Source organism: Carassius carassius, chromosome 29 (genome assembly GCF_963082965.1).
Source record: "Carassius carassius chromosome 29, fCarCar2.1, whole genome shotgun sequence".
Taxonomy (NCBI): Eukaryota; Metazoa; Chordata; class Actinopteri; order Cypriniformes; family Cyprinidae; genus Carassius; species Carassius carassius.
The window spans coordinates 18,285,384-18,429,562 of record NC_081783.1 but is presented as its reverse complement, the minus strand read 5'-3'; the positions used below and the strand labels follow the sequence as shown (position 1 = coordinate 18,429,562).

Here is a 144,179-nt window from a genome sequence, read left to right as displayed (position 1 = left end):
CAATCATTTTTCCTTGTTCTTGTCACTATGCCTCTCCATTCCTTTCTCTCCGCATCCCTCTTTCTCAGTGTTTCTCTATTCTGAGTAAGGTATAAGGGACAGCGGAGAGGGATGCGTGTATGTGTGTTTGTGTGTTTGTGTGTGTGCAGACAGTTGATTGGATTAGAGAGGGATGCGTTTGTAATCGGGGGGTATTATCTCTGTTCGTCTTGTGCATTAGGGAGCATTAGCTCTCTTGGGATGGGGTGGAAGGGGGGAGGTACTGCTGCGGGGGTACTGTACACTCTACCTGCCCTCCTGCTATCTATCTCCCTCCATCCGCCCCCGGGGGACCTGCAGATAGCACCCATTACTGTCAGCCTCGCCTGCCTCTAATTGGTCCAGATAATAGCCCGTCGCCGCTGAGGGAGGGGTTTTAGATTCGATTAAGAGTTTTGATATGCCGTTTCTAAATGTTTAATGACCAGTAACTGAAAAACAATGCAGCACATTAAATGCAGCGGGCAACCTAAGATGACCGAGCTGAAACAAAAACCTAGAGACACATGAGGCTGGGAAGACTTGATGTGCGGGACGCTTACGGCCCCCTGGTGCAAATCAGGAGTGTTTTAAGAGAAATGTTATTATTACGATGGGAGTTTGCTGAACTCATAAACTCTTTACTGAAACTAGTGAGCTGCCTTACTGTCTGCTGTGTAGACAGCTTCCTAACTGAAATTGACTGATAATAAGTGACTTTATTTTGTTTTGCATCTCCACAGGCCCAAACAGCTCTGCAACACAGGAGACTTAACAGCTGATTCTGGTACAGTTTAATGTTAAAAGTTCATAAAAGTACAACTCACAAATATTGAGAAAAATTCAGTCATTAAAACATCTGTAATATTCCAATTTTTATAATAAGGACCCTTCAATTATTAAGCTTATTTATTTATGTTTTTTATGTTTTTGTGTGCACGTGTGTGTACAACAAGCAAAGCCAAATTATGCCATCAAATGATTAATCAGAATTAATCCCATCAAAATTAAAAGTTTTTGTTTACAAAATATATGTATAAATACACATACATACAGTATATATTTTAAAAATTTTCCATGCATTTCCGTGTATATATAATATCAAATTGATCTTATATAAAAATATTTAAATGTATAAACATAATATTTTTTCCTTAAATATATACATGCATGTGTGTGTATTTTTACAAACCCGATTCCAAAAAAGTTGGGACACTGTGCAAATTGTGAGTAAAAAAGGAATGGAATAATTTACAAATCTCATAAATTTATATTTTATTAACAATAGAATGTTGAAAGTTCGACATTTTGAAATGTCATGCCAAATATTGGCTCATGAGAGCTACACATTCCAAAAAAGTTGGGAAAGGTAGCAATAAGAGGCCAGAAAAGTTAAATGTACATATAAGGAACAGCTGAAGGACCAATTTGCAACTTATTAGGTCAATTGGCAATATGATTGGGTATAAAAAGAGCCCCTCAGAGTGGCAGTGTCTCTCAGAAGTCAAGCTGGGCAGAGGATCACCAATTCACCCAATGGTGCTGCGAAAAATAGTGGAGCAATATCAGAAAGAAGATTCTCAGAGAAAAATTGCAAATAGTTTGAAGTTATTATCATCTACAGTGCATAATATCATCCAAAGATTCAGAGAATCTGGAAAAATCTCTGTGCATAAGGGTCAAGGCCGGAAAACCATACTGGATGCCCATGATCTTCGGGCCCTTAGATGGCACTGCATCACATACAGAAATGCTACTGTAATGAAAATCACAACATGGGCTCAGGAATACTTCCAGAAAACATTGTCTGTGAACACAATCCACCGTGCCATTCACTATTGCCAGCTAAAACTCTATAGGTCAAAAAAGAAGCCATATCTAAACATGCTCCAGAAGCACAGGGATTTTCTTTGGGCCAAGGCTAATTTAAAATGGACTGTGGCAAAGTGGAAAACTGTTCTGTGGTCATACGAATCAAAATTTGAAGTTCTTTTTGGAAAACTGGGACACCATATCATCCGGACTAAAGAGGACAAGGACAACCCAAGTTGTTATCAGCGCTCAGTTCAGAAGCCTGCATCTCTGATGGTTTGGGGTTGCATGAGTGCGTGTGGCATGGGCAGCTTACACATCTGGAAACGCACCATCAATGCTGAAAGGTATATCCACGTTCTAGAACAATATATGCTCCCATCCAGACGTCGTCTCTTTCAGGGAAGACCTTGCATTTTCCAACATGACAATGCCAGACTACATACTGCATCAATTACAACATCATGACTGCGTAGAAGAAGTATCTGGGTACTGAAATGGCCAGCCTGCAGTCCAAATCTTTCACCCATAGAAAACATTTGGCGCATCATAAAGTGGAAGATCCGACAAAAAAGACCTAAGACAGTTGAGCAACTAGAAGCCTGTATTAGACAAGAATGGGACAACATTCCTGTTCCTAAACTTGAGCAACATGAGTCTCCTCAGTCCCCAGACATTTGCAGATTGTTATAAAAAGAAGAGCGGATGCCACACAGTGGTAAACATGGCCTTTTCCCAACTTTTTGGAGATGTGTTGATGCCATGAAATTTTAAATCTATTTATTTTTCCCTTCAAATTATAAATTTTCATTTGAAATGTCATCTATGTTGTATTCTGAATAAAATATTGAAATTTGAAACTTCCACATCATTGCATTCTGTTTTTATTCACAATTTGTACAGTGTCCTAACTTTTTTGGAATTAGGTTTGTATACAATAAATATACACAGTACACACACATATATTATTTAAACAAAAACTTTTATTTTGGATACGATTAATCATGATTAATCGATTGACAGCACTATAATATATATCAATTAATTAATCAAATACTCATTCAGATCATTCTTTTTACTGGTCTTATAGCATTGCATTCTGAGATTGGCCTTTCCGTGAAGGATGCATGTGATGTTGCCTTTGAATTTGGATACAGTGATCTTAAAAGGTTTAATTTGGCTGCATACCATTTTTGCTGCCTAACATTAAAATGCTGTCTATGTAGGGAGCAGACACAGCTAGACTTGGAGCTAAAGTTGCCCTGACTGGAATATGGTTTACTAAGTTTCACACTGGAGCTGTCTGTTATTATACCTCTAACTTTGGACTTTTACTGTACACTAAAACTCTACGACTAATACTACGGTTTTCTCTGAACTCAGTCAGCAGTATGGACTCTGTACAGTAAAGAACATACACAAATCGAGAACGAGATGTGGTAACAAGGAGATAGACAGTCTTTTCAGACAACGTTTTCTTTAAAGCTTTATTTGTTCCAGCCTAAAAAATGAAATAATGTTCAATCAAATCGCAAAGCCAATATGCTAACAAAGTGCAAAAGAGCTACAACATCTCTTAAATAATGTAAAACCATCAGAGCATCTGAAGCTAATATTTTTCATCTCATGCACGCTCTCGAGACCAGTGTTCACTTGTCTTTCCATCCTCATTTATGCTTGCTTTTCCCGTGCATTTCAACCAAGTGTGTCCATGTTTGTTTGTGTACGTGTGTTTGAATGAGTCTTGCATGTGGTTGTCGGTGTGTGTGTGTGTGTGTGTGTGTGTGTGTGTGTGTGTGTGTGTGTGTGCGTGTAAATGATGAGTGTGTCAGCGTCTATGTATGGTGGCATGTCATAATACAGCTGATACTCAGGCTATTAACTTGTTGACACTTTGGGGTCAGTTTGACAGAGGCCTAATGCTCAGTGTGACAGAGTGGAACCTCTTCATTATCCCCAATGTAATGGTCTCATTGCTGAGGGCTTTCTTCTCCTCTCTCTCCGTCTCCGGCTCTCTCTCTCGCGTTCCCCTCATTCCTAATTTGCAGCCTGGTTCGGTTTGGCAACATTCTCCTTATTTCCTTCACCTATATCCTTCCTTTCTGCTCTCGCTCATCCCTCATTCATGTCTGGTTCTCTGGCTCAGCATCCTGTCCTGGTCCTCTGGCCTTCATTATTAACCCTCCATCTTTCATTTCTCTCCTTTGGCTCATCACTTCATCTTTTACTCTCTTTCTTCCTCATGTTCTCTCTCTCTCTCTCTCTCTCTCTCAGTTGTTCATACATTCACCACCACATTTTTCCTTCTTGGCTCATGTATTCTTTATTCCATCTGCAATATCAGAGAGAATCTCACTAAACCGTCAAGAACAAGTCAGAGTCACATTTCACCCCAAAAACAGAGGAGATTACATACACCAAGGAAGGTAACTATAAAGATAACGATAAAGATATAGTTCTAAAAATCATTCTCAATATTAAAGATTAGAAAGCCAACTCCACAACTATAACGATAAAAGCACAGAGAAACAATGTCATTGGAATGATGAATGATACAAACATTGATAGCCAATCAGAATCCATCCTGCTGACACGCGGGCGCTTATAATAAACCACTGGTGTGGCGTTAATTTTATAGTTATCATCCTTGGTGTGTGCCTTTACGGGCCTTTACAGTAATTATTTATTCTAATGAGATAATCTAATGGGTAACACTTTTGAGAGTTCAAAAAATCTAAAGTAAATGTCTGTATCCATTACAGTAATGGGATTTTGGTGGGAAAATGTGCTTAATTGTCAAGAAAATAATGTCTTAAAAATGTTAATGGTCCTTAAAAATAGGCTTCATTTTCTTTATTCAAAATGTGTTTTGCATTTTTCCTTTTGCTTTTTGGCCAAAATGTAATCTGGATATGTTTTTGTGAAATCTTCCTGCTCATTTTCTCTCTCTCTCTTTGTGTCTGCAATTTTGACCCGCCTCCGTTTCCACCTTCTTTTCCCTTTCTATTTGTATTCCTCCTCTCCACCTCCATCCTCTTCTCTAATTCTCTCTTCTCTCCTCTCCCTCTATTTTTTCCGCTTTATTACTTTCTTCGATTATCCACTCCTATCTTCCCCACTCAATACTTTCATTTCATGCTCCTCTCCTCTAATCTTTCACCCAATTTCTCCCTCGTTTGCTCTTGTCTTCCTGTTTTCTCTGTTTTAAGAGGGTGTCCCATGCTTGCCTGCCTCTCTTTCACAGTCTTCTCAGGTTTTCTATCTCTGGGAGCTCCACTCAGTGTTCACCCCAACCAACTTTACAGGTGAATCTCACAACATAATATCTGGGTCATATTGCACCCCAATATTGAAAGAATAAAATAAGATTTAAATAATATTTTGTGTGAAGCTTAATCAAAATGAAGCCTGCTTCAGCACTATTAAGTTCTTTTATTTTTTTGTGATGTGGACCTGAAACAAAAAATGAAAAAAAAAAAGTTGTTTTAATTTTGGATAAAATATGTGCTTGACATTTTTTTAAACCCCCTGATTATATATATGATTTGGTGCACAATAGTCATTTCTTATTTTTATCAGTGTTGAAAACTGCTGCTTAATAGTTTTGTGGAAGCATAATATATATATATATATATATATATATATATATATATATATATATATATATATATATATATATATATATATATATATATATATATATATATATAAATTATAATTTTTTTCTGTATTATTTTTCTGTATTATTAAATCCTTGATAAAGAAATTCAACAGAACACCAATTTTTTATTTAATTATTATCTAACATTATAAATTTGTCTTTAATCTAACATTTATAAAGTTTTACTGTCGCTTTTGATTGATTTAATGCTTTCTGAATAAAATTATTAATTTCTTTTTTCTTCAAAAATATTAAGATGCACAATTGTTTAAGATTTTATAATAAAAAAAATAATAATAATAATAATGAGAATAATAAATGTTTTTATGATCAGCGAATCTGCATATTAGAATGATTTCTGAAGGATCACGTGTAACTGAAGACTGAAGTAATGATGCTGAAAATTCAGCTTTGTGTCACAGGAATAAATTACATTTTAAAAGTTAAAATAGAAAAGTAGAAAAAAAAGAAAAGTTATTTTAATTTGTAATAATATTTAAAAATATCACTGTTTTACTGTATTTTTGATCAAATAAATGCAGCCTTGGGTAGGAAAAAAAACATAAAAGACTATCACAGTTTCTGTTTCATGCTGACTTTAACAGTATTTGTACGATCCTTTCAACCATTACTGCTGTACTGCAATCCCCAGTGAAAAACTGAACCCATGCAGTCTACTGAACTGACCGGGAAAAGGCTTTTAACTTGGGAAACCTTTTCACATGCCACTACATGCACACTTAAGAAAAAAAAATGATGGCATAAACAATTGAAAACATGCTGTCTTGGCACAGCTAATATACTCACACACACACTCACACACCCACACATAAACACACACACACACACACACACACACACACACACACACACACTTGATCTCTTTTCATCTGTGCTCTATCATTCTGTCATAGCATCCCTCCATCTCTGCAGGAGTGTATTTGCTGATGCCTGCAGACGTAATTTACTACGCTTCATACCCACATGGCGGCTGACTCACAACTTACTCACCGCAAACTTGCCTTCATAAACGCTGCCCTGTGCGTGTGCAATGGCAATCACTTAAAAGAACGTTCTTATAAATATGTCACAGTGTGAACCCATTGGGTTCTCAGAAGTTGCTCTTTGTTATTTAAGGAGACGTTCAAGTTGCATTTCAGTTAAGTACTATCTTATTCATGGTTATCCGAATGTGACAATACCTGACATACAGTAAGAGTAGAGAGATACACAGCAAAAAATATTTCCTTATTTAGTTTTTTTTTTTTATTCAGAACAAATATCAAAATACTCTTAAATCAAGACACGTTTAGCCTACTTGAGAAAATGTCCACTTATTTTAAGGTCCAATTCCCTCTATTAACCAACTATTAACTATGGGTGGGTGGGATTAATGATGTAGAATATGGTCAAGCAGAATATGTGCTCCATAAGTAATAATAAACATAAAATATCTTAATAATAGGCATGCTAATAAGCAACTAGTTAATAGTGAGAATTGAGAATTGCCTGTTAAATTGAAGTGAGTTTAGGTTTAAATCAAGAAACATACCTGCCAAAAAAAATAAATAAATTAAAGGGATAAACAAAACATTTTCTTACCATTGGCAAAATTAAATTTTCACACTTTTATCAGAAAACAAGACTTAATATCTTATGTCATTTTGCTTCTCAAGTAAATGTATCTAAATTTAAGAATGTTTATATATTTGTACAGAAAACAAATATATTATATATTATATTATATATTTGTACAGAAAACAAAAACACAAAGTAAGTTTTTTTTTTTTACTTTACTTTAGAGTTCATATAGAGATTGAGATTGAGACATCAATATCAAAGAGATCTCATTTGTGTTTGGGTTTATTTGTGCATTTTAGCAATAATAAACATGGATGCTTAAACATCAGGTACAGTTGCACAGATGGCTACATTATCCCAATCATGATCACATGACATGACCACACCTGTGATTTGACTGACACCTTCATTGACCAATCAGACGCCCCTGACTTCCCACCTAATCCTCAACATCTCTGATATAGTCTGTATAGTCCTGTCACCTCCCTGGACTCAGCGGTGCTAATACATCATGTGACAGTCTGTCTGGCCGGCCTGCATGTGCGAGTCATAAATGTATAGATCAGAAAGGGTGACAGTCTCACGGCCCTGCGATAAAAACCTTGCAGCAGTGATGGATGTGGACCCCAGAGAGAATATCAGCCAGCAACTATCAATCAAATCCACAACAGGAAACAGCAGTTCTGTTTGACGTGGGTTTTTGTGCTACAAGGTTTTTGTGCTAGTCTAATTAAAGTATGAGACAGGAGAAATCAGATCACTTGCTGCCAAAAATCACTTTTTGGATCAGTAATTTGTGCCTGGTTCTCTTACGAGAGCTCTCTCGTACTATGTCTTAGCTAAGACGCTACGGGAAAAGTCTCTTTTCACGAAATACTGTAGCAAAAAATTATCCTTAATTTTGTATTTTTGTAAAGCGCATTTGCAGCAGTACACAGCCATAGGCGAGACGGCTCGTTCGCTCATTGGCTTGTTCTGCGGCAACTGCACAGCCTATCGAGCGCAGGCTGATGCAACATCAGACCAATAAGGGCGCTTCGCGCCCTTCTTGCCACTTCCCGCCGAAACGGGTGTGGCCCAACCTATAAAAGGAGCTCGAAAAGGCTGACTCACCTGATTTTTTCATCTCTTCAGCGAAGCTCACGCATCGCTGGATCACGGAGGAAGCAAGCGCCGTCTGAAAGAGCATATCAGCAGGACGAGCCATTCTGAAGCTGCTGGCATCGCCGCCTTCCACTGCCGTTCCTGCTGCGCTATCCGGCGCCCATATCCTTTACATCCTCTTATCTGTTTATATCCTGTGTGTGTGTTCGCCCTGCGAAGCACATTCACAAAAGAGCTGCGTCTTTTTAAAGATGCCCTCGTGCGGCTCGTGCAGAGCCCCGCTCAGCGAAGGAGATCGTCACGTCATCTGCGTCTCCTGTCTGGGTGAGGACCATGCAGCGCTCGCGCTCGCTGACGGCGGATGCCCTCATTGCGAGTTAATGCCTATGATGACTCTGAGGACTCGCCTGGCATCCTTCTCGAAGCCTGCATCATCCGCTGCACCGCAGCGCCGTAAGAAGCGCCGCTCGCAGCGCCTCCCAGAACCGCCTCCAGCTCGGCCAAGCTCGCCGGTTCCCTCCGCTTCGCCGGCCTCCCCTGCATCGCTTCCCGATGTACAGCGTCCGCTGCTTGCCGACGCGTCATCTGAGGAAGTGGATCTCAGGCCCACGTCGGAGGAAGAAGACACGTGGTCTCTGCTTGCTTCAGGCAGTGAGGGTTGGGCGAGCTCCGTGGATCTCGCGCCTGCTGCTCAGAGGCCCAGCAGACGGGGGGATATTGATAAGGAGCTGATGCGTGTACTCTCTCTGGCCGCGGCGAGCCTTGGCCCCGAGTGGTCTGCACCAGCGCCCCCTTCACGTTCCCGGCTGGATGGTAGCTATCTTCCGGATGAGCGCTCTTCCTCAAGCTCAAAGCACGCCCCTTTTCTTCCTGAGCTTCACGAAGAAGTGGCGAAAGCTTGGGACGCTCCATTCTCGGCGAGAATCCGCTCATCTGTTTCGCCAGCATTCTCCACACTGGACGGTGCTAAGAACAGAGGCTACCTGTCACTTCCGCCGGTGGAACAGGCTATAGCAGCGCACCTTTGCCTGCCCTCTGCTGGACGGCGGACTAAGGCGGCATTGCCATCCAAAGCCTGCCGCATGACGTCGTTGCTCGCACGGATATTCTCTGCTGCTGGGCAGGCTGCGTCTGCGCTACACACCATGGCTACGCTACAGATTTTCCAGGGCGATCTCCTCCGCAAGCTGGATGAGATGGGACCTGAAGCGATCTGTCTCGCGGATCTGAGGAGTGCTTCGGATCTCTCCCTCCGCGCTACTAAGTCCGCTGCACAGGCCATGGGACGGGTTATGGCTTCCGCTACGGTGGCTGAGAGGCATTTGTGGCTGACGCTTTCTGACATCAAGGAGTCTGAGCGCGCTGCGTTCCTTGACGCGCCGCTAACTCCTGTCGGCCTCTTCGGATCTTCTGTCAACGAGTTTGTGGAGAGATTCGCCGAGGACCAGAAAGCTTCGCAGGTGTTCAAGCACTTCTTGCCGAAGCGCTACAGTTCTGCAGCTAGCCGCTCTAGACCGGCCCCACAGAGCTCTCAGTCACGCCCACCGCCTCCTGCTGCGTCATCGCGACAGCGTCAGCAACGCAGCTCGGGACCCCGTTCTCGCTCTTCAAGCCGTCGCCCCGCGCCGTGAGAGCCGCGGCAGAGGATTGCGGTGAAGCCAGAAGCCCCGAAAGCATCCTAGCACTGCTGGGAAAGCGCCGGTGTTCGAGTTCCGCTGCGGCCGAGCTCTCACCCAAGCGTGCCGCTGTTGCAGTTCCAAGAGTTGTGACTGCCTCAGTGTCCTCTGCAATGCGCAAGCCTGCACGAGTGCCGCTTGCCTGCACACAAAAGCCGTTATAGCGGCTACCCAGATGTTTCACAAAAAGAGTGTTTTTTCTGGTGTTCCGGCCACGGCCGATGGTGCTATAAATGTAGTGACGATGCCCACTCCTCAGTGCCCATCTCCACATGTAAGCACAGCAATGCACACAGGGCCTGCGCCCATAATGACGACTCAAGTCGGTCGCGCACACTGCATAGTAAACGTGCCCACCCCTCAGTGCCCACAATTACTATGTCACACGCGTCATGTGGTTTCTGTAAAAACGAAACCCGTGTATGCTCGTCCGGCCACGGCCGATGGTGCTATAAACTACTCAGTGCCCATCTCCACATGTAAGCACAGCCCTACACACAGGGCTAGCGCACATAAGATCGACACAGATCGGTCGAGCGCGCCGCATAGTAAACGTGCCCACTTCCCAGTGCCCACATACACTATGTCACACACAGCGCGGGGCTTCTGTAAAAACGTTCTCGACGCCCACCGTGCTTTTCAGCGCGCGTCAAAACTACGGTCAAAACAGAAGTAGCACACATACTTCGGGCCGAAATATCAAAACTGTTGAGCAAAGGGGCTGTAGAGCCTGTGTCTCAAGCTCAAAGCGAGGGGGGGGCTGTACAGCAGATACTTTCTGGTGCCCAAGAGAGACGGGGGTCTCAGGCCCATACTGGATCTAAGACAGCTGAACAAGGCATTGATGAAACGCAGTTTCAAAATGCTCACGACCAGGAAGCTCCTCGCGCAGATTCGCAGAGGGGACTGGTTCATGTCAATAGATCTGAAGGACGCGTATTTTCAAATACAGATAGCGCCAAACCACAGGCGATATTTGAGATTCGCCTTCGAGGGCCAGGCATACCAGTTTACAGTCCTGCCATTCGGCTTGTCCGTAGCTCCTCGTACGTTTACGAGGTGCATGGATGCAGCGCTCGCTCCTCTCAAACTCAGAGGCATACGAGTGCTGAATTATTTGGACGACTGGCTGGTTCTGGCCCAATCACGAGCAGAGCTCGTGGACCACAGGGCCGTTTTACTCGATCACCTCGAGAAGCTCGGCCTCAGTGTCAATTGGGCGAAGAGTTCGCTGAACCCCAGTCAAACGATCCTGTTTCTGGGTATAGTTCTGAACTCGTGTTCCATGACGGCGCGGCTGTCACCACAGCGCGTGATGGGCATTCAGCGCGCAGCGAGTTCTTTCCGCTGCGGCGCGACCGTGTCGCTCAAACACTGTCAAAAGATGCTGGGCCTCATGGCCTCAGCTTCTCCAGCTCTGCAGCTGGGCCTGCTCCGCATGCGCCCCCTGCAGTTCTGGCTGAAGGCTCGGGTGCCGCGCAGAGCGTGGGCGTCTGGCCGGCTGCATTTCAAGGTCGATCAGAGCTGTGTTGCGGCTCTAGCACCTTGGACAGCGAACGGCTGGTACCGATCAGGTGTAAGCCTGGGGACTTCCCCGAATGTGAAGATGGTGTCGACGGACGCCTCCACTTCGGGATGGGGAGCGCTGCTCGAGGGCAGACCGTCCTTTGGCCTATGGTCAGAATGGGAAAAGCTCCATCATATCAACTGCCTGGAAATGCTGGCAGTGGAGAACGCGCTGACGCGCTTTTGTCCCCATATAAAGGATCACCACGTCGTAGTCCGTTCGGACAACATGTCTGTGGTGTCCTACATAAATCGCCAGGGCGGTCTCGGGTCTCGAAACCTGTGCAGGCTGACGGAACGCCTCCTGGTTTGGGCTCAGTGCAACGTGCGTTCGCTGAGAGCAGTGCATGTGCCTGGGCTGCAGAATCTGGGTCCAGACAGGCTGTCCAGAGGCAATGTTCCTACGGGCGAATGGTCTCTACACCCGCAAACAGTCCGGCTGTTGTGGGAGAAATTTGGCAGGGCGGAGGTGGACCTCTTCGCGTCCCACGAAAACGCTCACTGCCCCGCGTTCTTTTCCAAGAACGAAAGCGCGCTGTCACGGAGATGGCCGTGCTGCCCGCTTTATGCTTTCCCTCCCGTCTCCCTCCTTCCACAGGTGATAGAACGGGTGAGAGAAACGAGATGTTCATTACTGCTTGTAGCACCTTTTTGGAAGAACCAACCATGGTTCCCAGATTTGATGCAGTTAGCAGATGTCGCCCCGTGGCCGGTACCGTTGAGGAGGGACCTCCTCTCGCAGGCCAGGGGCTCGATTTGGCACCCTCAACCGGAGTTGTGGTCCCTCCATGTGTGGGCGCTCAACGGTTACCTGCTGATCTCGCAGGGGGAGTGCTAAATACCATCACTCAGGCTAGAGCTCCGTCGACACAACGTCTGTATGCCTCGAAGTGGTCGGTGTTCTCCAGCTGGTGCACAGCTCGAGGTTATTCACCCCTTAGTTGTGAGGTGACAGAGGTCCTCTCCTTCCTACAGGAGCTGTTGGATAAGGGCAGAGCCCCATCAACGCTCAAAGTTTATGTGGCGGCCATCGCGGCATTTTCTGAAACGGCGTCCGGTCAGTCAATAGGAAGGAACGATTTAGTCATCCGGTTCCTCAGAGGAGCTAGGAGGCTGAATCCTCCCAGACCTCTGTCAGTCCCTATGTGGGACCTCGCGGCGGTTTTGGAGGCCTTGAAGGGTCCCCCTTTTGAGCCTATCCAATCGGTTAGCCTTCAGCATCTGTCGTTCAAGACAGTATTCTTGTTGGCTCTCGCTTCGGTGAAGCGTGTGGGTGATTTGCACGCACTCTCGGTGAGCCAGTCGTGCTTGGAGTTTGGGCCCAAAGACTCAAGGGTCATACTCAAACCTAGGCACGGTTATGTGCCGAAATCCTTCAACACACCGTTTCGGGCTCAGGTTATTGCCCTGTCTGCCCTGCAGGTGTCAGGGGAGGATGGAGATTCGAGTCTTCTTTGCCCTGTCAGGGTTTTAAGAGCTTATGTGTCTCGCTCTGCTGCCTTTCGGCAGACGGAGCAGCTGTTTGTCTCGTTCGGTGGACGTTCCAAGGGAATGGCTGTTTCGAGACAAACTCTATCCAGATGGATAGTTGACGCCATAGCGTTAGCTTACGCTTCCAGGGGCCTTCAGTGCCCGTAGGGCGTCAGAGCACACTCCACAAGAGGCGTCGCCTCGTCGTGGGCGTGGTCTACTGGGATCTCCTTGCAGGATATATGTATGGCGGCAGGTTGGGCCTCGCCGTCTACATTTATCAGGTTCTATAACCTGGAGGTTCCCGCCTTGCAAGCAAGGCTGCTGTCGGTATAGTCGAATCAGGGCCCTGAGGGGAATTCTGAGTTCACGAGCGCTATGCGCTGCCGACTGTTATATGGGCAGTATTGCGTAAGACCCGCATTGCCACATTGGTCAGGCCTTGCCTCGGCTGTGTGATGTCATATTGCCGCATCTACGGATGCTGCTAGATATAGGACGGAGGGCTTTTTCCCTTTTCTGTCCTGGACTCTCTGTGACTCCCTCAGGTGACTGTGCACTGTAAATCCTGGGCGTTGCTTCAGGTTTATTGGTGTGTGATCCCTGCGCGCACGGCGTTTTACATTGGGTTCCCGTAGCGTCTTAGCTAAGACACAGTACGAGAGAGCTCTCGTAAGAGAACGTACTCGGTTACTAAACGTAACCTCGGTTCTCTCTAGAAGAGCGAACGAGTACTGCGTTCTCTGCCGTGCGTACGATTCACTCTGGTTCGCTTCGGCGATGAAATAAATCAGGTGAGTCAGCCTTTTCGAGCTCCTTTTATAGGTTGGGCCACACCCGTTTCGGCGGGAAGTGGCAAGAAGGGCGCGAAGCGCCCTTATTGGTCTGATGTTGCATCAGCCTGCGCTAGATAGGCTGTGCAGTTGCCGCAGAACAAGCCAATGAGCGAACGAGCCGTCTCGCCTATGGCTGTGTACTGCTGCAAATGCGCTTTACAAAAATACAAAATTAAGGATAATTTTTTGCTTCAGTATTTCGTGAAAAGAGACTTTTCCCGTAGCGTCTTAGCTAAGACGCAGTACTCGTTCGCTCTTCTAGAGAGAACCGAGTTTACGTTTAGTAACCGAGTACGTTTTCTCAGAGCGGATGCTTCCTCCATTGCTCTGAGTTCTTGATCTGTGCAACGTTATTCTGGTTAGAATAAATATGGTTGTGAAAAAAATTCAACGTTGTCTGTTGATATATCGAAATCGTCTTCCATTGCGATTTCCTGTACATCTAAATGTGTTTAGATCTTCACAGTGAAAGGTAACACCTCCGAAATCTCTGTGTAAACAATGAGTGATGCGTGAGAGATCACTTCCGGCGCTTGCACAGACTAAGCCAGAACGCGCGCACACGTCACACACCAGGAAGTACGTGCTCCCTCAGGGTGCTTTCACATCTCTAGTTCGGTTCATTTGGTCTGAACCAAGGGCAAACAATTATACATTGTAGCATTTTTCAGCTTTTTTGGTTCCTTTTCACACCACACTGATTGCTTTGGTCCAAACCAGTTGAAACTAACCAAAATGCAGTCACATCATCCACAACACTCATTGGCCATGACGTATTACCTAAACTGCTTTTCGATTTGTCAGAATTTACGTACAGAAAAATTCTAACATAAGAGGAAAAGCCAGCAAACAACACGAATACAACACAACTATGGAGAGACGACTGCGCGGGCTGGTTTTGTCCCTGGCCATAATCTAGTACATTGTTTGTATACACCACAATATGCAAACATACAATATGCAATACATTTCTATAATGAAGAGCGGATGCGGCTTGAAAACAACGTTCTAATGCACTGCAAATGGCGAGCGGGCATCGCTCGTAACTTCAAGCGGAGGCGTGCATTAATTCTTCTTAACTCTGACATGCTCATGGTCATCAGACAAATTTCTATGAGGCTCCGCACCTCCTCACTACTCCAAGTTTGTCCACGAGCTGCCATGCTAAAGTTCAAACTGTCAACAAACACTTCCTTATCCCATAATGCACAGCGCAGCTGACTATGGCAGCTGGTTTAGTCCAAAAATGATCAGTACTTTTTGCAGTTGTGTCTGTTCAAGTTCGGATCACGTTATCACCACAAACGAACCGCTCCAGAGTTCGTTTGAAAGCGTACCGAGACCACCTCTTCAAGCAGGTCTCGGTACGCTTGTTTGGTCCGCCTTTGGTGCGCACCCAAGTGCGATTGCTGCTTTCACACCTGCCCGAACGAACCGCACCAAAGGGGGAAACAAACTCTTTTACGATTCAACCGAACTAAATGAGGCAGGTGTGAAAGCACCCTCAGATCACTTGGGCGTGTTTGTGTATAAGAGGTAAAAACAATATAAATACTGTTTGTTTTCTCACACAAACCGCTCGTTTCGTGTCTTAGGCCATCAATATGTACTTACGATGGGGAATACATCTGAATGTGTGCTGCTCTTAAGTTTATTTATTGCATCTGCACTGCCACTTTAATTTTCCTCCATGTAGCTCTACGTCACTCTACAAAGACATTTTAGACACCGTTCTACCCCAGTAATCATAATATTACCTCAGGACTTCTTATGTACACTGTAACTCTCACTGATTACCTTTATTGTACCTGTTACTTCCACCATTTGTATAAAATGCTCTGTCCATGTCTTTCTGTCTATGAGCACTGTAATCACTCAAGAACCTCAGTGCTCTCCATGTATGTCTATGTCTTATGTCTTGTTATTGTCACTGTATGTCTGAGCCTCGTCACAAGCATTTCAATGCCCAGTTTTCCCCAGTGTTAACTATGCAAATGACAAATAAATGCCTCATGACTCTTGGCTTGACTCTTGTTTAATTTGGACTTCTCTGTGCATGTTCTTTGAGGTGGTGATCATAGACCTCCATTATATGAGTGACAGACAAGAACGGTTTGACCTAAAAATATTTTTAAATTGAAACTACTGCGGAAACAAAGACACCTACATGTTGGATGCCCTTGAGGTAAGCTAAAACATACCAAAATTTAGTTTCAAAGTGAACTATCCCTTTAACATACTTTGATTGTGTCCCAGCGCGACAAGACAAAACCAATAAAATCCAGTAAAAAACTAGGCATTTGTAGCATCTAATGGGAGCATAATTACTGATTATAATGACTTATACTGTCTTTTTATGTGTTGTGTTGTGTATTGCGCCGCGTAAACATAAAACCATGTCTGCATTTGTGATTGAAAAGGTCATTTTTCTGACCTCATTGGCAGATATTTGTTGTTGTTTTGATAAACATTTCATCTGTCCCCTTCCAAGTATTCCTTCCATTTTCTTTGCTTTGTCTCATAAATGTCTTTAAATGTCTTACATTTACCATCATAAAACCTGCAGAAACCATGCAGAAAAATGAAACTGGATTCACAATTCAATGCTTCATCTGACACAGTTTTGCTTCTCAAGTAAATATATCTTGTTGTAAGGGTGTTCAGATGCATTACTGGAAAACAAGACAAAATACTGAATAAGAAAATGCCGTTTTACAGTGCAAATGACAGAAAGCAAATGAACAGAGACGGAGCTGTTATATGCTGCCTATGTGTGTTTATGCCCGCTGTACAGCGCCAGCCATATGTCAGCATTCTGTGGTCACATCTGTCGAAGGGGGCACTCACAGATTGGGGGTGTGTGAATTTGTGAGCATAAAAGAGAAAGAGAAATAGAGAGAGAGAGATTTCCGAGGCCTATACGCCTGCCATATCTCATATTCATGTCTCCTTCTGTCACCTGTTCATTTGTATGGCTGTGACAGATCTCATTATGGCTTTGGCACCGCTTCAGCCCGTCTTGCCAATGCAGCATTCCGGGATGGAATTTTGAACGTGTGCGCTTGTTCTGTAGTGCGTGCGCACGCACACACCCGCCCGCATCACCAATTACTGCCGTTGTCCGCTGCTACAAACATGACAGAAACAATAGCATTAATTATCTGTACACAGACAGCGCGGTTTGAGCATGTCGACGGTGACGCCGTCAGTTGCTGAGAGTGTTTTAATTGTCGATTAGCTAAGGAGGGCCTAATTAACGGGAAAAAACTATTAGTACCATCTGTCATGCGAATGTCAGCGATATTGTCATGCTGCAAGATGTTGATTAGTAATGTGCTTTTGACCTGCAGACTGCAACACCTCGAGTTAGGGTTAGTCTCAGTGACAATGTTAACCTGCTAACAGAATGTTAATGTGTAGAGGGGGTTTAATGGCACTAATGAAACAATAAATGCGTACAAAGACTGTAGGGCAAACGTCAGTTGCAGGGGCTTGAACAATATTCTTGTTTACATAAAATATTTTTGAGCTTTGCATATTTTCCTTTTGAAATTTTCTTGAACTCTATTGGTTGTACTTTTATACTTCCTGTTTTTTTGGTGCAAAGCAGCTTTGTTAATATACTGCATGTGGATTGACTGTAACTAAATAAAAGCAATCTGCTATATTACATGGAGTGCTTAAAAATGTTAAAGGTTGCTCTTTTTTAATAATTAATGTTTTTCTTTATTATTTTCACTTTTATTAACAAAATTTTTAAATGATTTAATTTTAATTAATTCTCGAGTATTCATTAACATTAATTTTCTGTTTTCATCCATTTTAATTCATAATTTCATAATTTTCTATTAGTTACTTAAAAAATTATTTATTTACTTATTTATTAATAAGTCCTATTATTAATTAATTAACTGTATTTATTTATTTATTTTCATTCATTTATATTTTATATATATATATATATATGCATTTATTAGGTAATTAATTAAACACTATTTCTCTTGCTGGTTTCAAAAACTACTGTATACTGTGATAGGTATCTTTAAGACTTATGCAATTCAGACCAGTGCATTAACTGAATGAAAAAGAAGTGCTGCTGTTGTTTAGTGTATTTAAGTATATGGTTATGACCAATTATCCTTCACATACTAAAAGAATCATTAATGTAATCATTAAGGAGCCATAACTGTTCAGTGGATTCAGAACCAGAATCGTTAAAATCTTCACGATTTTCCATCACTAATGGCAGTGTTGGTTAAAAATCATCTCTGACTTGGTTTTTGGGAAATGTCATGAAGTGCAGCGTCTGGTAATGTGTGTTAAGGTAATGGCTGTTAACGCAGCGTTCTGCATTGTGAAGAGCGCATTTGATAACGTCAGACGGATAATGTATGAAGTGTCAGGGAAGATGATTTGCTCTCTTCTCATCTCTCCGTGCTGTATATGGCCCTTATTGATTAAGATTAAACCCTCATCCTTTCTGCTTATTAAAATATTGATCAGGGAGCAGAGAGCAGCTGACGGGGGAGTCCAAAATAGAACTGTGTGTGTGTGTGTGTGAGTGAGAGAGAAAGAGATTTTTGAGCAAGTATCTGCATATAATGTCGTTGTCAGCTCCTTTTTTGTTTAAAATGACACATTAAAATGGTGTTATTAATTGTACAGTGAAAGATAAACAGATGGGGGTGACAGTGATAAATGCTGTGTGTGTGTGTGTGTGTGTGTGTGTGTGTGTGTGTGTGTGTGTGTGTGTGTGTGTGTGTGCATCTAGATACAAGTTAAAGTGTGAGAAAGTGTTTATAAATGTGTTAATGTGTGTCTGAAGTGTGATTGTGTGTTTAATGTATGTGTGTTTGTGTGTCCATCACTTATAAATCAGTGCAATGGAATTACCGTCAGACATGAATCATCATAATCCTATAGTTTTTCAGACATAATACCATGGTTAGTTCCAGGTTTTTTTTTAAATTTTTTTATATCTTACCATGGTATGTTACCATAGTATCCTTTTTTAGAGATATATAATGGTATATTAATGGTATTCCAAGTCATTATCATGTTTTTGTACATGGTACCATACTAATTCAGCATTTTTACCTGTATTAACATGATATATTTACCAAATATATCACGTTACTATATGGTATTTATAGTACTATAAATACCATAGTACATGAAAATGGAAATTGCTTTACTACTGAGTATCCCTGTATTGGGGTATCACCACAACACTTATTTATAAAGACTGTGTGACAGTGTGTTTATGGTTTGTGTATGTGTGTGTGTGCGCGTGTGGTCTGTAGGAAACATTAGGAGCTATTGTTTTGTGACCTGTGAGACCTCAGTTCTCTCTCTATAGCCCTCTAGAGACCCCACTGCTCTGTATTTACCTCTATGGCCTCTCTTTTATCACTCTCTATCTCTCTCTCTTACACTCATACACACACGTTCTCAAGTTAACCTTTATTTTCCATGCGTCCCATATCTTTCACACTCCTACACACACAAACTCTTTCACAGCAGGACGTCGGTCAAAATATGTCTTTGCAGAACAAAACACAAACGCACAAACTATTCTTTCTTTCTTCTATTCATCCTTATCGACCACACAGCATTTCTGTCTCTCTCTCCGTCTCCATCTTTTATTCCGTCTCCAGACGTACCCAGAATGCAACAGCTCTTCTCTGCTGGATGACAGCAGAATGCTGCCATTGAAGGGATTTCAGAGGGTGAAACAGTGAAAATGTTGCGTCCTACACACATACAAAAGCTTTCATTTGCACTTGTGTACCTCTGGTGATGTCATCAGCGATGTCAGTTTTCGGTCGTGTTACTCCCATTGGGAGGTGTGTGTGGGGTAGAGACGGTTTGTGAGTGCAAGGGGGTTGTTGGTTTTTAGAGAGATTTGTTTGTGTGTGATAGGGAAGGTTTACATTTATTTGGGAAGTTGTGTGTGTGTGTGTGAGGTACAGTGTGTTAGTTTTGTGTGTTTGCTTGTGTGTGTGTTTTCCAGATAGAGAGGTTTGTGTGTTTGTGGAAATGTTTTGTATTATGCTGTACTCCCCTACAGAGGCAGTAACTGCACATTTCATGTAGTTTTGTGAATTATGAATGAAAATGTGTCTCTTAGACCAAGGGTTATCCAAATGGGTTTGCAAAAGAGTGCTGTGGGTCCATTGAGAAGTTCAAGGAAATAAAATAAAATAATTACTACTGTTGTTGTAATAATAATAATGTTAAAAATGTATTGTATTTGATATTATTACTACTTGATTTTTTCAAAGACTAGAGCCTGAGATCATCAGATTAATCAAAGTTGTTTTATGCTATGACATTATTATTTAATGTTTCCCTTCAAGTTTTTTATGTAATAAGTAATTTAATGGTAAGTAGAAAAACAGCACCACTTTTATAGAAACTACATATTTAGGAATCTAAATGTTTTAAAGCCTTTGTGTTACACAATGAAGTGTAAAAACTGATATCAAAATAATAAACATTTAATTAATAAACCATAAAGTATTAATGTTAATTTTATTAATTTTATTAAAAAAATTATTAATTTTTTTTTTTTTTTTATTGTTGCATAATTACTGTGTCCTGCCTTTTTGGGGAAAAACTAACCAAATGTGCACTAAATCTTACAAATCCTCATTTTGGGGACATAACTTGGAAAAACAATAAGTAAAACATGTTTATATGTTATATTTATATACACTACCATTCATATGTTTGGGTCAGTAGGACTTTTTTTTTATAATACCGGTAAAATTTACATTTGTTTATATTCTGCTAACCCTCGGAGCATCCTAGGTGTATGTGACTTTCCTCTTTCAGAATAATCCAATCGAATTTTTATTAAATATTGTCCTTTCTCTTCCAAGCCTTTCATTGGGGGTAAGCAGGTGTTTGTTGTCAACATTTCAAAAGATGTGAAATAAAGTGCGCGAATCTGTAATAAAACGTCCCTCACAGAGCTCCGGAGGATGAATAAAGGCCCCCCGTAGTGAATCCATGCGTTTTTGTAAGATAAACATCCAGATTTCAAATGTAAACACTTTTTAATAAGCTAAACATTTGAATGGTAGTGTAATTTAATAAATAACTTGATTCTGTTTTCTTTTTGAGGTAGGGCTATTGAGTTACTTTAGCTTTATATAAAAGTAAAGAAGTCTAAGTAAACATTTGTTCGTCGGCATATTTGTTTGAAGTAGGGATGTGTTGGGTTACAGTGCTAGTGTGTGTGAGTTGGGAGGGTGTTTTTATTAGTGTGTGTGTGGTAGGGAGGTGTTTTGTGCTCAGACAGGTGTGTAATAGGTGCATGAAAGCATCATGTTACACACACCTTTACACACGATCACTGCTGACTTGAAAAAGCGAGAGAGAGAGGACACATATCACACATTGAGCTGTAGTGAAGGAGGGAGGAGCAGATGTGCTGATAGAGAGATGCTCTTAGTAGAATTGTTATTTCAGATTGATGTGTTGAATAAATAAAGTGCTTCATCCTTTCCTCTCTCCCTCATTCCATCCAGCCGATGAGTGGTATCAATCTCTCCCCCAGCATAATGAAATACCCTCTCCCATCATTTCACACACACACGCACACACACACACAGACTCTTTTGGTTCAAGTTCAATCTGATTATGGTCTGTCTAAATATTTTGCCCTACAGAGATATAATATGAAGATGTCTGTCCTGAGGAGCCAGAGAGAGAGAGAAAGAGGGAGCATGAAGAAGGGAGGAGTAATGATGCTCAGTGAGTGATAAAAAGAGACTCAACATTCCCCCGAGGACTAAACACACACACACAAACATATTGACTTTTACTATCTAACACAAAAATTTACACAAAAACATTATTGTCACAAGCCTCACAGCAATAACAGTTCAAATTCCCACTTGTGCACACACTCTTTAGGGTAAAGTTGTTGTGGAGATGATGAGGATATGATAAGGTTATTGAGCAATTGGTGTAGACGGGGGCAAACAACAGCAAACCGGAAGTAAAAATCATTCATTTTCTTCATAGAGAAATTGATTTTTGTGATAACACATAAACCTTTCCAGACAGACCTACCATGAGCTCCAAGGTTATTAATCGATGGAGTAGGCCTACATCTCTGAAGAAGCCACATCAGTGTGAATTGAACTTCATTTTTCAAAGAAATACACTATCCTCAATCTCTATAGACCCGAAGAGAGACCAACCAATCAGAGACGTTGTTGTTGCTGTGGTAAATAAGCTCAGCAGTGACTGTTTACTCCCAATGCAGCTTTGTGAAATATAAATATTTGAATACATTTTAATATTGATTTATTTATCTATTTATGACTTATAGTCAATAGTTTGTAAGCACATCACAATAATCTACAAGTATAATCCGCATGACCCCAGTCCATCAATTAACATCTTGTGAAGTGAGATGTAGGCTGGTGTTTGTAATAAACAAACCCATCAAGACATTTTTAACTTCAGATCTTTGTTTCTAGACAAAATACGAGTCCATAATCCATAATAATGCTTCCTCCAGTGAAAAAGTCCATCTTCTGTTGTCCTCTCATCAAAATCCTCCGACATATTTGTTTAGAAGTGTTTTGGACCATTTTTACTTGTAAACAGTGCCAGATCGGTACATATTTCTCTCCTGATTTAGATGAGATGGAGGTTTCACTTGAGAAAGCAATATTATGGATAAAAGACTTTTAAACAGAAGCAGTGATTTGAAATGAAAAATGTCTTGATGGAATAAGCATGCAGATTTTCCCTTCACAAGATGTAAACTGATGTGGATTACTTATGGATTATTGTGATGTTTTTATCAGCTGTTTGGCCTCTAATTCTGACGGCACCCATTCACTGCAGAGGATCCATTGGTGAGCAAGTGATGTAATGCTAAATTTGGAGTTAAATTTAAATTTCATTCCAAATCTGATTAAGAAACAAGCTCATATACATCTTGGATGACCTGAGTAAGTTTTTATCAGATTTAAATTTGTGGGGAACTATTCCTGTAAGTCTTGCACCCTTATTCTATTTCCCAAATTTTCAAGAAAGCTTTTATGCCTCAAATCAAATATTTATTGAAGATATTTTAAAATGCTTATGGAGAAAATGAATGGAAAAAAACTGCACTGCTGAAAACGTGGCCAGTCCCTGTAGCTACCCTTGAGGAGACCTCTCAGTCACATCTGTTGTTTTTAATATAAACCGATGCTCAGTTTAACTGGATCAGCACTTCTCAACCGGCTTTGCTTAAGGATGCAGATTTTACATTAGACACAAATAACAGGGTTGAGAACCACTAACTAGACACTAGATAATTAGACATGACATGATGCCTAGGGACATGGTTCAAAATCAGTTTTCTTTTTATGCAATTTATGCATTTGTTCTAATTAAATTAAATTGAAATCTTAAAATTTTACTTAAATCCAAACATTGAAATGTATTAGTATTACCATGAGTCAATAAGTGAATATTTATATATGAACATGTAAATATAAGTGGTGTTGAGGAAAGTTACTTTTAAAAGTAATTCATTTCAATATTGCATTACTCCATAAAAAGTAACTAATTGTGTTACTTAGTTACTTTTTATAGAAAGTAATGAGTTACATTACTTTTGTGTTCCTTTTTTTCATCTGGGGTGGGTTTTAATGTTTGTTTTTTATTTTTTTATTTTATTTTTTTAAACAAAAAAAAGTTTTGTTTATTAGTCTGGTTGAATTTGAACATTTAAAGTCGGCAGCAAAGACATTGGTTAATAAAATGGCATTAAATACATAAAGGATATTTGTGTTTCTTAACATATATAATTATTGCAAGTTTGTATCATATTCTGAGTTTTCATTTCACTATTTTTATTAATTTTTAGGAATACTGAATCTGTCTTTGTGCAAGTAAGATGAATAAATACATGTTCACATTTAGTCTAGAACTACAGTAGCATGCTCACACAACGCCTCTGCACTTACTCCCGATTTCTCTCAACATGTGGACAGAAGAGCTGTCAGCCCATAAATAGATAAACAAAGTAACTGGGGTTTCTTATTTGAAAAAAGAATTCAGATATTTTCTTGTAAATTAAAGAGTAGTGCATTACTTTTCCAGTTACTTGAAAAAAAGTAATCTAATTACGTAACTTGCATTACTTGTAATAGATAACACCCAACACTGAATACAAGCATATTGACACTGTTGTTTTCTAAATGTTTTTTAAACTTTATAGTGTTTTATCAAAGTTGTAAAAAGAAATACGCAATATTACTGGAGTTCATTTTACAAGAAAATGCTTATAGGGCTAGTTCACCCAAAAATGAAAATTCTGTCATTAATTACTCACCCTCATGTAATTCCAAACCCGTATTACCTTCGTTCATCTTCTGAACACAAATTAAGCTATTTTTTGTGAAATCCAAGAGCTTTTCTGAACCTCCATTGACAGCAATGCAACTGAAATGTTCCCAGATGCAATAACATAGCAAGGATATCGGGAAAACATTTGTTTCAATGCACTGTTTCAAGTGCATTTATTTTGTTATATTATTTTGTATATAGTTAGTTAATTATTTTGCTTACTTTTTTTCCAATGTGAAAGTGACCTGCAAACCATTTTTAGTCTCTATTTTTCTAAAGACATTTTCAGAAATGTCATGCCTACAGGAAAACCAAAAGCACACATTAAACATTACAGGATCCTGGCATCATTAATTTCTCTCATTAAGCCTCATTGTATCTAATAAGAGTCTTGGTGTCAACATCCCTGCTGTGTTAGAATGGCCCTCTGCAGACACTTACCATATCACAACAAACCTCTCGTTCATAATCGCATAAATGTCACCGGCATAAACAGAAACGGACTGAAGTTCGTCTTCAGAGCTCGTCAAACTCTCAGACGTGATGTGATCTGTCTGAGACGTGGCAGGATTGAGGTTGACGTTGAGTGATTGTCCAGTATCTGCCACCTGCCTGGAGCTCTGAACCTAATTCACGTCTTTTTTTCCCTTCGTGTCACCCTCTAATGAGACTGCTAATGACTAACACCTGTCTAACAGTCCATCCCGATCCGAGATCGGTTTCTTTTGCTCTGTGTCTAATCCCATCACTAAGAGCCTCCATCGGTGGATCTCAGATCAGTACTTGCTATTTTTCTCATTCGATAGCAGCATGAGCTCAGATGTGTGTTCCAGCTGATTAAATTCTCTTTCAAACATGTGAGAATGTGCTTTAATGGAAATGGTTTGGAATAAAAGGCGGTGTTTTGTTGCAGACAGTTGTGCTGCGGTTTGGCGTGACGTTCACAGCGTTGACGGAGGCCCAGGGGAAGAGCTCTATTCACAGCGAAGCGAGGTGGACACTGTTGTGCTGGATGAGGGAACAGCGGGAGGACTGAACTCTGAAGCTCTGTGATTGGTTGCCAGGCCAAAGTTTAGTGCTGGTGTGCTGCAGAATGAAAATGAGTGTTGGGTAAGTATCAATGTGTTTTAGTTCTGTGTCTGGAAACAGAAAAATGCTGTCTTTGTAGAGGTAGGAAGCAATTTTGGATTTTGATATTTGACTGTGATATCCCACAATCCTTACAGTGAGGTTTTGCATTTGGTGGAAATAATTGAAATGGCGTTTGATGGAGCGGTTAACAGGAGTAGATTTATTTATCATTTCTGTTAACTTATGACTCCATTTATAGTGAGAAATCAGCAGTGAGGTCACTAAATGTTTACGTGGTCTTGATTGAAGCTCACTTGAATTTGATCTAGATCATTAGACATGACATATAATGGTGCCTTGGAACCCAGTCTGAAATGCTGACAGAATTTTTTTTTCTGTGTGAATAATCCCTTTAAGGCAGGGGTTCTCAAACCTCCCCATGAACTACCCCCAGAACTGCACGTTTGGTATGTGTCCCCCTATCTGACACCCACTTCAGGTCTCGCAGTCTTCACTGATGAGCTGATGAGTTGAATCAGGTGTGATAATTGAGGGAGACACACAAAATGTGCAGGGCAGGGGGTACTCCAGGACAGGTTTGAGAACCAGTGCTTTAAGGCATATGCCAAATCCCACTTGAGGGAATTACCTGTTACACACTCAGACAGAACACACACCTGTAGAAATGTACGCACACACAGACACATCAAGAAAGCAAACACACAGCAAACACTTTACACCGCTACATCGTCTTCTCTTCTGTCTTCTGCCGCAGTCTGAACTTCCCTTGGAGCCTTGGAGACAAAATGTCCTATAAAATAGAGCAATTTGTGTGTGTTAGTTGCGTTTAATGTTTATTTTATCATCCTCAGGGAAAAATTACATTTGAAGAGTAAAAAAAGAACAAAACCAAGTGATGTGCGCTAGAAATTTAATTAGGCTGAATCTGTGTTTGTGTGGCTTGTGCAGATGTGCAAGTGTGTGTGTGTGTGTGTGTGAGACACTTGTATAATGGCTAGATCAGACACAGAGACAGGGATTCAATTACTGCGGCCTGTTCTCACTCACACCCCCTGGCGATACACCAGCTCTCATTTAAACACACACACACACACATACATTACTCATTACACATTACTCACAGCTCTGTAATATTGCAGGAAACGTAATATATAGCTCGCTGTACGACAGCATAAGAAAATAAAACAAACAGAGAAAGCGCACAAATAATCTGAAGAGATCAATCGTCAAACCCCAGCGGAAGAGAGCGAATGATCGGTGTATTGGAAAGCAATCTGTGAGCTTTTTGTAATTATGATTATTTATACAGGCCTTTAACTTTGTATTGTGCCCAACATCAAATGAATATGACAATCGATCGCGTGGATTCCTCTGCAGGGCGCACATTTCTCATGGCCTACATTTCTCCTCATCCTCTTTCTCTGGCTCTTGCTCTTTCTTTAAAGAAAACACCCACCCACAAGCTTACACGTGCACACACACACACACACACACACACATCATCATCAGTGCAGTTGATGCTATTTTAATGGTAATGTGTATAATTTCTGTTTTACTAGCTTTGCCAAACAGAACTGTATAATAATTAGGGTTGCACAAAATAACTACCATATCGGTAACTAGTTGATATTAAGAATTTTTTAATATTGAGGCATAAAGCATTTAAAATAAATAAAATTATTATTATTAATATTATAATCAATATCTATCTATCTATCTATCTATCTATCTATCTATCTATCTATCTATCTATCTATCTATCTATCTATCTAATACACATAATTATGAGCGCAAATGTAAATTTAGCAATTTCTTTTAAATTACAAATGTCAGATATTTGTTGTAATTACTTATATAAAATCATAGCAATTAAATAATAATAATGTCATTTAATTTAATTTTATGATTAATTTTTCATATATTTACACATTTATTTAAAATTTTATTTTAATGTAGACACATTTATGTAGAATAATAAGAAATATTTCCTTTATTTACATCTGATTAATTTTAATTTTCTTTTCTTTTTTTTCTTTTTTTTTTTTTGGAGAGAGAGTTCTATTTCGTATTTTTCCCTTTCTGAGATATTTGTTGTTTAATATACAGCTATGTGCAGCAGGATTTTAGACCAATGGCATTTGACTGTGGGCGGAGCTTTCCAGTGTGATGCTGCACAAATATAACCTCAGCAAAATATGAATATGAAAAGGGCTGTTTGCAGCTGATTAGGATCAACTCTGATTTAAAAAGACAAGAGTTTTTATCTCTTTTCACTTATCGTGTGGTTCGGTTTTCTTCTCTTGTTTCTTCTCACTGGTGCTGTTTTCTCTTTCTGGCTATCTTTCTCATTTAGTTTTCACTGTGTTTCATATTTCATCCACAGGTCTTACTCGAAATCTCTGCCGCAGGGATAATCCAAAGCAACACATATGCAAACCCTCCTGAAATCTCTGAAAAAATATATACGGGAGTGCAGATTTGGTCCAAGGACATCACACACACACACACACACACACACACAATGAACCATCGGCTGCTGTTTATCAATCCTCAGTGCTGCAGGTCTGACAGCAGCTACACCTCCATCTCGAGCTGTCAGCTCTAACACACCACACCATCTGATGGAGAGAGGAAAACAGGTGAAGAAGGAACAGGAGGAAGATAACATAGATAGCATGCTAGAGGTCAGCATTGCTGGTGTTGCTTGACATTGTAGGTGTCTGGTATCTCAACATTATTCCATCAGCTGTGTTTGCTAGAGTTTATTCCTCCAGTGTTTCGACGTAACCCAGAGGAAAATTCAGTTGGCCTGAGGTTGCTTTCTCACAGATAGCTCAGTTATGAACTATATTCGCTGTTTGCAGAAAATTGTAAATCTCATTTCTGTAGAGATTTGACATCAACGGCAAAACATTATTGGATCTAGTGTAACATATACAAGATTTGATGATGAAATGATTTTTCTTTTCAACTTGGTCTCAGATGTTTCTTTAAAAAAAAAAAAAGACATATAAGTAGAATTTTAATATTGATGGAAAAAAAACTATAAATGTAAAAAATTTAATAATATATAAATATATATCATTCAGTTCTTAATCTAATTAAGAACTATTCTTAATCTTAATTTCAGTTCTAATTTTTGTTCTATTCTATTGGTTCTCAAGTCATAAACAGTTTAGATAGTGAAATCATTTTAATATTTCTGTGATCTTTATATCTTTTCTGGTTGCAGGTATTTCTTGACAAATAACAGAGGTACAATTTTAATATTATGGAGATTAAATAAAATGTATAAAATAAAATGTCAATTCTATAATATTCTATAATATAATTCTTTAACTTTAAAATATGTTTAATTATATACATTTTATTTATTTTTTAATTCTTTAATCTCATTTCCATTCCAATATAAAGATGCCGTAGTTGTTTTGAAATCAACAACACAATACTATTGATTCATATATGACATAAAATATTTCATGATGAAAATAATTTTTGTGTGAATTAAGTATAAAGTTGGTCTCAGTTTCGTATAAAATTTTAAATATAAGTAGAATTGTAATATACTGTGGATGAAATAAATATGAATATTATTTAAATTTAATTATACATATTAACACTTAAATCTTATTTCTGTTGAAATATGTTGCATACAGATGTGTTATAAACTGAATGTGGATAGTGTAGCTTAGATAATTTGGTTTTGGGAGAATTTGACGAGATATTTGAGTTCAAATTGAGATCTCTGACTTTAGATCGCAGGCTTTGATGTCTTAGCAAATCTGGGAGCAATCGGAGACATTAAGATCTTCTCAGTCTCTAAAAGAGACCCATGTGAGATTACTGGGTCCTTTTTCTCAAGAGAAATATTCCTCATGTGCTCTCCTAATCTAACCAAGAGATGCCATTGAGATATTAAGGCACTTGTCATCTCCGTAAGGAGAAATCAAAGAAAGAAAGAAAGTAAAGCAGAAGTGATCAAATGGATTTGGTTATAATAGAACGAAGAGGAAGGGCAGCATTTCTGTTCAGATCAGAGCAGAAGTTTGAGGCGTATATGAGAGTGATGAAGTAGAATCATGACCTTGAGATAGCGAGCTGCATCAATTATTCACCTCAGTAAAAACACACCGAGAGATTTGCTGTACGTTAGCTGCTCTCAGTATCGACCTCTAACCCCTGCGGTGTGCGTCAGGACGACTTACTGGTAAACAGCCACGCACTCGGCCAGTGTGTGTGTGTGTGTGTGTGTGTGTGTGTGTGGGAGCCAATCTGTGTGATGTGACAGTGTGTCACGGGTGCGTGTGTGCTGTGGGAACACGTGTTTGTGCTTGTGTCCATGAGAAAGGTTTTGTCTAAAGTTTCTGAATATAATCAGGTGATGCTCATTTCAAGGTCTGTTTTACCTTTTTTGTATAGTGGCATAATTTGACAGTTATGCTTCCAGATTTTGTACTTTTAAATAAATTTGCAACTCCCATTACTCTTATATTTATATCTTTAGATTTTTATTAATGTGAAATATTAATGAAAATTAACCTATTTAGACATTTTGTCAAGCTTTATTGTCCAGTGTGCAAAATACAATGAATTTCTTAATAGAATGGGTCTTTAAGACAATAAACATTTGTACTGTATATTAGTGCACACTAAATAAAATACAAAATATTATGCCAGTTATAAAGTGAAAAAATACATTTATTTCATGCTAAAAATACTACAAATACATTTACATATTTATGTACTTAATAAAAATGATATTCAATTGTTACTCGACTGATATAGTCAAAGTCTAAATTGGAACAACTAATTTTCTACTTGATGCACTTTAATTGAACTAAAGTCCAAATAAATATATACTGAAGTATATTTGATTGTGCTAAAGTGGAACTATTGCAAGTATGCTTAAGGTACACTTTAAATATTTAAAGTCCAATACTATTCATAAGATCATACAGTCCTCATCAATAGTGACATTAAAACACATTTTAGGCTTAATATTAAGAAATGTGCATTGTGCACAATCTAGAACTCCAAATAAAGTTTAATTATAATTTTTATATCATTAAGTCTTGAGCAACATGTCAGTAGATATGTTAATAGATTGGAACTATAAATTTATTTTAAATATATTACTTTTTTTACTAGGGATATAATAGTAAATATAGTATAACATTACAATAAAAGATTAAATATTTACAAAAGAAATATGAAATGTAATATTATGTATATATAGGGTGAAGTATGACCGGGACATTTTCTTGACAGGGTTTGTGACATTCACCCAGGCTCTCTTCTCTGACAAGAGGAATGGTTTGCTGAGAGCCTGTGTGATGTGTATGTGCCCACAAATATTATGGTTATATAAAGTCTCATCTCCTCAATGATCAGGCTTATATGAGCAAAAGTGACGACAAGAAAGAGACAGAGATAGAAACTGATGGAGAATTTCCAAACATGAGAGATGGATAATGTGTTTTATTCAGAAGCCCATGATTGACAGTCCATTTACCTCTTAAAGTACTTGAGAACAGTGAACGTCTCCGTCCTGATTGTTTCTCCGGAGAGGAATCTAAGGAGAGCCGTGTTCCTCCATTTCTCTCTCTACTCCCATCTTTTCACTTAAAGTTTCGCAGAGGCCTGGAGATTGACTCCTGTTGTGTCAGAGTGAAAAGCATGTTCTCCGAAAAGCTCATCATCCCATCCAGGAATTATGTGAGTCATCCGCAGGTTCTTGAACACACTGCTTCTGATTGCATCCGCTCCTTTAAAAGATTACATCCAAATTTTCAACCTGTCCCGGATTGTGTAAAAATGGCTGGAAAATAATTGGCTGCAGCTTGCCATGTGCTTTTCTCAGAATAGCTAAAAATATTGCAGATTTTATTATTATATTCTAGCATAGAATATTACAGTTTACACACCTGCTTTATAGGATATACGTTACTGTAAATTGAATTGCTTTAAATGTTCCCTGAAATTATTTTATCCTACAATTACACAAAATGAAAAGGAGTGTTGTCATTCTTAATTTCACTTATTTTAAACTCATGTTTCTTATTTAATTAATGACATTTACATTTTAGTGCAGGATTTCCAATTGCATTTGACATATTGCACAAATTAGAATAAAAAAATTTGTTTTCCAATCTATTCTTTATTCTTTTCTATCTGTCTATAAATATTTGGTAACATTTTAGTATAGGGTCCAATTCTCACTAATAACTAGTTGCTTATTAGCATGCCTATTATTAACATATTGGCTGTTTATTAGTGCTTATAAAGTACGTATAATGCATGACATCCATAATCCTACCCAATACCTAAACTTCACATCTACCTTATCAATTAATAATAAGCATCAAATTAGGAGATAATTGAGGCAAAAGTCATAATTAATGGTTAGTTAATAGTGAGAATTGGACCTTAAAATAAAGTGTGACCAAATATTTTATTTATTTATTTATTTTTAATTTTAAGATGTTATACTATGTGTGTGTGTGTGTGTGTAATTATTTATTGTTTAAAATTTATTATTAATATTTTTTTATTTAAAATAATATCTCATATATAAAATAAAAATATGTAAAATCACCAACAAACTGCTTGTGCCAGTCAAAACAGGTCAGACGGATATTATATTTAATAGAAACTGACAGACCACTGCGGTTATGATTTAAATACATTGAATGTACAGATGAAAAAGCATGTCAGCAGAAATAAGGTAACTATGGGAAATGTACCTATATATATATATATATATATATATATATATATATATATACTGTGCATATATATATATAGATATATCTAGATATATCCCAGTATGTAAGGAGCAGAGAACACTCTCTCTATCGCACATCTACACCTGGCCCTGTGACTACTGCTGTGTCTGGCTGTTCTGTGGATGCAGTAATGGAGTCCTTGAACTTGTTAGCTGTGAACAGTCTAATCCCACATGCTTTCAACCCCCAACAGGTGCTGAGTGCAACCCGACACTCGTTTGTGCAGGATGGAGGGAAAGAATGCTGCAGAGAAAAGAGAACAATCTGGAGAGCTGACAGGAAGAAAGAGGGAGGCCAGTTCTCATGGGGAAAGAGCAGAGAAAGAAACTTCAAAACCTCCTCTGTACAATGAGAAGTTCTCACACATACACACACACACACACAAAAACTTCTGTCACGACTTTGTCGCTTTTTCTTTCCATTTTCTTTCATTTTTTTCTTGTAGGCATGTGTTTGGATCATTACATGTGAGCTTTCTTTTCGCGGCTGCGTCATTTTGTCGCAGCTGGTGGTCGCATTTGTGAGCCGCAAGTGTCAGTTATTTAGATTAGATTCGATAATATATCACAGTAATTGTTCACTACTGTGCAAATTTGTCTTTGGCTTTTCACAAGAAATATGTTTGCCAGATCTGTGCAATAAAAACACCCCAATGACCAATTGAAACCAACCCAAAACCAACCAAATGACAAATAAAACAAGTTTTATATGTATAAATATATATATAGTTTAATATAGTTATAAATATATATAGTTTCAAATGTGTTTTTTATACTTTTTATTTTAAATAATATCTCACTTATAAATTGAAAAATATGTCAGATCTCCAACTGCGTTTGACGTATTGCAGAAAATAGATTAATTCATTATTTATTTTTAATAACTAAAACATAAAATGCATAAAAAAACGATATAGCCCTAATAAAAATGTAGAACTTGTGAATATCTTAAATGTGTTTCAGCATTCAGCATAACTTTCCTTAAGCATTCAAATTTATATGAAGTTGATAGCATTATGTGCATAAATCAACCATTTTCACGGCAGAAGGAAACCCGTTTGATTTTTCTGCCAACTGTATAGACTGAATGTGTCTGCTCTTTCATTATGTACTCCATATGAACACCTTGAAAAGAGCACTTTACAGGGCACAATATCGGGCGATTGGTACGTACTCAAAGTGAGAGGTGACCCCCGATGGAAAAAATAAAGAGGAGAAGAGCGAGAGGAAGTGAGAGCGATAGATCTGATGTCATCTTGAATTAATGACAAGGAAAGAGTGAGAAAAATGAATGGAAGCAGCGCACAAACAGAGTGATGGATGGAGCGATGGAGAGATAAAAAGCTCAGATATGCACAAGGTTCTGCAGATGGACGGTGCGGGTGGGAAGGGAAGAGAAGAGAAGAGAAGAGAAGAGAAGAGAAGAGAAGAGAAGAGAATGGAACGAAGAGGAGAAAAAATAAAAGCAGCAAGACAGATTTTTAGCGCCTGAGGTGATGGCATGAGCGAGCATCAGAGAGAGAGAGAGAGAGATGAGACGCTCTGAAGAAGGAGAGAGTGGCCAGACGAGCGTGACTGTGTGGAGCAGGTGTATTAAACATGCTGATGCCTTTAAAACAGACAACAGACTATAAATTACTGCAGCGGCTGTTATTAGTGCAGCACAAGAGCAGTGAAGTATAGAAAGACTTCAGTTACCACCCTACACCCATACTAATGCACCGAGAGAGAACAAGAGTAATTAAACTACAGAAAAGAAAGAAGTTGAGTGGAGAAGTGCTGGTCAGGTGATGGAGGGATGGAGATGGAGAGAGAGAGGGGTGATAAAGAAGTAATGAAGGGGACCGAATATGAGAGTGTGCAAACGGCAAGAGCTTAGTGCTCATTAAAAACACAGGCCCCATTAGAGAGCAAACTACCCGTTTGAAAACACACACTCACACACACCCTGAAAGAGTGCAAGAGGCTGAGGAGAAAAAGAGAGAAATCAGATTGTAGGTATTGTAAGTATTGTCATACTGTTTAAAAAAAAAAATTAACATCCAAATAAATCATTGTCTCATATCTGCATTAGCAGGCAAATTTACCCAGCCATCCGCAAATGAAATCTCGTTAATATGTCAGGTTTTTTTTTCACTGGGAAAATAAATATTTCGACCCCAGAATAATCATTTTGTCATTGTTTACACACAAAAAAGCTTTTTTCTTGGCGGTTATTTCCAATATAAGGATAGTGAATGAGGACTGATGCTCGCAAGCTTCAAAATTACCCAAAAGCTTCATGAAAGCACCATAAAAGTGGGTCATATAAAGTATTTTGAATCACGTGAAAACTTTTTGTGATAAACAGGCCAAAAAATGTTTTGACCCTAGTGCTGCATAGTGAGTCAATAACCCATTCAGTTGCCAGATTTGTGAATGTATCATTCTTTTGTGTCAGATCTTTTTAATGAAAAGTTGTTTAAGGTCACAAAACCCAGTCAAACTACTTTGGTTTTCGGTTTCAAATGAATTATTCGGTAGCAACCTACATTTCAGCCTGTTCATGGCACAAAGCTATTAAATGAATTCAGAAGACCTATATATAGGTCTATATACCTTCACTTGTATCTCAGTGTTTTTGTCTTGTTTGCCAGTAAAAATATTTAAACACTCTTAAAACAAGAAAATTACCCAAGCTATGAAGTTTTGTTTTCTGAAAAATGCAATCAAAATAATGAGTTTATGCCTATAACAGGGAGAAAAAATACCTAATGGGCTAAGAAAAATATATCTAGTTTTACCTTTGAATTAAGTTTATTTTTCTTACCCCTCAGGCAGAATTTTCTTTTTTTTTTTTTTAACCACAAACCCAATTCATTTTCATGCATTTTTCAGAAAACAAGTTTTAATATCTTAAGGCACTTCCCAAGTAAAATATATCTTGATAGTAAGATAGTTCTGATAATTATGCATTTGATTGTTTATGGTGACTTTACATATATTTTGAATCCTGAAAGCTCCATTCTTCATTCATTTGCAAGTGCATGGAAATAAAAGACCAATGCACACTTCAAACTTTTGCTTATGTATCCTGCCTCTCAGAGTGAACACTGTTGCTGTGGTTACTAGGGTTACTGCAATGCTGGTACTTTGATTTTTTTCAGTGTTTTTCTGGTGACTATAATTGGTCTATATTTGCTGTTTGTTTGTTTTATTTATCAATATTTAATTGGCAGTGTTATGCACTAAGAAATTCCATTGCTTTGGCAAAGCCATTGCAGAACAGTCAAACTAGATCTGAATCCAGACTATTGATGTTGTGCTGTCTCTTAATCAGATGTAGGAAGAGCAGCAGAAACAGATGGAGCCTTCGAGAGACACAGACCGACTGCTGAGCAACTGCTGTAATGAAATAAAGATGTTCTGGAATGATGCCTGGCACTCTGGACACCAGCGGGGATCTTCACAGAACAAACCTCTCACAGGCTGGACTGGGCTGAACCACAGTCTCTCTAAAGCATCTCAGCTATGCTATTGTCATCGGAGTATCGGTTTGTACGGGAAAAGGATTTTTATTTTTAATGTTGGTTCAGCTCTTGGAGATGTATATATACCTAGAGCAAGCAATTCGTTCCCATTTTCATTTAACTAAGCTATGACATGAACAAAGAAAAATAAAGGGCTATTTCACACCATTATATTACATTTTAATTAAAATATATATATATTTATATATATATATACTATATTATTATAGTATAGTATAGTTATTATATGTGTATTATATTTACTTATTATTCATTAAATCTTATATATATCATTATAAATGTAATTGTGGAATGTCCTTTTATTTTTCATTGTTTGATGCATTTTACATTTCACCATTCCACACACACACACACACTCACACACACACATAGAGAGAGAGGCATAAATTTAATTGCATTATAGTACATTTGTTTTAAAATTGTAAAATGTACTTCTGTTTTTCCTTGTTTGTTGCTTTTCAGATTTCACTTTTCAAAACACCTTAAATCTGAATACACACAAAAATTTGTGCTCATTTTTATCTTATATGGAGATAGTGTAGTCGAGATAGCTGAAGTCAGTATGAACTAACCTTTAAGACATGTTCACACCAAGAACCATAACTGTAAAGATAACTTTAACAATAACTATATTAGCATTCACACCAATGATTGATAACATTGTTTATTATATGTTTTGTCATCTCAAGCTCTTTTAAAGTTTGCATGGATTCAGATTGACTGTCAGTGGTTTTATTTTTTATTAGCTGGAAAAAAAATGCTCTGAGATTCCAACGATATTGTTCCTCTGTGTCATTATCATCATAGTTGGCGTGAAATTTACTATATTCCCCTAGAATTAGAGTGATTTAAACTTTATTGTTAATGTTATAGCTATTGTCCTTGGTGTGAACTCACCTTTATGTTGTCTGTGGCCAATTCACACAGATCTACAGAAACCTAACAGCCCCGAATGAACCAGGTTATACAGAACTAGAATGACAAAAGACAAATGGATTCAGTCTGTGACTACAGGTCGATCAGTATATGACACAGTATTTCTTTGTTCTCATTGTGTTCTGTGAAATGGCTCACTTTGACCCCTGTCAGAGGGAAAATTCTGGATCATTTTCATTGTGTGTGATTCAATTAAGGGTTTTAATTCAGAAAGTACCATTAAAAGAGCACATTATGACACGCTTCAGTAGACAGTATTGATAACGCAACTCTCTCTCTCTCTCTCTCTCTCTCTCTCTCTCTCTCTCTCTCTCTCTCTCTCTCTCTCTCTCTCTGCAGTGCAGTGTTCTGTGTTTCCTGTGACAACCTATCAGTGTACTCAAATCTTTGAGCCATGGAGATGCACGGCCACCTCCAGCCCTGCTCTCAAAAAGCATGACTCAACAATCCCGAGCGTCTTTCCACCCCATAATCCTCTGCCCAAGAGACAGCCACCACTTGAGACCAAAGCCATGTTGCAGAAGGTAAAGCCTTGCTTGCGATAATGGATACATTTCGCAGAGCTTTGGTTAATGTGATACCTCGCGAAAAATGTGAAATGTGGACGCTAATTGTGTGAAAAAAAGCAATGAAAAATTTCTACTGTAAGCACTAACATCTGAGACCTCCACCTGAAGCAGGTAAATGCATGACTACTGCACTAGTTTTATGAGAATCTGCTTGACCTTTTGACCCTGAAGGATTCTGATAAACGTGGAACTAATCCATGTAAGTCAATTTCTTACATAAGCCTGTGCCAATTTGTCAGCAAGTCATTTCTGTATCAGTCCCGCTGTACCAGTTTCAGCATTTTCTAAAAATATTCATTTGTGAAGACGACGTCCTCGGGGAAAAAATTGAATAAAATCACATATTCAAGAAGAATAATGAGATATTTTTGTGGGTTAATAAGTGGACTTGAGGGGAAAATTGACTTTTTTTCAGAGTAACAGAAAAGTTTGTCTCATGCAAAAGTGAGTGTCGAATCTAGTTGAAAACCTTATTTATTAACATAAAGTCAGATTTGGTTGGCTAAGGAATGTTTGCTGTGATTGCTGGGTAAATTGTGAATGAGTGAAGCGTGAGACATCATTCATTGATCAAAAGTGACAATACAGACCTTTATGATGTTGAGCTATTTTTTATTCTTGAAAAAGTAATATTAAGTAGCAAAAATAAAAAAACATTGCAAATAAGAAATGTTTCTGGATCATATGACACTGAAGACTGGAGGTATGATCCTAAAAATTCTACTTTATATAACTGGAATAAATATTAAAATAGAAAAAAAGAATTTGTTATAAATTGTTATATATATATTAAACATAAGGAACTTATTTAAAAAGCATTAAAACCCCAGACTTTTTAACCGTATATTTCCTCATATTTCCTAATATTTTAACTCTTATGGTCTTGGGTGGATGAACATTTCATTTCCCAAAATGCATTACATGTAATTAATTTGAATTTAATTTGTCTTTCCATTGAAATGTAGTTAATTAAAATCTAATTCACACTTCTGAATTGAAAAAGCAAATACTTAATTCTAAATCTGACCCAACCCTAATGTGAGCAGTCATAGGTCAATTTCACAGTAAACGTGAGCGGAGATTAGTCAGTTCCTGTCAGAGCAAAGTTAATTCATTATATAACTGATTTAATGTATGCAGGCTAGCATTAAAGGGGCCCTAGGCCCTCCAGGGCCCTGCATTGTGGATCTAAAAGTGAATCAGCCTGCAGTCTGAAGTCCAAATTCATACAACTAATGTCAAGTTTGCACTATTGTCTTCTGCAGCATTAGCCACATGAATGTTTAATACAAACCCAAACATTGTCTGTGCTTAAGCTATTAAATGAATCAGACCATCCCTCCATTAACAGATTAAAAGCTTTACATTGTCTCCTTGTGTTCTCCATCTCTACCTCCCTCCTCCATTTCTCCATTTCTAATTGACTGTAGATGGAGTGAAGTAGAATAAAGCTTCCCCGGGGAACCTGGCTGGTTACAGCAGGAATCTCAGTACTGAATCATCCCAATGTTTACACAGGAATAGTTCAGCCAAAGATGAAAACTCTGTCATCATTTACTCACCCTCAAGCTGTTCCAAACTCGTATGACTTTCATTATTTCCTGGAAAATTTTTGAATGATGTAATTGTCGTGTTTTTGAGTCACAATGAATGGGGACTGAATCTTTCAAGCTTCAAAATGGCAAAAGCTCCATAAAAAATAGTCTTGACTTGTGCACTCTGTTACAGGTCTACTGAAGTCATACGATAACTTTGTGTGAGGAACAAACTGAAATTAAAGTCATTATTCATTAATCTCACCTCCAGGAAGCTATTAATGGCAATTAAGGACTGGATCAGTTCTTTTTTTGTGTGTGAACTGGATCAATCGATTCATTAAAAATCTGACTTAAAAGAATGATTCTTTCATAAAACTTTAATGACTTTCAGTGAATAATGACTGTTCCTCACACAAAGCTATCATATGACTTCCACAGATTATTTTAAACAAACTATAAAAAAAGTCAATTTTAACAAAGTGTGATTGTGTGTGTGTGTGTGTATATATATATATATATATATATATATATATATATATATATATATACATAATAACCCAAATAGTAATATTTAAAACCAAAACTAAAAGTAATTATAATCAAATCAAATTAAAAATCAAAATGAAATCTAAAGTCAAAATATAACAATGACAACGAAAACTGAAAAATAGAACAAAATTCAAAATGCTGTAAATAATACTAAAATAAAACTTTGATGACAGGCCTGAAAGCTTCTCATGGACTGCTTTTATGCTACTTTAATCAATGAAGTTACGCTGAAATTATTCATCAGTGTATTCTTAAAAAGTTCCCCATATGTTTTCCATGGAAGAAAGTAAGTCAGACGTGAGGTTGAGTAGTTAATGACAGTGTTTTCATTTGTGCATCTCTTTAAAGAAAAACAGAGAGAGAGAGAGTCTGACTGATGTAGTCGATTACCTTATTAAATGATAAAACTATCAAGCCTGCCTTCTGGCCAGAGAAAGAGACGCCGCACAATTATAGAGCGAAACAAAGAGAAGCAGAGGAGGGCGGCTGGATTTCTCGAGCTGTCAGGCAGAGACAAATCCTCACAAACACAAAACCCAAACATTCCCTGGTGTAAAAGTTGATGTCTCTTTGAAGAATTATGATCTGTAGTTCTCATCGGAGGGCAGTGGCTCTGGCAGGAGTGTGTTCACGTATGCTTGTGCTAACAGAGATGTATTCTGGGAGGGGAAAGTCAGAGATCGCAGACTGTGTGATTAAACTCAGTGGGACACAGAGAAAACTGATTAATAAATAAACGCTTTCTCACTGGCTTCCATATGCCGGAGAGACTCCACCAGCACCTCGGCTGCCTTTATCAGAGGTGATGATGCTCTGATTAACCCAGATGCAATTAGAACAATGACACGCCCCAGGGGAGGTCACCGACGGCACAAACTCACTTCAGAGCCAGTATGAATCACTGATAATATATGCAAAACATTAAACACACACCCAGATCACAATTAAAAAGAAAAGTTCACTCAAAATGAAAATTCTGTCATCATTTACTCAAACCTGAATGACTTTCTTTCTTCTCCAGAAGAGCTTTTAAAAGCTTTTAACATGATAGGTAAAAAAATGGATAGTCTGAATGCACTGTAAGTCGCTTTGGATGAAAGTGTCTGCTAAATGCATTTAATTTAATTTATTTAAAAGACTTTTGTCTACACAATGAAAGCCAATGGGGGCCAATGTGGATGTTGGACAATAATACAAAGAGACATGTTTAAAACAGCTTCTGTTGTGTTCCACTTTAAAAAAAAAAAAGAAGTCTGGATTGTTTAACTCCGCTATCTCAGATGTTTCTCTTAAAAGCCCAATGAACTAGATATCTACAGTTTGTTTAACACTGCAATGTAAGAGTGGTTTCCAAGGTGTTGCTTGGTGGTTTCTAACTCAAAAGACTCCACTCACACAATTCTTTGATATTCTGATTTCTAGATTCAAATCCTTTTTTTTTAAACGTATTGTCAGATTGCCTTTGCAAGCAAAATCATTCATGAGTCAAACGTTGACATACACTATACTGTTTGCAGGATGTGTTTTATTTAAAAGAAAAAGATACTTCAATTCAGAAAGAATGCATTCATTTGATCAAAAGTGACTGTAAAGACATTTATAATGTAACCAAATATTTCTATTTCAAAATCACTGCTGTTCTTTTGAACTTTCTATTCATCAAAGTATCATGAATCATGGTTTCCACAAAAATATTAAGCAGCTCAGCTGTTTTCAACATTGATAATCAATCATTTAATTATTTATAATCAATTATGTCATAATTTAAAATATAATACAAAACTATTCTTTTAAATTGTAATTATATTTCACAGTGTTGCTGTTTTTACTGTATTTTTGAGCATGACAGACTTTTAAAAACATTCAATAATCTTTTCAACAGTAGTCTAAGGATATCATTTGAATATGATCATTTGAACAGAGTTTAATGAGCAATGCTTGAGCTCGCGTTGAATCTGTTTTGATTGCAGACTTCATGTGGAGAAACATGTGAGATTGCTGAGGTTTTTTTCTCCAGCAAAACCCCTGAGAAGCAGCAGACTTATGCAAAGGTCTCAGTTTGAGCTCCATTTAATCTCATTTTTGCGCGTTCATGCTGACACACGCTGCGTCTTTTGGCTACCGCAGGCAGAGAAGATGACATCTAGACAAGCACGATTGATTTGTTTTCTTTCTTTTATTTGAGATGGTACATTATCATGGGTCACAGAAACAGTGAATTCTAATTTTTACACCTGATAGGAAACAGGGCACATTAACAGAAGATGAGCAGAGGAAAGAACCAGCACAGTAAAACAGGTCTAAAAAGTGACCCAGAGGGCAGTGGTCGAGGAAGGGTTAAGGTGTGTTTTTGTGGAGGGGGTTTATTAAAGGCAAGTCCAACATGGCACGGAGAGACATGCTCGAACCACAGCACACGCCACAACTCCACTCAACCAGTCACCGAATGGCAAGTATTTCAAGTATAATGACTATTTTAAACTTAATCCTGTGTGCTATTTAAGTGTTTTCCCACTTCAGTTCCTTAATGTTCATGAAGTTTCACATGAAGTGTTAAGCATGACTGAGCATGTGCAGTAATGAGGGAGCTCTGATTGGCTGGCTGCATGATTCTGGGTTATGACTGACACAGTCATCATTCAGGAAAATAATCAGGCCCGACAGAATCAGCGCACGTTTCTGCACTGGATAGGAGGTAAAAGAATGGTAAAATGTGTGAAGTTGTGGTCAAGCTACACCAATTGCTTCTATTCAACATTGATTCTTTGTTGATTACTTGATTCTGCCATTACAAAACTCATATTTGGTCAACTCTGACCTGCAAATTTGTATAGTGAAAAGATTTTTCACCAAAAATGTATTGTTTGCTTGTTTTGTATTCCTCATTTGTGAGACGCTCTGGTTAAAACCGTCTGCTACACCACAAAGAATGATTTTTATGAGTATTTTTAACTGGTTTTACAGTACAAATATCTAAACATTCTTAAATAAACATACATTTACTTGAGAAGCAAAGTTAATTAAGGTTATAAAATCTTGTTTATGAGATATTTAGCAAGATGGAGTGAGTTTATACTTAAAAAAAAATCAATAGGGTGAAAAAGAACTTAATTCAAAGTGAAGTGTTTTAATTTTGATAATTTATTCAGAAAACTGTTCTTTATATCCTATATCTTTTGTATAATCTTCATCTAAGAATGTTTAGATATTTACCACAATACAAGACAAAAAAATACTTGGTTAGAAAATCCTTTTTTGCTTTGTAAATCAATACAGGTAAATGTAAATTTAACATTATTGACCTCATATCTCAATACAAAGAATGCAAGTGCCATGTTTTGCAGTGCAGCAAATAAAAATGGTGCTATAAAGAGTGCTTTTATAAAATCGGACAGCTGTCCGATAAAAGTGACCAACATTCAACAAATAGTTTAAAGGTACTGTATGTAGGATTGACACCGAGTGGTTGAACTAGGTATTGCAGTCCAAATTCAAAATATTGGAGAGGGTTTTTTCCACTGGCCCCTCCTTCTCAGACTTGAGCACATGCAGGTTGCCAGATTGACGACACAAACAGGAACGAGCGCACTTGACGATGAATTAAATGAAATACGCTGTGTTTTACATGTTTTACACCAACTGGCAACCCGGGGTGCCAAAATACATTTGGATAAACTGGCAGTGGTCGGGTTTCACAAACCAAAACAAAGACAGACATTCTGGCCCAGAACGCACATTTTCAAAGGAGAATAACTGATGTAGCAAATCATATAGTTCATTAGCACAATTAAAGCCTAAAGTGTGACAGCACCTTTAAATTTGGGGCGACCTGTTTGAAAGCAATTTGCGCAATCCCTGTGCAACCAGTCACTGATTTCACGTGGGCCTTCAATGTTTAAGAAGACTAGAGTGCTCATTGTTGAGAGTTTCATTAAAATGAACTACAAAACAAGACAAAATAAATCTGTCAAGCCATCATTAAAAGTGAAAATACAGTGCTGTGGAAAAAAAACATAAGTGCACTCCATAAAAGAAGATTAAATACAGACTATTTTGGGTATCTTCATTAGAACATCATTAGCAGTGGTGATTATTTTCATGCAATTGATGATGCATTGTGGGGTGACAAACAGTGGGACAGTCCAGTGGGCTCACAATGCACAGCCAGAGGAGAGAGAGAGAGAGCGAGAGAGCGAATCAACATCAGTACAACTGAAATGAGTTTCAGTACGGGTGCCTGCAGCCGCCAAATAAATCAGTGTCCGCATACTATAATAATAAAGATATGAGTCTACAGGGTAAACTCCTCTCTCTCCTCTCTCTCTCTCTACTGCAATCTTCCCGCTCCTCTCTTTCTCTCTCAATCACGCTCGCAGCTCTCTCGCCGGGGTGCTTTTTTCTCTAACCCATACTCTCGCTCTCTCTCCTCCACTTTCTCCATCCCTTTATCCCTTATTGTGTGTTTATCTCTTTTCCTGTCCTTGCTCCCTGCAATCTAGCGCTCGGCGCAGAGCCTTCGCTGTGGCAGGTTTCTCTTGTGTACACAGGCGCAGATGGATGCGGAGGAAATGTAAGACTCATATGAAGCAAATCTGTGTATGGGCCAAGTCGTGGTTGTAATGCAGCACACGCAAGCAAACAACAAAACTGTTATGGTTAATTTAGTGTGGGATCCGTCTCTCCAGCTCTGTCCCAGAACTGGGCATGTTTTGAACGCTGGTTCACGACACGGGTGTTCCCTGGTGGATCAGCTAGCTTAGCCAGACAAGATTATGCTGGTTAACCAGATTTATTAGTGAAGTTGTTCTATAAGCATGAAAACTTGACTTACTATTTTGAGTTTGATATTAGCGTGTTGCTAAGCTAACAGGATAATATGCCAATACACATTAAATACAGTTTTGTTTTACAGTTAAAATATATAAAAATCCTTGAAACAAGATTAAATTACTTGAGAACCAACACAGCATTAAGGTTTTTTTTTTTTTTTTTTTTGAGAACTGGAGTGTGTTTTTCTTACTGCACTGGGAGAGTTAATGAACATACAAAATACTCTAATATTACATCCAAGTTTTTATATCTTATGTGATGTTGCTCAGGTAAATATTTTAAGGATTTGACATATATTTCACTAAAACGCAAGTCAAAAAATAATAATTGTGGGGGAAAAGTTAGACTCATAGAATCCTTGAAACAAGATTACTTGAAAATCAGCAGAAAATATGAAGAATAATGAAACATTCTCTACGATGTTTTACAGTGTATGCACAGTAATTTGTTTGATTTATTTTTTGTCTTGTGCTCCAGTTACAATTTCCAAACATCCTTGAACCAGATAACATTACTTGAGAGACAACACTGCATAAGATATTAGTATATGATTTCCGATAATACAAGTGTATGATGCACTAGCAGATTTTTTTTTTTTTTTTTTAACATAAATGATTTAAAACTCTTTAATATGCATTAAAAAGAAATTTAAGTTTAAATGTCTTATGTAGTTTTCCCGGAAGGATTTTTAAATATTTTTATGGATAAGCAAGTTGAAAAAAGACTAATTAAAAACTCATTAAGAAATCATTTTTGCAGTATATGCACAATAATTAGGTAGATTGAACTGTTTTTATCAGTTTTTAACAGTAAAAATATTTATAATCAACATTGTGTGAAAGTGTAGGCCTACTTTAAAATTTGACCAAAGCAAGGTATTGTATCTTACTGCATTTCAGTAGCCTTCAAACACTAAGTAGGAAGCTTGCTAGGTCTCAGAACAGAGCTAATACTTCTCTTCTGTCTATGCCTCCCAAAACTTTTCTGCAATGTGCATTTATTTAACGCATGGTTTATTTGTTTATTTTTTTTAAATATTGTAATGAGAATCACTGACACCCATGCTTTTGCTCTCCTCCTCCAATGTCACTCATTCTCTGCCTCCCTCTGTTATGGCTGGGCGGATGACACTGGCCCCCGATAACAATTAAAAAATAACAACAGCCATCATAAAGGCTGCCCGCTATTTCGACAGGCGCATCAATCCAAAGGCGCTCTCGTTTCTTCTCTTAATTAACCCTACTGATTGAGCGGGCGCGTTGCGTGGCTCACTGACCTTGCCAAAAAAAACGTTGAGGAGCACGACGTCTGTTCAATCAGAGTGCACCCCTCAGTGTTCCTCCGCATAATAGATCAGTTCTGAATCTGATTGTTAAGTCATGTGGGTTTAATCAAAGGTGCTTCTTGAGAATGCCAGATGAGATATGGGCACTTTAGCTAAGCTTTCATTTCTTCCAGAGAAGAAGAGGAGGAGGAGGAGGGAGGTGAATGTGTTCTGTGGCACTCATGCTCTAAAAACCCATCTGGACGGAAGTAGATGGAGACTGAATCAGTTTTTTACTTATCAGTAAAAATATTTGAATATCCCTAAAACAAGATTCATTTACTTACATTAGCACTACATTAGATATTAAAAGTGATGTATTTTTACTGTGAGTATTAAAGAGTTTCAACTAATTTATTCTTAAAACTAAAAATTCTACTAGTGCAGTAAGGCAAAATACATTTGTGTTTTTTGCATAAGTCTTATGCTGTGTTGTTTTATCTTGTTTCAAGGATTATTTGATGATTTTTAAATAAGTTTTTAATTAGTCTTTTTAACTTGTTTGTCAGTAAAAAAAATCCTGTTTCTGTTCTATTCTGTATCTATTCATTAAACAATTGGTTAACACTTTACTTAAGACCTTTATGTGTAATGCATTATAAAAGGTTATTAAAAGTTATAATGTGTATATAAAGGGTAATCATTATAACCCAATTTTAAAATGCATAGTGATACAATAAATTGATGTGTTATAATGTATTAACTATGGATACAATTATTCAAGAGATTGTACAATACATAATGAATGCATTAAAACTGGCTTTATAATGCATTATACATAAAGGCTTTGAGAAAAGTGTTACCAAATATCGTATCACAGTAACCTTTAAAAGTTTAAAGAGAGAGAGAGAGTTGTTTTGAATTGTTTCCAGACAAAATTCTTAGCAACTGAAAAGTTTCAGAAATTACATTATTAGTGCTGTCAAGTGATTAATTGCGATTAAAGGCTATTTTGATTATGTAGATAATATTGTGATGACGTGTCATATTTCTGAACAGACATTACAATGGGCTGCCACTTGCGGTCCAAGGGGAATAGAATTCTGCAATTCTCCCCAAATCTTGTATTCATGCTACAGACCTACTAAACATACTCCATCAACGGTTGAGAACTAAGTTCTTGATCCAATCCACTACAAGTGCACCCATGTTCTCTCTCTCTCACTTCCACGGATGGACATGCACGGGAGCGAGGAAAAGAAACGAAATTGAGAAAAAAGCATCGGTGTCAGCAAAAGATTTATAAGGAACCGAAAAGGCATGTGATTCTAGACTGTATGTTTTTTCTCTTCGCTGGAGGGTTTGAGTCTCTCCCTGTCTCCGTCTGTTCCTTCCCTTGATCTCTTTTTTCTATTTCGTTCCCATCACGAGTCATTCGTCCCCGTGAACACACAACAAGATAAACAGTTTGTGTTGTAAGCCATTATCTCTGTGAAAGTAAAACAACAGGCACAGGGAGAGGTACCAGGCGACAGGCGGTTGGAAAATGACTTCCTGTTTCTTCCCCTCGGGTGCTAAACCCAGACCGGACTCCGACACCTGCTGTGCGGGGGTATATTTATTTATTTAGTGTGTTTATTTCTTTATTTTCGCCTTTATTACTCATGTTTTTTTTTTCTGTTCGCAGACGTGTTTTTTATTTATGCCCCTGGTTAGAGTGCACAGTCTGTGCTGAGTCAAAAAATGAAAGCACATCGCAGATAGAGCAATAAATGGAAACGGGTTGCATCTGCGCAATGGGCTCCGCAGCAGGGCAGAGGCGTGTGTGTGTGATTAGGTGTGCAGCCTGATTCCAGAGACATGGAGGCGTGAGAAATGGGTAGATTCGAAAATCGTGCTCGACATGTTTTTTGCTCTCGTGTCAAGCGAATCACGGACTTACAAACACATAAATTTTGTCTCATTTCATACAACGACATGATCAGCGACAATAAACACGGCAGGTTTTCCAAACCCAAGGAAAGCCAATGCTTTCCTGGTTTAACTCGCTTTTCTGAAGCACATTGACATTATACAATAGATAGATACATGGCAAGATCATTCGTTCACCATCGGCTACTGTCAGTCCGAGGAGTCGGTGAGTCTGTGTGATTCAAATGATTCAGGCAGGGAATCCCACTCAGGAAGCGATTCCCTAATGAATAAGCAGCTATATCTATAGCAGACCCTCTTCCCGAGAAGGAGAAAATGAATGAATGAAAGAAGGAAAGAGGGATAGAACAGTTGTCCGCTCGTTTCGCACTTCAATCTGTCGTTCTTGTCGTCCCTCGATGGTAGAGTCGAGTACTTTAGGAGGAAGTGTGTTTGCGTGTTTTGTGTAAGAGTGTGTGTAGGTGTGTGTTTGTGAGTGAGGGTTTCTACCCCCAGCGGAGAGCAATCAGCAGCAGGACCGTGAGTAGGAAGTGAGGGATGGAGAGGGTGGAGGTCGAGCTCTGGACTCTTCCGGCCTCAGAGCCCAGGTTAGTGACTGTCGCCTTATCTGAGAATGGAGGGATGATGTTGAACCCTCCTCCTCCTTCGGTTTGGTCTTCTTCCTCCTCCTCTTCTTCTTCCTCCTCATCTTCTTCGCTTTCAATCACCTTTTGGAAACAGAGAAATGTCTCTTTAATGGGGGTTATGCACACTTGTCAGTTTACGACTTCTGAGAACACTAATGCTGAGTTAATGCTTCTGGTCAAAGGAAGTGAAAGCAAGCCCACATGTGCTGCAAAGCATCTCTCTCAGTGAGAGAAAGTTGCTTTATTCAAATTTTAAGTGCAAAACTTGCCAATTTGAAAGATGTTTCTGACATATGAAATAAAATGTTTTTGCAGCTTCTGTAGAACAGGTCACGTCGCTTCTGGTTCAGATCTTTTGTATGTGCTTTGTTAAATATGGAGCTGTTTTACTCAAGATGCCTTCAAAGGAGATTCCATTCATAACCAGTGTCCAGACTGATTGGTGTCCAGATTGCTTCTCACTAACCTTTTGATATTAAAATTAAATAAAACAGAAAAGAAAAAAAACACAAACAGAACTTCTAATCCATATATGATCATGTAATGAGACCTGATTTTTGGTTTGGTCAGATGATGTAGTCCATTGTTTAAATTGTTCTCACACTGGCTCAGCCAAGTGCAACAGTGCCTTCCAGGATTATTAATTAACTAAAAATAGAGTAAAACTAGGGGAAAAATGTCACTTGAAATAAAACAAAAATGTAAATAAAAAGACTAATTAAGACAACATTTCTCACTTTAATTTAGTTTAGATTGATGGCTTTAGTTTAACTAAATCAAAAACATATAAGATATAAACTTGGTTTAATTTGGTTATAAGATATATACCAAACCAACCAGCTAAGGGGTGAATCACAACATTATAAACTTTGATTTGAAGCAAAAAAAAAAAAAAAAGACAAAGGTACAAGGCTGTGTACATAAAAGATTCAATGAGGAAAATAACTACAATCCCATGAAGCACAGCAAATGACAAAATAAAAAACAAAGGAGAAACATGCCTTGTCCAAATACCCACACTTGCGGTCTTGGCCACTTGAGAGTACGTGCGCGTAACAGGAAGTAAGTGTGCAAGCGCGGTGCTCTATATTGAATAACGCTCCAGAGCGGTATCCACAGCTCAGTGTATCCCATCATGCATCATGTTCTTCAAGACATCAAGACTTTTTACCAAGATCGCGAGAGGTCACAGAAACTTTTCTAATGTAAGTTAAATATTAATAATAATAAGATATTACATATAATTTGGTAGTAAAACAAAATGTAACACCTTATAATGTAATATAAAAATAACAATTTCATATATATTAAACTTTGTTACATGGAGTTTTATGAGAAACATCTGGGACTAAATTAGTAGAATAGTGATATGAGAAATGAATCATATGAGAAATAAATGAAACACCTGAGAATTACAGTTTTAGAAAAGTAGGAGCAAAATGTTGATGAGCATTTGTCAGGTGAGAGGGACGGAGAGATTGTGAGGGAGAGGGATTAGGAACGAACGATAAAAGAAGGAGAAAGAGAAGAAGAGAGTTAGCTAGAGAGACAGACAGATGGGTGCGAATACATTAATATTAATGAAGTTTGACTGATACACCGCTGCTTGCAAACACCTTTAGCTAATCCGTTCAGAGAGAGAGAGAGAGAGACAGGCCAAGAAAGTGAGAAGCACATCAAGAGAGACAGATCAGGAAAGACAGGGACATTTGGAGAGGAGAGATTTGCTGGAGAACACGAGTGCGAGAGAGAGTCTAGGAAAGAAATAAATGACAGCAGAAACTGAATTGAATCCCTTTTGTCTGCAGGCCCAGATTATCTCTAAGCTGAATGCTGTGGTCTGTGTGTTCTGAGAACAGAGGATGTGAACGCGGTCCAAAGTGAGGACATACAAACACAAAGACACACAGATCAGAGCAGCATTTCTTGATAAAGTCTGTACGCCTATGGACGCCAAGAGATTATTTGCTTTTCTTTTATGTGGGCAGCAAATATACAATCCATTTTACAATACATAGTCAAGTAAGTAAGTGTTGCTATCACGAATGGTGTCATTTCCTGAAGCGCTAAAAGCTGATCGGCTATCAAGAAATTACTTCAGCTGGATATTATGCTATGGCTAATGCTAATAACATGACCAGGGGGTCAGGGTTTAGCCAGTTAGCTTTAGTATTACACCATTATGCTGTCAAAAAACATTGATATCCATTCAAAAGTAGCTAACAAAATCACTTTTTGCAAGAAATCTGCATAATAGATGTTTCAACAGTAACTAATTTTGTTGGATGGTGTCACTCCCTGTATCTCTATTAGCCTATTTGTCTATCAAGAAATGGCTCTGGCTCAGATTATTATACTAATGCCAATACCTTGTCTATGGGGGTCAGGGTTTAGCCGGTTATCTTAAGTATTACACCATTATGCTGTCAAAAAGCATGTTTCTTTGTTGACATCCATTCGAAAGTAGCCAACAAAATGCTTTTTGCAAGAAATATAATTGATTTATTTGGATAGTGACAATCCCTGAAGCTTGTCAAGAAATTACTTTGGCACAGATATTATGCAAATGCTAATAGCTTGTCAATGGGGCCAAGGCTGGCTTATGTTAACAGTTAGCCTCTAAAGGCTAATTATTTATTTGAACTCAAGTTAAACCACTTTATGTATTCAATTATTAAATTGCACTAAATAAAGATCTATTTATTTATTTTTGTTGGTTGTAGGGTTAGTTGGGATCAGAGCTGGGCAGTAACTGATTACATGTTATCTGGATTACGTAATCATTCTTCAAAAATTAAGTACTTTTAATTATATTAAATTACAATTTTAAATACTCATAATCACACTAAAGTTACTTTATGGATTACATGATTACTTTACTATATATTATTTAGGAAAGTGTTTGTCTTTCAAACATATAGAGCTCTGCACATGACATGCAAGAAAAAATAAATAAATTGTTTGCACAATTTACTAATTTGTTCCCTCGATGTACTATATTTTTATTTAAAGTATCCATGAGATATTAAAATACATATTTTTAATAATGAAGTATCACATTTGTATGTTCATGGTTCTCTGGCATTTGTTATGGTCACATGACATGCAGGTAAACAAATAAAACAAAATTTTTTGTCATGTAATTTGGTATCAGTAATGGATTACAGTTTGTAAGTAATCTACCCAGTTCTGGTTGGGATGGTAACTGACTATCACTAAATGTCTTTGCAAAATACTATGCTAATAACTTTTTTACTGAACACTGTTTCAAGAAATCGTATCTCAAGCTGTGCAAAGTATATGGTCACTTTCAGATACAGCATAAAACCAAGGCAACCACAAGATTGAGGAAAATTAAAGATCTGATTCAGTGACACTGCCTACTAATTCTCCTTGAGTCATTTAAAGTTTGGCGGCCAGCCATAATGAAAGAAAAATAAAGCTGACACCCTCATTCCAAAGCACAATATAATCTGACTAAAGGGAAGAGCAAATCGATATAGATTTAATTCCTTACCATGATTGTGTTCTTGAGGGCCTATGGGTTGTGTGATTATTTCTGATTGAATTGAAGGTGGCAGTTTCTGACCCCACACTGATCCCTTTAGGTGCATGTGGCATTTATTTACCATCTTTGTGTATAGACGAAAACCAAGTGAACATATCCATTTTAAAGTAAAATCCGGCATTTTAATAAGGTCATGTGAATAGAGGTCAGAGGTGGGACCTTTAATTCAAAGCATCATGACCTATTGATTAGATCTAATAAATGGGTCTTTTTTTAACAATGCTAAAGAGACAGAACAAGAAGAACTTGCATTAATTAATCTTGTTCCAAAATATATGCACCACAGTTGAATAAATACAGTAAATTAACAGGGAATGTTTAGAAGTATCCCACGACATACACAGGAAACCAAATTAAATGCAGAAGGTGGGTTTTCTGAACAAGCGTTTTTGTGCTTACTGTAGCGGCTGCAGGGCGACGGTGTGTGACCGTGTGTTTCTGCAGTGACACAATCAGCCGCACATAAACGTCTCAGTTCACTTCTCGAAACCATCAGTATGCTCAAAGCGCAAGGACTGCGGGTTTGTTTGGCTCGTCTTTTTGCAGATCTCATGTATCAAAGGCCAGAATTAACCACAAAGCTATGACGGGAATAAGAATCAGGTTTATCCTGATTATACAAATTTTTTTTATAAATGGTCCTTCTGTGTAAATTACGTTGAGTTAGCATTGCAGCTGGAGGAGTTTGATTGTGTAGTGGCTGTTTTAAGAAAATGTGTTCACTGCTTACTGCGTTGGGTTCAGGCAGGGTGTTGATGTTCAGCTCATCATGCTGGACCTGAGGGGAGGGGCGAGGAGGAGGAAGGGGCGTGGCTTCTACTGGACGAGGGGTGGAGCTTCCCATGTTATCGATGGCATTACCTGTTAGATAAAGAGACCGGGTGAGTTTAAGGCTTCATTTACTTAAAAGGTTAGTTCACCCAAAAATGAAAATTACCTTGTGTTTTACTCACCCTCGAAGCATCCTAGGTGTATATGACTTTCTTCTTTCAGACGAATCTGGTCAGAGTTATATTAAAAATGATCCTGGCTATTCCAAGCTATATCGTTGTAGTCAGCAAGTTGCAGTTGAAGAGTCCACAAGTCGTCAAATAAAGCGCACGCAATCATAATAAAAAGTGCCGCAGACGGCTCTGGGGGATGAAATCCATGTGTTTTTGTAAGAAAAATATCCATATTTCAAATGTAATAAACATTTTTTTCTCACTTTTGCTGACTGTCATACACTGAAGCAGTTCCAGCGAATGACGTTGTGTGATAAGTGACGAATGAGAGAGATCAAAACAAAACGCCAGTCAGGAATAAGAAGTACAAACCGAGAATTAGTAAAGAAAAATGTTGACGGATTTCGATATAAACCAAGAGGAGACAGGTTTTCTAAAGTAAGGAAACCTTGCTTCTTGTGCCCCTATAAACAAACTCGCGAGACTAACATATCTCAAGGGTGGGAACACTGCACATATTACGTGCTGTGACATCCACTGGAACGGATCCGCGTATGATAGATAACGGAAGTGAGAGCAAAGTTTTTATTACTTTTGAAATAACAAATCTTCTTACAAAAACAAAGCGATTTGCTACATGGTGGCTTTATTCATCCCTCGGAGCCGTCTGCGGCACTTTTTATTATGATTGCACGCACTTTATTTGACGACATGTAGACTGTTCAACTGCAACACCTGCTGACTGCAATGATATAATTTGGAATAGCCAGGATAATGTTTTATGTCACTCTGACTGGATTCGTCTGAAAGAAGAAAGTCATATACTATACACTTAGGATGCTTTGAGGGTGAGTTAAAAAAAAGCTAATTTTATTTGCAAAATAAGAAAGGATAATGAAGTATAAAACATTTTAAAACCAATTATACATCTCAGGAAATGTAGGAAATTGTGTGGGTTTTAGTTAATGTCTGGTATGCTTGTCTACTCTGAAGGTTGACGAAATATACTTAAAGTCCATACCCACATTTAGCATGTACAGTCGTCTGATAAAATGGATGAAATATTGATATCATCTTCTGTGCAGGGGTGTATATAAATACATAGCTCAGATCATTTTGTTGAATTTGATGAGAAATGCTTCAGTTCATATTGAAAACTTGGCTGCAGAGAAATAAATATCATATTTAAGCATTGTGTTGATATTTTAGAGCAGACATGCACACTGTTTAAAAGTTTGGGGTCAGAGGAAAATTTTTAAAGAAGCCTTTTATGCTCAACAACACAATAAAAACAGTGTTACTGTGAAATAATTTAAAATAACTTTTATATTTGAGTATATTTTAAAATGCAATTTATTCCTTTGATGCAAAGCTGAATTTTCAGTGTCACACTATTCTTCAGAAATCATTCTAATATGCTGACTTACTGCTCAAGAAACATTTATTATTACTATCAATGTTAAAACAGCTGCTGCTTGATATTTTTGAGGAAGCTGTCTAAAATATTTAAAATTATAAAAGTAGTTGACATTATAAATGTCTTTACTGTCACTTTTGATCAATTTAATGCACCTTTGCTTGAAATTAATGCAGAATTAGAGCAGCTTCAACAAGGACCTCTGCCAACTTCCTGTTTCAATACGAAATATGTCATACACAAAAGAAAAGTGTGAACCTTAAACCTTTTAAACGGGTCTGTAAGAAACAGCAAATCTGTCAGAACAGTTCCATATTTACACTCTTCTTGAAAAACATTAAGATGATGTATAAATGATATTCTGGGATACTCACGCAGGCAGTTGTTGCTGTTGAACATGTGCAGGATTCGCAGGCAGTCTTGCCACTGATTCCCGCTGCCTTCGCAATTACACCACTGTGACACCTCTGTACTGCTGTTACTCACGTAGTTTGGTGTCATGATGGTTCCTGTGGAGGGAGGGAGGGAGGGAGAAGGAAAGAGGGAATGAGAGACAGCCAGAGGAAAAGATCCCATGCCAATTACCCCCAAGCCCATCTGGGAGAATCTCCAACCAGTGTAGTCTATCCATACCCCCTCCGGTTTAATTATGTGGCCTCAGGTTGTCCTGTTAATTCAATATAAGTGGCACACTGGGTTAAAGTAAAACCATGGCATGAAGTTGAACCCAAACTGCTCTGACCAACCATTCCCAACACTGTTTCCCATTTCAGTGAACTCACTCCAGCAGGACGCAGAAGTGCTTGTCATTAAAAATGTAATATTCTTTAAGTACAGACTGTGCAGTGACGTATCGATTTGTGCGTTTTGTACTCTTCATTAAGCTTGCATCCATTTTTCAAGGTCATCTGAGATGGTTTCTCACCGATGAGCCCGGCGTAGGCCTTGAGGCACACGGCTCCACTTTCCCGGAGACAGCCGGAGGAAGAGTAAGAAGACGGCTGACAGTTCTGCTGGAAATCAGCCAATCTTGACCTGACAGACCAGACAAATTTGAATACGGACACAGGATTATTAGAACATACATGTATGTCAGATTCTGACGGATTGCATGAACAGTTGCTCAAATCAGTTTTTTTTCTGATTTATACCATGTGATTTTGTTCTGAGGAATGCATACGGTTTTTTGTGAATGACGTCAGAACGGTTTGAAAAGTAAGGGGGATGTGTTATAAACTTTATCAGTGTTGTTCATGAATATTAATTAGGTGATGTAATGAATGCCTTATAGTCGTAACCTATTTACTGGGTGATAACCTTATTTGGTTCATTGTTTACCAGTTGCATACACGGTCATTTAACTGCTGATGCAACTGTGGCCTCTGCTTTATCTGTAAAAATGCACTAGGTTTTAAACATTTACATGATATATAAAAAAAAAATACATCAATAAAAAATGTTTATGAAAGGTTTATCTGTTGGTGCTGCTGTAGAATAATGGTACTTTATAACAATTTAATTTTGATATATATATAGATATATATATATATATATATATATATATATATATATATATATATATATATATATATATATATATATATATATATATATATATATATATATATATAAATATATATATATAAATATATATATATATATATATATATATATATATATATATATATATATATTAATTCATATTTTGAATTGGCTTTATAATATATTACAAGTGTTATAATATAAATAGTTAAGTGTTCTTAATAGAAAATAGTTAAGTTGCGTAAACTATTTTATCCTATTAACAATTTTTAATAGCTTTGGTTGACAACAACACAAAAATAGTGACTTTTTGCTAATTAATAGGGATTTAGCAGTTTAATAAATCATTAGATTTTTTTATATCTAATGTTATTTTGTACACTGTAAAAAAAGTCAGTAAAATATACAGCAAAACACCGTCAAATTCCAACGGTAATGGAGCGTAAAACCAAAAACTTCCTTTTACTGTATTAAATAGATTGAATAACTAAGTAAATTAAGTACTTCTGCATAATTAAGTAAAACTACATCTTTTGGGGTTGTGCACATTGGAATTCACAGTATAAATCTGTAGATTTTTAAGCAAACAAAAACATCCATTTTTACAGAAGCAAGATGTTAAAAAATAGGGTCCACCGTAATAATACAACCAGTAAATACCATTTAAAAAAAGTAAATATCAGCAGTAAAAGACAATAAAATTGATAGTATTTTTTATTTTAAAATTTAGGTACTGATATACAGATTAAAAGTTACTATTCATTTAGTAAAAAAATATATATATTATTATATATATTATATATATATATATATATATATATATATTGTATATATATATATATACATATATACAATGTATATATATATGTCTCACTGCCTCTTCTGAGAAAATGCCTTTCACTGATCATATGTGTTCATACTGAAGGATAGTCTGCATTCTCCAAACATTTCTCATTTTTATTCTTGTTTAAATACAAGATGCGTCTAATCATATAATATGCGACCTGTTGTCCCTTCTTCCATCCAACTCAGCTTGTTCTGAGCTATTAATGATGCTTAGGTAAGCATTACTGCCAGAGACATCTGTTTCTAGAGGGAGATAAAAAGGAAGTCTTGTATTTCAAGAAGAAGAGTGGAAATGATCATGCTGCGCTGTTATCAAAGCTGAGAACATCAGATGAGAGTGTAACATGTCACAATCAGTTTCACAAATTGGTTATTTCAAAGAACCAATTTAAAATATTGATTCAGCAGATATTTACATTCTGTTTTTTACCGAACAGGTGTTTGTTGTTATGTGTCCCAGTTCAGTTTGTTGCAGCCATGAGCTATGAACTGAAATATGATTTTCATTTTCAAATACAAAAAAACTAAAATTCAAATACATCTCTTGGCTGAAAATGTTGTTGCATGTTTTATAAAATCCAATTACATACATATCATTTCTTACCTATAATTCTAACATATGTAGTTTATTTATTTATTTATTAATATATGCTAGGCAGTAAACATTCTTTTGAATGTTACTTTTATTTATAACCTTTTTTGTTGTAATCTCTTGATGGTTTGGTTTAATGCGTTTTTTGAGTTGTTGACTGTAATGTTGCTGTATGATTCACATAAGTTTTGTGAACTGGTTTGGCAGATTGATTTAAAATCTCAAATTCGAAAACATGGCTGATTCACAAATCAGATATTTTTATTATGTCCAGCTGCTCACAGATATGTGTCTCACCTGCACAGGTTGTCTTTGAGGCAGTAACTCTCCAGATTGAGGCAGTTGGGCTGTCCGTCTCGCTCCTCATAGGAACAGGAGGGCACAATGGTTTTTCTCCTTCTCTCCCCGCACAGAGTATCCGAACAGGGACAAAATAAGACACCGAAGCTGTACTCCTCTGGAACACGCTCCAGGAACCTCCGCAGGGCCCGGTGACATTTGTGCCGGTTACAGTGGTTCGTGCCAGGTATGATCTTAGTGCAAGCTAAGGCGTACTCAGAGCGCAGGGAACCACACTTCTCGTACAACCCACAGTCCTGAGCTGCTTTCAGACACTGGTTCTGATCCGTCAGGGGAAGGGAAGACACTGAGAAAGAGTAAAAAACAGTTAAAGTTAAGTGTCCAAATGCTTTCTGGGCCTGTATAAAGCAGTATGTTACGCCTTTTAGATTTCACACACACACAGTAAAAAAAAATGGGGGGGGGGGTGTAAATAAACATAGATTACTGGAGGATGTTTTGCAAGAAAATCTTAATTTATTTTTTCTACTTCAACATTTTACAATCAAAAGAAATGGTTCACCCAAAAAAAGGAAATTTGCTGGAAACTCCCTCACCTTCAGGCCATCTAAGATGTAGTTGAGTTTGTTTCTTCATCGGAACAGATTTAGAGATATTTAGCATTACACTTGCTCATCAATGGATCCTCTGCAGTGAATGGGTGCCGTCAGAAGGAGGGTTCAAACAGCTGACAAAAACACCAGAATAATCCACAAGTAATCCACACAACTCCAGTCCAACATTTAATGACTTTTGATGTGAAAAGCATCTGTAAGAAACTAATCCATCATAAGGTGTTTTAACTTTAAACTGTCATTTCCGGGTAACATAAATCCATAATCCAAAATAACGCTTCCTCCAGTGAAAAAGTTCATCAACTTTTGTCCTTTCACATCAAAATCCACCAACATACTTAGAACTGTTTTAAGATAATAATAAACAAAAAAAAACAACTTGATGTTTTGTTTATTACAAAAACGTAGCTTTTTCGCTTCACGAGATGTTAATTGATGGATTGGAGGGGTGTGGATTATTGTGATGTTTTCATCATCTGACGGCACCCATTCACTGCAGGGGATCCATTGGTGAGCAAGTGATACAATGCTCAATTTCTCCAAATCTGTTGGGACGAAGAAACTAACTCAACTACATCTTGGATGCACTGAGGGTGAGTACATTTTCAGCAATTTTTTATTTATTTTTGAATGAAATACTCCTTACATTCAATATGTTACTTGCCATTTCTTTCAGCAATTTCTGAGTAAAAAAATTTATAAAGTAAAACCTACACCTTTTTTCAATGTAGAAAAAACAACTGCAAGACAAGCACAAACATACAAGCATACACTTCTGTACGTCATCACAGTGCATTCAGCTGTGGAGGAAAACACATTTAGTTTTGTCGGATCACTGATGTGCCTGCAGTACCTGAAACTATTGAGGCTAGTTTTGATGTTTCGCTATTTCTCACAAGTTCCAGTTCAATGTCTTCATATGGGGACGTCTCAATGTCATCATAACCTGCAGTACAAACAAACACAACCGTCTGAGACTAATTAAGCTCACCAAACTGCACCATTACCTTATCATTACGCCTAATTAACAGCACAGCATATTATCAAATTTCATATGGTATTTCTTTAATTATGCACAGTCTTACAGATTTTAATAAGAGGTCAGTGTTTGAGATATATGCATTGGTTGAACTGTCACTGTCCACAGATTGAAGGGTCTGGATCAAGACACAGTTCAAATAGAGACCAGACTATTTCTATCACACAACCCTGGGGATGCTGCATGCCAAGATGACACAAACACACACACACACACACACGCTTGTGTTATAGGGTTTTCTCTTGTGGGGACTTTCTGTTCATATTATTATTTTTTAAAAATAAGATAATGTATGAGTATTTAAAGTATTAACCTATTAAAGTATTTTTGCTAGAACATGAATGATATAGTAATTAGAAATAATTCACTTACAGTACATTGAGGGGGGGGGGGGATTCATTAAAGCATATTATTATTTGTACTTGTATTTATGATTTTTTTTTCATTATTAAGATATTGTTATTTGTTTTTATTTATTTGACATTTATTTTATTATTTTTTTATTTAATGTATTATTTTATTTAGATATACTTGTTTCATTCAATTGATTTTAATTTTATTTATTTATTTATTTTAGATTTATACAATGTATGATTTATAAAATGTAGATTTTTAAAATGTATGTCTTTTATACTATTTCTCTTTATAATACGACTACGTAGATTTATTATTTTCATTTACTTTAATTTTTAAAATGAACTTTTATTATTATTTTTCATTGTTATATTGTACTTTGTACTATACTACTTTATGATTTTTTTTATTTGTTTGAATCTTTTAATTAAACCTTTTGTATTATTCTTTTTTCTCTTAAATGGTGTTAAATTTAGTTTAATGTGTCGTTTAGCTTTCTCTTTCATTTGTATGAATTAAACTTGCCTTGCATCATCTACTGTATATGTACAGATCTCAATATCACAGAGATTTAGCGAAGCCATAGATCCAACCTAGCAACAAATTCAGATGCCTTAGCAATAGATTGGCAAATACTGTAAACATTTGTCAGCAAACACCACTCATTTTTCTTCAAAAAGTCATGTTATAATTACTACACTCTTAGCCTTACTCTAAAATGCATATTTTGTCATTTCTCAGGCCTGTTATTTTTGTGTCAACATCCCTAAAGGAGTTTTTTGTCATGTTGTGATATTCTTTCGGGGACATTTTCTGAAATTTCGGTTATCAAAACCTAGGCACACACAGACTATTCAAACAAATGCAAACAGGCAGAATCCTTCCTGTCATCTTGTTCGCACGCCACATTTCAATCTATAGAGGTGCCACATCAAGTGTGCTGCATTCACAATTACGTGCCTTGCGTATTCCGCCGCTGACGGTTTTCATTTGCAGCACGCAGGAGAAGAACACTTGACATTTCCAGTTGATGTGTTTTAAAAGCACTTATTTCTGAGACTGTTGATCAGGCTGGGCCCTTCTGGCCCCTGCGTTGCACTCAGACGCATGACGAGTTTTCTACTGGAGAAGCCTGGGATTAGTCAGCATTTACAACAGCTCTTGATGAGTCGCTGTGGGAACCCATCTTCCTGTTTCATAAGGTTTAATATTAATAAGCCATATTGGGTGGGAATATGGACTCTGAATCAATTAATTTTGCAGCCGTGCTTTGACGATCCCCCGGACGTCATTCAGTAACGCTGTAATCTCTTTTGCTCATAAGCAAACACACGAACGTGAAACTTCAGCCGTGAGACGTAACCAGACGCCCTCGACGGAACGTGGCATATTCTGGTTCCTGCATGTATGCGTCCGTCCCGCTGAGCGTAATGAACAGATGAGGGACTGGCGAGATAAATCACGATAGCACTGTCAGGGAGCCAGTAGTTTGTTTAGTGTCTGACTGGGTTTTATGCCTCCTTGCCATCTCATACACATTACTGAGCACTCATTAAATGCTATTACTGCCTAAATCTAAATCCTCTGGTAGCTCACTCAACACTCTCATTAAAGCATTTTGGCATGTCCTGAAAGAACATCCACTGAGATCTGTGAGTACACTGTTTATGACCGACAGAACAAAGGCAGTCATTTTGAAATTGATTTAACCGAATTCTTTATGCATGACTTTTCTCTGGAGTTACCTACTCCCTCTTTTACTTTCTTATTCACTTTCTCCTTTCATCATGACATTCAATGGTTTGGGAATTGCTGGACATGAGCAGTTAAATCAGGGAATATTCTAGGGAGTCTTTAAAAAAACATGAAACTGCATTAGCAATTTAACTTCTATAATATTTTATAATATAACTACATGTATATATTTACACCCCTCAAAAGTCAGTAAGATCTTTTTTTTTTATGTTTTTGAAAGACATCTCTTATATTCACTAAGCCTCCCTTTTGTTTAAAAATACAGTAAATTGTGATACTGTGAAATATTATTACAGTTTAAAATAGGTGTTCTGTCTTTTAATGTCCACTACAGTTTTTAAAGATGTCTCTTCTGCTCACTGAGCCCGCATTTATTTGATCCAAAGTACAGTAAAACCAGTAATTTTTTAAAAATATTTTTACTATTTAAAATAACCATTTTCTTTTTGAATATATATATATATATATATATATTGCTGTGATTTCAAAGGTGAATTTTTAGCATTATTACTCCATTCACACGATCCTTCAGAAAGAATTCTAATATTCTGATTTGCTGCTCAAAAAAGATTCATTTTTATTATGCTGAAATGTTTTATTATGAGTAGAATGTTTTCAGTTTTGTTTGATGAATAGAATGTTCAGAAGAACAGAATTGATCTGAAATAGAAATCTTTTGTAACAATGTTGTTATCATTACTTAGGGTTAGGGGTTTGATCAGTTTAAAGCATCCTTGCAAAATAAAAGTATATATATATATATATATATATATATATATATAATTTCTTTCCCAAAAATATGTATATACTGACCTCAAGCTTTTGAACGGTATTGCGTTTAATGTTACAAAAGCTTTTTATTTCAGATAAATGCTGATCTTTGGATCTTTCTATTCATCAAAGTATCTTGAAAAAAATGTACTCAGCTGTTTTAAATATTGATACTACTACTACTAATAAATGTTTCTTAAACAGCAAATCAGAATATTAGAATGATTTCTGAATCGTGACTGGAGTAATAAATGATGCTGAAAATGTTGCTTTGATCAAAGGAATAAATTAAATTTTAAAATATATAAAAATACTTTTTTTTTTTTATAGTAAAAACATTTCACAATATTACTGCTTTTACTGTATTTTGTATCAAATAAATGCAGGCTTGGTGAGCAGAAGAGAATTCTATAAAAACATAAAAAATTCTTACTGTTGAAAAACTTTTGACTGGTAGTGTACTTTAAAATATATTTTATCCCTGTGATGCAAAGCTGAATTTTCTGCATCATTATTCCACTCTTCAGTGTTACATAATACCTTCATAAAAATATTCTAAAATACTTCTCTGCAGCTTAAAAACATTTCTTATCATCAATATTGCAAACAATGCTTACTATTTTTGTGGACATTTGCCACGTTTCCACCACAGGAACTTTACCTAGGATCTAGGGACTTTGGACTGGTACACGTGTGTTTCCACCGCAGGAACCAGGAACTAAATAAAGTTCCGGGTAAAAGAATGCCCTTCAGAAAGTCCCTGCTGGCGAGGTGGTACTTTTTCAAAGTTCCGGAACTTTATGGGGGTGGGTCTTGGACGCTAAACATCCTGATTGGTTGAGTTCACGCAGCATTTTTTGGGTTAACCACCATTTATTCGGATCATTTTCAAAATATTACTGTTATTGTGTCATGAAATGTAATTTTAAAAGTATTTCAGGCGAGAATGTAGTTGTTTAAAACTCAAATCTGTGGTTTATTTATTAAGACAGCGCCTATTTAAAAATGTGTTTCGCCGATCTCGGAGATGGCGAGCTCCACGTGATCAGCGAGAGCTCAGTCCTCATGTATCCGCCGAGAGCAGCCTCTCCTCGGCTAGACCTTCTGATGTGTACCGCTGGCTCTGATGTCTCTTCAGTGGTTAAACATAAAATATAATTCGTTTTGGGTAAATCTAACAGATTATCTTTGGTCTGTATTTAATTTAGCTATATGTTAAAATGAAAATAAAAAAGGCAAATTTATATAATATTTCGTTTCATTGTAATGGCTGTATATATACACATATCCCTGAACTAAGTACATTTCTGCAGCTCATTCATGTTTAAATGAAAACGAAAGGAGGCAGTGGTATTTGATATCCTATTTCGTTTTATTGTAAATATACAGAGAGGAAAATAGCAGTAGCCATGGTCAGCTGACTGAAGTTATCAAGTACGCTGCTGTTTGCAGAATTACCGGATTCGCCTCGTCGCTGACATCACACTCCCGAGTCGAATGCACAAAGTCTGAACTACCGAGGATGCACGTCCAAAATCAGCATACTTTGTATTGAGAAACGTGCGCAGACCTACGTCACCAGTCTATTTGCCTAATCTTCCCAGTACTTTACACCGCGGTGGAAACGCAGAAATTAAAAGGTCAGGGGGGAAAAAAGTTCCTGCTACAAATGTTCGGGTAATTTCGGTGGAAACGCGGCAACTGTTACTTTTTTTTTTATTTACCTTCAATCTGAGTTTATTTGAAACAGAAATCTAATGTGGTTTTATAATGGGATTTTCGATCATTTAAATGTATTTTTATAGTCCTTTTCACAGTAAATATTGGTCTAAAAGTATTAAAGGAACTAAAAGTATTGTTCTTTTTTTTTTCACAGACTCCCTAGAGCTCCCTTTGCAAGAAACCATTTGTAATTCAAACAGGACTTTTATCGAAAAAAATAATAATAGGGTGGAACTAAATGAGAACAGATCCAAGTGGTTGAAGAGGAGAAGCTGAAATATAAGAGGGCTTATTGTTGACAACAATCATCATACAAAAAGTAAAAACTCTCTCTTCTGCCTCTTACCCTGTGGAAAACGGACAGTCCAGTAAACGCTCAGGCACTGTTGTTCCAAGCGAGAGCCTCGCTGACACTTGCATTCTTGCAGGTTCTGATAGTGCATGAGGTTGTTCTGGGCATCGACGCAGACCTGCCGCCCCTCCAGACTGAGGGGAGCCACCGCCTCCTCGTCCACGCAGTACTCCAGGTGCCGGAACTGCCGCTTACACTCAGGGTCCACCATACATTCATTTACAGCCTCTATGCAGTCCACAGTCCCGGGGAACACTGGCACCACAGAGGGAACAGCCCCTGGAGGATGGTGAGTAAAGTTCCTTTTAAAATCAATAAACCAAGTGTTTATTAACTATATTCTTTTACCAGTGAGCTAATTGATTTAGCAGACAGCATTTGGCTCCACCCACAGGCATTTGGACACAGTTGTGGGTAGGCCGAGCTGGAATCACACATTTTTTTATTGTCATACATTCCTTTTTCTACATGGCATTTCAGTAAAAAAATCAACAGTGAAATGCATTTAAACATCACAAAAAGTCTTTAAAGGAACCAAGAGCAACTACAACATTATAAAATCAATAGAGAATCCCAATATTCCCAGTCAGTTCCTGAATTTGAATTGAATTGGAGGTCATTAGCAAAGAGGTTGCAGAATTACTCAACCTCATGTTGTTCTAAACCCATAATACCTTCGTTCCTCTTTGGAACACTAATTAAGATATTTTTTAAATAAATCTAAGAGCTTTCTGACTCTGCATAGACAGCAATGCAACTGACACGTTCAAGGCCCAGAGAGATAGTAAGGACATTGTTAAAATAGTCCATGTGGCATCATTGGTTCTATCTTAATTTTATGAAGCTACAAGAATACTTTTAAAATAAAGGTCGTATGGGTGAGTATTAATGACAGAATTCTCATTTTTGGGTGAACTATCCCTTTAAGTAGAAAAACAAAATTTGTTGAATGTTGGCTTGACAAAGCCTTGTTTTGAAAAAAATAAAATACATAAAAGTCTTTCAAGTTTATAGGCCAGATAGTTTATAGTACACTTTATTTCCCATAATACATTGCACATTACATTTCTTTGAACTGCTATTTAGTAATTTCTACTTCCTGTCTTTGTCTCCAAATTCCAATTCAGCTTTTTGTTGGGTAAGGCCAATCCAATTCACATCTGATTTCATGAATTGGCTGACGATAAAACAGACGTGTTGACCAGAATATTAAAAAAGAGAACACACACAAATATGAAGAATATGTAGAACTTTGTGTGTGAGTTTTCTGTTCAGGTCTGACTCCCTGTGGACCTGGTTATGATGAATTACAGTTTGTGAATTTTCATCACTTTCTCTATACTATATCAGAGTTATAATATCTGCATTCTAGACTCATAGAAAACATTCTGACAGTGGCCGTGTAAAAAACGAAGATCAAAGTCTCTTAACTTGCACTCAAGGGCAGAATTAATAATGTGTAAAATAATTTAAAAGAGACCTCTTCTCTGAAGGGAATTTCCCGGCTCGCTATTGCGGGAGGACAGATAACTTAAAGGAGCAGAAAATCTTCATTCACCAACTTCATACATCAAGAGTTTCAACGCAAGTCCTTGACAACAGACACTCTCAGGACTCACACTTCTCAGGCTCAAACCTGACAGACGTCATCAACTCCAGAGACCCTCGCCGTCAGCCGGGTCTCAGGGTGACCTGAGGGGAAACTGTGACAGGGCTGTGTAATTTCATGGCTACGTTTGCTGTTTTTCATTAAGTAGCGAGAGAAAAAGCCTTGCACTCCTGTAGAAGCATGAGACATGTGTTTCTCTTTCTTGTATTTCTCCCCCGACCCCCATCCCCCTTTGTGTCTGTTTTCCTTCGAAGCGGCAGGGGCTGTAATTGCGCTAGGCCTCATTTTAAAGCGCGTGGTGATTGAGAATCCATGGCTGTGGCCGGCAGACTAAGCGTTGGTCATGGCTCAGGACTCCACTACCACAAAATGGCACCTCCTTCCACAGCTCACAGAGCGATGATCCATGCGTGAAAGACCATCTACTGCGGCGGTCGAAGTTAAACGGACAAGTAAACACACTTTGATCTCACACATATTTGACAAACAGTTCAATATTGAGATTTTACGTGCTAGTTTGAATTTAAAGACAGGTGTTTGATCTGCCACTGTTTACGTTTTTCTTCTTAAAGGTGAAGTGTGTCGTTGCACTAGTGTCACCAAACAGAACTGCAGAATTTATGTCTGCTTCCAAACAGGTTTTCACTCTGCCATTAGATAGCCCCGCCCTAAACTCACGCCATTGGCTGAGTCAATGCTGCTGTATTCGATGCTTGTTTGATAGCTCAACAGAGCCAAAGTGTACATTTTTCAGTCAACCACTGAATGTCTGCATATAAAGATTAGATACAAGAAACTATTTGAAAAGTAAGAAAACAAAGAAAACCAAATGAAAGTTAAAATAAAATGTGTAAAAAGGAAACAAAAATAAATGAAAGCCTATACAGACACAGACTAACTAATAAAAATGACAAAATTACTAAAACTTTTTATATTAAAAATACAAAAGTAAAGTCTCAGTTATACTAAAATAACACTAATTTATGTTAATATTTATTTTGGTCTCACTTTATTTTAAGGTCCAATTCTCACTACTAACAAACTATTAACTATGACTTGTCTCAATAAACTCCTAATTTGGTGCTTATTAATAATTAGTAAGGTAGTTTTTAGGTTTAGGTATTGGGTAGGATTAGGGAGGTAGAATATGCGGATGCTTTGTTGTTGCTACTAAACAACTACAGTAGTTAATAGTGACATAGTTCATTTGCTATTACAAAATCAATAAATAAAACTAAAAAATATCTAAAACATCTAATTTCTGTGTCTTTCTTTTTGTAAAACAGGGAAGGATCCAGAGAATGACAAGTGCACAGATGAGTTGAAAAGTGAGCGATGGAGTGAGAAGGAAACAGAAAGAAAGAAAGTAAACAGAATGACAGACAGCAGACGCCTCACACAATAGGAAACCGTCTCAGTATGGAGGCTGATGGCAATCAAACACATGCTGGCCGGGTATTACGAGATATGTGTGTGTGCGCGCACTAAAATCACATTTAGCAAGTGACAGTGACACACACACACACACACACCTTGAGGCTTTAAGTCTCATGCACACACTGAGAGAGAACGACAGACACAGTTTCTGAAGTGAAGCTCAGCTGTACAGGGGAGTGAAAGAAAGAAAAAGGTGAGTGAAATAGAGAAAGACAGCGCGAGCACGTACTGTAAATCTAAGTATCCTTGTGTGACCGTATTTATGGCCAGCGACAGCAAACCGGCTCCAGCTGTCGATATTTGCAGGTCTAACGTGATTAACTAATCAATGTGTACAGTGGTCTGAACCTCTGTGGTAAACCGAGCTCCACTATATCAAGATACATATCAAGAAAACGTCTCTTCTGTCGATCCACACAAAACTGAAGTATCCATCAGCTAAATTACAGCATGCTGCATCTCAGGGCCTAAACCAACAATTTAGACAAATTACTCAAGAAAAACACACACAAACAAACCCTCATATCCATTTAAAACAGTGAATGACTGTTTTTCAGCAAGGATGACAAATGTCAAGGAACACAGAAAAAGCCATTAACACTATATTTAAGTATCTTTCTGACAGCAAATATGCTCTATAGACTTCCAGCACACACTGTTATTTGCTGCATTGAGGGTTTTGTCAAATGTGGGTCACAGCGCCGTATCTATTCACTATTGGTGACACGTCAGATCAAAGCATGGCGGCGATATTATAAGAACCGGGTCGGATGGGCCCGTGTGATTGACAGGGAGGAGAAACGGAAGACAATACAAAAGCCCCGGGAGGAAGGAGTGCACTGCAGGAATGTGATGCTGAGACGGTCCTCGTCGCTAAATCACAGCGCTCAGTGCCTTTAATGAAAATTGGCAACAACATCATCATAAAAGCCGTGTGCAAGTGGAGCTCACGCACACACATGCTCGCACGTGCTCTTTCTGATTCTGTCGCTTGGCTTGAATCTTCCAGGATAGGCGAGAGAGTCCAACACCATCTGCTGTCACCGTGTTTGCCTTTCCAAATCCTGGTTATCAACAAAACACACACAAGACCCTGAAAAGACCCTAAACGTCCCCTCATATGTGATGAAAACATGCCCGGAGGGAAGACTACCTTTTTGTTAACTAGTCCCGTGTGGTTTGTTGAAATGGTTTTCTTACGATTCCTCTTTGATTAGCTAAAAATGGCAGTGTAATTAGGCTGTCCGCCTGTCCCTGGGTATGTCCTTGGCTGGGATGCATTATGGCATATTTTTCTCCATGCAATTAGTATATGCGCTGACGAAGCCTGGTTCACCTGTGTGTATTAAAGCATCCCAAAACATTTCTTAACTTGTGCATTTGGGTAAAAGCAGAAATGAGGAAGAAAGCATTACGCAACAAAAAATATTTTCATACTCAGTATTTTTTTTACTTGGTTTACAGTCCAAGTATCTGAAGATACAATTACTTGAGCAGCAAAAACTGTTTTAGGTATTAAGTCAAAGTTCAAAGATATCTACCACTGGAGTACAGATTTCTCGACCTGTTTTCTTTCAATTAGCGCAGGCTTTGCATTTCTTTTTGGACCTGATATATCATAGGCCTCACTGATCTGAGCTTATGCACAAAAATATTATTTCTGGATGAAAAACTGATGTGCAGAAGCACAGATCAATGAGCTATATGATCAGTCAGGTCCAAAAAGCAACACTTGTGCTAATTAACAAAAAACAACTTTGAATCTAATATTTGGTTCCAATATAGCATATTGAAAGATTTATAAGTGTTTGTTAGGATTTTGTTTTTTTTGTAGGGAAGTCAATTTTCACTGAGAAACACCTTAAATATAATAAAGTGGGCAACAATCCTAAAAAAAACCCACTAAATCAGTTATGCAATTTTCCAAGCTGTTATACCCTGTGTGAATAAAGTCTGTATATATTAATCCAATACGATAACATCAAAATGACCAGATAACAACACGGGGGTTAAGCATAAAATCACTTAATTTTGATAACTTTTTCAAAATAAAATGTTTATTTTGAAATGTTACATTTTTATTTTGCTTCTCAAGTCAATAATTTGAGAATGTTTAGATATTCTACTGAAAAACAAGATTAAAATGCTCATTTTTTTGTAGCGGATCTGCCAGTCGTGTTTTTCCCAGACCTGTCAGCATCTGTCGCTGGCAAATGAGTTGAAGCTGCCAAAGTCCAGAGTAGCGCACGCTTACTTTTTCTGAAACACACCTGGGCACGCGGCTGGCACGAGTTCGCACATGCGCACCTGCCCGAAGGCCGTCAATCTTTGACTTGGTATGTTTGTACACATCTTTCCACCTCAGGTCGCCTCTTAAAAACATATTCAAGCATGCGAATCTTTATGCAAATACACTGTGAAAATTAAATCTTTTTGCCACTTGATATCCGCCAGGGGGTCCCTTTGCGATTTGTGTGGCTGATATACGGCCCGACCCCCGGGGATACACGCAGCACGAGCGAGCACATCAAATCTGCAATCATTAACACAGCTAATAAATAAACCTGTCGATCAGCGCACACATTACAGCGTGTTCTCGTGGCACCGGGGTGCGACAAACACCACTCATGATGATGAATGCCACTTGGGCTACAAAGCACTCGCACATGACACTTGCAATATTGCACCCTGTCGTCCCAGGTGGGGAAAGAAAGTCAGATCCCTCAAATGCTGGTTGCTGTGCTACAGGAACACCATGGAGCTGCCCTTTACCTGCCTAATCTGTCTCTGTTTATATCTGTGTGCGTTTCTGCCATCACATAATTAGGATAATATTCACTGTGACAGATGTCTCCTAACATACATGTATTTGTTGACTGAAATTGTATTTTTAGACCTGGCATGTCTGGATTATCATTCTCGGAAGAGCTCCTGTAATGTCTAAGATATGAAAACTATTATGCTGTTGTGATTCAAAGGTGTGAAGAAAATAAACACAGAGCTGTAAAGTACATCTAATTGGCTGAAAATCTCAGTGTTGTATTTAACTATTAAAAGTACTGTGTATGAATGAAATATAATTACCTATTGTTCAAAGCATAATGATGAGCTCAAAGTGCTACATTAAAGGAGGGTCTCTTAAAGGTCATTTTTGTTTTTGTACACATTTAACAGTAAGTGATTTTACTAGTTAAGCTCTTTTATGCTCTTTATGTTGGTTTTACAACATAAAGGGTTGTGCTATTGTTACAAGCTGCATATAAAGATAATCTGGTGCTATTGGGGATACTCTTAAAAGTGTGCAGCGTTTGTTAAATGTAATAAGCAAGTACACAGATATGTGAGGGAGTGACAGACACATCTGTTCTGCTCAGTGTACAGCACTCTAGAAAATGAAACCCTTTCTATTGTTTCAGCACGAGCACATGGCACAGCGGTCACCCTAAAACACACCTGTGCAATAAGTTTCCATGCAATTGTAATTTAATCACTGCTGTTCTGGCTTTTACAAATGATCTTCACGTAATGGTATGACCTATACATGACACATATAATATAATGCATGCAAAATGTGTATAATACATCCAATACACAGCATACAGTGTGCAACCGGTAGAATTTTTTATGTGTATGATAAAAACTTGTTTATGATATCTGTTGTGCTCATTCTTCTAACTTGGCCTTTTTGTCTATAATATATTGTGTATTGTGTAAATAGTTTATAATGTAGACATCTCTAATCTTTCTATATGTATTGTGTTATGCTCTATACTGTATATTTCTGCCTGTTAACACAACCCAAAAATTAATTATCTATCTATCTTTTCTATCATATTTTCCCTCAGACAATCCTTCCATTTACAATACCATGGTTTTACAATAGTATCGTTTAGTTTAGTTCACCACCAAAGAGCCATTCATAAAAATATCTATCTATCTATCTATCTATCTATCTATCTATCTATCTATCTATCTATCTATCTATCTATCTATCTATCTATCTATCTATCTATCTTTTTTATTAGAATATGTACAATACCATGGTTTTTCTATAGTTAGTCCCTATAGTTTGCATTCATCTTTCACCTCACCTTTATATATGTAAATATAATGAATCACAATAGTTATACTAACAAATTGTTTATGAAGGCAGCTCTACAAAACAGCTTAATATTTTTCAGGCTGTTCATTAATTTAAGTAAATATGCAATGTAAATACTTATGTATTCATGTAAATGTACTGCATAAACACTGCCATTTAAAGTTTGACCCTAATGTGTCAAAATAAGTCATAGAGGCTGTTTCTAAGAGTCTTACCCTTAATGACGAACAGATTTAGAAGTATTCCCAGAAGGATCATGTCGACTGCTGCTGGATGCGCTCGGCTGGACGGTGATGCTGCTGGGGAATCTCGGGGAAGCGCTTCTGGAACCCCCGGATCGGTCCGACTCAGTCCAAGTCACTACATCCATACAAGAGGACCACCGTCCGAATGATAGAAATCTCCAAAACGACGTGTCCGATAACCAGTTCCAGTTACAAACTCGTGCGATATCGGAAGCTTTCTAATGCGTAAGGGGTGTCCGAGGAGCAATGATTTCACACAACAAACAAACGGGGGAAATTACAAACTCTCAAACGCAGCTGATGTTCGTTATACTCACGATCGGAGTCTGTCTAAAATAATAATCCTCGATTTAAACGCGTATCACCGTGATAGAAGCGTAACCGAAGGCGCGCGTCAGATGTGCCAGTGTGCGCATTAGTGCGCATCAGTTTGATACAGTATATGTGAGAGCGACCCCAGATGCTTGATTCCTGCTGTCCCACAGCACAATGTGCTCAAACCAGTCCTCAAACTCAGCGGCGAAATTTACATGCAGCTGCCTCCCTGTGATTGGCTCGGCCATTCTCTGTGGCATCCATGCAAAATCCCTGACCAGCCTTCTGGAGAGCTGGGTCGGTGCTCCTATAGGCTAGAGAAATTCAGCCTGCTCTGCAAGTATCTAAGTTTGCAAGTGAATCTTTCAGCAATAGTGAAATGTTACGGCGATTAAAAAAGTGAGATAAAGGTCAGTCAAACTGTGCTATCTTAAAAATTACTGTCCTTTTTAGGATTCCATCACTCAGTGGTTTTAAAACGGTTCATAAGTTTACCAAATAATAAATAACTTTTTTTTAAGATAAAGAAAACTCTTATTTTCTTCAGCTTAGCATATTTACAAAATTTATGAACATTATCCTATGGTGGTTTTTTGTTCTACTGGAAACCTATTTAAGTGCGTAAAGGCCCATTCACAGCAGAGCAATAACTATAGCCTCCACAGCACTGAATGATTTCATTCTGTTTACTGTAGACGGACGCTGCAGTTTTGCCGTCTGTAGCTTTAAATGCTGTATCTCTTCAGAAGCAGGATGGATTCTGGTTGGCTATCAATGTTTTATCGTTCATCAGCTGGAATAAATCTTCTAAATGTTCCTCAGTGTCCTTATCCTTATGGTGTAGACTCTGCCATTACTTTAAGTTTATAACCATTTATAAACTATAACTTTATCATTATTGTCCTTGGTGTGAACAAATGTTAAAATTACATTTAATAAAAAATAAATTAAAATCAAGCTGCTAAATTCCACTGCTGTGTGCATAGCTATTTCTGTTTAACCTAACCCATATAAATTAATGTTATATTTAATTATAATATTGAACAAACCCAGGTAATCTGGATATAATTATTGAGATCACCCACAAAACAATATTTAACACTGCTACAAAACATAAATATGGGAACAGGCGAGACTTCATTGAGGGAGTTCACAGGGTATTCCGTTTCAGTTTGTTTACAAAACTCCATACAGAGAAATCCCATAAGGGCCATGAGCTGTCCAGACCGTGGATACAACGAGCACAACACCATTAGAACTTTAGATTCTGAAGTTTAGTTGGCAGGACAACAGAGATATACCAAGGCTGTATTTCTGTTCCAATTTCAGGATTTGCGAATGAAACTTTAATGAGAATTTGATTTGTCCAAGTGGTCTGACTTGGCCCAACAACTGGGTCTATAATCAGGAGGCTTATGTAGATACACATTCGGCTGATTACCGCAGTGCAACAGCCTGCACGGTCATCTGTGTCCGTGTGTGTGTGCGAGTGGTTTGCTGAGCGGACAATTATGGCCATTTAACTAATCAGAGTAAATGCCATACAGAGCCATTGCCCTGATGATGTCACAACTCTGGAGTGTCACACTGAGTGCTTCCATCTGGTTGGGCTTTTTAGTGGCCGGAGAGCCACACTTCACTTTTTCTTTTGTTCTCTCTCATTTTCAAGCAGTCTGGTCATGCTGTCCTCTTTTCAAATGCAAGATGCAGCTTTATCCCCCTTTTTCAAAAAGCAAATGTAACTAGATTTTTCACTTTCGAAAAAAAAAGTGTTTAAACTTGAAACTACTTTGAAACTGTGAGCTTGTCAAGTTATAACCTAATAACCATTGTCTGTAAACTGCAGTCAAGATGTATTGGGGGGAGTTGTTAGCTGCACTGAAAGCTTCAAGAAAAAGTAGCTAAATACATTATGATGTGTAATTTGTCCTGAGGTTTTGAATGAACAGTTGCAATTAGGGTTAAAGTATCACATTTTAAAAGTAGGCTAGATGTATACTAAATCAAATAGTCTCTATAACCAAGCTAAAAAAATACAGTCCATAGTAAAGGGAGCTGAAATTGTAAATTCATTCATTTACATGAATTATCGCATGACCCGATTCCCTAGAATGATTCAGAATTTCCAACACTACATAAGAAAGAACAGGCCTTTTAGGACGGACCAGTTGAATAGAATCAATCAGACTTTCTAACATATGAGAAAAAACATTTAAAAATGAATCTGTCTTTCCATCTCAATATATGAAAGAGTGGACCATTTAGGACAAACCGATTAATTAGAACGAATCAGACTTACCAACACAACGTGAGAGAGAGAGCCATTTAGGGTTAAACTGATTTACTAAAATGATGTGGACAATCCATCACTATATATATATATATATATATATATATATATAGTGATGGATTGTCCACATAATTTTAGTTCATTCTAATAAATCAGTTTATTTATATATATATATATATATATATATATATATATATATATATATATATATATATATATATATATATATATATATATATATATATATATATATATATATATATATATATAAACTGATTTATTAGAATGAATCAGACTAACCAGCGAGGACCATTTATGATGAACCAATTCACTGGAATGAATCAGACATTCTAATGCTACATATGAGACTCTGGACCACAAAACCAGTCTTAAGTCGCTGGGGTATATTTTTAGCAATAGTCAAAAAAAACATAGTATGGGTCAAAATTATAGATTTTTCTTTTATGCCAAAAACATTAGGATATTAAGTAAAGATCATGTTCCATGAAGATATTTTGTAAATTTCCTACTGTAAATATATCAAAGCTTAATTTTTGATTAGTAATATGCATGGCTAAGAATTCATTTGGACAACTTCAAAGGTGATTTTCTCAGTATTTAGATTTTTTTACATCCTCAGATTCCAGATTTTCAAATAGTTGTATCTCGACCAAATATTGTCCGATCCTAATAAACCATATAGATTCATTAACTAATGAAAGAGATTCATTAACTGAAATTATTTGGACTTTTCATTACGAATGAGAGGAACATTTAGAACGAACCGATTCATTACGAATGAGAGGAACATTTAGAATGAACCGATTCATTACGAATGAGAGGAACATTTAGAACGAACCGATTCATTACGAATGAGAGGAACATTTAGAACGAACCGATTCATTACGAATGAGAGGAAAATTTAGAACGAACCGATTCATTACGAATGAGAGGAACATTTAGAACGAACCGATTCATTAGAATGAATCTGACTTTCCAACGCAGCATCAGAGAGAAGCATTTACGACGAACCGATTTCTCTGAAATGAATTGGACATTCCAACGCTATGAGGAGGACCGTGTAGGTGATAGTGTTTTCTTCTCCTCGGTCACGCTACTACACCATGAAGGTTTCGCTAATGGAAAAGCTACACTATGACAATAATTAATGTGTCAGACTACAGAACAATATTCTTCGCTACTTTTAGTAAGCTACTCATCAAAACTGTAATGGTTTGGGGTGTTGCCAGGGTTGCGGTTTTGTGCTTGATTGCTAGTGTGCTTGCTTAATAGTCAGAATCAAAAGAGCGCGACAAAAGTTCTTCAATGCATTGTCCATTTTATTAAACATATGTTTATGTTTTACCTTCTCCTGTTTTCACACCGTTTCTTACTTGCAATTTCTTCCCTTCATCATCATCATCATCATCATCATCACAAAGATCTTTCCATTCGTCTGTCCTCTCTGGCTCTCTGTTTCTCCTCCTCTCCACTCATCCCTCGCTCAGCTCATCATTGCTTTACGATAGCTGTGACCTTTTCAGTGGCACTCCACTATCAGACTCTTATCTCACTGCCAGTGTAGCCGAGCGGTCATTTATGAGGTCACTTCACAGAAGTGGACATTAGCGATAATGTACTTCCAGTGACTCAGGTGTCACACTAAAGCGAAGGCAAGCGTGCGCGCACACGCACCAACTATTGCCCGGCATATAATCATCCGGCTCTGTGTACATGACAGAGATGTGGACGTCGTAACAAATTAAAATGTCCGTAGGTGGAAGGAATATTTTGCTTGATGAGAGAAGAGAAAAAAAGAGACAATATATTTTCTTCAGAGTATTACAAACGCACGCACACACACACACACACACACAAAATATCTCGATCCCACTCGGTTTGTACGCTTGTTAGTTCCACTTGAAATGGCAAATGACAAACAATCAGAGGCAGTGAAGCAGTGGCTTACCAGCTCACAGAACCAGCCAAAACAAAACAAACAAGGCAATTACTGCAATTCACACTACACCAGTTCTCCATGTTAAACACACACACGCACACACAGATAAACACAAAGGACTTTGCAATTATAAACATTATTCTCATCTCTTGCAATCTATTTTTGACATGCAAACTAACACTACACATATACATAAGCTCGAGCAGCGGGGATGTACACGGTATATTAAAACGACTAAATCCACTGAATAAAATATTTTCTCATCTTCAAGGTTATGAAGAGAAAGTGGAGAAAATCTCCAAACTGATTTTTTATACATCACTGGCTTTGCAGGGCTTTGATAACCTGAGGCCAAAAGAGGAAGTTGGCAGATGTTTAGTTTACGGCCCGTTTGAATGTCTCCCTCACAGATAGAGAACAACTTTATGCCTCTGTGCTACACAAATGCACACAAAATATAAAGTTTTTGTTTGTTTGTTTGTTTATGTTTATCTCTCACACACACTGGTTAGACTCTTTTGACTGGCAGTAAATTATAGGCATAAAACAGCATTACATGAACCGTGTAACAAATAAACAGTTGGAAAGAGAGAACTAAACAAGTTCAAAGCTTTGTTTGTCATATATGAGTCATTCTATGAACACAATCAATCATTTTAATTAGAGCAGTAAACAAAAATATGCTGGTAAATGCTTTACTGGCTAAAATATCAATATTTTAATAAAATTAGCGTGTATGTGTGTATATACATATTAGATATAAAAATATATTTAATACAATACAGAAATAATAATAACCCACCAGAACATTACCAATTTCAAAAATGGAGTGATTTTCTCTCTAACACTATATAAATAATGTCTTTTTTAGTCCAGTGCCAAAGACAACTTTGAACAGAAAATGAAAACAATTGAACTGAAAATTTTATTTTAATTAAAACAATCTTTTATGTGTCCACAAATTCTGATTAATTCACCATCACATCACTACTGTAACAATAATGATAAAAAGACAAAACTGTAGCCATGTTTAATTAATATTATTATTCATTTATTTATTTTGCCTGGCAGGTAAAGCAAAACATATCCACCTTGTCAAATAAAATAAGCAGGAAATCTGTTTATTCGGTTATTGTAGCTATTATAGAAAAGTCCTGTTGAATCTTAAAGCTAATGAGAAAACCTCATAACCCAAACATTTGGGTTTCAAACATTTCATCTTGTCACATTCAGAATAACCCAGCATATTGTTATTATTATTATTTCAGCATATGATGACAGTACAACTTGTTAACGCTGAAAGCCTTTGTCTTTGTCTGGTGGAAGTTTTAATTACTTGGAAATTAAGTTTCATATTCCTCTGATAGAGTACATGGAAAGGAAAGGGCATGACGTATGGAGTAGTAAACAAACACACACACACCCCAAGCAATGGACAGCAGTTGAAGGTTCAGTGCTGTGGGGTCAAGGGTCTCACCTCTTGGTATTGAGCGTGAAGCATTCACTCCCACCTACAATCCCTGCCGGACCTGAGACTCAGACCCCAGACCTTCAGGTTACAAGTCCAACTCTCTATCCATTAGACAACAACTGCCATTGTTTGTTAATGATCTAGGGCCAAATATGCAAAAGCACAGTGATTTATGCAAGAAGATCAAATAAATGTGTGTAAATGCTTGTTAGTAATGCATGAAGTTATTGGCATGTGTGGTTGCGGGCCCCTGATTAAGGATCTGGATGGCTTGAGGGAAAGTAGCTCGTCCTGACCCCTGCTGGCCGTACAGCCACAGTAGAGCTTTATCTGACCACAGCAGTGTGGATGAAATCCTTAGTCAATTTTCTTGCCATATAATCTTGCTTAGATGCAGAGATGTCCCACAAGCAGGCCAGAACAATGGAAGCCTGTTTTATTCATCTGTCAGGGAAAAATCACAAGTTTGATAACTTAAAGAATTAATTGCACACTTCTCCTAAACATACTTTCATGTACATTATTTCCATGTCATGTTACCATTAACCAACATCAAAGGAACTGTTAACTAGTGTTATTTTAGTATAATTTGGATACTATTATATTAATATTTTGAATTAGTTTTTGTTTTCATATTATAATTTAGTTAAAGTTTTAGTTATTTGTTGTGTGTTTTTGCCATTTTTATTAGTTATTGTTTTTTAATGTCTACATTTTTTAAAGTAATTTTTTGCCTTAAGTTGTATTTAACTTAACATTTATTTTATTATTTTATGGTGGTTAGTAATATTAACTATAATTATCTTGCGAACATGTGAACATGAATGTGGTGTTAAATAACTGAAATATTAACTTCAATTAGTAAATATTTCACGGGGCTCAGCTTAAGAAAACATTTGGAAACTATATTAGTAAATGTAGAAATTAACTTTAACTAATATTAATAAGTGCTTTAGCATTAGTGTCAACAAATGGAACCTTATTGTAAAGTGTATCCTGTAGATAGGCTTTTTCTTGGCTGTCAGCATCAAACCCATCACAACAGAGCGAGAGAGAGTGAGATGGCAGAGAAAAGGAGGAGGGTGGGGTGGAGGAAGAACAAACATGTCCTTTTGAGATAGACTCTAGCACTAATATTGACCAGCACGCTTCAGAAAACACAGATGCACGACTCTGCTACAGTAATGAAAACCCTACAAAGGACCATCGACACGTTTTATCAGCAACCTGAATTAGCAGCGTCTGTTCACCTTGATTGCTAGTGTTCATATGTTTCACTTTCACATATTTTTCACACACACACACACACACACACACACACGCACACACACACACACACACACACACACACACACACACACACACACCACTGCACATGCAATCAGCCAGCAAATAAAAGCATGTGGCACAAAAACTAAAATAAAAACACAAAACATTTCACGTGCTAAGCAGGTACAAGTCCAACTATTAAAACACACACAAATGCACATGAGCTCATAAATTATAAATGTCATTTCAGACTTCATCAGAGGCTCCAGTCCGTCCATGCAATATTTTTCTGCCTAATAGATTTGAGGTGTCATTCATATCTGTAGCACAATTTTAAAGTGATACTCCAACCAAAAATGTATATTCTGACACCATTTATGTCACCCTCATGTGGTTCCAAACCTCTACAAGTTTATTTCTACATTAAAGAAGATGTTTTGTAGAATGTCAGTAATCAAACAGTTTCCCCTTGACTTTTATTATATGGCTACACTGACAGAAAAAAAGGTACAAAAGCGTCACTGGGCTGGTATCTTAAACTTTTGGACCTTTTGTATCAAGTACTTAAAGTGTGCATACCAGTAACATATTTTGTAGGCTACATTTTTTTTTTTCAATAGGATACAAAATACAGTGGAAGTCAATGGGAATTTGAACTGTTTCTTTACCAAGACTTCAAAATATTTTTTTCAGTGTTCCACAGGAAAAAAAAATGCACCCAGGTTTCTAAAAACAAGAGTGTGTGTAGCCTAAATGATGACAGAATTGTAATTTTTTTTGGGTGAACATCCCTTGAGTGAGTTACACATTAAGGTTTAATGCTTTTTATGTTTGATGAAACTCCTAACCTTAGGTATGAGCTATAATAATAATGCGGTATTATGCGGTAGTTTGTGCTACGAGAGTCAGGTTTTAGCGGGGCTGGAGGGAGGAACGCACAGAAACGTGAGTCACGTTTATCCCAGGTTTAAACATCAGGGAGCCTCTAAGCTATGAGCAAGTTGTTCCTCTCTTTGAAACAGTTACTGTTTACTATTTATTGTGGCGCTGATAGGCTTTTAAGAAATGATATCTCTTCCTGCACTTAAGATGGAAGCTGCTTTATTACCTCCTGAATGAATAAATGAACGAAAACATAGCTAGTCTAAAGAGCAAACTAAGAATGTGATGTTAGTGTATAAAATCAACATTAATCTGTTGAGATATGACATAAATATATTTTTGAGTTTACATAAATATATTTTTGTAAAATAGATATGCTAGTTGAAAAGTAAACTGCATGGACCGATATCAGGCAAACCGATATTCAACCATTTTGACATTATCAATTTAACATTACCGGCCTATAGTGTCAGTTCAGATTAACCAACTCTGTCAATAAATAATAGACATTTTGTTAGCAATATTTGTAGTGAATTTTGAGCTAGAATACGTCCTTTTTGTTTTTTTACAATATACATATGTCTTGATATAGACAACCACGTGACACTTTGTAGTGTCACTGAGTAATGACTGCTGAAAATTCAGTTTTGACAAGAATAAATTATATTTTTCAAATCTATTAAAACAGAAAATATGATATTTAATACTGTAATAATATTTATAATATTTCACAATATTACACAATATTATGTTAATTTATATGTTATATGTTATATTATATGTTAATTTATAGCCTATATATATATATATATTTTTTTTTTTTTTTTTTTTTTTCAGCATTGGTGAAAAGAAAAAACTTTTCAAAAACAAATTATATTAAAACAGAAAATAGTTATTCTAAATTAGAACAATATTTCATGATATTTCTGCTTTTCTGTGTTTTTATTAGATAAATGCAGTTACACACACACACACACACACACACTCACACACACGTTTGTTTCTGTGAACTGTGTGGATTTTCCGTAGACTTCTATTACTTTTATAATGTCCAAATAATATTTTCTATCCCCTAACCCTAAACCTACCCCTTACAGAAAACCTGTTTGCATCGTTACACTTGCAGGTAAACATCTTTACAATTTTAATAATGTTTTTATTTATTATTTATTAAAATGTCAGGTTTTACTATCCTTATGGGGATTACAGCATAAACAAGTACACACATGCACACATGCACACAAACACACACACATTTATTTATTTATTTGTAAAAAAAATATATAATATCATACATTGTCACAATTATTCATCATTGTCTAGAAAACGAATTTCACAGCAGAAACATAGAACTCTATATCAGATCAAGCACTCTTCCTAAATGTCAAAAGAAGATTAAAGTTCATTGAGACGCCCTGAAAGTTAGTGTGAGTATGTTTACAGGATGAGTGGCAGCACTGAGGATATGAGTTTTGACATTGGACAGATTGCGTGTCCCTCGGTGAGCCCCGGGGTGGCAGAGGGGCTGGGATCAGCCCTCCATGAGGCGGAGCGGCTGGGGTATGAGAGCGCGTGTGTGTGCATTTCAGGACAGGCTCACAGATGTGCGTGACGACCCCACGGCGAAGGAACTGCTGTCGCTACGCAGCACACATTGCATAGCAACCGGATAACATCAGTCAGATAGGCCCAATTTTAATGTTTAGATGTAAAAGGTTATGAATTAATTAGCCAAAGGAAGAGACAAGGCTCTGGATAAACAAGAAAGACCGTAATATCCGAATACAACTTAATTATAAAACTCCCTATGTATGATGGGTTTTTATCACCTTCAAACCTGGTGCTGAATAAAGCCATCAATCCACAGGTGACCTAACTAGCAGGTCACAATTTCCGAACGTCCAATTTGTGAAAATGAATCGCACAGTCTCTAAATCAAATGAAGTGTTTAATAATATTATCACTGTGACTGCAGTCATTGTGTCAGTGTGAGGTGGCTTTATGACCTTCACTACATTAGGAGGTGTTGATGTGTTTATTTCCATGTAAACAAACTGTAATAAAAAGACGAATTGCACATCTCACAGCCCGGAAAATAGAAAGATGCAAGGGATGAGAGGTGCAGAGGGGAGCAAGAAAAACATATGGTAGTTGTCTATTCTGTCTGTTTTTCTTTTCAGAGAATTAAAAGGCTGTGAGGGAACGGAGGGATTTTCTCCTGCTAAAAAGTCAGAGCTGGAGGCCACACTGAGAACTAAGCCAGGTTCTGCCTTTCATCTGGCACAGCAGCATTTTACACTGACAAACTGTGTACCTGCACTCATGCATTTGCTAAGCTGGTGTTAATTCAAAAGTCGCTGCATAAAATACTGTCTTTGATCACTTTCATGTCATTTGTGCTCAGACCTACATTTTATTGTAACTTGGCCAGAGCTGTATGACACACTAAACTCTTTAATTCATCTGCTAAAACATCTGAAAAAAAACTCAGATGGTTTTTATCTGAATTAGATGAGTCTGAAGACAGTTCTTTATGTACATAATAAAAAATGCATGCTTTAACAAGCATGGCTTTTGAAGCAGAGTTACAAATACAGTTATCTTGAGATTATTTATTCACACTTGACAGCTTAAAATGAAGGTGAAAAAAAATATGTTCAGAATGGAACTCTTGCTTTCACACTGATCAGTGTTCACTGTTGCATACGATATGTTAAAAAAATATGATGATGCTTGTTTCAAATGTGTTATTATATTGTTATATGAACTCATCAACTTGTATGTTTACATAAACAAAAACAACAAAAAAGTGAATTAGCTCATGAATAAATAGTTATATTGTATTGTAATCCACATTTTTGTCAAATTTGATTATAAATTAAAAATAATGTAATATATAATGTAATACAATACATAAATCTACCACATCTCAAAGTAACACATATATTGAGATTTATTCACAATTGACATTAATTGTGAAAAAAAATGTTTGGAAATAGAAACTCTTGCATTCTGTCCAGCGTACATTTGCCTACTTTATTTAGTTTATTTCAGTGAGTGGCATCCATTTACCATAAACAAAAAAATTGTTAATTATTGCATTGATAAATATAGTTTTATTGCATTTTCATTTAATTTTCTGTAAAAAAAAAAAAAAAAACTATAAACAGCAAGACAAAAACAAAGAAATGGAATGTCCAAGAACAAAACACAAATCTTGAAAAACATTTGTTTTTCTTAATCCAATTTTCTGTGGAACAAAAAGTAAATATATTACAACACTTTGAAAACAAAAACTTCAAGTGTCCAAGAAAAACAAAACACAGATCTTTAAAAAGCGTCCACTTTTTGTGTCAGGAGACAGTTTTATGGCGCAGGGGTCATGACCTGTGAAAACTCAGCCCAGCAGGACACCTAATACAACAACACTTTTCAATGGAATAAAAACACTGAAAGATCTCCATATGTCCTGCTGTTTTGTACGCATAATAACCAAACGAAAAAAGAAAACCGTATTTGCACATATTGTACACGGCTCTCGAAAGATGAAATGAAACGTTTTTAAACAGTAACAATGTTGCCGAGGCTGAATAACGTTCACTCTAATGCATAGCTGCCACCTGCTGGTGAAGAGCGGAACGTCTCTAATTAATGTTCACCCAATTAAACCGGTTTTAAAAATGAATATAACAGATTCATTCATGCAAACATGTACAATTACAAATTTAACGTCTTTAAAATCTTAATTGTGTAAGTATAACCACAATCTCAGCTTAGGAATGAAATTTGAGCGCGTTGCGCAGAATCCGCCCCCTTTCCTCAAGCCAGTCCAATAGAGTCTCCAGAGAGACTTGAGCTTTATTTTAATGACCTTTGCTAGACTTTTCCACCAATTTACAGGTGTGCCATCACAGGTGGACAGCGACATGGAGGGACAGCAGCTACAGCAGGTCAGCGAGTTTATTTACATTTAATATTTATAAATGGCACACTTGTTTTGCCAAAACTTTGCGCAGTAAAAGGGTCATCACAGTTTGGCGTTTGAGAGCACTTCAGCTCACCGATATAACACGGCAAGCATTACACCATCTCTCTAATTTGATTTCTGGCAGCTTTTGAACCCGCAGAGACTGAAGTCACTTCAAGAATGGATGCAGAAAAGCTCAATCACTTTAACACAGGTCAATGGGCAGAGGAAGTATGGTGGTCCTCCTCCGGGTAAGTGCTCTTGAATGAACCGAGATGATCAGCCTTTTGGAATTAAAGCACAACATGTGGCATTTAAGTTCTTTTATGTCTCATAGCATGAGACTGAAGTGTGCTGTGGATGAAGACAGAGCTGTGGCACATGGCTTCTTAATTTTCCTTCATAAGGTTCAGCAGAGCAGAAACAAACCGTTTATCTTCATCATCTTGGGTTTAAAACATCGTCATGTAGAACTGATACGAAAGTTTGAACCACGCCTCTTTTGTGCTTTGTCTTTTCCTCCATTAAAACATGAACACCTGGAGCTCAGTTAGACTACAAGTCCTCATTGCTGCTCAGTTAGTGCTGATTAGAGGGTTTTCATTATTGCATGATGGAAATGATTAGATCAAGATATGTGTTGATCACTTAAGATGTTAATATCGTTTAAATCAGACACCAACAGTGTTTTCTGCTGAAGTAATATCTGTTTTAGTTGTCACACTTTTAACTTAAGGAATACTATCCCTAATGAGTTCATTTTTTTAAAGTAATACATATATACATATGTATAAAATGTCTTTTATATGTAACAAATCATGAGTGCATAGATAGTACTTAGTAGTTTTTTCTCAACAAGTACATTCAGCTTTAATCTGAAACTCTGGTCAGTGCTTGTTATGTGATGTTTTCATCAGTTTTTCAGAGTATGATTATACTTTTAAAGGATCATATTGTGAGGATTTTTATTTGCCTTGATCTTTATATCTTCAGCAGCTGGGTGTACTACGAAATATATCTCAAACTATAAATACATTATATATATAAGATCTTGACAGTGTGAGCATTTCTGTGTCTGTGATGGTTCATGAAGCTTTGAAGTTACAGCTAACCAGGGGGTTATATTTATTTATATTGTTTTATTGTATTTGTATTTATTAAAGCACATTAATAAAAATAAAAAGTGTGTGTATATACATGTAAATTAATATATAAATGAGAATTTCTATCAGTGTATATGCATAACACACATGTTTGTGTGTGTGTGTGTTTATGAATGCATGTCACATATGTTTTTCAAACATGTAAATTTCAACATTCCAACATTTGTCGTGAAATATTTTTGAAATGCAATCCCAGTCACTTTTGTTTTTGAGAAAACATAAATTATCACTCCTTTTGACCATACTTTTCTTTACTCCAGGCTGGCGAGGTCCTGTTCCCGGGCCGGGCTGTGAGGTTTTCATCAGCCAGATTCCACGCGACGTCTACGAGGACCGCCTGATCCCTCTTTTCCAGAGCATTGGCACTATTTACGAGTTTCGTCTCATGATGAACTTCAGCGGGCAGAACCGAGGCTTCGCCTACGCAAAGTACGGCGACCCCCTCACTGCCTCCACCGCCGTCTTGACCCTGCATCACTACCGTCTGCCGGAGGGGGGCTGCCTGACGGTGCGCAACAGCACGGAGAAGCGGCAGCTGCGTCTTGGGGATCTTCCGACTAGCATAAATCAGGTGGAGTTGCTGAGGATGCTGCGAATGATGTCTGAAGGGGTGGAGGAGGTCCTGCTGAAGATGGCCGGGCCCAAAGGGAGAGAGTTTGTGGCCCTAGTGAACTACTCCTCCCACTACGCCGCATCCATGGCCAAGAAAGTGCTTGTGCAAGGTAGGCCAGGGCATGGAAATATTTGGATTATTAACTGAATGGCTATTATTTAAAAAAGAAAGTAGTATGCAGTATGTTGCATGTGTAGTATGTGAATTTACAGAACAGTATTTTTTATACTGTGTAGTATGCATTAAGCAGTACACCAAGGTTTATTAATTTTATTAATATACTCGTGTGTGGATTTTTAATTAATACTTTTTTAATTAATACGTTTACTCAGCAAAGATGCATTCGATTGACAGTGTCTGTTTTAAAGGAGAAGCCAGAGGAGCTTGATTTTTTCACAGATTATCCGTCTCATATTCAGCTTTAATATACATACTGGCTTCAACTTGGACCACTAAATAAATAGATTGCTATTGTTATGCAAGTATGAGGGTTAGATTATTTAGTGTACAGGTCATTTCAAGAGTGATAAACAAAGTGATAGAAAATATTTATTTTAATGCATTTTAAATGTTTAAAAATGTGGAAACCACTCATTGCATCACACCATCTCCTGACTGCATTATTATTTGTAAAACGGGCTTTATGGAGAGTGTGTATACATGTTTAAGTTTAACCGTTTATATTTCATCAATTAAGGGAAATTAACAAGTGTCTCAGCCCTCAAGGGACTATTTGGCCAACCAGCTTATTCCTGCTTGAAAAGCTAAACGTTATTGATAGTGTAAAAAACATCAACTTTGAAACACATGCTGATTTGATGGACTAACATTACTCAACATTACTTACTACCTTCCAGCAACGCTACATTCAGTGAAGGTAAAATAGTAAAAAACATAGTTCATTTATATGAAACCAGAAGCCAGAACTTTTTCACTTTTTGAATTGTAGTCATTGTGTAGTGTTTGGGCATAAAGATCTACAAAGTTACAAATCTCAAAGTCCACTCCAATGGGAGATATTTCATTAAAAAAGAAAATCTCTTTTCAAGAACTACAACGTATGTTTATACTACAGATATTTTTTTTTCTCAGTTTTGTGATGTCATAAAGCCACATATTAAAATATAATTAAAATATGGAAATTTGAATGTTTGGGGAGGGGGGAGGGGCGAGGTCGAGGTTAGAACTCTTGGTTGAGTGCATCGGACAAGACGACGGCATTGCAATTATGAAAACGTTTAATAAATTGCTGACAGTACAAAACTGGACAATGAAGTATTCTGCAGAATTTACACCTCAATTATGAGACTACAATGTTTCCCATACATTGATTTATTTGTTGCACCACAAATAGATTACCCAAAAATCTTGACGTAGTTGAATAAACATGGGTACTGTACGTTTCAAAATCGAAGCCCGGTGGGTGTCTTTAATATCTGACACCCACCCACTGGCTGTCTTCAGAAAATTTTGGATGTCATTATCATTTCATCTTGCATGTAATGTCTGATAAAGCAGAGTTTGTGAGTGGAGTGCTGCTTTGTGTACAGCCGTTACTGGGGAAACCTTGATCTCTTCCATTCCAACAGCGCCTCCTGCTGGCAGAGAATTAATTTGCATATATATGCTGCCACCCAGTCTGTGGGAAACACTGGACTATGGTATAAATTCAGTTATAACAGTTTCACTGCAATTCATGTTATAATGTTAAAATTAAAGAACAATAAACATTACATATTATAGGGGTGGGAAAAAAAATCGATATTGCAATATATTGTTGTGCTCTCTGTCGCAATAAATAATCGATACAGTAACGCCCAATATCGATATTTTATTACAACACAAAATGATTAATTTACCCGTTGTCAGTGTCACTGTCACTACCCAATATCTACCATTCTGTTTGCGGGGGCGCTGTTCGAGTAAATAGGGGTAAAGTGGTGCAAACAGCGGCCGGTGAAGAACACAAGTTAACTAACAACAACAACAGAAAATTGCAGAAAAAAAGAGAAGCGAGAAGAATGGCGGAAAACAATAAAAAACTAATCAAAGACCCACCCGCTAGTTTCCACTCTAAAGTGTGGAGACACTTCGGGTTTTACGAGACAGTCGACGGAAAGGCACTGGATAAAGACTATGCAATCTGCAAGAACTGCTTTGCAAAGATAAAATATAACAGCAACACTACGAATCTACAAATGCACCTCGTTCGCTATCACGGTGAACTACTCTCAGGTGAACAGTCAGCCGACAATCACTACTGCGTTCAAAGCAAAGCTCCCCTTTGGGTCGCCGAGGGCACAGAGTATCACTAAGTCCATCGCCGAATTTATTTGCAAGGACCTTCGCCCTTACAGCGTGGTCGAGAATGATGGATTTTGCAGAATGTTGACAACACTGGAACCGAGATACGAGATACCGAGTCGACAGCACTTTACAGACAAAGTCATCCCTGCATTGTATGCAGATACCAGAGCCAAAGTGGAGGGTGCGCTCCGGTCTGCTAAACGAGTTGCACTAACCTGTGCTGGTTGGACGTCAAGGGCCACCGAGTCCTTCACATGTTAATGTTCATGTTGTTTTGTAATGTTCATGTACTTTTATCTGTCTAGATGTACAGTGTTTACATTTAAGACCAGGAGGCAGTGAGTTATTATGCAAATGCATATTTCTTTGCACAATGTTGGAAATGTTGGCATTAATAAATGCATAAAATTTCCTTATTGCTTCTTTTTCTTTTCAGTCACATATATCGTGATATATCGTTGATGAAATTTCTTCCAATATATTGAATATCGTAGATATTGCGAATCGTGATATTATCATATCGTGGACCACATATCGCCACAGAATTGAATCGTGAGGTACCTGTATCGTCCCACCCCTAACATATTACCATTGCACTTATCTGTACATAGTAAATGCAGTTATTTTTAAGCGGTTGTTGACATGCTATCTATAATGTGATTAAGTAAAAAAAAAAACAATAACATTACCACCATAGATATGTTTATATATAGCTATGGTTACCACAGGTTACAACCTGCAAAGGTTCTGTGTGACCCTCAGTATTCTTGGGGTCTGAATTCAGGCTCAAATTGATAGATGCTATCTTTAACTATACCAAAGCAAACTGAACTTGCTGCTTTGGAAAGGGGCGGGTCAGTACTGAAACACTGTCTAAGCTGTTCGCCAATCACAACGCACTGCATGGGACAGCTAACCAGTCATGACAAATTTAGTTTTTCTGAAGCTAGGTCTTCATCAAACCAACTAATCGAGCCATTTAAGACAGGATGGGGAGAAAGGTATTGTAATAATGTAAATTATGTGACAAATAATGTGTTTTTCGAAACACCAAGCACGAGAGCATGTTCTAGTACACCCCCAAAACAAAATCAAGACTTTGTAAAAGAGCATAATAGGACCCCTTTAATAAATGCTGTTCTCTCAAACGTTCTATTTATCAAAGAATCCATTTTAAAAAGTATCACATTTTCAACCAAAATGTGAAGCAGGTCAGCTGTTTTTAAACATTGATAATATTAAATGTTTCTTGAGCAGCAAATCAACATACTAGAAGGATCATGTGACACTGAAGACTGGAGTAATGATGCTGAACATTCAGCTTTGACATCACAGGACAAATTACAATTTTACAATTTATTCAGAAAGACAATTTTATGAACGGCAGCATATGAAATGCATAAATATTCAACATTTAGAAGCAGTTAGAAATGGGGGGTGGGAATCCTGTGTATTTATGTTATGTATTTTTGCTTGTATCTGAAAACAGGATGATGTCTTTTTTTTTTTTTGGCCAGTAAATGAGATGGGGAAAAATATGATGAGGATTGGTGCATCTTACTAACAATATGCTGTCTTCTAAAGTTTTTTTTTTTTTTTTTACTGGAGTAAGAAAAAGTATTGTAACATTCAACAAATTATGTTGAAGTATTCAAGTATTTTTTCCCCTTGTCTTTTCAGCTTTTAAGAAGCAGTACGGCATTTCTATTACTGTGAAATGGACGTCCTTCTCCAAGAAAAATCATGTATCTGAGGCCGAACAAGAAGACGGCACCTTTACCCCACCTGGTCCGAGTCCCCTCCCCAAACCCTCCATCACCCCTCCCCTCCTGCACCCTCAGCCCTCCCTCCACGATATCCTGGCCCACCCCTCTGTCCAGTCCTTCTTCCGGGCCGGGGGGGGTCCGGCCGGCCTGTCGAGAGATGAGATGAAGCCTCAAGGCCCCGTGAACTGCGACGCTGTGACTCTGCTGCAGTGGATGTGCGAGGTGAACAGACTCGGTGCTCCAAAGTATGAAGTCCGTTTCCATCATGCCAGCTCCGACGGCTTCCTCTGCTTCAGCTACGAAGTCCTGATCCCATGCTTTCTTATTCCCCTGTATGGGGTCATCCAGGTCCTTCCAGGCCCCAGCGCTCAGGCCACGAAGGAGGAGGTTTATCGAGCCGTCGCCGAGCTGGTGATCCAAACCATCTATAAAGTCTCAAATCTGCGACCTTTCTAAAATTTGAGCTGCTAATGTAATGTACCGTTATCAGTTTTAAGTTCAGTATTCCAGTTTGAAAGCATGTACTGTTCCAGTGTCAGATGAATGAGTGGAAATTAATGATTAAACAAGTATTTAGTTTATTGTTAAAGAAGAAGAAAAAAAAAGGCAATCTGGGCAGTGAACGGTTTGGAAGTATTATGTTCTCGTTGTTATGTTTTATTATATTTTAACGATGTAATATTAATCATTTGTTATTTTAGTCAGCCTCATCACAGTTGGATGATTGCATGTTTTCACAACTTCTTATTTTGAGTGTTTTTCACCGCATTTGATTTTTCACGATTTGTTTCGCTTGTTTGTAGACTTTGCATGGTGTGCTCTTGTTTCCTTGTTTGATGGGTTGTACTGACTATATAAATGACTTTTGCACAGTAAATAAGTTGTTCAAGAAATAATTAGTGTAGGCTATTGCTCAAGTCCCTGATTATGACTTGGATCGATTGCTATTGTTCATACTTGTGGTAAGACATCAAAACTTTCATGCAGAAAATGGCTAGATATGAAGAGAGGTCTTTCAAAAATGTTGTGATTTTATATAATAGGACTAAAATAATCAATTCTTAATTTTATTATATTATCAATAAAAAACAAATAGTAATCTATATGTAAAATTGTAAAACTAAAAATATTTTCTAAAATAACATTTTATTAGCTGTAAAATCACAACTTGCGTAATTACTCCTGAACAATTAATTTGTCTAAGAAATATTACTACTGTAATTATTATTTTTTTATTTACAATTATTATAATTAAATGATTACATTTGCAATACTAATATTCATGGCTGTCTTAAAGACACAGTTACATAGAATGTAGGCCTAGAGACCATGTAAATGTAGCATCTTGCATGTGGCATTAAAACAAATATAACTGACACAAATATAATAAGACAAACAAAATATCTTAGTTACTCATTTATTGATAGATCTGACATAATCTAAGCACAATTTGAAAGAGCAGGCTATGAGCTGAATATGTTTTCTCCTTAAGTGTCAATGTTTGATTACACAATTGTAATTGGCGTTTGGTAAATGGGTCCACTGTCGTCCTTATGGTGACTGTTTTTAAGACTACAAGGTCCTTGTTTTGATCTCATCCACCAGATCTGCTCTGGGCACATCAACCTACAGGAAACCAGACAGCATATTAATGATTTTTGAAAATGATCTTCATTTTCGTTTGATCTGACTTTTTAGGTATAAAAATGTAAAATAACTTTATTTCCATGAAGATAAATAAGCATGCAATGCAATATATTGTGTGACAAATGTAGCCTGTTCAAAACGTTTAGTTTGAAATAAGGCATACGACTGTTTTATAATCGGTTAATCAAAATGACAAATTGAAAACAATCTGTGAGGCTATCAAACGCACTTCTTCTCGGCTGGCCACATTACGCAGTTTGACGACTCCGTCTTTGAGCTCTTGTTCTCCTAAAATAGCCACCAGTGGAATCCCAGTTTCCTCACAGTGCTGCAGTTGGCTCAACAGCTTCGGGTTTTTCTTATATAAAACTTCAGCCTGTAGCACAGAATGCATAGCTCAGAGATCCACAATACAACTCCACATTCATTTTGGTTTTCTTGAAACGACATTCAAGCATATACCAACCTTGATTCCAGCGTTCCAAAGCTCGCTGGTCAGTTTGAGTCGCTCTTCTAGAAGGTTCTTCTGCGCTGAGGCCACCAGCACTTGAGTTTCAGTGGTGCGCACCTTCACAGAAGATGCCTGCAGGAGATGACAATATTACACATTTCTATTGAAATACTTTTCATTTAAAACACAGCGGCATCATTCTAAAAAAAATTCTTAGTGTAATAAAAATTGTTATATAACTAAAATATTTTAAAAGAAACCGTTAATCTGCACAGATCATAAATAATCTTTCATAATAAAAACCAGTGGCACCATTCCAAAAAAGGAAAATCATTTTAAAATGCATTTATTAATTAAAACTATTTTTACCACAATAATAAATGATTAATATTGTTTTAAAAGTTTTTAAATTTAAGATTTCAAATAACTTTAATCATAAAAACAGTGGAACATTTTCTAAAAAATGTACTCAGTGAATACAAATTTCAATAGTGTTAAATATATATTTAAAAAAAAATCTTCCCAAATGTTTAAAAAGTATTAATAAATATTTAAAATTAACTCAATATATATTTAATAAATATATTTCATTAAAGTTCAAACAGTGGCACCATCCTAAAAATATCCTTAAAAAAACATTTTTATAATTATAAAAAAGTATGTTTTATTTAATAATTTAAATACCATTCATACTAAAATACAGTAGCTCCATTCTAAAAATGGATTTAATCAAAAAACTGAATGTAAATTTGAAATAGCATTAATTAAAATAAATATTAAAAATAAACCATTGATCTTTCTAAATGTTTAAAAGCATTAAATATTTTAAAACTAAACATTAATATACCCAGTTTTTTTGTTGCAAATGCCATTTTATATTATATCTAAATGTTCTCTTAAAAAACAAACTTCCAAAGCAGACATAAAAAAAAAGAAAAGAAAAAAAAGGCATTATATACCCTCCTACCCCTTCCTCTCACCTCGGCCTTCTGCTCCATGATGGAAAAGATCCTTTCAATCCCAATGCTGACGCCAACACAGGGCACTTTCCTGCCCTTGGGGTCAAACATGCCCACCAGACCATCGTATCGCCCTCCACCAGCCACGCTACCAACACTCACGCCAGCCTCATCTGCCCCGTTCTGCTCTGTGGGCGTGCACACCGGCGCTGGGATGGTCTGGGAGAGAACAGCTTCATAAATCACACCAGTGTAGTAGTCCAGTCCTCGAGCCAGACTCAAATCAAACACCACCTAGAGAGAGAGAGAGAGAGAGAGATTTTAAAATTAATGAGGGCAAACGAAAGGAACAAGATCATAGAGGCAGACAGTGAGTGGGTGTGAAAAAAAAAAAAAATTTCAGCTGCATTTACTGAAATGAAATACCGGTGAAATAAATTTTATAGGGTGTGTATTTCTTCTATAATGGATTATAAATAAACTTAAGGAAGATGCGTGTGGAGCATACAAAACATAATCAGGTGTGACGTGATACAGACAGCATCTTTTTCAAAGTTAATTTTGTTGATTTTTTTTTTTTGGTGCGAACTAGCAATAAAAGAGATTTAAAGATAAATGCAATTATTTAAATTTTGATGGATAAATATTCAATTAGAATAGACTGCCGAGTATAAGCATTTTCACTACACACCTTTGGTTCAGTATGAAGGACAACAGGAAATAACTGAATTTTCTTTCGACGCATTCATTGACCTCTGACCTCACCTTATCTGTGACCTGGAAGAGCTCCAGGTAGCTGAAGAGCAGCTTCATATCTGTGAGCCCAGCGCAGGCCTGTTTGTTTTGGGACAGGTTGGGGTCCTGAAGCAGCCGCTCGGCCAGATCCTGTCCACCTGGAGGTCAAAGATGTCAGCTGATGTCGGGATATACAAGAGGGAACACATCTGGTCAGGTAAAAACTGACGGTGATGTGTGTGTGATGAATGCTTACTCACCCTGCATGCTCACATACGCTCCGATCCGATCGGCCACATCCTCTGAAAGACCTTTCTCATTCACCATCTCCTTTTTTACATCCTCCCAGGCCGTCTACAAACACAACGAGCACGTCAAACCTTAAACAAGGCCTGGGTTCAATCCTATCCAACCACTATTCAATAATCCCAACAAGCTTTGCACTTTGCTACTTTAGATATGAAGTCTCAGCTTTTAAATTCAGTGCAATTTGAAATGTTTATGAGCTGTTTTGGAGAGTTGATTGAATATGGACTGTTATTAATTTTAAACTTCAATATTATAGCAATGTACCAACTGACAGGGTTCCCTGTATAATTTACAGCTTTAATTTAGAGATTGTAGTGTAAGTGAAATGCACTGTACATCGCAGACCTGCCACCCTTGGAATGTTTTTTGAGTACCATCAGTGTTGCGGGGCGGGCAGGGTGGGTTTACAGTTCACTGTTTACCGAATTTTTTTTTTTTTTTTATGCAATTTCAAAAAGCAAAAAAACAAACAAAAAAATACTCCAGTACAGCATTTCTGTCAGCCTCAAATGCAGCCTTTCTCTCAGAACATCTGACGGGGCGAGCGCGAGCCGTTTTGAACTGAAACTATAAACTATAGTTTACTAGCAAAGATATAAAACACAGAAATTATTTAAATGCAAAAAACAAAAACGCTCTGACTGGTTAAACTCTCCATCTTTTTTTTTTTTTTTGCTTGTTTTGAATACTGCGTGTGAACAGGGGCGTCACTAGATTTTTGCGTAGTTTAGAGTGACAAATCATACCAGCGTATTTTAAGGTCAAAATGCGTACAGGTTGCCAGGTTATACATTCCAATTCATGGCTAATGAATTCAAAGGCAAAACTTTGATAGATAGAATTGATTCATAAAATCTGTCTCAACCCTACCTTAAATGCATTCTATTATTTCATTATCTCTCACCTTGTCCAGTTTGTCCACTGTGGAGCAGATTGTGCGGAACTTCTCGTCAGGAACGCTGCACACAGCAAACATTCCATCTAGAATTCGTCGGTCATTCACCTGAAACACCACTACAGTGAATATCCCATCTCAAGCTGATAAATGCACAACAAGAGGTTCTACAAAGACTGCTTCTGAAAGCTGACATGTTGCCTCAATGATTCTGCAGGCACTGTTCAGGACGGGCTTCTGAGGCAGCATAGTAGTTTAACGATATACAACAACAACATAGAGAGAGATTTGGATTATAACTAAGAAAATATTAAATTATTTAAATACTAATTTCTTATTAGAAACGATATCAAAAGTGTGTTGGTTACACACTGCAACATTTAGACGCCATTTTAATTATTTTAAGATCACCTGTCACTGAATGAAGTGCACAGGATAGTGGGATATCACTAGCAAAGAATGCATCTATGCTGCCTTCAAAAATCAATCAGATGAAAGCATCTCTGCAAACAGGATGTGACAACATCACTGGATTATGACGTGCCTTGTTGCCTCGCAGAAGCAGAATTTTTCAGCTATCAGACACAGCCAATTTCTCATGTCGACCAGCAACCAACCTTGATACGAAAATCTCCCAGATCTAATTCATTCAGGATCTCGTAGACAATTTTCAGACACTCGGCATCAGGGATCATGGCATCATACTGACCTGCAATATCGAAATCCTGCAGCCACAAAGATCAAGAATTATTTACATTCACATGAATAACAACAATTCTATGACTACTACAAATAGTAGTACTATATGTTTATTTAATGACATGTCAACATCTTAGGCTATTTTCATGGCAAAAACAATAAATGAAAAAAATACAAGTTTAACAAATTCAACCAGCAAACAAAGATTTTTTACGTTAAAATATACTACTCCAAGTAATACTAATAATAATAACAGCTGATTTATTGAGGATTGAGGTACTCACACACTGGTAGAACTCCCTGTATCTGCCCCGGGTCATGGCTGGGTTGTCTCTGCGGTACACTTTAGCAATGTGGTAGCGCTTAATGTTGGTGATTTTATTCAAAGCGAGATAGCGAGCAAATGGGACCTGAGGAGAAAAGGTCAAGGAGCCAAATGCTGACAGCACTGTTGAGATTGTTATGGTGAAATTGTACACACATGCTAGTGATTTAAGCACAATCCAAAATAGCTTTTACAGCAATAAAAAAAGCACTCTTTTTCTGGCTTTCACTTGATCATTTCTGTCCATTTAAATCAAAATCAAACAAGCTAACAGATGGAAATCAATCTGACTTTCCCCACCAGATATGTGTCTGCAAAAAGATTCAATATTAGATTAATAAACGCATGTCTGATGGATACAGTGAGGTCATATCTCAGAGACAGAAGTTCTCCTCCCTGGTCCTTCAGATCGTAGATGAGTTTGGAGTCTTCGCCGTACTTCCCCGTCAACGTTTCCTACAGAAACACAAATAAACAGGGTCATTATGGTGAATGAATGCAATTATGTGATGTACAAACTAATGTGTAACTGCTAAAGAGACCTTCAGCTCAAAGACGGGGGTATCGATGGTTTCAGCACCATGGCGTTTAAAGCAGTTGACGATGATATTGAAAACCTTTTCTCTGATAGCCATTTGCTTGGGGTTATAGTCCCTGGTTCCCTACAGAGAAGAAACGAAAGATATTGCACACTGCAAACAGACCTGTGTCTAAAATGTCAGTAGTTTATGTACCTTGGCTGTCTTGAGAACAAACACATGTTTTCCCTCATCTCCTCCCAGCTGAGCTTTGAGCTGCAACAGTTTGGCCACTTCTTCATCAATCTGAAAAACAAACAGTACAAAGAGTTTTTACCTTCAGAACAATGAAAATGCAAATAACAATGGGTTAAATGCAGAGCACAAATTCTGAGTATGGGTCACCATACTTGGCTGAATGTCACGTCACTTTCACTTTTCATCATTATCAATGCTGTGAGCAGTGGTGCTGCTTAAATATTTTGTGGGAAAAAAAAACCAATGATACATCATTACATCATTGATTAAAGGAAAGTTCAAAAGAACAGGTTTTATTTGAAAAATAAATTATTTGTAACATTACATGTCTGCACTGTTACTTTTTAGAAATGTAATGCATCTTTGTTGAAAATTTGTTGAAATAATTTCTCTTTTTATTACTAATCCCAAATAGTACTGTATAAATAGTAACAAATTACATATATATATATATATATATTAGGGGTGTAACGGTTCACAAAATTCACGGTTCGGTTCGATACGATACACTGGTGTCACGGTTCGGTACGGTTCGGTACGTTTTAGATACAGCAAAAAGAAAAAAATTAGCAGATAAATTTCCTTGATTTTTATAAAAAAAAATTATTTATTAAAACTAACAAAGTATGTTTTTTTTTTACATTGAACAATGATGGAGCAATTCTTTACCCATCTTCTATGGTGTTTTCTTAGCAGCATACTGTATAAAACAAAAACAGCTCCTTATAAAAAAAAAATGAAAATGTTATATTAGTTATGAACAAATACAAAGATGTAACTTTTTATATGGAACTCTATAACTCTTTATATTGAGTGTGTTTTTACTCAATTGGTTCTCTATAGGGCTTATGTTTTTTGGAACAAAGCAGGAATTACGGTCTGTCTGAAATGAGCTCGTGAAGGAATATTGTAACGGGGCTCAATTACATTAAGCATGTTCTTAAAACCTACGTTTTCCACTACAGCACAGTTACTCATTGCGCGGCTCGTCAAGCTATAACTGGCGGCTCGCAGAGTAGCTTACAGTATCACACTGCCACTTGCCTTCAGAGCATGTGAGGCGGGAGCGAGCGGGCGGATCTTGGACAGAGCGCAGAGCGGCAATTTCAAAAGGACGGTGGACGGAGCGTCGCATTTCCCGCTCCAATTTCGCGCTGCTCACACCACGAGTCTGAAGCATGCTCATTCAAGCCTGACCCTCAATCCATTAGTCTTGCACAGTCATCAACAGTAGACTATTTTCAAGCAAAACTCGGCTCAATAATGGAGTTCAAAAAGTAAAATGAGAATTCATACAGGTGTAGCCTATCAATATAAGTCGCTCTGGAGTAGCCTATAAGGCGCATCAGTCAAAAAATGCGCCATGAAGAAGAAAAAACATATAGGCCTAGCCTCGCACTGGACTATAATTCGCATTTATTTAGAAATGTATAAAATAAAAATAAAAAATCTTATGGACGGGACAGTTCTCCGTTACGGACGTGAGCGCTCTGACAGCGGCACTAAGACTGCTTTAAAACTTTCACTGAGACCTCAAACAGAAAGCACAAAGCCTGTCTTTAAATTTGATTTCGTTTTGTATTAATTGTATCTTAATTTTAATCAAGGTTTCATCAACCAATTGTCTGGATTTAATAAGAAGTAAATAGAAAATAGATAACCACGATACGAAGGAGCCGGTGTGTACCTGGAGTTTGTCTCACGAATGAACCGAAACTCAGCGTATAGCCTACTCGCCTCACAGACCCGACAAATAGGCTAATTATAGGCTAACAATTCAAAACGAAAGAAAACAGACTGCTCTCCCTCCCGTATGAAATGTGCATTTCTCTCAGGCGCGTTCACTACTGCGAAGATCACGAGTCAGCATCTTTCTAGCCGACAGACATAAAAAAAAATTAAATGTCTTCTGCTATATTTTACATATTCATAATCATTAATTTTGCCGGTTCGTTGTGACAGCTTTTAGGTGCCCTTAAATGTTACATGAATGCATCAGCACTGAAAACATAGAGATTTTTTTTTCTTTTGGGGGCATTTTGTTTGACATGCATGCCAGCTTTCGCTCATCCCACTATTAAAGTAAATCTGTTCTTAAACGAAAATGTATTCGCCGTGTAATTTCTTTTTTGTGGGATGTCCAATTTATATGTAGAAATGCACATTTGCAAAGGTGACTTAGTATGTTGTCGTAAAAGTGGCTCGCCTTTTGATTTTGCTCTGCCAATGTGGCTCTTGTGAAAAAAATAGTGAGGATCACTGCACTACAGAGTAAGGTGCTCGCTCACTCAGTACGCGCTGAAGGCTCGTTGCAAAATGGCTTATGCGTTTAACAGACCACAAATAGAAGATCCTCCAATAACCAACAGGTCTGGTGTTTGGGTGCACTTTGGATTCCCTGTTAAACAATTCCCTGTTAAATTGGCCATTTTGCAACGCGCCTTCAGCCTGTATTGCTGAGTGAGCGAGCGCCTGACTGAGTAGCCTAACATAAACATATAAGTTGGTGTTTTTTTCTTCTTCGGGGGTGTCAGGGGCGTTGCCTGTTACGTCGTTTGGGTTATTGGGCTACCTTGTTGAACGCATATCATTATATTTCACAATTTGTTTTTATTTTCCAAATATAATTAATTAGTCCAACGAACCGTTCGGTCCATAATGCGTACCGCGTACCGAACCGAAAGCCTCGTACCGAACGGTTCAATACGAATACGCGTATCGTTACACCCCTACATATACACCCCTATATATATATATGTGTGTATATATATATATATATATATATATATATATATATATATATATATATATATATATATATATATATATATATTTCTTGACTTTGAAGTTAAATTTGACCTGCCATTTTCTCACCTTTAAGTACATTTATTTTTGCTCTTCAATAAGTTCAGTATTGTTTTTGGACAGGAAAACTGGATGTGAGCAGACGTCAGGCAGCATGGTAAACTAAAAGTCATAAGATTAGCAGTGACTGGCCTGTGACTGAAATAAAAAGGTACCTGTGATAAAGTCATTCCAGAGGAGAAGCGCAGAAATGGCAGGTTGACAGCAGAGCGACGGCCCATGAGTCCAGCACACAGCCGCATGGAGACCAGCCCCAGAGCGTTCATTATGCACAGTCCAAACACACACCAATCACAATACCATACAGTCCAAAAACAGATCCGATCCGATCCCACAAACAGCGAGGATAATCCAGGTGTGCAGCGATGATGATGATGGTGGTGGAGGTGGTATCCGCGCCAACAAGCAGGAAGAACAGGAGAAAAGTGGTGAGCAACCCTGTCACTACGGGCCCTTAAGAGAGGCATCACAGCAATGAGAAAGCAAAACATGAGAGGAGGCTGTCAAAATCAACCAGCATCCCCAAACTGAGCTAGAAACACCCCACACCTCTAAGCTGAGCACATAACTGTTAATAGGTCCTTTTTAACACCCCATGAATCAGAGATACCCCATATATGACCTAGCTTGCCTCTCTTTTACATAGACTTGTCGTTGGTCTTTTTTCATATTTTCATTTTTATATTGTTTAAGATTTGTACTACAGACATACTGAAGTACAATAATAATTTTCAATCACGTGGTTTACTCCATAGCGTCACATTTTCATTCTAAATCAACAGCAGTCACTGTAAATAAATAAATATTATTATTGTATTATTTCATAATATCGTTACAGATACATCGTCCATCCACATACAGTAATGATGTCCACCATGACGGACAGATTGCATTAGCTGGCTAACAGTTAGCACCATGCCGCATGTCTAATACAGAATAACATTCATTAAATACATAATTACGACAATGGAATAAATTAAAACCAATAAAACAGATCATAACCTGTCATGCAGAGGAGACGTAAACATTTATGATGTCCCGTTTTCTTACATAAAAGATACAGCAGGCAGCCAGCGGTCACTTCATGTGTTCCGTCATTAAGCTTTGAAACGCTTCAAATCTCATACAAACCTGTTCTTTACTCGCTTTCTCTGATTTCAGTTTCCTGACGACCTCTCCTTGTGTTTTAATCGCCTCCTGTAGCTGTGCTTTATCGGCCATGGTGCTCCAGACAGACAGCCGATGATGAACCTGGGACGGAACTGCAGCTACTGCGGCGCACACCTTAAACGTCACTGCGCATGCGCTGATGAACACTAGGGGCGCTAAGAATTTGTGTTATTATTATTATTATTGTTTGTTGTTGTTTTTGTTGTTGTTGTTGTTGTTGTTGTTGTTACTTAAAAAAGGAATGGAATTGTATTAGCGCTTGAGCTAGTTTAATACATATTTATAATATATGCATATTAAGAATTATTTTTTTTCAATGAAGATAATACAAATTGTGTTATTATTGTTTGTTGTTGTTATTGTTGTTGTTGTTACTTAAAAAGGAATGGAATTATATTAGTGTTTGAGCTAGTTTAATACATATTTATAATATATTCATATACATAAACATATTATTCTTTATATCTCTGTAATTTAGCAAAACAGTTTTTATTTAGATAAATTGATTAACAAATACATTATTGTTTATAACAACAACAACGATGATGACAACAATAATAATAATAAGTATTATCATTATTATTAATATTATTGTTGTTGTTGTTGTTTAAAAAGAAAGTAGTAGTGCTCCAGCTAGTTTCATGCATATTTATAATACAAACATGCTCAACTTTTATTCTCTATATTTGATATTCTTTCTTAATAGATATTAATAGATTTTTATACCTAAAAATATATATATTATTATGATTTTTATTATTAAATAATTGGAAGTAGTGGTGTTTAAAAAATTACAATTACTACAGTATACAGTACAGTAACTTACAATTTCTCTATATCTTTGTAATGTATAAACTTTCGGTACTGTACCTTTTTTGGAAGAAGAAAAAGAAATCAGTGCGTATCAGTCAATTTGTAGATTTGACAATAACTATTACAATAACTCTACATCACTGCATTCTAAGTCTACATATGGGGGTTAAACCCATATATATATATATATATATATATATATATATATATGGTTAAAACGACCTCATTAAACAAATACACATTAAAAATATTATTCCTCATCAAGGAGCGTCGCCGGTAAATTTCTAAAGACTTTTCTTACAACTGTCACATGCTGATTTCGTAACCGCGTACTAGCATGCTACTCTTCCTATTTTTGCTATAAAAAGATATGATAAAAGTAATAAGAGTAGTAGGCTACTATGCAGTTTCAAATTGAGTCTGTGGAGTGGCTGTAAGAACAGCATAAGTCCAGCAGGTGGCGGTAAAGACACGCGTCTCCTGCAACACGATGCGAAGAGCCGCCGAAAGAAGAAGCAGTCATATGTCATGATGAAGGTGGGGTTTACATTGAATTAAAAACAAGAGCAGTGCATAAATGTAACGTTAGGCATTAGGCAAGCCTGCTGAAAACCGAGCAAAACACTACTTAAAACTAAAGGTAAATACATCCCAGCTCATACACCAATATTTACTTGTTATAAGTGACAGCGCTGCGCATGTTAATGTTGTTTAACAGGCTGTTAATGAGCGTTAGCTTTAGCATTCACAGAGTAGCATCAGCTGTCACGGGTGATAACTGAAGGATTCAGATGCTTTGCAGTTTATCCTTTGACAGTTTGCAAAAAAAAAAACGTCATTAGATTTATCATTTATATATGTATATATATATATATATATATATATATGTATATATATATATATATATATATATGTATATATATATATATATATATATATATGTATATATATATATATATATATATATATATATATATATATATATATACACACACATACACACATATATATATATATATATATATATATATATATATAAGATTAATATGTGTATTTGTCAGTGTCGTTTATTTCCTGTCTTCATTACCCCGAGATTTCTGTTGTTCAAGTCTTTGTCTGCAGGATACTTGAGAACATAAACCATGGTCATCTATCTCCAATGAACAACCCATATCAAATGAAAGAAACTTGCCTCTCAGTCTATAATATTGAGTTGGTGTGTGTTTATTTTGTGCTGGTCAGGGGATCTGTTGGTCGGCATCATGAGTCCAGCTCAATGGGATCTTCCCCCAGAGCTGTGCTGCAGGCCTATGGCCTTTGTGGCTCTGACAGGACTAGACGTGGTTTATAATGCCATCCACAGAGCCATATGGGATGCCTTCTGTGCCAACCGGCGGGCAGACAGAGTGCCCATCTCTTTTAAAGTTCTGGCTGGAGACCACGAGTATCCAAAGTGCAGAACCAAGGTGAGACAAAAGAGCTTTGAAACTTTCTAAAAATATACTAAAAAATATGCTTTATGCTCTTTATAAATATTTCTTATGATTTGGACACTACTGGGCTGTTGGGTAACTGTGTTGACACTTTCTTTTTATGTTAGAGAACATCATATGAGTGGTACATCCCTAAAGGGATACTGAAGACGGGCTGGATGAATAAACATCTCAATCTGGTGCCTGCGCTGGTCGTGCTGTTCTATGAGCTGGACTGGGACGATCCACAGTGGAAGGAAAAGCAATCCGAATGTGCAACCAAAGTGGAAATTGTCAGGTATAGTTTTATGAAAAGGTCACAAAGCTCAATTTGGTGCTATTATTAAACAATTAAAATAGTTCCTGGATATTGCAGTAAAGCTGATATATATATATATATATATATGAAAGTGAAAGTGAAAGTGAAAGTGAAGGTGAAGTGAAAGTGAAAGTGACATTCAGCCAAGTATGGTGACCCATACTCAGAATTTGTGCTCTGCATTTAACCCATCCGAAATGCACACACACAGAGCAGTGAACACACACACACACACTGTGAGCACACACCCGGAGCAGTGGGCAGCCATTTATGCTGCGGCGCCCGGGGAGCAGTTGGGGGTTCAATGCCTTGCTCAAGGGCACCTAAGTCATGGTATTGAAGGTGGAGAGAGAACTGTACATGCACTCCCCCCACCCACAATTCCTTTCGATTGGGAGTCCGACTCTCTAACCATTAGGCCACGACTTCTAATGGTTACTATACTATACTAACTATACTATATATATGTGTATATATATGTATATATATATATATATGTATATATATGTATGTATATATATGTATATATATGTATGTATATATATGTATATATATATATATAAATGAATGAATGAATATTAGATAAAAAAAAAAAATTATAAATAAAGAATTTGTAGAACTAAAATGATTAAAACTAGCTTTTAGTTAACTGAATTAAAAACCAATTAAAGCTAAATAGAAATATTTCTAAAAACTAATAAAAATGGAAAACCTAAAATGAAATAAAATAAATTAACGCTAAATAGAAATATTTACACAAAAACAAAATGTCAAAGGCAAAATTCTAAAGTTACAAAATTAAAATGTAAAATATACAAATTAAAGTTAATTTAAATAATAATAAAATTTATATAAAACTATAAAATATATATATATATAAAAAAGTAATAGTATGTAAATAATACTAAAATAGCACAGGATAATTTTGTAACAGAATCCAAAACTCTTGGGTGAATAGACACTGGGACAAATCCTAACAGGTGTTTTTTGTTCTTGTTTGCTGCTCTGAGATGTATCTGTTTCTCACAGGACAAGTTTACAAGGAAGAAACACGAAGGTTGCTGTTGTTTTGATTCAGAAGAAAACTCCTCTCCCACCAGGTATCACAAAACTGAAATCCATGATTCAGGAAGTTCAGTGTATATCTTGAGCAGATGTTGATGGGTGAAGATGTGGTTGTGTCTCAGGTGAAGATCTGGTGGCATCTGAGAGGGCTTCTGCTCTATGTGGTGCCTGTGACCTGTCTGGGAAGTCCCTGTTTGTCCTGCCCCATACTGACCACCTGGTGGGATACATCATTAGGTTAGAGTCTCTCTAGATGCAGAGTGTGTGTTCATTATCCCCGAAAGACCGATTCAGGTCCGTCTTTGTATGTGATAAAATCAAAAATGACTTGCTTACGCATTCAAGTTACAAATGGCTGCACCGTTCTTATATGTTAAAAATATGGTTAATATAGCCTCGATCGCAGCCTATATTACATTACAAAAAGGGACTGAAGCTACTTGTATATTCACACGTTAGTTTTGTGTTATATATTTATATGCCTGCAGGTTGGAAAACGCATTCTACGAACATGCACAGACCTACTATTATAATGAGATCAGGAGAGTGAAATCTCACAAGGAGTTCCTCAATAAAACTACACACCAGGTAACCAGGAGCCCGACTGCAAATATAAAACCTGAATTTCTTTATAAAGAAGTTCCTAACACTCAAAAGAGGCATTACAACAAGTATAAACAGCAAGAAATTAATTCAGGATTCTTTTGAATGCGAATCCTACACGAAGATTGTGGCATGCAGTTGCCTCTTTCTAAATAAGTTATTAACAATTGTTATTTTTATTGTGATTCTTAATTTATTAGTTATCTGTTAAGTGTGAAAAAGCTCAACTTGCACAATAGTAACCTATGAATGCTGTAAATTCTAGTTGCTGTTTGTCAGGCACCAGTTTAAAATTGGCTTCTTCAGTGAACTGAAGCAGGACACACAGAACGCCCTCAAGTAAGAGCTCTCAACAGCAATTTTGACACTGCTTTTTTGTTTTTATTTATGATAACTCACACATTCCATATGCTGTCTTACAGATATTACAGGACTGCTTATAGCCTCGTTCATGAACTCAGAGCTCATGAAACCAACATGCTTGAGATAAAAACCATGGCTGGATTCATCAACTACAAGGTGAACTAGATTTTCTGAACAAAGTGTGGATGGTGCTTGCATATTGCTTTGAGGGGTATCATTTTAGTGAAATTGATATTATCGTTGTATCATTGACAATATTTTGAGTTCAAATTTTTTTTTTGTGTGTGTGTTTTGTCATTTTTACATTTTTTTTTCAAATGTTATATATATATATATATATATTAGTTTTTATTATGTTTTAGGGGTTTTGTTCGTTTTAGTTTTAGTTATATTTTTTTCAAATTTTTTATGTAAGTTTTACTTCTTCTTTTTTTGTGATTTTTATTATATGTACCTTTTATTGTGGATATTTTTAAGAAAACATAAGCAAATAAGAAGGTTTTATACATTATTTAACCCAAAAACAAAAAACAAAGAAAGATCCAAATTTCAATCCTGTTTCTTCTAAAAACAACAGATGGCCTTGGAATTGAGTTACTAATATTATGAGCCTGTAACACTACTCACAACGGCAGTAGCAGTAGCACCTAGTGGCAAAGAATGAATTTGCATTTTCATTCAGACCAACGCAAAAAGAGCAACAAGTGGGCGGACAATAGGCTAATGTTTCATGTTGACGTCAACATGAAATGGCTTGGGATTTGTTTTAAAGGGGTCATATAATGTGATTTTAAGTTTTCCTTTCTCTTTGGAGTGTTACAAGCTGTTTGTGAATAGATAAGATCCCTAAAGTCTCAAACTCAAAGAGATATTCTATTTAAAAGTTAAGACTCATCCACTCCCTCCTAAAACTCCTCGTTTAAACTAGCCCCCATGTCTACTTAACTGTGTGGGAAGTTTTGCATAACACTGCCCGAATGTTCACGCAAAGAAAGAAAGTGTAGTTTTGATTCTCGCTGTTGTGGAGACTTTTACTACACACTCAAAAGTGTGTACTTTTTCTACATCAAAAGAGTACATATTTTAAGAACGTAGTATAAGTAGGCACATTGGGACGCAGCAAATAACTTTATAAAGTGTGGACTTTCATATTTAAAGCTTTGCAGGATGTTTTCATTCACTTAGAGTTGTGTTACACACTGCATTTTCAAAAACCTATAATGGACCTTTTTTCACATTTATGGGTTTTTCAGCAGCTGAAGTCATCATAGTTAGGTTAACTTTAAGATCAATGAATAGGAGAGTGCCAAAAATATGTTTTGCATTCCCATTTTCTCAAATAGTAAAAGAAATCAAAAAACAAATCTGATCTCCTTTTCCAGTGTGTATTTAGTCTGTTTATACAAGACATTGTTCCCCTTCCTGAACGCCTCTCCAAATAACCGTTCACACCATTCACAACTCCTGCAACCCCCCTCTCCCCCACACCATCAATACAGATAAGCGAGGATGCTGTGCACCAGGTCTTCCGGAAGCAGAAAAAGGAAAAAAGCACCAGGCCCAGATTGTGTTACACCAGCCTGTCTGAAATCCTGTCCTGACCAGATCTTCAACAGATCACTGGAGCTGTGTGAAGTCCCTTCATGCTTCAAACGCTCCACCATCATCCCCATCCCAAAGAAATCCAAAATTACAGGACTAAATGACTACTGGCCTGTGGCTTTAATGTCTGTAGTCATGAAGTCATTTGAAACACTGGTGCTGGCCCACCTAAAGGACATTACTGGATCCTTGCTGGATCCTCTTCAGTTTGCCTACAGATCAAACAGGTCCGTGGACGATGCAGTAAACTTTGGACTGCATTATTTTCTGCAACACCTAGACAGACCGGGGACTTATGTGAGGATCATGTTTGTGGACTTCAGCTCGGCCTTTAACACTATCATTCCAAACCTCCTCCTGCCCAAACTAACTCCGCTCCCGTGCCCACCTCAGTCTCAGGCAGCAGCTAGTGAGGCTGGGAAAATACACATCCAGCACCCGTACAATCAGCACCGGAGCTCCCCAGGGCTGCGTTCTCTCCTCACTTCTCTTCTCCCTGTACATTACTAACAACTGCACATCTAAGGACCCCTCTGTCAAGCTCCTGAAGTTTGCAGATGACACCACACTCATCGGCCTCATTCAGGACAGTGACGAGTCTGCTTACAGACAGGAGGTTAAAGAGCTGGCCGTCCGGTGCACTCTCAGCAACCTGGAGCTTAACACGCTCAAAACAATGGAGATGATCGTGGACTTCAGGAGAAACCTCCCTGCACTCCCCCGACTCACCATCATGAACAGCACTGTGACTGCAGTGGAGTCATTCAGGTTCCTGGGCACCACTATCTCTCAGGACCTGAAGTGGGACATTCACATTGACTCCATTGTGAAAAAGGCTCAGCAGAGGTTGTACTTCCTTTGCCAGCTGAGGAAGTTTAACCTGCCACAGGAGCTGCTGAAACAGTTTTACTCCACCATCACCGAATCCATCTTCTGCACTTCAGTAACTGTCTGGTTCAGCTCAGCTTCTAAATCTGACCTCAAAAGACTACAGAGGGTAGTCCGGACGGCTAAGCAGATCATCAGTACAACCCACCCTTCTATTCAAGAACTGTAGTTATCCAGATTGAGCAAAAGGGCTGGCATTATCACTCTGGGCCCCTCACATCCAGCACACTCACTCTTTGAACTGTTGCCTTCTGGTCGACGCTACAGAGCACTGAGCACCAGAACGACCAGACACAGGAACAGTTTCTTCCCTCAGGCAATCCATCTAATGAACACTTGATAATAACTGTAGAACATACTACACTATTTATATTTATATACACATACACTTATTTATCTAACACACATATTTAGTGTACACTTAAATTTTGCACATAATATACCTGTACATACATAACTGCTTTTTGTAATATACCTGTCATACAATTGTCAATTTGTATGTTGGCATTCTTTACCTACTTATTTGTATTTTTTATTATTTTATTATGTGTTTTTTGTTCTGTCGCTGTCATTCTGTTGCACTAAGGAGCTTTTATCATGAAAACAAATTCCTTGTATGTGTAAACATACCTGGCAATAAAGCTTATTCTGATTCTGAAAAACTCCACAATGCTGTTTTCATGACTTTAAATAAAAGGAAAAAAATTAGAAACACCCTCGCATTAACTGTTAACTGTTTTTTTTTATGCAAATGTATATTATTATAAATGTACATACACTTAAAGAAAAAATGTGAAAAACGTTTGAGGATTTACGATTCTAAACACGCTGTCTTGGTGAAAAGGGTCCATAGGGGCACTTTAAACTAAACGAAAATGAGAAATGTGGACATCGCCTTTATGATGTGTCATCTAATCAGCTGTAAACGCCACACAGGAAACTGGCCCGAGTTCATTTCCTGTTTTCATTCTTTTCTAAATAGCACTGTCACGTTCAGTTGTGTTTTGTTCAGAGTGTTTCTCTTCATTGAGTGTCTACTGGTGGTCTTCTCTCACAGATCTGCAGGCTCTGCTTTCAGCACAACACCCCGCTGGATGCCATTGCTCAGTTCCGCAAACACATCGACCTGTGCAAGAAGAAAATTGGTAGCGCTGAGCTGGCGTTTGAACACACAGCCTGGATGTCCAAACAGTAAGATTCAACCCTGCCACATGCACACATTTTTTGTTAAGGATTTGGTTATGTCCTTTTATACAGTTTACTTTAAATTTTTCATATTTAAATGATTTATAATGTTGTCTATTTTGAATGTGTATTGTTAAAACGTTGGATTTTTTAAATTTTTTATTAGTTTGTACATTTGTGGTAATGAGGTCTTTTATTTTGAAATTCATCCACTTAAGCGTATATATTGTAGTGTGCTCAAAGCATTGTAGTAAGGAGCGCAGCTACGCCGCACGTGGTTGATTCATCCAAAGGCATACGGTTAAAGAGAACTTCAAGGATTTAGCTCCTGGTTTAAGTGGAGAATAAGGTAAAATTGACTTATCTGTATTGTTTTGGAGTTCTTGTTTTATGTAATGTAATAATGGGTATTAGTTTGTATATGATTTGATGTATGTTTGTTTTATGGTTTATTTATATTATGTTTTTTTTTTTTCATGTAAAGCTCTTACGGTGATTTCGTGATGTCTTACGGCATTTAACGGTGATTACTGCAAATCTACGGTGACGGATCTTTAATAAAGCTCATTATGAATCATCAGTGAAAAGAGTTCAACATTTTTAAGCCAGGAAGCTACAGTAAGCGCTTACCATCGTCGATCCCCTGTGCTGTTCAAGGAACGCCATGGATGGTGGAAGAACTTTAAAGTCAGCGCGCTCATTGAGGGCAGTGTGAGTGATCAAGATTAAAGTGAAGTTTCAACGGACAACTCTACAAATCTACGGATAGCGAATGGACCGTTTTAATGAATTGGTCGAAAGGAGATAACTGTTCCAATGTGTTTGGTGGAATGCAGTGAGTACCAAAGACAAAAAAATGAAATTAATTCTGAAGTGATTAAATCTTTTCTCTCTTGTGCCTGATTTAAAGGTGAACGGACATTACTGGGTGTGTAGTCCGCCTAATAATGGATCAAATATTAGTTTCACGTTTAAGTTAATGTAAGTTAATGTTTCAGGGCATGTGGTTAAAGTGAATTTAATGAATGTACAATGTATTAACTTGAATGTTAAATGTGAATAGTGTTTCTAATTTTGGTGAGTTGCAAATGTAAGAATGTCTAAATCAGTGGCGGGTGCAAAGGAGGCAGATGGGCAAACTGATAGCCATAATGTAGAAACTCAAAGTGAGGGTACACGCCATTCAAAACGTAAGCCTGTTCTTACTGAAAAAATGTTAGCCTATCAGCAAGAAGAGTCACAAAAGAAGGAGAAAAAGGTTGCATCTCTATATAATCAATGGAAAATAGAAGCCTGTATCGCACGTGAGCATCTTAAATCAGATGCATTAGAAACTCAATTAGCTATTTTGAGTGACACTTTGGAGACAGCTAAACATAAGGTCCTGTGTGCTTATGATGAATTTAGGCAGCATCTATCACCTAATATTGAAATGAGGAGAAAAATGGACGCGTGTGAAGCAGTTACAGCTGACATTATTAAAATTGTTAATGAAAGAATAACGGGTGTAGATGGAGATTTTGATGATGAAAGGGAGAAAAGGCGACTTCGTACCTTATTAGACCATCAGTATTCCCACTCAATCTTTGGTTCAACGGTATCACAATTTAGTCAGAAAACCAGTAACTCCAGCCACCGCTCTGTTATATCAAGTTTAGAAGCCAAACGTGTAGATGCTGCAGTAGAAGTAGCAGCCAAGCAAGCTGCATATAATGTTCTACTAGAAGAATCAAACCAAAGAGAAAAAATAAAGCAGCTAGAAGCACAACATAAAAGAGCTCTTGATGTCGAGGTAAAGAAGCTAGAGCGAATTCAAGCACAAAGAGATCTGAAAGCAGCTGAAGCTAAACTTGAAATCTACAATCAGGAAATTGAGAAAGAAAAGACTCATTTGTCCAAAGATTGTAGTAGTTCAAATGAATCCGATTCAGATTTGTCTCTAGTAAGTATGGAAAAGCAAGAAACGTTTCAAAAGGTGCGTCGTGATACCAAAAAGGCAACAGTTGAAGCGTCAGCGACTGATATACCTCTTCTTATTCAAGCATTTCAAGATGGCATGTCTATGAGCAAGCCAGAACCTCCTGTTTTTACTGGTGACCCTATTCATTTTATAGAGTTTAAACAATCCTTTGTGGCACTTGTTGACACGAAAACTATTTCTTATGCTGATAAGTTGTTTTATCTAAAGAAATATGTGAGTGGTCCTGCTAGAAAAGCTTTAGAAGGCACCTTCTTCAGAACAGATGATGGAAGCCTATCAAGATGCATGGAACAAACTGAACAATCATTATGGCCAATCATACATAATACAAAAGGCCTTTAGAGAAAAGCTGGCCCAGAATTCACCCAAAGGATGCCATTAGTCTTCAGGCCTTCTCTGACTTTTTTAAATGCATGCCAGGGTGCCATGCCACATGTCAAAGGTCTCCTAATTTTAAATGATTACCAAGAAAATCAGAAACTTGTGTTGAAATTACCTGATTGGGCAATCAGCAGATGGAACCATCAAGTCACGCAATCTCTTTCTGAAAATCATGAGTATCCCACTTTTAAAGAATTTGCTGCATTTGTGTCCACTGAATCGGAAATTGCTTGTAATCCTGTTACATCCTTTCACATTCTTTGTGCTGCAGAACCTACCACTGAGAAGATAAATCTGAAAGAGACCAAGAGAAGCCGAGTTAGAATTTTCACCACTCAATCGAACACAGAGAGTCGAAAAGTGATCAAACCTGTGAACAAAATGCTGTGTGTGCTTTGTCAGGAAGATAATCACCAACTTGACAGCTGTTGTAGTTTTCTCAGCAAACCATTGGAGGAGCGATGGAAATATGTCCAGGAAAAGAGACTTTGCTATGGATGTTTAAAGCCTGGTCACAGCGCGAAGGAATGTCACTGTCGTCTCACTTGCAATGTTTGTAAGAGAAGACATCCAAATAGTTTGCATGATGATAACTTTGTGAAAATGATTAGGATTTTACCATCTGCAGCAAGGTCTCAGAGTGATTGTAAAGATGTAATGAATGCAATGGCCTTGAGTGTAACTGGAGAAGAGCGAAATACGTATACCTCAATGATTGTACCTGTCTGGGTGTCCACAAAACAGAATCCAAGTTATGAGAGATTGGTGTATGCACTTCTTGATTCGCAGAGTGATACCACATTCATTGCTAAGGGAGTGTGTGGTGTTTTACAGACAACTACGTTTCCAGTGCAACTGAAGCTCACCACTAGGCTTGGAAAAGATACTGTCTTACAGAGTGAAAGAGTGTCAGGACTTCAAGTTCGAGCATAGAAGTCCGTTAACTATATCGATTTGCCACCTACTTATACCAAAGATTGTATACCTGTTAATCGTAGCCACATTCCTACTTGTGAAGTTGCTAAAAACTGGAATCATCTTACGGCCCTTGTGGGCAAGATACCTCCATTACAGGACTGTGATGTTGCTCTTTTAATAGGGTACAATTTTTCAAGGTCGATGGCTCCCCAAAAAATAATAATGGAGGACATGAGGAACCCTATGCCATTCGGACGGACTTAGGATGGAGCATAGTAGGTTGTTCTTCACCACATTCCGATATGTCTGGAGTCAGTGGATTGTGTCATTGCATTACGGTTAAGGAGTTCCCTTCTATCACACCAGGTGATGTGATTCGTGTCCTTGAGAGGGAGTTTAAAGACACTGAAGAAGAGAGCACAAAGGTGTCCCAGGATGATATTCTCTTTCTTGAGAAGTTAAAGGAAGGTATACAGAAGAATGTTCATGGCCATTATCAAATGCCACTTCCCTTTAAAGTAAGACCAAAGTTACCAAATAACAAGCAGTGTGCTATGGTTCGACTCAGTCATCTCAAAAGAAAATTAGTGAAGGATGAATTGTATAAGGAACGTTACAGTGAATTCATGAGTGAAATCTTTCAACGAGGAGATGCTGAGGAAGTACACAACGGGAGCAAGGAAGGGGAAACGTGGTACTTACCTCATCATGGTGTTTTTCATCCGAAAAAGGTTGATAAGCTGCACGTCGTCTTCGACTGCTCTGCAAGGTATCAGGGTTACTCGTTAAATGATCATTTACTTCAAGGCCCTGATCTAATAAATAATTTGTACGGCATCTTAATTCGATTTAGTCAACATCCCATTGCGCTTATGTGTGATAAAGAGAAGATGTATCATCAGTTTCATGTAGATGAGTCTGACAGAGACTTTTTGTGCTTCCTTTGGTGGAAGGATGGAAATTTGAACCAACCTGCCAGCGAATTTCGTATGAAAGTCCATCTCTTTGGTGCAACCTCATCCTCAGGCTGTGCAAATTATGGCTTGAAGCATCTTGCAATTGAAAACAGGGAGTTGTATCCTTTGGGGTCACAGTTTGTGATTAAAAATTTCTATGTAGATGATGGAGTGATAAGTGTGGAAAATGCAGAAGAAGCCATTAAAATTGCAGAAGAAGCATGCAAACTCTGTGCTACCAGTGGCTTACGGCTCCACAAATTCATGTCGAATAGCAAAATAGTGCTGGACAGCATTCCTACTTCAGAAAAGATTTCTGACGTGGAAAATTTTGATCTTGCATTTGAGTTACACCTAGAAAGAACTCTAGGTATGCAGTGGGAAAGAGAATCTGACTTTTTTTCAAGTTTAATGTTCAGTTGAAGAATCAACCTGCTACTCGGCGTGGCATATTGTCTACTGTTGCTTCGATCTATGATCCTTTAGGACTTATTGCACCTGTGCTGTTGCACGGAAAGAGAACACTACAGGAAGTATGTAAGCGTGGCAGAGGATGGGACGATCCTTTACCAGATGCATTTATTCTAAGGTGGGAGCAATGGAAACAAGGCTTGAATGATCTGCAGAAAATGGATATCTCACGAACATATGCACCAGCTAGTTTCGGAAGAGCTATTCAAGCTGAATTGCATCACTTTTCTGATGCTAGTGTCCATGGATATGGACAGTGTTCATATTTGAGACTTAAAAATAAGGACGGAGACATTCACTGTGCACTAGTGATGGCGAAATCAAGAGTTGCACCTCTCAAGGTTACAACGATCCCCAGATTAGAGTTAGCTGCTGCCGTTGTTTCTGTCAAAGTGAGTAGTATGCTTAAAGTGTAACTAACCCCTGCTCAGAGCCTGACTCCACCCACTGACAATATTTGAAAAATGGGCAGATCACAGCGGAGATAGAGGGGATGAACCGAGGGCGGGGCTGAGCGAGTGCGGCGTGATCCTGAGACCCGCAGTGACGGATTGATTGACAGCTGCTGTTAGAGACGCTAAAATGGAGAGTGACTGTAATGACGCAAGTAGCTTTGCAACAGAGCGATCATTTAAAGTAGAGGACTTTTCTCCCCCACTTTCACCTGAAGTGGAGGGTGTCGAGGTGTCTGTTCATATCAATTCGAGCCGCTGGCTCAAACTGCGGTCTTAACTCCCTCACCGTGTCGCTTTTCAGCGCGAGCTGTGTGGAGAAGCCCATTTCCACCTCCATTGTGTTGGAGAAGCAATCCCGTGTAAAATGCAGTTTGCACACTTGAGCTCTAGGAGGGAACTTGCGGTCTTCCAGGCCAAGTGCATGCAACCACTGGCACTTAATTTTAAAGTCTGCTGGTAAACTATGCAGTCCAGCAGTGCTGTCGCAACTAGCAACACACCTCCGTACCATCCTGACCACTGTACTAAATACAGATAAATCTACGCTAACTTGAAGATCTAAATAACTATATAATTGCTATGCTGAAAGATGCTATAATAGTCTATTCTGGTCGTTGCCAATACTCGCAATTCCAGCTCCTGACTCACTACAGTGATTTTGATGGTTTTATACTGCCAAGGGCGTGGTAGCTCGTACCAAGGGGCGTGGTGAGCTGGAAACTGCTTACGTCACCTGACACCGCTTACGTCACTTGCCACCGCAACATCCAATAGGAAAAATCAACTGCAGTAGCCACCGTTCAACCTGAAGAGGGCAGCACTCACACGTTTTTACACCATATATTGTAGAATTAAAACACTTTATACTCAAATGTCAAAAAAGTTACTCGAATCAATGAACAGCACTAATAAAGCCCCATTCTTATAGATCAGTAACTAAAAAAAGTTGGTTTAGGGTTTTAGTTACTCTTTAAGAAGGAATTGGACTATGCTGTTATCAAGGAAACCTTTTGGACAGACTCCAAAGTAGTATTGGGATATATAAGTAATGAGGCATGCAGATTCCACACATTTTTCGCAAATCGAGTACAAAGAATACATCTCAGTACAACTCCCCAGCAATGGCACTATGTTCCAACAGAGGAAAACCCTGCTGATCACGCATCCAGAGGTTTAACAGTGAATGAGGTGCTTGTTTCAAATTGGTTTACTGGCCCTAAGTTCCTGTGGGACAGAATATCTGTATCAAAATAACATGTTCCTGAACTTCTGTTTGGAGATCCAGAGGTAAAAACATTTTGTACTTTGAACACTGACTGCACAAAAACTCTTGAGTTTGATGGATGGTATTTCAAAGTTTTCTTCTTGGTCAAAGGCAATCAGAGCTGTAGTTCGTCTTTTGAGAAGAGCTAAAGTAAAATCGAATCGTCTCAGTACTGTATTAGAGCGACAAAAAGCAGAACTTCACATAATCAAATGTATGCAAGGCAGTTCATACAAAGATGAGCTAAGAGAGATTAAACGTGGTAGAAGTGTCATGTCTCGCAGTGCATTGTACTCTCTTGACCCTTTCATGGATAAGTATGGTGTGCTCAGGGTGGGAGGTAGACTCTGCCGTTCAATCTTTCCAGATTCTATGAAACATCCTATAATAATTCCAAAGAATCATCAAATTACTGAATTGATTGTCGCCCACTTTCACAACAAAGTTGCACATCAAGGGAAAGGATTCACGATAAATGAGATAAGATCTAATTGCTTTTGGATCCCAGGAATCAACAGAATTGTGACGTCCTATATTAGGAGTTGTGTTGTTTGCAGAAAGCATAGACGACCTGTTGAAGAACAGAGAATGGCTGATTTTCCCCCAGGGAGAGTGGCTCCATCGCCTCCATTTACTTATACTGGCATGGATTGCTTTGGCCCCTTTTTTATCAAGCAGGGCAGAAGTGTTCATAAGCGGTATGGTGTTCTATTTACTTGTTTCAGTTCTCGTGCTGTACACATCGAGATGCTTACTGATATGACAGCCGATTCTTTCATCAATGCTCTGTGTTGTTTTATTGCAATAATGGGCACGGTGCAACAGATAAGGTCCGATTAAGGGAGCAACTTTAAGGGAGCAAAAAATGAGTTAAAAGATGCACTTAAGGAAATGGATGTGGGGAGAGTGACAACCTTCCTATCAGAGAATCAGTGCGACTTCATCATGAATGCACCACATGCAAGTCATGTTGGTGGCGTAATGGAACGTCAAATTAGAACAGTAAGATCTGTATTAAATGCTACTTTTGCACTTCATCCAGGAAGATTAAATGACTCCTCTCTACGAGCTTTCTTGTATGAAGCAATGGCCATTGTGAATAATAGACCACTTACTACTGACTGAGTGATCCTCAAAGTCTGACACCAATCACTCCAAATCATCTGCTTATGTTAAAATCAACTACTGCTTTGCCCCCTCCAGGGAACTTTGTTAGGGAGGATGTGTTTGCAGGAAAAGATGGAGACGTGCAGACGTAGCTAGCCGGCAGAAGTGGAACATGGTGGGGGGCGCTAGAGAGCAGCACATGGAGTAGGATGCGTTTTCACTTAGCTCCGTCACACTTGGCGAAATAAATCATCTAAAACTTCGTTATCCCTGCTAAATTTGATAGTTGTGCATAATTAACATGCCAATGATGAATAAATCTAAAAAAGCTATCAAAAAGGCTCCATCCCCGGCTGCCGATTCCGTCAAGGCAATCCAGCAAGTCCGAAGTTGGCTGTTACAAACACGTGCGGTCAAGGTAACGTTAATGTTAGTATGGCCACAGACATCGATGTTTCTCATACTCTGGAGGCTGAAGACGAGCCTTCGCCTAGGGCTATTCTTTCTGCCATTAGGAAAATGGACAGTTCCATGACTACGCGATTTAATGACTTGGAGGCTTCCCTGTCAGGAGTGAAGTCAACACTAGCGGCCAACTCGTCACATATCGTTGACCTGGAAGAGGCTAGCACTGACTATGAGCGCCGCATCTCTCAGCTGGAGCAGCTTTGCTCCAATTTATCACAGGAGAATACGTCTTTGAAGTCTAAGGTAACGGACTTAGAGGCCAGATCCCACAGGCAAAATATCAAGATCGCCGGTCTTCCTGAAAACGTCGACAAGGGTAACCCTACACAGTTTGTATCTGACTTGTTACCTTCGCTGCTGGGCGAAGCTAACTTTCCGCGTGGTGTAAAGGTTGACCGAGCTCACCGCATTGGCCCCGTCGTGAACAACAGGCCGCGAGTTATGATTGCCAGGATTCATCATGATACTGTTAAGACTGAAATACTGCGGCTTGCCCGTAACCAAAGTCCGCTTTCTTTCGACGGAGGTCGAATCAGTATCTTCCCGGATTTTCCAGCAGAGGTGTCCTCCCAACGGAAGCAGTTTGACGGTGCACGGGAGAAACTTAGAGCTAAAGGAATAAAATATGGTCTGTTGTATCCTGCCCGTCTCATCTTCACTCATGAGAAGACGAAGAAAATATTCTCGTCCCCGCAGGAGGCCGAATCATACATTGACAATCCCTCACGGTGATGGATCGCGCAGCAGATTAATGTTATGGTGGTACATCATGGTAAGACACTGTTCCTATAGCTACGTTACCGATGGCTTGCGCAACCCATGGACTTGTTAATTTTGTCATTAAGGAGGACTAAAAAATGACCAGGACAGTAATGTCTGAATATTGTTCAGGTTTTTATGCTTTGGTGTGTGTTTATTGGTAACGTTAACGTAATAATGTGCATTCGTTTATACGCGAAGTCTTTTTTATATTGTTAAAAGATCTAAAGTCTTCACACATTTAAATTCTTTGCATGCAGACATATTGTTCCTGCAAGAGACTCATATTAAGCATTCCTGTGCTCACAGACTTAGATGTAGATGGATAGGCCAAATGTACCACTCTACTTTCTCTTCGAAGGCCCGTGGTGTGTCTATATTAATACGCAAGAATATTCCTTTTCAACATTTGTCCACTAAACAGGATATCAATGGTCGTTATCTCATTGTGACTGGCACAATTTTAGAGAAACATGTTACATTTGTGAACTTGTACGCTCCGAATTTCGATGACCCACATTTTTTCCGATCTGTTTTTAATATCATTCCTGATGTCAACTCCACTTATCTTATTATTGGAGGGGACTTCAATTGCATCTTGGATCCTTTTATGGATAGGCACTCCCCCAGCCCTCCCAAACCTTCTAATTCAGCTACTGTTCTTAATAATCTCATTCATTCACTTAATATACTTGATATTTGGAGGCTTCAGCACCCTACTGACAAGTATTATTCTTTTTTTTCTAATGTTCATAATTCATACACAAGGATTGACTACTTTTTAACAGATTTTAAGTTAACCTCCAAGATCTTATCCTCTAAATACCATAATATTCTAATATCTGATCACTCCCCAGTTTCTATTGCAGTAGACTTTGGGATTGAAAACTCCCCTTACTCTTGGCGTTTTAATCCCACTCTATTAAATGAGGACCGTTTTAAGGAAACTTTTGCCACCCATATTACTGAATTTCTTACTTTGAATGATAAGGGGGATGTGTCTGACTCAACATTATGGGAAGCTCTTAAAGCTGTCATTAGAGGCCAAATTATAGCTTTCCAAGCAGAATTGAAAAAGCAGAGGGGCAAAAGACTTTCAGAAATTGAGATGGAGCTGCCAGTGCTAGAGCATCAGTTCAAACTCACATCGTCCAATTTAACTTTGGCGAGTATTATGAAGCTAAAATATGAATATAATACACTCTTATCTGCCCAAATTAGTACCCTTTTATCAAAGATAAAGCAGAGACAATTTGAACTAGGTGACAAACCCAACCGCTTGCTAGACAAGCTAGTAGAGCCATAAAAACCATCAAGCTTAAATGCGGGGCCTTGACCAACAAACCAACAGAAATAAATAATGTATTCCGTGAATTCTATCAGGAATTATATTCCTCTCAAAGTACTGTAGGCTCAGTTGATATTACAAAATTCCTCCACTCCCTAGGACTTCCTAAAATCAGTGAAAATGCGAGGGAAAACTTAAATTCAGACATCACATTGGAAGAAGTCTTTACAGCCATTAGAAGTTTTCCCAATGGGAAAGCGGCTGGTCCAGATGGTTTCTGCATAGAATTTTATAAAGCTTTTTCTAATCAAATTGGCCCCTTGATGTTAAGGATGTTTAAAAATTCTATTGAAAACAAAAAATTACCAGAAACACTTTACTCGGCCAATATTGCACTGATTTTAAAGAAAGTCAAAGATAGTACGGACCCTTCCTCTTATAGACCCATTTCCCTCCTTGGTAATGATCTTAAAATATTTACTAAAATCTTAGCAAACCGGTTAAGTAAATGTATCAGTTCAATAATACATGAAGACCAAACAGGCTTTATTCCTGGGAGATTTTCTTTTCATAATGTACGTAGGCTCATGAACATTGTCTATAGGAGTAAAGGAAAACATGATAAAATAGCCATTCTAGCCTTGGATGCTTATAAAGCATTTGATAGTGTGGAATGGTCCTACATATTAAGCACCATGGTAATGATCTTAAAATATTTACTAAAATCTTAGCAAACCGGTTAAGTAAATGTATCAGTTCAATAATACATGAAGACCAAACAGGCTTTATTCCTGGGAGATTTTCTTTTCATAATGTACGTAGGCTCATGAACATTGTCTATAGGAGTAAAGGAAAACATGATAAAATAGCCATTCTAGCCTTGGATGCTTATAAAGCATTTGATAGTGTGGAATGGTCCTACATATTAAGCACCATGGTAATGATCTTAAAATATTTACTAAAATCTTAGCAAACCGGTTAAGTAAATGTATCAGTTCAATAATACATGAAGACCAAACAGGCTTTATTCCTGGGAGATTTTCTTTTCATAATGTACGTAGGCTCATGAACATTGTCTATAGGAGTAAAGGAAAACATGATAAAATAGCCATTCTAGCCTTGGATGCTTATAAAGCATTTGATAGTGTGCAATGGTCCTACATATTAAGCACCATCTAAGAATTTGGACTGGGACAAAATTTTTCTTCGTGGGTTGAGATGTTGTATCTTTGCCCATCCGCCTCTGTTCTCACAAACAATAACAGATCACCCTCTTTCCGCCTTCATCATGGTACCCGTCAGGGTTGCCCACTGAGCCCTTTACTTTTTGCTATCGCGATGGAACCCAAGTCAATGAGCATAATTTTAATATTTCTAAATTCACGTGTTTGAATCTTTGTCATTAAATCGAAATGTGTAAAAAAAAAAAAATGGGATAAAAATGTAAAAAAAAAAAAAAAAAAAAGGGATAAATGGAAATTATTCATGCTTATGCATTCGGTATTAGATTTGCACTCATAGTTTGGTGAGAGTGTTAAGGATTTGCAGACATCCCAACCTGCAAAAAGTCATTTCAGGGAGGTACCCCCCCCCCCCCCCCCCCCCCCAAAAAAAAGGAAGGAAATACATCTCAGCTGTAGTCACCTTCTGAATGGGAGAACTGAGATATATTGGAGCAGCCTTTCCTGCGCTTAGCCTCCCTAACATGTGGTCCCTAACAGATATAAAAGCATAAAATATTATTTCTATAAGTTATAGGCCTATGTAATTATTCGTTAATTATGTTTAAATATGTAGATTACTTTTACTATTTATATAATCTGCTTATACAATTTATGTAAACTGCTTTTATTTATTTTCCATTGCAATTTTAAACAGGTCTAAGGAGTTGGTTGTTTTCATGTAGCCTTGGCAACTAGCCTGAATAATATGCAGATGAAATGAAACTTGTCAACTCACCTCAACATACCTTTTGCAATCATATAACCCTCCATGGGCAATGCTTGAGCAAGACTGTCATTATGTTTGACACCTATAAGACAGGGGTACACTTTCGTGTAGTCTGCCGTAAAATGTGTCTTATACTTTTTTTTTTTTGTGGCACTCTCCCTCTGCCATGGTGCTCCTGTTTCTAGATGGACATAACTGATTAATTTTGTTCGGGACAAGAGATAAAAGCCCGCCCACACTGACAATTGATTGGTTGATTTGCAGAAACAGGCCAATCAGGATGCTCTCTGTCTTACATGCGCTTCGCACACACGCACGCACACGCAAGGTCTCTCGCTCCCTCTCCCTCTGCCGTGCATGCGCTACACGGTTTGAAACACAGTATCTGTTTCGCATGCGTGCTTTTGCTCGCTCGGTCTAGATTCCGGGAGATTTTAACTAATTTGCGGGTCTCAGGGAGCCGCTTTCGATATGCGGGAGACTCCCGGAACTTCCGGGAGACTTGGGATGTCTGGATTTGGTTATGTCCTTTTATAGTTTACTTTCAATTTTTCATATTTAAATGATTTATAATGTTGTCTATTTTGAATGTGTATTGTTTAATCGTTGGATTTTGTTTTTTTAATAGTTTGTAAATTTGTGGTAACGACGTCTTTTATTTTGAAATTCATCCACGTAAGCGTATATATTGTGGCGTGCTCAAAGCATTGTAGTTAGTGATGGGAAGTTCGATTCTTTTCCAATTCAATAAACCGGTTGAAAAAAAACGGTTCATCGGTTCTTTTACGCTCGACGTAATGACGTCATTGGCGATGACGTAATGGCGTCATGTCTATCAAACATTCAAATATATAAAGTCAGTAATCAACTTTAGTCAGTTAAAAACCTCATAATCATGAAACGTTTACAAATAAGTTTTGCAACAATGCACCCAAATACAGTAACAGCAATAATGTGCATATGAGGATTTAAGTAAATAAATTAGGTGTCATCAACGCAGAAACCATGATCCACTTACTATTCATAATCTATTGCGATGTATTTGTTATTAAATGAACTTGCGTTTCGCCAGATTGCCCTTCATTCAAGCCCTCGGTTTACCCGCGCTCATAACATTAGCACAGAAGATCCAGTTCGGTTCAGACGCGTGCATTGAGTCAGTTGGCTTTATGCTGAATCACGCATGCGCAGTATCATCAGCTCCTCGGTTCTCGAATCGGACGCCTCCGGAAGAAACGGTTTTCAGTTCAGTGTACTGATGATCCGAAAACCGATGCAACCGGTTCTTGACTCGAGAACGAGAATCGCTCTAACCGGCACATGCTGCAGTTCAGTATCATCAGCTGCTTTACTCGTGTTCATGTTCTGTTTACTACAAACTCAATTTGTGAATGTGTCATCATTAACTATAAATACAGTACAGATATATTTCATAAATCATTCCTTATTCCTATTAAATATTCTTTAGAGTCTTAATTATTGTCCAACTTCCCTGAAAACCCCTTTGGCCTATACATTATCTACAATATACAGATTAGAAACATTCATCTTAAAAAAAAAAAAAATATATATATATATATATATATATATATATATAGTTATTTTATCACACTTTTCGATGTTTAACAAAATATTATACACGCATACAATTATATATAATTACACGCATGCGCAGTATCATCAGTTCATCGGTTCCCTCTTGAGGCGGTAACTCAACATTACGTCAGCTAAAACGTATATGGGAACTCCTCCCTTCTCCACTTTCGCTGAAATCTTATTGGCTAACGCCAGCTGGGGGCAGCTGGCCAATTGACGCGAAGCATGCAAATACTGACAGGTTCGCGGGCAGTATAAATTGCATGGGCGCGAAAAGTCAGACCGCCCCGACCACGAGGGCCCTGAAGACCTCCAGGAGGAGCTCGAGCCTGTGAAGAGTAAGCTGGACTCGTGGTTTCTCCAGTCGAGCCGCCGCCAGGCTGCATCGAGGAGAAGAACCCCGTTCTTCCCAGACGTACATGAGCACGTGGTGATGTCGTGGGCTGCACCCCAATCGGCGCGCACCCACTCTGCCACGCAGGCCATGTTCACGCACGTAGACGGGGCGGAGGCCCACGGATATGTGCGCATGCCCCCGTCGAGGAGACCGTTGCCACGCACCTGTGCCCGTCTTCCTCAGCGTTGGGTTCCGACCGCAGCCTGCCCTCCAAGCCGTGCAGGTTCACAGCCCACCAGGCGGACAAAGCCTATGCTGCTGCAGGGGAGGCAGCTTCTGCCCTTCACGCCATGGCTATACTCCAGGTGTTCCAGGCGAAGCTACTTCAATCCATCGATGACGGCGCGGTTGATGCTGATGTCATCAGGGATCTGCGCGCGGCAACTGATCTCGCGCTGATGGCTATCAAGCGCTCCGCTCAAGCCATCGGCCGTTCCATGGGGTTCGTGGTCGTCCTTAACAGGCACCTATGGCTTACCCTAGCTTACCTGAAGGACTCTGACCGCAGGACGCTTCTAAACGCTCCAATCACTCCCTCCGGCCTTTTTGGTGATGCCGTGGAGTCGGTCACGGAGCGTTTCTCCGAGTCGCAGAAGCGCGCCAAAGCGATGAGCCACGTGATGCCTCGTCGCTCACTCCAGTCTTCATCCGCGAGGTCCCGCTCTTCATCGGCACATCGCCAGCCCCAAGGACCGGCTGGACAGCCCGCCATAGCGCCCCGCCCTGAACCGAACGCCCGTTTCGGCAGAAACAAGCAGTGATCAGGGCCTGGAAAGAGACATCAGAGTCGGAAGAGGAGCCTGCGCCGCGAGACAGCCAGCGCGTCATCCTCGGCTACCAAGCCGTCTTCCTGACGGGCCGCTGAAGAGGAAGAGAGAGCGCGCTGGTGGCCCCGCCCCCAAGCGCCATGTTCAAAAGCTTCGTGTCCCCCAGGTTCCCTTGGGCGACAAATCGAAATGTGTGTTTAAATGCTGTTTGTGTGAGTTCCACAATAAAAACATGTATCTTTTCACAAAAAGAGCTTTCTCTTCCTCGTGCACCCAACACTGTGTCACTCACCCTGTCTCAGGACAGCGCAGAGCCACAAGCCATGATTATAATGGCTTACATATAGTGTAAATGGCGTACATATAGTATATAGTGCCAACAACACACAATGCCCGCCGCGGGCCGCCCTCCAGCCAGTGCTTCTAGCCTCGCGGGGGCGGGGCCCCGGTCAAAACAAGCCATCAGTGGCTACGGTGGCCGTAGAGCTAACGCGTCCGCTGTTTCATTTTCTGGACGCGTGGAGGGCTATCCCAGGCGTTTCACCGTGGGTACTGAGAATTATTCAGCACGGATATTCTCTCCAGTTCAAACGCAGACCTCCCCGATTCAACGGCGTGGTCCCGTCACTGACTTTGCCCCAAGACCTTTCAATTCTGAGACAGGAAGTTTTCAGTCTGCTCAAAAAAGGAGCGATAGAGCGTGTCCCTCCAAGCGAGCAGAAAAGCGGGTTTTACAGCCGCTACTTCATGGTGCCAAAGAAGGGTGGAGGACTCAGTCCGATTCTGGACCTGAGACCCATCAACCGAGCACTTCACAAATGTGCATTCAGAATGACAACACTGAAACAGATTTTGACTCAGATACGGCCCGGGGACTGGTTCGCCTCAGTGGATCTAAAAGACGCGTACTTTCATATTCAAATAGCGATGCACCACAGGCGCTTCCTCAGGTTTGCTTTCGAAGGCACGGCTTATCAGTATTCGGTGCTTCCGTTTGGCCTGGCCCTGGCCCCCCGCACATTCTCAAAATGTGTGGACGCGGCGATTTCTCTTCTCAGATCGAGCGGAATGCGCATCTTGAATTATCTGTACGATTGGCTGATTTAACCCACTCGAGAGATGTGCTAATCAGTCACGTGGAAACGCTGCTCCACTATCTGGACTGCGTGTGAATATGCAGAAGAGCGTGTTTTTACCGAGTCTGACTATAACATATCTGGGAATATGTTTGGACTCGATGGCGATGCGAGCCCATCTTTCTCAGGAACGCATGGAGACAATCTCATCGACTCTGCGCCGTTTCAGACCGGGCAGGTCGGTTCCACTGAGGGAATTTCAGAGGCTTCTGGGTCTTATGGCGGCGGCTTCTTCAGTGTGCCATCTGGGTCTGTTGTATATGCGACCGCTACAGCTTTGGCTAAAAGCTCGAGTTCCGCCGAGGATGTGGTTGTCGGGCCACAAATGAATTACGGTCACTCACAGTTGCGTCAGCACTCTGAGACCGTGGCACAGCACGGATATGTTCAGCCCAGGAGTTCCTTTGGGTTTAGTGACGCAGCGCACCGTGGTCTTGACAGACACGTCAACTTCAGGCTGGGGAGCAGTGTGCCTGGGCGTACCGGCCTCAGGCCTGTGGTCGGAGTCACAGAGAACGTGGCACATAAACCGTTTGGAATTAGAAGCGGTTTCCTTAGCCCTGCAAGCCTTTCGGTCGAAATTGGAGTGGCAACATGTACTGATTCAAACTGACAACACGTCTGTGGTCTCGTACATAAATCGCCAGGGAGGCGTGCGCTCCAGAGCTCTATTCAAACAGGCAGCGAGTCTCCTCTTGTGGGCGGACTGACACTTTCTCTCCATAAGAGCGGCGCACATCCCCGGTATCCTGAACCGCGGAGCGTACATGCTTTCGAGGAACGGGATTCCTCAAGGAGAGTGGAGGCTTCACCCAGGATCAGTTCATATGATTTGGGAATGATTCGGGAGGGCGGAAGTGGATTTGTTTGCCACAAGCAAGAACGCACACTGTCAGACGTTTTTCTCGCTATCTCACTCCCCACTACCGGGGGATGCTCTGACTTCGCGCTGGCCGGAAGCCAGACTTTACGCGTTTCCTCCGGTGAAGATTCTGCCTATGGTTTTGTGCAAAATCAGGGAGGAGAGAGCGTCAATTATACTCGTGGCCCCGAACTGGCCAAATCAGCCCTGGTTCGCGGACCTGAGAGAGTTAGTGGTGGCTCCCCCATGGCAAATCCCCCTCAGGAAGGACCTGCTGTCTCAAGCGAACGGCACGATATGGCACCCCAGCCCCGAGCTGTGGAAACTTCATGTGTGGCCGCTGCGGGGACCGTAAACGAGCAGGGCGCTCTGCACTCACCGGTACTGAGTACGCTTACGGAGGCTTGCGCACCATCTACGAGACGGCTCTACGCTCTGAAGTGGGGAGTTTTCACAAAATGGTGCGAGGAAATTCAAATTGACCCGGACACCTTTTCCTTGTCGGATGTTTTACGCTTTCTACAGCACAGAATGGACTGCGGGAGTTTGCCGTCCACGCTGAAGGTGTATGTGGCCGCTATTGCCGCTTTTCGTTCCCAGGTTGACGGGCAATCGATCGGAAAGCATGCTCTGGTAATCAGTTTTCTCAGGGGAGCGAGGAGATTGTGTCCTTCACGGCCGCCCTCTGTGCCGCCGTGGGATTTAGCTCTAGTTTTGATAGCTCTAGCTCTACCGCCGTTCGAGCCCTTAGCTTTGATTGGGATTAAGGAGCTTTCCCAGAAGACTGCCTTGCTTCTTGCTCTCACCTCGGCGAAGCGCATTGGAGACCTACATGCGTTTTCGGTGAACGATGATTGCGTCTGTTTCGGACCTGGCGACTGTAATATCACTCTCCGGCCGAGACCAGGTTATGTCCCAAAGTCACTCTCTACACCATTTAGAGCACAGGTTGTTTCCCTGCCCGCCTTATCTGCTGAGCCGTCAGTCTCGCGTGATGCTGATGCTCAGAGCGCTGTTTGCCCTGTTAGGGCTTTGCGGATGTATGTGGATCGCTCGGCCGCCTTTCGTCAGTCGGACCAGCTGTTCGTGAGCTTTGGTGGATGTAATAAGGGACGTGCTATTTCAAAACAGAGACTTTCTCACTGGATTTTGGACGCTATCGCGTTGGCTTACGAATGCCAAGGGAAGGATTGTCCCCTCAACATCAAAGCCCATTCTGTGAGGGCAATATCTTCCTCCTGGGCCTGGGCTAGAGGTATGTCTATCCAGGATTTATGTCTTGCTGCTGGCTGGTCTTCCCAGAACACATTCGCCAGGTTTTACAAGCTGGATGTACCCTCTGTAGCGTCACATGTACTTTCGGTGAGTTAAGTTTAATTCATTCTATTATAACCAGCTATACAGTAGTTACCATGGCTGCTAACTCTGTGTTATGGTTTATATGGTTTATGCAGTTGTCACCGCAAAGCTGTCGACTCTGTGTTTAACTCTCAAGCTTGAGTGCTTTTGTGTTGTGTCTGCCCTGTTTAGTGCGGGCTTCACATTTATTGCATGAAGATATGCAAATTTCGTTAGGGTCGGAGCTGATGTCTCATTGGTCTAGTTCCGCCCATCAGATGCAAGCACTCTTAGCGACACGGACATTGGCTAGAACTGTCCTGCTTATGTGTGGGGGTGATGTATTCCTTTCAGGGCTTATCTTCACTGCTCTCACGGCGGGATTTTATACAGTTCCCATATACATCTTAGCTAACGTAATGTTGAGTTACCGCCTCGAGAGGGAACGTCTCCGGTTACTATCGTAACCTCGGTTCCCTGAGAGGCGGGAACGAGACCTTACGTTAGCCGCCGTGATCGCTGTTTGATCAGCTGTGCTAGCGTTCAGTCGTGATTCTGACGTAATTTTCGCGCCCATGTAATTTATACTGCCCGCGAACCTGTCAGTATTTGCATGCTTCGCGTCAATTGGCCAGCTGCCCCCAGCTGGTGTTAGCCAATAAGATCTCAGCAAAAGTGGAGAAGGGAGGAGTTCCCATATACGTCTTAGCTGACGTAATGTCTCGTTCCCGCCTCTCAGGGAACTGAGGTTACGATAGTAACCGGAGACGTTCTCAAATTGGACGCGTCCAAAAGAAACTGTTTTCGGTTTAGTGTACTGGTGATCCGAAAACCGATGCAACCGGTTCATGACTCGAGAACGAGAACTGCTCCAGCAGTTGGCGTGTTCATTCGTCATCTGGCTCGGCTCGGTGTTCATCTTCAGTTCGGTCTTCACAGCAGTTCAGTCAGTGTACTGTTTGAGTAAATGAATTACTCCGGGATATTGGTTTATTCTGACTCAGAGGGAGTGTCAGTCACGTTAAAAAACTTAACCGTTAACAGCTTAAGTAATTTGTGGATTAATACTTTTGGGGACGCGAACCATTTCAAACAATTCAGTTTGATTTGGTGAACTAGTTCAACCGGTTCACTAGGAAGAACCGGTTAAATTGAACGATTCGTTCACGAATCGGACATCACTAATTGTAGTAAGAAGCGCAGCTACAGCGCACATGGTTGATTCATCCAAAGGCATACGGTTAAAGAGAACTTCAAGGATTTAGCTCCTGGTTTAAGTGGAGAATAAGGTAAAATTGACTTATCTGTATTGTTTTGGATTTCTTGTTTTATGGAATGTAATAATGGGTATTAGTTTGTATGTGATTTGATGTATGTTTGTTTCATGGTTTATTTATATTATGTTTTGTTTGTTTTCATGTAAAGCTCTTACGGTGATTTTGTGATGTCTTATGGCATTTAACGGTGATTATTGCAAATCTACGGTGACGGATCTTTAATAAAGCTCATTATGAATCATCAGTGAAAGAGTTCAACATTTTTAAGCCAGGAAGCTACATTTTTATTTCATGTTTTCTGACAAAAACAGGATTTTAACTGTTTCAAGTGTTTTTAAAGTGTTTAATTGCAAATGTAAAAATGTCCATCTTTCAGTCAGAATTTGACTATATGATTAGGAGTTATTAAAATGTTCTCATGTTAATGCCATGTGGTTCTGGTTAGTTTATGTCCTGCCCATTGCGTAAACATTAATTACTTTGTATTATTTTTCATTGAATGTTATGCATTAACATGGTTTTTCATATTATTACTGTTGTTGTTAGCATATAAAACTATAGCCTTCTATTGAAAAATAATGCGAGATCTCTGGATCGGAACATTGTAGAGTAAAGGGAGTGGGCTGTTTTCACTCAAAATGCAAGTTTTTTTAAAAATCACACTGGCAACTATCTAACCATGCCCTATTAACCATTTAGAGTTCTCTTGCAGTCACCCATTTGCCATGACAAGCACCACTCATGTTTTCTTCACAAAATGTATGTGTTGAGTAATTAATATATTATGAAGATCTCAAATGCAATAAACTTTCTGAAAACATAACGTCTATGTAATGATGTAAGAAACACAAAACCAGTGCACCAACTGACTCATTGCACAATGTTTGCGCATGTTGCTCAACAAACCTAATACACGGGGAGAAAAGTATAGAGAAATATACTTTCATTTGATATTCATTATAATTCATTTGATAAGTGATTCAACTAATGGGTGACCTCTGGTCTTGATTTTATACATTCACTCATTTGCTTGTTTCTTCCATCTCTGTAGGTTCCAGTCATTTGGTGATCTGTTCGATGAGGCCATTAAACTGGGCCTCACCGCTATTCAGACCCAGAACCCAGGTTTCTACTATCAACAGGCTGCTTATTATGCACAGGAGCGCAAGCAGCAAGCGGGGCAGCTTTGTAGTCATGAGGTACTGCTACCCACAATGCAATGCATCATTAATGTTATCTAATTTTATTTTGTTATGCAAAATCTCCAAATCTGTTCCAGCCAGGCGTGGGCTACCCTGCACCTGACACACTAGAGACCATCTCTGGAGCGCTAGACTTTTACGGACAGAGACCTTGGAGACCGGGACATCAGAGTGAGAAATGGCTTAAGAACCACTATAATCCTATCTGAATTATATGAATCCTGTCCAGAACATGCCATGTTTCATCCCAAAATCCAAAGAAGCACACATTTTATTACATTGTTCTATTGTATTTAAAAAATATCAAGCACATCGACCTGTTATGTAATGTGGATAAAAAACATCGAATTCACATTACTGTAATGTAAAAAAAAAAAAAAAAATAAGGTTTTTACTTGTCCTTTCAATATTACGGTAGAACACATAACACAAAATAATGTGATGTTTTTGAGTTTAGAAATTTAGAGTTTAGAAAGACAGTAAAATGCCATGAGTTGTTTCAGTCATACATACATTTAAAGCTTGACTTATCCAGGTAGGGCTGAGACTATTATAATCATGATTAATCGTGATTATATATATATATATATATATATATATATATATATATAAATTTATATATATATATATATGTAAATAGCGATTTTTTTTCTTAAATGTATACATACAGGTATGTGTTTTTAAATATACAAAATAACTGTACACAGTAGACACATTTATTATGTAAATACAAACTTTTATTTTGAATGCGATTAATCACGATTGTAATCGTCATAGCCCTATATCCAGGTGTTATTTAGGTGTGTTTTGTTGTCTTCTTTCTGATTTAGTGAACTTTAATTCCTCAGGCATTGATCCTCCAGATTCTGAGAAGGAGAAACAAGGCATCCTCGCTCTTCAAGTTAAAGAGAGGGACATCCCTCATTCGGTGGGATTTTTTTAAATGCCTGTTATTTCATTATAAGTTATAAATTCATGTTCATTTTAGAATTTGACTTCAGACTCATGTTTTAAGATGCAAATATTCAGGTCAGAAAGTATTGATTTCTGAATTCTCAAAGAGATGAGTCAACAATAATGAGTAGGGATCATAAATCATGCTAAGAGTCTTGTTTAGGGACCAAAATGTTATGTTTCTTACAGAAAAAATATGTGTGTTTCTGTCAGGAGCTGATCATTGCTCTCCTCAGCAATGCTGTTGCTCAGTTTAAGAAGTACAAGTGTCCACGGATGAAGAGCCATCTCAGTTAGTCCAAAATCACACATATTCAGCAGCCAGATTTTCTGTTTTGTATTTAAATGCATAGTAAATCATTTTTGTTCTCTCTATTTTCTGTTTCCCTCCACAGTGGTTCAGATGGGGGAGGAATATTACCATGCAAAAGACTACACCAAAGCATTAAAGTGAGTTAAATTCAGTATACTGTGAGTTTGACCTATATAAATGGAACTTTGCTTGTGTCAATGGCTTGCAGCTGTACATCTAACTGTTGTATTCTGACTCCCCAGACTGTTGGATTATGTGATGTGTGACTACCGTACAGAGCGCTGGTGGTCTCTGCTGACGTCTATATTGTGCACGGCTTTAAAGTGCTCCTACCTCATGGGTCAAGTGAAAGACTACATCACCTACTCCATGGAGCTCGTGGGCAGAGGTACATAAACGGCATGTATTGACTCTCAACTTCACCTCAATCAAATGTTACTGCATTAACAGAATCATAAATGTGTGTTTAGCCTCTATCCTCCCTGAAGAGCAGAAGTCCAGGATTGAGAAGAATCTGATTAAAGTGCTCATGGTATGAATGGAAATATAGCACACTGGGCTGAGTGATACAGCTGAAAATAATCTTAATTATGTCTGAAATATATTGTCTTAATATTATGTAAGTTCTGCTATAGATAGAGATGCAGTGCTTATGAAACTGACATTTTATTTTCTGATTGTCAGAATGAAGTCCCAGAGCCTGAACCGGACTGTGACCCGTTGTCTGTGAAGGCGGCCCAGTCTCTGTGGAGTGATCGCATCTCTCTGGCCGGCAATAATGAGTTCACCATTGAGGTCCAGGACTATGTGCCCTTTGGTAAGCACTCAAAAATATTCACTTTCCAGCCTTTTGGCCTAATTGGTCATAATCATCGATTGGAGAACTGTAATCCTGACCGTAACCCCTATATTTAAATATATAGTTCACGGCCCCCCAAAATTTAATTAATGTAATAATGTTGCTCCAAACCCAACATAAAAAGATATCTTTTATGCTTATCAAGGCTGCATTTATCTGACAAATCGCAGTAAAACAGTAATTTTGTGAAATATTATTCAAATTTAAAATAACTGTTTTAATATTTTTGTTTATGTAATAATGTAATTTATTCATGTGATGCAAAGTTGAACTTTCAGCATCATTACTCCAGTCTTCTGTGTCACATGATCCTTCAGAAATTATTCTTAATATGCTGCTCAAGAAACATTTTTTTCTTATTGTCAGTTTAATTGTTTGTGGAAACTGTAATACTTTTTTTTAAAGTATTCTTTTCGATCGGGAAAGTTAAAAATCTTTATAACAAATATTTAATTTTCAATTTTGTTCAATATAAAGAATTTTTAATGAATAAAAGTGTGAATTTCTTTCTTTTTTTTACTGGCCCCAAACTTTTGAATGGTAGCATATAAATATTATTTAATATTAAATATTGTTTGTTTATTTTCAGTTCAGTGCAAAGCCAAGTTCGTGTCCCCTAGTTTCCACATAGATGAGCCTGTCCAGCTACACGTCTATGTGAGAGCTGACTGCCCACATCCTGTGCGCTTCTCAAAACTAAGTGTCTGCCTCAGCAACCAGGTACAGCACACCTAACACACACACACACACACACGCACAGCTCCATTTCTCAGTGGATGTGTTTGAATTGCAGGAGTATAACCAGTACTGTTTGCTGGAGGATGCCTCTAAAGGGAAGGATATTCTAGAACCTTCCACCCAGGAGAACATGTGTCTCGTCCCCCGCAAGACTCGCAAATACTGCTTCAAATTTGTAGCAAAAACAGAAGATGTTGGAAAGAAGATTGAGGTGAATTATATATTTTCATTCATTTTATATCGACAGATTTACTGGTGTCACAATTAATCACATAGTATGTGTTGTTTTATTTTTGTTTCTCTTTCAGATTACGAGTATGCGACTCATGTTAGGCAGAGAGACGGCCCGATATGTCTATCTGAACTGGCGGGGTGGTTGGGGGGATGCTGCCTCTTCCCATGAGACTTTGCAGGCATGCCGGTCCTTTAAGAGGAGGACACGCCTCCCAGAGCAGCATGTGGATTGGGACACAGTTACTATACAGTCCAGCACTATGTAAGTAAAAAACAGATACATATATTAAAAATCTGGGAAATCTATTATGTCATTGTCAGTATAGTACAGAAATATTTAGTCTATATGAAATCAATTTGGACCTTCTTTAATTTTTTAATACACATTCCAAGAAGCATTTCTTTAGTTTACAGTTGAAAAATTATAAAAATAAAACAGCAATGCTTTCCTTCCCATCATGCCCTTTTAGGATAATTTCCAGAGTGCCCAAAATCTCTGTACAGCTGACTCATGAGCCTCCAGCACTGACCAATGAGATGTATTGTATGATTGTTGCCATCCAATCAGAAGAGGACACTGTGGCCAAAGATATTAAACTTACTGCAGGCCTCAAACCAGGTACATACTGTGTTTTCTGGAACAAAACCCATCTTTATGTTTAAGTAAATGCTTACTGCTTACAAAAGTAAAAGCATGCCTCTCAAAAGACATGATTTGAGGTTTCTTTTTTAGGGCTGCAAATACTAATCGATAATAAAAAAATAATCGACAACAAATGTCATTATCAATTAGTCGCATCTGCACATCATGCATGAAAAACATCTGTGTATTTTGTCAAAAAAAGAAAGGCCTTTTATCCATATCGTAAAAAAATAAATTGCTGCGCTAATTTGTTTACAGTAATAATGTGAAATATTATTTCAGTTTAAATTATTGTTCTATTTTAAAATGTAATTTATTCCTGTGATAAATTTTCAGTATCATAACTCCAAGTTTTCCAGTGTCGCATGATCTTCAGAGACATTTCTGTCATTTTCAGTGTCAAAAACAGCTGTGCTGCACAATCTTTCTGTGCAAATCATGATGCATGTTTTTCATGATTATTTGATGAATAGAAAGAAAAACACCATTTATTTGACAAAGACATCTGGTCCAGACTGTCAGTTTTGATCAATTTAATGTGTCCCTGTTGTCTTATATATATATATATATATATATATATATATATATATATATATATATATATATATATATATATATATATATATTATTTAATTTAATTTAATTTAAATGTATTTGTGTTTATTTCTTTTGTTTCCATTAGGTCAAGATGCCAATCTCACACAGTCAACCCAAATCACACTAAACGGCATTGAGGTGTGTGATGATTCTCATCCTGCCCTGCTTCCTGACATTCCCCTCGGAGATCTGCATCCTGGACAGAAGGTGCTGCTTCTTTTCACTGAGTTTTACAGACTGAATTGATTAGAACTGGTCATCAGGTGATCTTGACTTCAGTGTAATGATGTGCACATGTGTTCTTGTGTGTCAGATTGTGAAGCCCCTGTACATCCACTGCGTGAGCACTGGATCCAGAATATTACTGTTTAACGTGGCTTATTCTGTGAGTGCCACGGTCGAGGGCAAGGACATCCCCTGCAAATGTCACAAAGTACGCAGAATCCCAACAGCCTGTCAGCGAAACCCATGCAAATGCTTGCTACAGAAAGATTTTGTGAAGATTAAGTCAAAGCCAGACAAAAACTTCACCGCAACCTAGTTTCTTGAGGCATAATCTATACACCGTTGTGTGTTTGTTCTTTACCTGCAGGATGAAACAGTTACATTAGATACGGTTGTTCCATTTGAAGTGGCTATGAAGTTTGTGTCCAGTAAGGTAAGAGCTGAGTGGATATATTAATACTTCAGTCATTCAAAATTCCGTCATTATTTACCCAGTCCTATCTTGTTCTAAACCTGACTGACTTTTCATACATGGAACACAAAAGGAGATGTTTTGTACAGTCGTGGCCAAAAGTTTTGAGAATTACATAAATATTGGAAATTGGAAAAGTTGCTGCTTAAGTTTTTATAATAGCAATTTGCATATACTCCAGAATGTTATGAAGAGTGATCAGATGAATTGCATAGTCCTTCTTTGCCATGAAAATGAACTTAATCCCAAAAAAACCTTTCCACTGCATTTCATTGCTGTCATTAAAGGACCTGCTGAGATCATTTCAGTAATCGTCTTGTTAACTCAGGTGAGAATGTTGACGAGCACAAGGCTGGAGATCATTATGTCAGGCTGATTGGGTTAGAATGGCAGACTTGACATGTTAAAAGGAGGGTGATGCTTGAAATCATTGTTCTTCCATTGTTAACCATGGTGACCTGCAAAGAAACGCATGCAGCCATCATTGTGTTGCATAAAAATGGCTTCACAGGCAAGGGTATTGTGGCTACTAAGATTGCACCTAAATCAACAATTTATAGGATCATCAAGAACTTCAGGAAAGAGGTTCAATTCTTGTAAAGAAGGCTTCAGGGTGTCCAAGAAAGTCCAGCAAGTGCCAGGATCGTCTCCTAAAGAGGATTCAGCTGCGGGATCGGAGTGCCACCAGTGCAGAGCTTGCTCAGGAATGGCAGCAGGCAGGTGTGAGCGCATCTGCACACACAGTGAGGCCAAGACTTTTGGAAGATGGCCTGGTGTCAAGAAAGGCAGCAAAGAAGCCACTTCTCTCCAAAAAACATCAGGGACAGATTGATCTTCTGCAGAAAGTATAGTGAATGGACTGCTGGGGACTGGGGCAAAGTCATATTCTCAGATGAAGCCCCTTTCCGATTGTTTGGGGCATCTGGAAAAAGGCTTGTCCGGAGAAGAAAAGGTGAGCGCTACCATCAGTCCTGTGTCATGCCAACAGTAAAGCATCCTGACACCATTCATGTGGGGGGTTGCTTCTCATCCAAGGGAGTGGGCTCACTCACAATTCTGCCCAAAAACACAGCCATGAATAAAGAATGGTACCAAAACACCCTCCAACAGCAACTTCTTCCAACAATCCAACAACAGTTTGGTGAAGAACAATGCATTTTCCAGCACGATGGAGCACCGTGCCATAAGGCAAAAGTGATAACTAAGTGGCTCGGGGACCAGAATGTTGAGATTTTGGGTCCATGGCCTGGGAACTCCCCGTATCTTAATCCCATTGAGAACTTGTGGTCAATCCTCAAGAGGCGGGTGGAAAAACAAAAACCCACTAATTCTGACAAACTCCAAGAAGTGATTATGAAAGAATGGGTTGCTATCAGTCAGGATTTGGCCCAGAAGTTGATTGAGAGCATGTCCAGTCGAATTGCAGAGGTCCTGAAAAAGAAGGGCCAACACTGCAAATACTGACTCGTTGCATAAATGTCATGTAATTGTCGATAAAAGCCTTTGAAACGTATGAAGTGCTTGTAATTATATTTCAGTACATCACAGAAATAACTGAAACAAAGGTCTAAAAAAAGTTTAGCAGCAAACTTTTTGGAAACTAATATTTATGTAATTCTCAAAACTTTTGGCCACGACTGTAGATGAAGATAAATAAATGATGACAGGTGTTTCATTTTTTTGTCCAGTTTTTAAAAGAACACATATTTTGTAAGTTTGCTACAGTTTTCTGTGTGTGTGTCAGTTTGAGAATTTGGAGCATGTGTACGTGGACATCCCCTTCTTGTTGATGATGGATATTTTAAGTGCGTCCCCTTGGCCGATCGAGTTGGTGAACAGTGAAGTGCAGCTGGCCTCCAGTATGAATGCCATCGATCAGCCCCAGAGTCAAGTAGAAGGAGGTGGGAGAACTTTATTTCTGAAGGCGGTATTTAAAAAAAAAAAAAACATTTATTTAGGGCCTGAGTATAATTCATTTCTGCTGTGTGTCCAGTCACGCTTCAGACCAGCGAATGTGCCAGTGAGTGTTTCCTGCTCAAATGTCCTCCTGTTCAGAACGGCACCAGTACTGTGGCATCGGGACACTATATAATTTCCTGGAAGAGGTGACAGCACTCTATTTACTCTCACTTTTACCCTGCATATTTTGTGCAAGTGAGCAAGTGATGACTCTCCTTTTCTCATGCTATTGTCTTATGAGCCATTTACTAAGAATGTTAAAGTTTGTACATTTATAACTTGCTTAAATAAATACTCTGTAAAAGCACACAGCTTTTATTTTCTTGTATAACCTTTTTTAAATCCAGAAAGTCAGCATTTGCTGAGACATTGGTGAGAACGATCATTACTCTGCCACATGTGATGGTGGAGAATATTCCTCTTTATGTCCATGCAGGTCAGTCCGTCTTTATATTAAAATCAGTAGTGTAGTAACAGCAGAAGACACTGCGGAAAAGCTCTACACAGAAAACAATGTAAAAATAAAATTACCTCACTTAGTGCTTGTTCCGACAACATTATCTTGCCTCCTTTGTTGCAGTGAAAAAGACTGTTGTGTTCTTCTTTTTTCCACTACATTGACTGTTAGCTAAATTCACTATTGGTTCAGATTACACTAGCTAGTTTCACCGTTTAGATGCACTCAAAATGTAGCATGCTGAGGGCATCTGCTGCTTAAAGCTGTGTAAATGCAACAAGAAGCTGAAATTGATACTGACTCATGGAAGTATGAATAACATTTGTCTTCAAAAACTAAACTTTTTAAGCAGAGTAACAGATTCTCCCAACTCCTTTTGTCTCGTATACCCAAAAGCACCTGTTTTTGCATAATTTTGCGAATTGAAAATTAGCAGCAGGTCACCAACATCCACTTCCATTACTTTGAAAAGGCAGCACATAAGCTTAGATTAAGCAGACCGTTAGCGTTGGTTGGTGATGATGCAAATATAGTTATAATTGTTGTTCTCATTCTTGCTGTTGAATAGACCTTCACCCTCTTATGTTCTAGAACTGCCATCATTTGGTCGCGTGCGCGAGTCTTTACCTGTTCGGTACCATCTGGAGAATCGAACTGGGTTGGTTCAGGATGTCGAGATCAGCGTGGAGCCCAGCGATGCTTTTATGTTTAGTGGACTCAAACAGGTCAGTGCAGAAAGTGGCTTCATGTTTCCTTCACATACATTTTATTTGATGAATACTAAATTAAATGGATATATTTGCTTTTTACCTTTTCAATAATAAAGAAACTTTTAATTAGAGATCGACCTATATGGGTTTTTCTATAGCCAATGCCGATGTTTAGAGGTCAGGGTCAGCTGATGGCTTGAAGTTTTCCCCTTCATTTGCATGCTTGTCAATCATGATTATCAATGATTGTCAATCATATACATAAAAGTTTAAGATAATTTTTCAAGCAGAATTTTTCAAATTTGTTGGAACATACACTCACCTAAAGGATTATTAGGAACACCATACTAATACTGAGACCCCCTTTCGCCTTCAGAACTGCCTTAATTCTACGTGGCATTGATTCAACAAGGTGCTGAAAGCATTCTTTAGAAATGTTGGCCCATATTGATAGGATAGCATCTTGCAGTTGATGGAGATTTGTGGGATGCACATCCAGGGAACGAAGCTCCTGTTCCACCACATCCAAAAGATGCTCTATTGGGTTGAGATCTGGTGACTGTGGGGGCCATTTTAGAACAGTGAACTCATTGTCATGTTCAAGAAACCAATTTGAAATGATTCAAGCTTTGTGACATGGTGCATTATCCTGCTGGAAGTAGCCATCAGAGGATGGGTACAAGGTGGTCATAAAGGAATGGACATGGTCAGAAACAATACTCAGGTAGGCCGTGGCATTTAAACGATGCCCAATTGGCACTAAGGGGCCTAAAGTATGCCAAGAAAACATCCCCCACACCATTACACCACCAGCAGCCTGCACAGTGGTAACAAGGCATGATGGATCCATGTTCTCATTCTGTTTACGCCAAATTCTGACTCTACCATCTGAATGTCTCAACAGAAATCGAGACTCATCAGACCAGGCAACATTTTTCCAGTCTTCAACTGTCCAATTTAGGTGAGCTTGTGCAAATTGTCACCTCTTTTTCCTATTTGTGGTGGAGATGAGTGGTACCCAGTGGGGTCTTCTGCTGTTGTAGCCCATCTGCCTCAAGGTTGTGCGTGTTGTGGCTTCACAAATGCTTTGTTGCATACCTCGGTTGTAACGAGTGGATATTTCAGTCAAAGTTGCTCCTCTATCAGCTTGAATTAGTCGGCCCATTCTCCTCTGACCTCTAGCATCAACAAGGCATTTTCGCCCACAGGACAGCCGCATACTGGATGTTTTTCCCTTTTCACACCATTCTTTGTAAAACCCTAGAAATGGTTGTGTGTGAAAATCCCAGTAACTGAGCAGATTGTGAAATACTCAGACCGGCCTGTCTGGGACCAACAACCATGCCACACTCAAAATTGCTTAAATCACCTTTCTTTCCTATTCTGATATTCAGTTTGGAGTTCAGGAGATTGTCTTGATCAGGACCACACCCCTAAATGCATTGAAGCAACTGCCATGTGATCAGTTGATTAGATAATTGCATTAATGAGAAATTGAACAGGTGTTCCTAATAATCCTTTAGGTGAGTGTAAATGTAAACTTAAATATACATTTAAATAAAATAAATACAGTTTTATAAATAAAAATCAATTAAACTGAAAAATATAAAAAAATAGAATATAAAAAAAATAATAATAGTAGTGCTCCAAACACACTAGCAACCAGCAACATTCACTGAGGTTCACTGACTGCACAGCACAGCCACAAGCACCACAGTTAAGTTTGGGATAATTTTATTTTTAATACTATAGTGTCATTTGAAAACATTGCAATTGCGTTTTAAAATACAACAACGAGCACCACGAAACCATTTAAAGAGGTGCATTCAGCGGTCTCCTTGATGGGAAACAAAGTAAAATGATCTCCAATGTATGGTGCGCTCTCTTCATTTTATCAAATGATCATAATCACATCTATTCATTTTACAGTCCTGCTACTAGCATTTTATTCAGACTAAAACCCCTTTAATTGGGGTGTGAAAGCTTTTTTTCCAAGTGGCTTTTGCAAATAATACCGCTGCAGATGCATTTTGCAGCATTAAGGTTATTAATTGATCTTTAATTTAAACGACGATCGATCATGAAAATTATCGAATATTGACACACCTAAATGCAAATGGTTGGATGGAAACCTGGCTATTGTCTGCATCAAGCCATGCTTCTGAACAAATGTCATTCACCGTTCTGGGCAGCTCCAGGACAGCTGTCTCTCTGAGCACGGTGCTGTCTGTGAGTGGGGCGGAGTAACGGAGCCGATATATTAAAAAATGACAAATATCGGCCCTATATATATCGGCCGACCAATATATCGGTCGACCTCTACTTTTAATGTGTCTTAATAAAAATGAATGGAAAAAACACATCCAGATGATCCAGAGTAAACTCACTCACAAGAAGTCTAAGGTTGTCTGAAAGCTATACATAGTGTGAAGCAAAATTCCCTTAGAAGAGTAATCAAACAAGTAGAATAAAAATGTATTTGTTCCTCTTTACACACTGATTATCAACAAGCCCAGGACCCTTAAACTTCTATTCCAGCTGCCACTTATTCACTCAGGAGGTCTCGTTCTCATTCTGTGTCTGTGTGCAGGTGCGAATGAGGATTTTGCCCGGTGCAGAACAGGAGATGTTGTATAATTTCTATCCTCTGATGGCGGGATATCAAGTCCTTCCTCAGCTCAACATCAACCTGCTGCGCTTTCCAAACATCTCCAATCAACTGCTACGTCGCTTCCTGCCTTCACGCATCTTTGTCAAGGTAAAGTTTTAAACACACCTCAGTTTTATCCATCAAATGATTCTTGATGTCAGAAAACGTTGTGTACCAATCAGAATTGAGCTGAGCATCCAGTGAGTGTGACCAGTTCCATTCGAATTCAAACTGAATTAAATGGGATAATGGATAAAAGCCTAATGGATGAAACTAAATTAGTGTGTGAGATTGTTTCAAGTTTGTAATGGTCGCTGTATCATGTATGTTTCTGATTTCTCAGCCTCAGGGCAGAAATGGAGACACTTCCATAGAAGCAGCGTGAGGAAGAGAGAAGCACATCTCCCAGCTCGGAAGTGTTGTCATGGATACTGTTGCAGGATGAAGGCTGAACATTCCTTGGAGAACACGTGTTTACAGCTTAATGATTTGAACTTAACTTTAAATTTTAAGGATTTCAGCTGATTTTGTTGTGTCTAGATTGTTGCTTGTCAAACAAGACTGAAATGTTGCTTGCATGAGATTTGGTTTTTAAATAACATTTCATCTACAGTACTCCTATTCTCTAAAATGTTTCTGAAAATATCCTTGTAACTAAAACTAAATAACTGCTAAATAATGTTAGAAATCATTAAACTGACATGAAAATAGCTGTTGAATAAACTTTTTTTTTTTTGGTTGTTGTGGTTTGTGTCCCTCAAGAGGTGCTCTGTTATTGGACATAAGTGTAGAAAATCTCACCATTTGTATACACTGTACAAGATTTTTATATTTGATTATACATTTTATTTACACAAACCTTCATTAATTCAGCCATTTTTAATCATCTTGCTATTGATATTAAGAAAGTGTCATCTAAAAAACGTAATAAAAATACTCCAGGATTCAATCCGATCATATGATAATTTGTTTGGCTTGTGGAGGTAAAAAGAAAGTTGATCCTAAACAGAATCCAGAGCACTTCTCAGCTGGTTTCAGATAAAGTTTAGTTAAAATTGGGTGCATTCACCAGACACAAGTTTGTGCAGTACCTCTCATCAGCCTTATCATAGAATTTTAATTTTGAGGTGAACCATTCCTTTAAACTTAATTCCTTAAAAACTTAAAACCTCACCTTTAGGTAAGAAAAATACATTGCCTGTACAATACAAACCTCCTGGCTTCCTATAAAGCAAAACAGATACCAGAGTTTGATTTTGTTTCCTAGGTGAGAAGTCTCTTTGTTCTCCTATCCTCTTTTACGGCTCACAGACTTGGAAACAAACCAGGCTACGTGAGGTTATGGCTACTTGGCTTCCATTAAACATATTACCTTACAATGATGTGGACATGTGGGAGAGTTTGTTAGACAGGAGGAGGAAATGACTGTCCGAAAATTGTCAGCATGAGAAAGCCCAGATTCCTTACACCCTGTCTAAATCTGTTAAACCATTGTTATAAGATTTATGAAGCTTTATTGGCATGAAAATATATGAACATCGCCAAAGAATAAAAAAGATTTACATTGACAATGTGTCGGTTAGCAGGGCCTCACAATGTTTGAGATTTTTAGGATCTGATTTCTGTTTGGGTGAATGTCACAAATCATGTCAAGCTCTAGGGTCATTTAATACTAAGAAGGAAAAAAATAGTATTTTAGAGAAATTAAGAATATTTTAAGCAATACTTGCCTCTAAATTCTCATCAACATAATGGAAATAACACTTTATTGAAATGTTGAACAAATGTAAATACATAATTCTAGCTGTATATATCATAGTACTTGTATATTTTATTTTTTATGCTGATTTAAAAGAAAATGATAATATTCAGTATTATATAGTAATGTAAATGACAAATGATCAAAAAATGTACATCTAGATGCATTATGATATTGAGAGTTTCAGGGAAAAATGTGATTGTTTTGAATGTAACAATTACATTTTTTTTCTCTAATATATCTTAATTCTTGGGAGGCAAAAGTATATATATATATATACAGTAGGTGTGTGGGGGGAGGGGATAACACATTTAATTAATTAATAAAACAAGATATACACAGAATGTTTGTGTGATAGTGGATTAAGCTTAGATTCTAGTAATAACGGACTCATTTACTGAAACAAAGGGAAACGATGGGTTAATTAGCCTTAACCTGTTTTTTTGATAGCAGAGTGAGGTGTTTCACTATGGGGGATCGCTTTGGGCATGACCAACTGTGGAATCTCCTATGACATCCACCCAGAGCTGCTTCCGTGTACAGCAGTGAGCACAAACTAGATTAAATTAATTACGTTTAGAATATGGTTATTTTTCTTACAAAAACGCATCGATTCACTACAGAATTACTTTGTTCACCCCCTGGAGCCTTGTGAGACACTTTTTTATTAAGAATGGGCACTTTTTATTTAACCTCTTTTGAACTGATGCACTGCAACACCTGCTGAGCACCATTTAAACAGCTTGAAAGATCAAGATATTTTTTAATAAAACTCTGACTGGATTCACCTGAAGAAGAAAGTAATATACACCCAGGATGACTTGAGGGTAATTTCTAGGCTAATTTTAATTTTTTTGGTGAATTAACCTTTTAAATGGTCACCGACCTACTGGCTCACAGCACTGCAATGTGCTAGGGATGGCTCAGACATGTCCAGTCTATGAAACCACACAAAACTACGAGGCATAGCCCAACTTGCTGCTCGCCTGAGGAAGGCCCATGATATAGCCATCCCCAGAGTGGAGTGGGCTCTCAGGCCCTTGGGAAGTTGAATACCCTTGCAGATATAAGCTAAAGATATAGCATCTATGATCAAATGAGACAGACGTTGACAAGACAATGGCTTCCCTTTGTGAAGAGTAGCCCATGACACAAATAGCTGTCATAAGTCCTAAAACCTGCTGTTCTCCTCACAAACATATGAAAAGCCTGTACTGGCATAATGAATTCAACTTTTGCTCCTTAGTTCAGTAGATGGGCACCTATATGCTGAGTCAACTACCTTAGGCACAAAAGCTTGTTTACGATGAAAGGAAACCATAGTGAGCCCTGGAGCGAATTGCAAACATGACGGGCTGTAAGTCACTCACATGCTTACCCTTTACTAAGGCTATGAGCAGCACCATCTTAAAAGAGATCAACTTAAGCCCAACTCCCTCCAGTGGCTCAAAAGGATGTTGACAAAGGACTTCTAGGATGATGGATAAATCCCATAAAGGAACCATCTGTCTAAATACCAATACTCATCTGTCTATCTCGCCAAAACCTACATGACAAGATGAAATAGCTACTAAATACACCTTAATGGTGGAGAAAGCCTTCCCCTTATCTAGAAGATCTTGAAGAAAGCATAAAATATCCTTCACTGAGCATTGAAAAGGGACAATATGACCCTGCTGAGACCATTCTTCAAAGATTCACCATTTATTGCTATAAAGTGAGTGAGTAGAGGAGGCTCCTGCACTGTATAGTATGTATGAACAATGGAGGCAGACTTGCTGCATTCAAATTCCACATCTCATGGGCCAAGCCCAGAGAGATATCCTCTGTGGGTGAGGTTGGTAAATTCAATTTCAGCCATCATAACACAAGCCGATTCTCTCTCGGCCACTGACACAATCACTCTGCTGAATCGAGGTGGTTTCATGGCAAACTAAAGTCTGTACCCCTGTGAAATCATTGACATAACCCATGGGTGAACTGCGCATGCATGCCAAATGGCTATTCAGGCAGAGAGAAGTCCTCTGAACACTTCCGCCGGAAACACGTCGCACAGTGATGTCATCATCACTGCCACCGCATTGGCTCCCACTGCATATCACCCTCTGCCCGTGGCTTGGATGTGATTATGTATTCTTTATTATCAGTTCCCCCAAGCTGAAAAGTGTTTAAAAACACTGTGTGAGTGCTTGGTGACACTGTTGGACATGACTCCCTCATCTCTCTGACTTTGAGGAGAGCTTACCGACCAGGCCCTTACTGAACTCAGAACAAGAAGGCTGTATACTCACCTTCTCCTCTTTGCGGGCGGAGAGAGAAGGGACGGGGTTATACCTGCATGTCAGGTCGCACGTTTCTTCTTTCTCTCTTCACGGGGACGGATTGTTTGTAGGCGCCACGGCCACAAAAGAATGCTTTCCCCAAGGCCCAGATCCATTCGGTTATGAGCGCTGGCCAGCTTGCTGCCCACTGTGAGCAGGTCTTTGAGCCCTAACAACTACCGGTCTCCCTCTTGCTGCCTCGGCTGCTGCAAAGCCCTGTCATGGCGGTTGAGATGGTGGTCGCAGCACACCTGACACAGCCAAACCCATCATGCGGCCACAGCCTTGAACCGCACGGCGGGAAGAATGCAGAATCATTCACCGTGCAAATTTCGTCCCAGAGTGCCAGGTTCGGCACTCCTGAGTCCAGCTGCCGCCCCATCTCCTCCAAAATCTCCACTTGAGTCAACAGGTTCAGCAAGCACACAGACTTCCCCGCGTATTTATACAACCCGAATTCCGGAAAAGTTGGGACGTTTTTTAAATTTTAATAAAATGAAAACTAAAGGAATTTCAAATCACATGAGCCAATATTTTATTCACAATAGAACATAGATAATGTAGCAAATGTTTAAACTGAGAAATGTTACACTTTTATCCACTTAATTAGCTCATTTAAAATTTAA

General features: G+C 38.3%; 4 protein-coding genes across 5 annotated transcripts; 2 read left to right on the top strand and 2 right to left on the bottom strand.

Moving 5' to 3' along the window:
* Window positions 1–47,058: 47,058 nt before the first annotated feature.
* gfra3 (GDNF family receptor alpha 3) lies at window positions 47,059–71,480 on the bottom strand. Its single transcript, XM_059516162.1, has 8 exons — window positions 70,916–71,480; window positions 63,547–63,831; window positions 58,413–58,505; window positions 56,943–57,291; window positions 54,591–54,700; window positions 54,040–54,174; window positions 52,035–52,165; window positions 47,059–47,817 (listed from the first exon to the last, which is right to left on the bottom strand). The coding sequence occupies exons 1-8, from the start codon at window positions 70,956–70,958 to the stop codon at window positions 47,596–47,598; spliced, it is 1,368 nt and encodes a 455-aa protein (XP_059372145.1). The 5' UTR covers window positions 70,959–71,480; the 3' UTR covers window positions 47,059–47,595.
* An 11,465-nt stretch (window positions 71,481–82,945) lies between these two features.
* Window positions 82,946–89,844, top strand: LOC132109807 (dead end protein 1-like). The gene is made up of 4 exons (XM_059516160.1): window positions 82,946–83,082; window positions 83,245–83,350; window positions 84,523–84,984; window positions 88,863–89,844. The coding sequence occupies exons 1-4, from the start codon at window positions 82,999–83,001 to the stop codon at window positions 89,402–89,404; spliced, it is 1,194 nt and encodes a 397-aa protein (XP_059372143.1). The 5' UTR covers window positions 82,946–82,998; the 3' UTR covers window positions 89,405–89,844.
* A 507-nt stretch (window positions 89,845–90,351) lies between these two features.
* On the bottom strand, window positions 90,352–99,889 carry LOC132109806 (histidine--tRNA ligase-like). 2 transcript variants are annotated; one of them, XM_059516158.1, is made up of 14 exons: window positions 99,741–99,881; window positions 98,765–99,062; window positions 95,703–95,792; window positions 95,511–95,630; window positions 95,329–95,424; window positions 94,928–95,053; window positions 94,562–94,669; window positions 93,954–94,052; window positions 93,001–93,094; window positions 92,771–92,898; window positions 92,027–92,299; window positions 91,062–91,178; window positions 90,825–90,971; window positions 90,352–90,574 (listed from the first exon to the last, which is right to left on the bottom strand). In XM_059516158.1, the coding sequence occupies exons 2-14, from the start codon at window positions 98,873–98,875 to the stop codon at window positions 90,521–90,523; spliced, it is 1,563 nt and encodes a 520-aa protein (XP_059372141.1). In that variant the 5' UTR covers window positions 98,876–99,062; window positions 99,741–99,881; the 3' UTR covers window positions 90,352–90,520. The 2 variants fall into 2 exon arrangements, with proteins under 2 accessions (XP_059372141.1, XP_059372142.1); XM_059516159.1 differs by lacking the exon at window positions 98,765–99,062 and having other exon boundaries at window positions 99,741–99,889.
* A 1,200-nt stretch (window positions 99,890–101,089) lies between these two features.
* On the top strand, window positions 101,090–140,422 carry LOC132109805 (trafficking protein particle complex subunit 11-like). The gene is made up of 30 exons (XM_059516157.1): window positions 101,090–101,232; window positions 101,835–102,058; window positions 102,193–102,362; window positions 103,413–103,483; window positions 103,571–103,685; window positions 103,937–104,036; window positions 104,317–104,390; window positions 104,474–104,570; window positions 107,962–108,095; window positions 128,512–128,659; window positions 128,740–128,833; window positions 129,511–129,590; window positions 129,830–129,908; window positions 130,012–130,066; window positions 130,172–130,317; window positions 130,400–130,461; window positions 130,614–130,746; window positions 131,378–131,508; window positions 131,582–131,737; window positions 131,835–132,022; window positions 132,231–132,379; window positions 133,086–133,207; window positions 133,314–133,433; window positions 133,593–133,658; window positions 135,442–135,598; window positions 135,691–135,802; window positions 136,004–136,092; window positions 136,705–136,838; window positions 139,414–139,581; window positions 139,817–140,422. The coding sequence occupies exons 2-30, from the start codon at window positions 101,855–101,857 to the stop codon at window positions 139,856–139,858; spliced, it is 3,396 nt and encodes a 1,131-aa protein (XP_059372140.1). The 5' UTR covers window positions 101,090–101,232; window positions 101,835–101,854; the 3' UTR covers window positions 139,859–140,422.
* The last annotated feature ends 3,757 nt before the right edge of the window (window positions 140,423–144,179 follow it).

Bases quoted from the DNA above. Each gene is read 5' to 3' on its own strand.
- LOC132109805 (XM_059516157.1), top strand. From the start codon at position 101,855: ATGAGTCCAGCTCAATGGGATCTTCCCCCAGAGCTGTGCTGCAGGCCT. The intron at 103,686-103,936 runs GTTAGAGTCTCT...ATATGCCTGCAG, and splicing joins CTGGTGGGATACATCATTAG to GTTGGAAAACGCATTCTACG. The intron at 136,839-139,413 runs GTCAGTGCAGAA...GTCTGTGTGCAG, and splicing joins TGTTTAGTGGACTCAAACAG to GTGCGAATGAGGATTTTGCC.
- LOC132109806 (XM_059516158.1), bottom strand. From the start codon at position 98,875: ATGAACGCTCTGGGGCTGGTCTCCATGCGGCTGTGTGCTGGACTCATG. The intron at 95,425-95,510 runs GTCTCTTTAGCA...GTGTTTCTGTAG, and splicing joins CCCCCGTCTTTGAGCTGAAG to GAAACGTTGACGGGGAAGTA. The intron at 91,179-92,026 runs GTGAGAGGAAGG...CATCTCCTGCAG, and splicing joins TCATGGAGCAGAAGGCCGAG to GCATCTTCTGTGAAGGTGCG.
- gfra3 (XM_059516162.1), bottom strand. From the start codon at position 70,958: ATGATCCTTCTGGGAATACTTCTAAATCTGTTCGTCATTAAGG. The intron at 58,506-63,546 runs GTAAGAGGCAGA...TTTGTACTGCAG, and splicing joins GACTGTCCGTTTTCCACAGG to GTTATGATGACATTGAGACG. The intron at 52,166-54,039 runs GTGAGTATCCCA...TTTATCTAACAG, and splicing joins CAACAGCAACAACTGCCTGC to GTAATGCCATCGATAACATG.
- LOC132109807 (XM_059516160.1), top strand. From the start codon at position 82,999: ATGACCTTTGCTAGACTTTTCCACCAATTTACAGGTGTGCCATCACAG. The intron at 83,083-83,244 runs GTCAGCGAGTTT...GATTTCTGGCAG, and splicing joins AGGGACAGCAGCTACAGCAG to CTTTTGAACCCGCAGAGACT. The intron at 83,351-84,522 runs GTAAGTGCTCTT...TCTTTACTCCAG, and splicing joins GTATGGTGGTCCTCCTCCGG to GCTGGCGAGGTCCTGTTCCC.